The 121,896-nt window shown below is 43.2% G+C and overlaps 2 protein-coding genes and 1 long non-coding RNA gene across 5 annotated transcripts in view; all 3 read right to left on the bottom strand.

Annotated features, from left to right (window-relative positions):
* The window catches only part of LOC137344986 (uncharacterized), a 51,740-nt gene extending 15,046 nt beyond the window's left edge, over positions 1-36,694 (bottom strand). Inside the window, exon 1 of the long non-coding RNA XR_010968525.1 lies at positions 36,600-36,694. This is a non-coding gene — a long non-coding RNA (uncharacterized lncRNA). The remainder of the gene's footprint in view (positions 1-36,599) is intronic.
* A 9,137-nt stretch (positions 36,695-45,831) lies between these two features.
* On the bottom strand, positions 45,832-98,063 carry heatr6 (HEAT repeat containing 6). 3 transcript variants are annotated; one of them, XM_068008308.1, is made up of 21 exons: positions 97,881-98,063; positions 87,830-87,937; positions 85,490-85,630; positions 83,593-83,708; positions 82,586-82,700; positions 79,342-79,443; positions 78,768-78,908; positions 76,590-76,882; positions 75,859-76,036; positions 74,120-74,326; positions 73,471-73,570; positions 71,285-71,646; positions 69,799-69,921; positions 67,178-67,264; positions 65,993-66,127; positions 64,334-64,456; positions 59,691-59,815; positions 58,844-58,940; positions 53,256-53,460; positions 49,480-49,937; positions 45,832-46,145 (listed from the first exon to the last, which is right to left on the bottom strand). In XM_068008308.1, the coding sequence occupies exons 1-21, from the start codon at positions 98,058-98,060 to the stop codon at positions 46,110-46,112; spliced, it is 3,432 nt and encodes a 1,143-aa protein (XP_067864409.1). In that variant the 5' UTR covers positions 98,061-98,063; the 3' UTR covers positions 45,832-46,109. The 3 variants fall into 3 exon arrangements, with proteins under 3 accessions (XP_067864409.1, XP_067864408.1, XP_067864410.1); XM_068008307.1 differs by lacking the exon at positions 45,832-46,145 and having other exon boundaries at positions 47,023-49,937; XM_068008309.1 differs by lacking the exons at positions 45,832-46,145; positions 64,334-64,456; positions 65,993-66,127; positions 67,178-67,264 and having other exon boundaries at positions 47,023-49,937.
* A 6,249-nt stretch (positions 98,064-104,312) lies between these two features.
* Positions 104,313-108,230, bottom strand: LOC137344988 (dynein light chain 2, cytoplasmic). Its single transcript, XM_068008310.1, has 3 exons — positions 108,121-108,230; positions 106,694-106,830; positions 104,313-105,623 (listed from the first exon to the last, which is right to left on the bottom strand). The coding sequence occupies exons 2-3, from the start codon at positions 106,823-106,825 to the stop codon at positions 105,486-105,488; spliced, it is 270 nt and encodes an 89-aa protein (XP_067864411.1). The 5' UTR covers positions 106,826-106,830; positions 108,121-108,230; the 3' UTR covers positions 104,313-105,485.
* Between the last annotated feature and the right edge of the window lie 13,666 nt (positions 108,231-121,896).

The following is a 121,896-nucleotide window of genomic DNA, read 5'->3' on the forward strand; positions in this document are numbered from 1 at the left end:
TTTCCTTCAACTGAAACACTCCCTCCTGTCAGCTGGTGCTGTTACAGCCTGAGTCCAGGTTACAGTCTTGTTAGGAAGAACAAAACACTTCCCCCCATTGGCTGGTAAATGCACTACACTGTGTAGAACTGAGCTATACAGACAGCAACAACTTGCATTTATCTAAAACAGATTATCTGGTCATTACCACACTGCTGTTTGTGGGATCTTGCTGTGTGCATATTGGCTGCCACATTTCCTACCTTACAACAGTGACTACACTTCAAAAAGTACTTCATTGATTGTAAAGCGTTTTGGGACATCCTGAAGTTGTGAAAGGCGCTATATAAATGCAAGTCTTTCTTTCTTTCTTTAACATAGAAAAATGTCCCAACCAGGAAGGTCCCAGGTTTGATCCTGATCTGTACTGATCTCAGCCCAATGTCATAATTTTGCCTTTAGTGCTCTGGGCTAAGGAGGGAAATGTCAACTTGGCTCCCAGTTCCACTCGCTATCCAGTGATCCTTGCTGGAAATTGTGCGTGGGTGACAAATTAAACTTTGTACTTGAACTGTTGCCATTGTTGGTCTATTTTGCAATATGTTCTGAGTGGTTGCAAAAAAAACCCCATACAAGAACAGCAGAAAAAGGGTTAACCAAAAGTAAAGAAATCCCATACCATTATTTAAGTTTGGAGAGGAGTTCTGAATAAAACTCCTAAATTCAAACATGTTAAATAAGCAGAACACTAAGCATTGTTGTAGAGACATTTGGTTTAAAAAAAGGAAGGATTCAAATTAGGTTAATCTTTGCTTATGTTTTATAAATTTTGGCCCTGACTATGAAAACCCATCCCCAGTGAAATATTCTGCTGATTCTTTATTTGTAGCTGGAAATGTTGGTCTGGCCTCAATGAAACCACTTCTGTGGCTGAGTTTAAGTTTTTTTTAACCAACCCACCTGACTTACGTGCCTAATTGTGTTAAAGAGAGAGAGAAAGATATGCCTGTGTACTAAAGAAAAAGCAGGCGATTGGATCTTAGGGCATTACAGCCCAGCCGGATCCCATGCTTATCAAATGTCCACACGCTGCATTCTTCAACAGGGTTCACTGAGGCCAACTGAAGCGTTCCTTCCACTGCCCTGACTGAGATCAGCTAACTCAGCGTAGAACAGTGATCAAACCTAGGACCATCCTGATCGTACGCCGTTAACTCTGCCGAGTGCTGAAGGTGATAAAATTACCATTTTGAAGTGATTTCTTGAAATGTTCATTTAGATTCATGTAGCTGATGTGGAAGCACAATGCAGAATATCCATGTGGAATCAAGCAGTTTGGTATTGGAAAGTAGAGGTATCTTCTCTCCAAATATCAATCCCCCCCCCAACCCCGCCCTTAACATCTGTTTGATGCTGTAACTCTCATCATCTAGATTGGCCGCCACTGATCACTGAGAGAGAGAAGTAGGACATCAGGCGAGGACAGGTTTTTGTTTGGTTGTGCGGCCCCCTGTGGTGAAACAGTTCACTGACACCCACTGTCCAGGCTCACACGGGAAGCATGGCGACTTGAACTTGTATTGGAAGGTGGCCAGCACCTATGGGACCACACCCCAGCAGAAGTCATCACCTCCAAAAAAAAAGGGGAAGCGGAAATTGGAGGGAAAAAAGTACAAAACAAAAGCAACCCTCCCTATTACACAGAAAAAAGAATATTGTCAAGCTCAAACTGATTAGCATTAGGCCAGAGGCCACAACCAGACCAATGGTAATATGGTTTTACCAGTGCTATGTTCCAGCAGCGCACTATTCTCGTGACAGCACATAGTCCCATGTCACAGAGTAGATGAAAATGTTTAGCAAGGAGTCCGGGAAAAAAAATCAATTGGCATTAGAAAATTAGGAATCTCAGTGGTCTCGCTAGAAAATATCACAGTCTGTGAAAATGGAACATCTCAGCCTCTTGACATATTTTTAACAATAATCTTTCAGGTACAGTATTTTAATGGATTGCTTCATTGTTATTCTTTGTCAGTGATCAAACCTTTTACATATAAGAAAACTGTAGCACTAAGACCAAAATGTTACATCAGAGTAAGTGAGCAGCAAACACGGTGATTGTTACTGAACAAAATGAATAAGTACAATGGGAACCTGATTGCAGATCAGCTACAAGAATCTAAATGAACATTTCAAGAATGCACTTCAAAATGATAATTTTATCACTTTCGGCACTCGGCAGAGTTAACAGCGTACGATCAGGATGATCCTAGGTTTGATCACTGCTCTACGCTAAGTTAGCTGATCTCAGTCAGGATGTGGAGATGCCGGTGATGGACTGGGGTTGACAATTGTAAACAATTTTACAACACCAAGTTATAGTCCAACAATTTTATTTTTAATTCCACAAGCTTTCGGAGGCTTCCTCCTTCCTCAGGTGGTTCCACACCTGAGGAAGGAGGAAGCCTCCGAAAGCTTGTGGAATTAAAAATAAAATTGTTGGACTATAACTTGGTGTTGTAAAATTGTTTACAACAGATCTCAGTCAGGGCAGTGGAAGGAACACTTCAGTTGGCCTCAGTGAACCCTGTTGAAGAATGCAGCATGTGGACATTTGATAAGCATGGGATCCGGCTTGGCTGTAATGTCCTAATATCCAATAGCCTGCTAACAACAACAACTTGCATTTATATAGCGCCTTTAACGTAGTAAAACATCCCAAGGCACTTCACAGGAGTGTCATCAGACAAAATTTGACACCGAGCCACTTAAGGAGATAGTAGGCCAAGTGACCAAAAGCTTGGTCAAAGAGGTAGGTTTTAAGGAGTGTCTTAAAGGAGGAGAGAGAGGTAGAAAGGCTGAGTGGTTTAGTGAGGGAATTCCAGAGCTTAGTACCTGGACAGCTGAAGGTACAGCCGCCATTGGTGAGGCACAGGAAATCGGGGGATGTTCAGGAGGCCATAATTGGAGGAACGCAGAGCTCTCAGAGGGTTGTAGGACTGAAAGAAGTTACAGAGATAGGGAGGGGCAAGGCCATGGGGGGATTTGAATACAAGGATGAGAATTTTAAAATCGAGGTGTTGCCAGACCGAGAGCCAATGTAAGTCAGCGAGCACAGGAGTGATGGGTGAACGGGACTTGGTGCGAGTTAGGATACAGGCAGCAGAGTTTTGGATGAGCTCAAGTTTACGGAGGGCAGAAGATGGGAGGCCGGCCAGGAGAGCATTGGAATAGTCACTCACTGTCTAAGATCACCCATGAAGAATGGACACCTGGACAGGATATCAGAGGCCTCTTGGCACCTGCTGAACAATATCCCATCATGAGGCAGTCCCTTCAGGACAGGACAGGAGAAAGCAAGCAAGGAAGGAGGGAAAGTATTAAAGGAACACATTATGACACTTTATTCTCTCATCCTCTCAAGAAGCGTTATCATCTGTAACGTGCCTATCTCTCTCAACCAGTGGCATTCTTCATACCCCAAACTCCTCCAGCATTTCCCAGCTTTCTCATTGCCTCCCTGTCTCCTTCAGCCCTTTAGCACCCACGAGACTAAGGTTGCAGTTAGATTTCACCTAATGATCTAAAACCAGTTTCTCGTTATCACCAGACACAGTGACCCGAGTCTGGCCGGCACCTAAGCTCCCTCGGCAGTAAATATTTAATGTTAGGAGAGTGAGAGGAGCATTCACTTTGTCCTAATATTAAAACAGTCAATTCAAAATTTAAAACGTTTCCTGCAGGTCCAACAGATTGTCTGTATACTTTTGAAATGTAGTTTCACACTGGCCTGGGGTTATAGCTCAGCTGGTACAAATCCAAAGTGACATAAGACACCCACTTGGAAAGGGTTTTACATTGTTCGGCTTCAGTGTACTTGGGCATCAGACTGGATTCTGACATCCAAGTTATACTGCAACGCTTCACATCAGTGTGTACTCAGAGGCATCAGTGCAGCAACGCCCAGGTTTGCTGCATCCTAAGAGAGTCCGTTTTGCACACATACTTGTGTTTATTGAGCATCAATTTTAGGGCATCATGTAAAGTGCCACCTCTTCCTGTACCTCTGGCCTGACCAAGCGTACTTCTGCCAACTTTAAGCTAGTTCCCATTGAAGGCCCAGGCTTTGGGAACTCCGCCATTCAAAGTCCCTACCACCTCCCCAATCCGGCCTCCCCCAGCCTTGCCCCATCCTCTCCTACATTGATGGACATGGTTGGGGTGCGCAGAAGCACTCCCTCCCAACAGCCCACTGAAGGAGTTTCAGGACAAGACCTGGCATATCTGTGTCCCAGTTGTTCCAGCGTACTCTTGCTGAAGTTATGGCGGACGTACATCAGAACAGCCATGCATTTCTGGGGCCAGATAAGTCAAGCGTGTCCCTCCAGGAAGAGAGTGTGCAATCCATATCAGGCGAACAGAAATACAGTAATACTTATGTGGAAAATTCAATAGATTGGTATGAAAACTCTTAGGCTGACTCAAAAACAAACTGTTAAAGGAGCCCTGGTGCTGTTTGTTTGGGACATGGAAGGGGTCTCTCCTACAGCATTACTGCATTAGCCCAGCCTTGTCAAAATGGCAGCAGAGTTGCTATGACACCATATGCACAGACTGGTACAATGGTGGTTTTAACCAATGCAATTATGATATGGTGTCCCAAATGACATAATCACATTACCATGAACAACAGTCTGTCTTACAAGTATGCTCAGGTAAGTACACCCTGAATTCACGAAGCTAATCACTCTTAGGTTTACCCCGAGGCCAATTAGAGGGTATTTTCAATGACTGGGGAAGTTTCTCTGAAACCAGCAAGAAATGACTGGCTTTCTTTATATCTTTTTACATACTTTAAGTGTGACCCAGAAACTTGAGTGTGTCAAGGTGTTCAACCACGTAGTGTGGGACTGGAGTCACATGTGGGCCATTTAACAACTCATAAACTTGTCTCAATCACCACAGGAGGCAACAATGGCCTCTTAATATGGCAGCTACTCACTCAGTCGCTGTAAAATACAAGTAGTTAATATACAAGTGACTAATAATGTTTTGCCATTCCGATCCTAGCCACTGTCTGTACCCTTATCGGTTAAACCCAGGTTGATGAAAGAAACGAGAAAAATCTTCCACAGAATATGATTTATCCGCCCACTCCTCAGTGTTGCGCTATGTCATAGACCAAGGGGAACAAGGTTGCCTTACATCAACATCCCTGCAAAGTAAATGTGCATTCCATTCCCAGAAAAAGGGGAAGGTCAAATTTAATTAATCATGCAGTTAATGTTATTTGGCCAACATTACATCATTTTCTGTCACCAGCTATTCAAGCACAAAATATGTGGCACTTTCCTATTCTGTCCTGCAGCACAGGAAGTGACAAATGCTTGTATTCCAGGAAATATTTCATGTTTGCTAATTATTCAATCAGAACAATTTTATTTTTTTTTGTTATTTATAGTGCACACGTTGTTGATGCTTTTTTTTTGGAAAACAATAGAGGTTGGAACCGGGCAGTACATTTGACTGGACGGTCCAGACTGGCTGTTTTGTCGATGGATCTTTTGACGTCGCTTTGGGAGAGAACGTAGCCTTGAAACAACGATAACAACAAAAAAAAATGATCAAAACTGGAAAAACAAAACGCAGGTAGCATTTAATCAATACACCACGCAGAGTTCCACCCATTAAACCATGACTGGGAGCCCTGACCTTGCGGGGGCTCAGTATTCCCACGTAACTGAGGGTTTTTAAAAATTGAGGCCAGTTGAAGGCTCAAGGCCCATAGTTTGAAAAGAGTAGGAGAGAAATCAAGAAGCTTGGGTTTTAAAAGCCTGTAAATTAACTCAGTATTTAATCCCCTCTCCCTTATGTCACAATTTGTGTGGCTATAATTATAAACCAATCTTTAGTCTGTTTTTTTATATTTGTTCTCAGAATATGGGCAACGCTAGCTGCTTCCGTCCTCCAGCCCTACAATCCTCCAAGCTCTCTGCGCTCCTCCAATTGTGGCCTCTTGTGGCATCCCCAATTTTAATCGCTCCACCATTGCCGGCTGTGCCTTCAGCCGCCTAGGCCCTAAACTCTGGAATTACCTTCCTAAACCTCTCCACCTCTCTACCTCCGTCAAAACGCCCATAAAAACCTACCTCTACTGTCCTAATACCTCCTTACGTGGCTCGGTGTCAAATTTTGTTTGGTAACGCTCCTGTGATGTTTTACGACATTAAAGGCGCTATATAAATGCGAGTTGTTGTTGTTGTTGTTCTTGTTGTTGTTGTTGTGGGACTGGAGTCATATGTAGGACAGACCAGGTAGGGGCAGGTCCCTTCCCTAAAAGGACATTAATGAACCAGTTGGGTTTTTACAACAACCTTTCATGGTCATTTTAACCGATGCCAACCTCAGTCCATTATGCATGAAGTCAAATTTCAACCACAAATAGTAGCAGAAAGCAATGTTCAGCATTTCCATATCACCAGGTTTAATGGATTCAATTATTCAATTTCCCAACTTGACATGGTGGGATTTGAACTCACAACCTCTGAATTACTAGTCTAGTACCATAAACACTAGGCTACCGTACACAAACATGTATGTTTATCTAATGTGGTTTGTCCAGGCTTACTCATTTCTCTTAAATTTAAAAATATACAAGTGGATATCCTGTGGCATTGTTCACAGTAAATCTGACGATGCCCTATTTCATAATGACAGTAGCATTATACCCTGTCATGTACGATGTATTATTCTGCTGCTAAAGGGGAGCTGTATTATCTGGCCTGTCCCTTTAAGGACACAAAAAGAAAAAAAAGACTTGTATTTATATAGCGCCTTTCACGAACCCACGATGTCCCAAAGCATTTTACAGCCAATGAAGTACTTTTTGAAGTGTACTGTTGTAATGTAGGGAATGGGTAAAATTTTAACTTTGCCTGGAACGGCTGCAAAGTCAGCAGAACAGCCTGCGCCGTCCACCAACTGGTACCAGCGTGAAGCCTGAGCCATTTTGAGAACCAGGCCTCATTCACATGCCACCGGCGAGCTGCGGCCGCCAAGCGGGCACCACCGCCGCAGTTTGTCGGTTGTGGGAGGGCGGGTAATCGGCTAGCTCCCACACTGAGCCAGCCGGAGGTGGGGTGGCGGGGAGGGAGGCGATCCCAAGGGGAGGCTCAGATGGGCCAACAGTGGGTTGGAGTTTTTTGGGGGGGGTGGGGGGCGCAGGAGGAGCACTCAAGTTTCCAGGGCCATTTTTTGAACAGGCACCTGCTGTCCCTTTCGGCTGAATACCTGGTATCATTGGGAAGAGTCTGCATGGCACATGCTCCACCCATTTGTACCTGAGAATTGCAATTGGGGTCCCACATCCAGTAATTTGCCCACATCTCCAAAACAGATTTTTTTAAAAAGGTTACTCTGCTAGGGTTTCAATGTTGAGATTCCCCAAAGCTATTTGGACTTTTATCTCTCATGGAGTATATTCATGTACACAGGAATAATTTAGGCCAATATTAATTGGCGCATCTTCACTGCCCAGTAAAACAATTTCATAATCCTGCTATAAATTGGCTTGATGTTGGCTGAACATAGCAGCCAGGTTTGTGGAGTGTGGAGAGTCTGTGCTGGGCACTGCAGCAGAAACAAAACAGCCCTTATCAATCAGGGTCAGTAAAATCTCAGATGATGCTGAGTTTTTGTGAGTGTTTTGTGCCATAAAGGTACGTCTGTGTGAAAGGTGTGTATGTATGCTCCATATCAAAACGTACTGAGAGACTTATTTTGTTTGGATTCAGAGATGAAGTAACTAAATATAGCACCTCAGTCCTTCAGAACCACGCAATTCCTTAACATTCCTTCTTCCTATAATCTACAGGCGTTTCAAACTCAAACTTGGTGTTACTTTGAGGCTACAGCACAGGAACAGGCCATTCGGCCCAACTGGTCTATGCCGGCGTTTATGCTGCACATGAGCATCCTCCCTCCTTATTTCATCTACCCTATCAGCATACCCTTCTATTCCTTTCTCCTTCGCGAGCTTATCTAGCTTCCCCTTAAATATATCTACGCTGTTTAGTTCAACTACTCCTTGTGGTAGCGGATTCCACATTCTTACCACTCTTCACTACTCCCTGATTTACTTCACCTTCTCCTCTCCTCCTCTTTTCAAGCTTGGTAACGCTCTGCCATTTGGATCTTGGATCCTTCATCTAAGCCTCTCAATTTTATTTTAAAAAGCCACTTTTATCGCTAAAGTTTTTTTTTCAATGAAAAGCAATTAACAAGGCCCGACTGCAAAATAAATGCGACCGGTGCTCATTTGAAAGGCGGTAAGCTTGCTGCAATAAAAGTCACAGTCTCTAAGCTTTCCTACCTAATTGCTCGTCATCATTACGCCTTTCAGATACAAAAGTCAGATAGGAATCCTTGGGACTTGATCTCACAGCTGCCGCTGTGCACAAGGTGTGTTTGAACTGCGATTCTAATGGACCCGAGTTAAATTTAATGTATTTTTTTAATTTTCCCTTCACAGGGCAAGGTATTTGATGCCAAGGGGACTCTGCATGACTTGCCAATTTGAGGCCACCAGAGGGAATGCTGAATTGGTGTGAGGTGGACACAGTGCCAGTTCTTCCATTCCCTTAAAGCAAAATACATTCTGGTGTTGTGTGCATTTCAGTGTCACAACATGACCAATAACTGATCGAATGTAAGAGGCAGATTTGAGAGACAGGGCCCTGAAACTCAAACCAACACGGATCTAGTTAGCAAATCAACCAATCTAATCACCAGGCTTTCACTGGTCCAACCACTCTTTTTCCACCCATCCTCTCCTTCTCTGCCCCTCCGCTCTCAAAGGTGCCGATTCTTGCCGGGAAACGCTTCCACACATTACCAGGTGTCCTCCGGTGCCTGGTCAAGTGACATTCTTCATCTGTGAATATAGACATTGAGCGTTGGGAGGCTGTTCAACTTTGTGGGGCACCACAACTGAGCCCAATCCTGTCCTCACCCAATGTCCACACTTGTACACTTTGCAGCAGGAATCCTGGATCGCAATGAGGAGCAGGAAACCTGGATTGAATCTGGAGCCTCCCTGGTCTGCAGGGCTCTACGTGAGACCCCTGAATGTGGGGGCTCTATCACTTTGCTTTTTAAGCCATACCCCACATAACAAAGGGAGATATATTCCCCCAGGGGAGCGAGCTAGTGAATTGACCTTTAAGTATGTTCATCCATGGAGTAAGGTTACTAACAGTGCTCCAGAGATATCTGCATGATCTGGGGAATATTTGGGAGGGAGATGAGGTGAGGGGGAACAGACGATGCCCCAATTGCTAAAACTAAAATCACACTCAATCCATTAAATTCCAGCTCTTAACTAAATCTCTTCACCTGTGCCTCCCGATCCACTAAATCCTGGCTCCGCCCATGGATCATAACGGCTGAAGGGGAGCAGCTAAAGAGAGAGAGGACGGAACGGCAAAAGCAGGCACGAAAATATAAATGAAATAAATCTTCTATTTGCATTCAGAATGTGCACATTGAAGAAAAATGGAGGCTGCAGACAGATCCACTCTCCCAGAACCTACAGAAACAGGTGTATGTTGTGCTGTGAAACTTCCCAGTCTGGGCCTGAGGCCCCAAAACCAGTGAGGTCTCAGAGAGGCCACTGAAAAATTCAAAGGAAAATTGCGAAGTTCAATGGCCTGGAACTAGACAGGCTCAGCAACTGCAGTGTGACTTTGATTCCCTATCATAACTCTGAATTAAAAATTGAAACAATTATCTGCTTGGCTTCCTCCTGATTAGGCCGGGCTGGAACCTCATTAATGCACAGGCACAGAACCCAAGCCATTAAACCTTGTGAAATGGAATGTTTCACTGAGAAAGTTCCGCATGAAGAAGAAGTTCTTGCGAGTTACATTTAACACTTGTTGGATTTTTTGAGGCACAAGGCTGGTAATTGCATATGAACCGTACAAAAGGCAGAACTCTTGTCACCAGTGGACTTTGCTTGGTGGTGACTGATGGCCGTGTCCAACTTGATTGATAAATAACAACCAAAATAATTGCATGGAGGCACCTTCTTCATCATCTATCGAGATATTCCTTTCCTAATATGCAGAATAACTGAAGAAAAATATCCACTGCTCTGAATTTCCCTTCCCTCTCTCCTTGCCTTTCACATCAACTTACCTGCCTCCATCTTGTTTTCCTTCAGCTGGAGCACCATGGAGGGCATCACACCGAGATTGATCTGAGATTGTGTCTCTCTACACAAGATGATAGGCGGGGATGGAGGCAGGGAGGTCCCCAAAATCCTAATGCCCTGCTTTCCCACCACCCCCCCCCTTCCTCCCGCCAGGTGAAGTGCATTAGGCTGCTGCAAGTCTTAAAAACGACCAGTGAAATCCATCCAAAGGGGGTCATTGAGTTTGAATGCTAGTCAAGGCTGGAATTTGAACCAGGGACATCAGGCTGGAGATCCTGCAGCAGAGCTTTATCCAAAAGAAAACCATTTTGAATACTGTGCTATATAGAGCGCCAATACATTTTGTAGAAAATATTCAGTTGTAGAGCTGAATATTAGACAGGGCGTATAACAGGCGGCCGATGAGATACCGTCCATTTCGCAAGATGAACTTCTACCCCAAAATCTCTTTCCCAATTATGTCTTGGTGGGGTACACTTGTACAAGCACCAACAGCCCTCCAGTACCTCGCCCCAGTGGCATTTCTTCATGTGTGAGTGTAGGGAGTGAGTGGCGGCAGCCTATTTACAACTAGCGCAATGTCTGCATACCTATCATAACCAGATAGCAGGAGCAGCTGGTTTTCCCCCTCTCTATACCAGTGATATGGAAGCCACCCTGCCACCTTTCCAGCTGAGGGCAGCTAACTCAGCCCCTGAAATCTTCCTGATCTGTAGGGCACAATGCCACACCAAGCAGTACACTTACCCACTGAGCCATTAGTGGAGGATGTAGTGGGGGGGTTTTTTGGGGTGGGGGTCCCTCCTTTATTCAGCTAACTTTTTCCTCTTCTGTTGCGTTGGGTTGTGGTTACACAAGCACCAGGTTCACTCGCCCAAGTGACTATTCTTCATGTGTGAGCCTAGCCAGTGATTGTTGATAGGCTCTTCGCCATGGGAGCCATTGCAGAGTTAGGTTCTGTCCTTACCTGACCTCTACGCATACCCACTTCCAGCAGGAGTCACTGGATCAGAGGCTGAATCATTGGCCAATTATCCCCTTCCTAACTCAGGAGTGTTGAGGCCCAATTTAATTCCCCTCCTACCATTGTCTCAGCTGAGATGAGCTAACTTGACATAGAGTAGGGATCAGATCTGGGACTTTCGAACTCTGGCGCTAGATGTGTTTGTAGTTTTAAAAGGTAGTAATTATTTTCACTGAGAATTAAATTCTCCATCATAGTTTTTTCTACCTGCCTCAGCTTTAACCTCTGGTTCAAGCTGGCAGGTGAGAGTTCAGTTTACTAAGCGCAAGGGAGCATTGAGGGAAACTATTTGTAATAATATTCTGATTAATATCTACATTTCCATACTAGAATCATAAAGTTCTACAGCACAGAAGGAGGCAATTCAGCTTGTGCTGGCTTTCTGAGAGATCTAGCCACAGTCCCACCTCCTTTTTAAAAGCTAATTTATAGATTCTGCTTCTACCACAGTTTTTGATAGGACATTCTAGCTCGTGGCAACCCCCGCGTTAAAAAAATTACCCTAACCTCGCTCTTTACTGTTTTATTGCCCTCAAATTACCAACTCACCAACCAGTGGGAATAGTTTTTCCCTATTTACCTTATCAACACCCCATATCATTTTGATCACCTCTATCCTATGTTCCTATCCGATCGTCCAGTATTGTAATAAACAAAGAAAAACACTAAGTGAAAACATGTTTTCATTCTCTGTGGCAGTCTGGATTATGACACTATAGTATTTGGCTATCCGATGCAATGAGGCTATTACTGCCAAACTATTGCTCAAAATTCCTCAGTAAATGACTCTTCTTGGCATGGCTTTGCTGGTATTAGTGTTGTGTATTAAGATAGAGAATGATTCCTCGCTTAGAAAGAAAGAATAAAAGAAAGACTTGCATGTATATAGAGCCTTTCACGACCTCAGGACGTCGTGAATGCGCTTTACAGCCATTGAAGTACTTTTGAAGTGCAGTCATTGTTGTAATGTAGGAAATGTGGCAGCCAATTTGCGCACAGCAAGGTCCCACACACAGCAATGTGATAAAGACCAAATAATCTGTTTTAGTGGTGTTGATTGCGAGATAAATATTGGTCAGGACACCGGGGAGGATTCCCCTGCCCTTCTGCGAAATAGTGCCGTGGGATCTTTTACATCCACCTGAGAGGGCAGACAAGGCCTCGGTTTAACCTTCCATCCAAAAGATGGCACCTCCAACTGTGCAGCACTCCCTTAGTATTGCACTGTAAGTGTCAGCCTAGATTTTGTTCTGAAGTCTCTGGGACTTGAACCCACAACCTTCTAACTCAGAGGCGAGAATGCCACCACTGAGCCAAGGCTAACACTTAGACTCAAACATAGTTCAGTTATTTGGTTGTGGTGCAAGACAACAATACCACATTGTCATTCTGAGCTTTAAGCCTAACCTCAAAAGCATCCACTCCTCCACAGCAGCTTCAGGCATTTACTTCATGTCTGGCTCAATACCACAGCAGGCCAATGGATTGACCTAATAAGGTTTCAGAAGAGCCTGCAGCTTTTTAATGTTCTTTTCCACCCTCTTTATTTTCCGTCAAATTTCTCTCCTCCCACTCCTCTACTGAAGATATTCTGAGAAGAGTCTGTTGGCCAATTTCTCTCTGGGCCGTAAGATAAGCGATGTCAACATCGTGACTAAGGCAGGGCAGAGGCTGGCTACTCTGTGACGTGTGGCTCACCTCCTGACGCCTCAAGTCAGGAGTGTAATGGAATACTCACCACCCACCTGGATGGGTGTAGCTGCAGCGACACTCGAGAAGCTCGATACCATTCAGGACAAAGCAGTCTGTTTGATTAGCGCCCCTGCCACTGCGCTGTGGCTGCAGTTTGGACTATCTACAGGATGCACTGAGGCAATCCAATAAGCTTACTTCAACAACACATCCCAGTCGCACAACCTGTCTCACCAAGGTCAAGAGCAGCAACATCATGGGATCACCATCACCGGCAAATTTCCCTCCAAGTCACGCACCATCCTGACTTAGACATATAACGATATCCTAGAACTCCCTAAACACCATTGTGGGAGCGCCATCACGACAAGGACTGCAGCGGTTCAAGTAGGAGGTCCACCAGCTTCTGAGGGCAACTAGGGATGGGCAATAAACATGTCGGCCAGATGCACTCAAATCGCAAGAGCAATTTTTTTTTAAAAGGCAAGACTTTGTAATTGGAAACACTCAACAGAAAACTTGAGGTGTTAGAAAGCAGAGCTGGAGCATGGCATGGTTTGAAACCAATCAGTGGCAAAATAATTTAATCGCCTTTTGCAAAGTCTGGGATCGGTTCTACGATCCAACCTCCTTTTTTTTTAAGGAATGGTTGTCCCTCCACTACTGTAGCCCAAGGGTGATGCCGACACCTTCTGAGTGTCATCAGCCTTGGCTGGATTGTCTGCTTGTGCTGGGGAGGAGGGGTCAAGGCAGGGGTGGTGGGGGGTGCGGAGGGGGGGGGCGCAGGGTGATCGTCTACAGATTCAACCAAGAAACAGTTGTTAGCATCTGTGGTGATGTGTGTAGACCTTAACCCCTCCTCCCCCACCACAAGCAGACAATTCAGCCAAGGTTGGTGACACTGAGGGTGTCGGCATCACCCTTGGGCTGCAGTAGTGGAGGGACAACCATTCTTAAAAATAAGGAGGTTGTATTGAAATCTGGGAACCGGTGCCTCAATAATCTAACTTGAGTGCTTTTTTTTCTCTCTCTCCTCTGACGCTGTTCAAACCACCTTTGTACCACAACAGCTCTTTGATCAAAAGATCCTTTGAAGCATTTCGTAAGGTAGAGGAAATGTTACAATAAAAAGATGTGTATACCTCTGGCATTAAATATGACAACCCACTGAATACCACAGCGCTGATTTATCAGGCTTTCTTTGTGGTGGTATAATACCTGAGTAAACACACTTGAGGCTCTTCAGCTTCTACGGTCTTAATGGGCGAACTTTGCCCCCTGACAATCTGAAAACCTTAGGCAGCTTCAAGTTGCAAAATGTTTAAAAGTGCAACAGATAATTACAAAAACCGCCTTCAGCAAAAAGGAAACAAAAAAGAAAATCTTTATACGCACTATGTCTCCCATTTTTGGAGGATAAAAAAAAGTTGTAAAAATTTTACTGCGTAGAATTCTGGTGCACTTCTCACACAATTACCAGGCCAGAAATCGAGTCCTGGAATTTTGCTTAGAGTACTGTCTAGTCAAGGGGGTCATTTACAACGTGTGCTCGCTGGCCTGAGGCCTTCAACCACATGCAAAACACGGGCCCCTCCTATTGGGCTAGATTTGCTGAGCCCTCACCTGCCGTCAGTGCCTAGTGGCACATTGGCCACGATTTTCCATTGGGCACTGGCGGCACTGCGGAAATCTACCCTATTGTTTCCATTTTTCTAATCTTTTCTACGTTTGTACCATTCCATGGCTGCTGGAAGGCCAGCTGTACCGCTCCCAAGCGCTCATTCCTCCTCTTCGACCCTAGAAATGTGCATCTTCAGACTATTTTACCAAGGAGGGCATCACAGCCCAGCTCAATCCTTTCCTGACCCGATTCTGTACACTCACAGTTTCCAGTAGGGAAGGATCAGTGGATAATGATCAAGAGCGGGAACCCTTCCTGATTTTTTTTTTCTTTTCCCTTTCTTTAGACCAATGGTAGCATCCCAAGTATTGCCCCTTGACTCAGATCAGCCAACCCAGCATAGATCAAGTATCATACCTTGGGCCTTCTAACCTGTGTAGTAGGGCAAGGATTTTCTGTGGCTCTAGGACACTAAGTGGCTCCAACTCCGAGTAGTCAGCCCTTGAAGCAAGGGTAACTCTGTCCTTTTTGCACTTATTATTGCTTATTCACTGGCTTGTCCTGTCTGAAACTGTAGGCCCGGAGTTCGGAAACGGCTGGTGGTGACGTTGCCTCAGAGGTGGATAAATCCTAAATCAGAATGCCAAAATGTGTTAGCATCAGCAATTTGAGATATGCAAATTAAGGCAACATGGATTTAAATTTTATATGTGGCCCTCAAAGCTCCATATTAGCCACAACCATTTCACTTAAGATCTTCGTAGCCAGTTCGTGTGTTAACTACACTATCCAGTTCCATGTTAGTTAGGCAAAATGACAAAAAAAAAGTACTGAACACCCCTGATATTTCTAGATGGTACCAAGGATGAAGGACTTCAGTTACATGGAGAGACTAGAGAAGCTGGGATTGTTCTTGTTAGAACAGAGAAGGTAAAGGGGAGATTTAATAGAGGTGTTCAAAATTCTGAGGGGTTTGGCGAGAGTAGATGGGGAGAAACTGTTTCCACTGGCAGTAGGGTCAGTCACCAGAGGACACAGATTTAAGATAATTGGCATAAGAACCAGGGAGGAGATGAGGAGAATTTTTTTTACACAACGAGTTGTTACGATCTGGAATACATTGCCTGAAAAGGGTGGTGGAAGCAGATTTAATAGTAACTTTCAAAATACTTGAAAAGGAAAAATTTTCTAGGCTATGGGGAAAGAGCAGGGGAGTGGGACTAATTGGATAGCTCTTTCAAATAGCCAGCACAGTAATATTGGGCCGAATGGCCTCCTTCTGTGTTGTATAATTCCATGATAGATTAGTGATTCAATGCCCAATGTGGATCTTAGCTGTACAGAGCAAGGAGGTCCAGGTTTGATCCCTGGCCTGGTCTGAGTTAGCCAGTCCCAACCAGGAGGCAGTAGGGAAGTTGCAATTCGTCTCAGTGTCCCTGGACTAGGGAGGAGGACAAATAATCAGCCAGATCATCATCATTGGCACCATCATCAACAACAACACTTTTTTCAGCATCTTAATGTAGTAAAAGTCTCGAGGTGCTTCACGGAGAAGAGATGGATACCAAGCAATGGTAGAAGAGTTGGATGAGATGAGTGAAAACAGTCAAAAGGGTAGGTTTCGAAGAAGCTTTTAAAGGCAGGGAGAGAAACACCAAGGTGAAGAGGTTTAGGGACAGAGCAGGGCTGAGATGGTTGAAGGCTCTGCCAACACTAATGGAGTGGAGGGAAGGGGCAACGTGTGTGGGGGTATCAGGTGAGGACAGCATTGGGCTTTCCCGAGGTTGAATATGATTTTGAAAAACTCTCGTGTTTTCTCTCATGAAATGTGACATAAGAAGCATGGAGTAAGAAAAGGCCCTTTAAGACCACTTCTTCCACAAATACAATCTGCCCCATCGCGGACTCTAGCCCATATACCTAACCTCCTGAGGGACAAATTTCTCACTGACACCAAAGGCAATCAAGCGAACACTCTGAGGAAGCACAAGACTGGGGGGGAGGGGGCTATCAAAAAGGATGGGGAGAAAATACAAAGTGACATGCCAAAAAAAGCTGTCCATCACATGTTATTTTATGTTATTTTTATTTTATTGTTTTATGTTATTTTGTTTTTTTTATTTTTATATTATTTTATTTTTATTTATTTTATGTTATGTTATTTTACTTCATTGTCAAATCCCCTTTCTCATCAAACGATGTGCGCTGCACAGATTGCTTGCTGTTCTGTTGTGATATCTGATGCGAGTATGGGAATATGAAAGATCAGCAACAAAAAAAAGATTTTAGATATTAAATAAAAGAGGCTGTTCAAACATGCTTACAAGTGAACATCACGGATACTTACCAGTCCTCTGCAATCCATCTTGCTCAAAAATAAATGCTGGTGGTGAGAAGTCAAAACCAGTTTTATAGCCTGATGCACAGGGCCATCTAGTGGTAACGTGGTTTGAGAGGGAGATGTGGAGATCCTATCTTTGTGCTTATTTAGAGTCCGGCCACTCTTCAGGACACAGGGGACAGAAGAGAGTTTGAATGGGGGTTACTGGGTCTGTCCAGGGATACAGCAAAGTCCCTGCCTTTTTGTGTTTGTTTCTGTTTAATCGATTATTTGGAAAAGGGTATTGAAGGGGTACTAGTTGCAATTTATCCAAATACTGCACTTTTGGGCACCAATATTACTCATGCTGGGCTGGATATATTTATACTGTCAACTATTCCTTCTTGTTCAATTTAAAAAATCAATTAAAAAATTCTCACAGGTTTGCTTCATATGTGTCAGTAGAGGGTTTGCAAATGTAATTCTTTTATTCCAAGAATAATATGTTGGATTACAAAAATCCTTTTTAAAAATACATTCCCACTAGGGTAAGTATACTTGTCTCTCTCTATTTCATTGATATGGTCAGTACTTGAATTTTTTTTCTCTTGCTAATAAGCTCCAAATATATCATCCGATATGCACCTCCTCCTCCTCCCTACGTCCTCGCTATGTTGAAATCAAAACTCGTTGTACTGACTCCTACTCTTTACCAAAACCTCACAAGTATGGTACTCATTACCTCCCTCAGTCTTCCCATCCTCCTACAATCTTCAGCCTGTGAAAACGAAACGTGGTGGCTGAAATTCCTCGGGCTTCTCCCGCTCCACCTCCTTAACCTCAGCGGATTTACGCCCACAAACAGGGTTTGCACCGAAGCTATGGCAGCGGAGCGGAAGAAGTGCCAGGGAAATTCATTGCCCCCGCGACACCTTCATTATTACCTCTTGATTTAATCTCGTGTTTTTTCAACCTCGGTGCTGTCTTGTGTCACAGGCCCTTCATTACAACAGTGAATACACTTCAAAAAAGTACTTCAATGGTTGTAAAATGCTTTGGGGATGTCCTGAGGTTGTATAAGGCGCTATAGAAATGCAAGTTCTTTCTTTTCACAATAATAAAAAAATGTTTGAATACAATCTAAAACCCTGAAGATCGGCATGTTCACAAACATAAGATCCTGGAAGTTTCAATAGTGTCCCTGAACAACAGTGAACAGGGATTTTATGCTCATTTTTAATGCTGAACATTGCCAGGCAAATGTGAGAAAGGCGTCCAGCCACCGAATACTTAATATCTTTCATTTGTAATGTAACTAATCTAGTTTATCCTGTCTTCCTTCACACCAACTGAAGTGATAGACAATAGTAACATCAGGCACTGTGCCATGCACTCTCTGTGGAATGGGGAGAGGCTGCAGTGGGGATACAGTCTCCTCATCCCTAGTAAGGATAGGAACAGGAGTAGGCCATTCAGCCCCTCAAGCCTGTTCAATTAGATCATGGCTGATCTGTATCTACCCGCCTTGGTTCCGTAACTCTTAATACCCTTGCCTAACAAAAATCTATCAATCTCAGTTTTGAAATTTTCAAATGACCCCTAACCTCAACAGCTTTTAAGATATATTTGAGGTAGCCCTTTAAAATTTTATATATATTACGTAGAGAGCAACAGAGAGCTGGAAATGATTAATTGGCAGTAATCTCACCATAGGGTTTACATAATAACATAAACCTTGATAATGAAGCTTATAACCATCATCTGCACCCCGAAACAAGATTAATGTTTGGTGATTACACTCGTGTACCCATCACTTTTTACAATATTGAATTTCAAGCTGTCTGAGGCTAGATTTATTTTCTTTCACTCCTTTCACTTTCTGTCCGCTCGGTGCCAAGTGTCACTCACATTCACCGGCAGCCAGGCTGGCATCACTGAAAGGCTCAGATTCTTACACAATCAGTTGCAAGTTTACTGCAATTGAATCTGTTATTGATTGCCGAGAAATTCCGTGGATGTTATAGATATAGGAAAGAGAGAGAACCTGCATATACATAGCAACCTTGCACAACCTAAGGACGTCCCAAAGTGCTTCAGCAGCCAATGAAATACTTCTGAAGTCTCGTCACTGTCGTAATGTAGGCAAATGCGGCAGCCAACTTTTGCACAGCAAGGTCCCACTAACAGCAATGACTTAAATGACCAGATAATCTGTTTCTTTTTTTAGTGGTGTTGGTTGAAGGATAAATATTGGCCAGAACACACATTAAAAAAAATCTTCAGACTTCTTGTTTGTCACACCTATTTCCCGTTGTCACAATTTAATAATACTTTTGTGTCACTGGTAACGCCTAAAGTGTAATGGTAATGCCTACTTCTATTACTTTTAATAGGTAACAGTGTAATGCTGCTATTCAGTCCTCCCACCACCACCGGCAGTGTGATGTGAATCATCCAGGTCCACCGATCATTTTATAACACAGCGAAAAAACATACCATATCCATGGACCAGCCATCAGCAAGGTCATGGGAAAGATATTTATGACGAAATTCTTTGGGTTGTGATCCTGGCAGTAACATTGGGATCATGTCTACTGGTGGCCTCCAGCTCTGACCCTGGAGTCTTACATTTACCCACATTAAAACCCATTTGCCACTCTTTAGCGTATTTACTTAATTGGTCTTGATCCATCTGAATGCTAGCATTCTCTCTTAAACTTATCATTAGACACATAGCTAGGTGTCAGCAATACATGATATAAGGAAACCATGTTGTATTCCCTCTTTGCCACTGCAGCAGTCCTCAAAAGGTTAATATTGCAGGCGTGAAGGATACATCCACCCACCTGACTTAACCAAATAGTTTGTTACCACAATCCTCGCGTCGATGTTTACTTGTTACTAAGAAATAAAGTCAATCACAAAAACAAATATATTAAACTTAATACGCGGAACTTAGCAAAATGTGAAAAACTACTGCAGTGATTTACTAGAGTAGTGACAGTCTGTTGTGGGGAACCCAGTGCCCCAGTTATAAACTTCAGTAGTAGCAGAAATCTCGTACTGATAGGAATTGAATTATTGCTATGGATGTGCGTTTTAACTGTTAATGGATAACTGAAATGATAAACTGATTGGAAAGACGTTAATTTAAGATTCATCTGGTGAAAGGAACTTTTCTTGACAAGTGCACCTCACATAATAATGATGTTTTGTGACGGTTTCTTACGATACAGTACTTTTTGTCAAATAAGCTGCACTGTTCTGAAATCTAATGGTGCATCAATTGCAGGCTTGCAAACCAGAAATTTATGCATTGGAAAATTAGACAGGTTGGAAAATGGCAGTAGGTGTTCAAGTCTGCATTGATTTGTAGGGTTTTGCTTTCCTTTTTGTTCAGGTTGAGACTCACACTTTATAAGGTATATTCTCCTCTTCCCCTTTCTTGATGCGCCCTGCACCTCCGTAACATCACCCGTCTCTGCCCGTGCCTCAGCTCATCTGCTGTTGAAACCCTCATCTATGCTTTTGTTACCTCAAAACCCAACTATTCCAATGCTCTCCTGGCTGGCCTCCCACCTTGCACCCTCCTTAAACTTGAACTCATCTAAAACTCTGCTGCCCATATCCTAACTTGCACCAAGTCCCACTCACCCACCAACCCTGTGCTCGCTGATCTACATTGGCTCCTGATCCAGCAATGCCTCGATTTTAAAATGATCATCCTTGTTTTCAAATCCCTCCATGGCCTCGCCCCTCCCTATCTCTGTGACCTCCTCCAGCCCTACAACCCTCAGAGATCTCTGCGCTCCTCCAATTCTGGTCTTTTGCGCATCCCCGATTTTCATCGCTCCAGCAATGGCAGCTGTGCCTTCAGCTGCCTAAGCCCTAATCTCTGGAATTCCTTCCCTAAACCTCTCCGCCTCTACCTCTCCTCCTTTAAGACGCTCCTTAAAACCTACCTCTTTGACCAAGCTTTTGGTCACCTACCCTAATATCTCCTTATGTGGCTCGGTATCAAATTTTGTTTGATAATCGTTCCTGTGAAGCACCTTGGGACATTTTACTATGTTATAGGTGCTGTATAAATGCTAGTTGTTGTTGTGTCACACACACACTACCTTTGGGCAAAAGAACAGACAGGAGACCTGTTCCCTGCCAATGCTTCCTGCTAAAGCCATTTGACTTTTCACCTCTTCCCATATCTAGATTCCCATGCGACTTCCCAGGTATAGAAACTTGTCCCCCAATACTTCTCCTCACCATCAATACCTGTGTTTAATTACAGTAGATAATTATAAAACAGTAAAAGCCTGCTCAGTGTTCAGATCAGGTGACATGGAGTAGGGTTTTTTGATGACACCTCTTTGAAGCACCCTGTTTTTCTACATTAAAGTCTCTATCTAAGTTGTTGTAGTATCCAATGGAGACATCCGTGTGGTGCTCAGAACTGGACCACGAAGTGCAGAAGCAGAGACTGAATGTTTTTCGAACATGATATGAAAGGAAGGCTTTCGGTATCAAGTATGTCAGCCATAACTCAGTGGTAACACTCTCGCCTCTGAGTCAGAAGGTTGTGGGTTCAGGCCCCACTCCAGAGACTTAAGCACAAAATCTAGGCTCACGCTTCAGTGTGTCGGAGGTGCCGTCTTTCGGATGAGACGCTAAACCGAAACCTCGTTACCTCCTCAGGTGGATGTAAAAGATACCATGGTATTATTTCAAAGAAGAGCAGGGGAGTTCTCCCCTGTGTCTTGGCCAATATTTAATCCTCAACCAACATCATAAAACAGATTATCTGTTCATTATCACATTGCTATTTGTGGGAACTTGCTGCGCGTAAATTGGCTGCTGCATTTCCTACATTACAACAGTGACTACTCTTCCAAAATATTTTATCGGCTGTAAAGCGATTTGTAATGCCCTGAGGTTGTGAAAGGCGCTGTATAAATGCAGGTTATTTTTTTTCTTTATCAGCTGAAGGATAAAGTGACCAGAATGTGACTAAAGTAACGAGGGGTGGTGTAGTAACATATTGCGAGAAGGTTCCGATGTAACTGTGAAAAGGGTCCGATGGACCGGGCATGTGTGCTGTACCGCAGACGGTCAGTGCCGCTGAGAAAAGACTAAGTGGATGGCCAAAGCTGAGACGATGGGACTCTACAGAGAAAGACCTGAATAGAAGAATAAAAAGAGGCAGGTGGCTGCAGGAACTGGAAGAGGGGAGAGTGCAATGGTGAGGGATTGTGACATCTACAATTAGCCATGATTTTGCCAACTCACTGGGTGTGGTTGGAGGGGACGGTTTTATTCCATTTTCACTCCAGGTTTTATTTCCCTGTAATAGATGTCACGGCTGACATTGATAGCTAGCGCAGTCCATATAGGGTCAGCACTTGAGGGTTGAATTTCCACGGGGGTTCTCCTCATGGAAATTCAACCCCTAAGCGATTACATCACGATCATTAACCCTCAGCGTGGACATTAACATATATCATTAATACACTACATACAGGCCATAGGCATCCACAATGAGAGCTACTGTCAACTGCATACAATTCTTGTCGCTGTGACATAAGGGGGTATTCAAGCTGCCGAAGCGGGGCACAGGACAGTAACTAGGCTGATCCCCAGTGTTAGAGGGGTGAGCCCCAGTGCTAGCGGGGTGAGCTATGAGGAAAGAATAGGTAAGGTAGGATTCTTCAGCCTTGAAAAGAGATATATCAAGAGCGGATTTTATGAAACCATATATGATATTTAACAGAATTGAGAAAATAAACCTGGAACAATACTTTCAAATACACCAGCGCACCAGGACAAGAGGGCATAAGTTCAAGGTTGTGAAGGGCATGTTTGTATAGAGGGGGATCAACCAGAGGACCACCTTGTAAAAAGGGAAGTTGAAGCCAAAAGGCCAGATTTGTTAAAGAAGCAGCTAAGTGTTATAATGGGAATACAGGTTGACATTCTGGAAGGATGAGATCAAATGGCCAAAGAGCCTCCTTCAGTCAAACCTACCTTGTGATCTTATGAAGAAAAAAAAGTTCAAAACTGAAATTCACAACCTACATACTTAACAATAACACACCCCCTCTTATTTCTGGGTTCAGCTAACAGTTATAAACCATGCAAGCAGTTCCCAGACTCCAGCCGGTAACGCTTTGTAACCATTCGCTAAGGGTTTACAAGAGCTCTGAAACCAACTGTGAGGTGAATAGTGGGTACAGACCCATAACCATAACTTGGCATAACAATTGGGGCACCAATGGGCTGCATCACCCCGTCGCCAACCATATCCTAATTCATACAAGCCAACGTAAATACTTTACAGAATATAAATGGGAGATTGCACTCCGCTGCATAACTTTCCTATTGCAGCAAAAACACACATTCCAGGTGACTTTTGGACAGTGACTATGACTCCCAGCGTATCAAAAATAGAAAAAAAAAACATTCTGCCAGGACTAAACTGGATTTGTCCAGGCAGTGGCTTTTTGACTTTTCCAGCTCAACGACTCTTGTCTACCCTGCAGAATCACGCTGTGCCAGGCAGCTCCCAGTTTATGGGCTTAGGTTTAGGATGAATGGCTGGAGAGGTTCAGCTGTGTCCAACTCAGCGGATCCGCATGAGACCCCCTCAGTGTTTGGACTCTGAGCCGCACTAACAACCTCCGTGCTTGATGATTACCCAGACATGATGCATTCTCCTGCTCATCTTTATGACTGCATTTATAATTAACTAAAATGATAAGGTTTTACTTAAAGAGACAGTGCACTACTAAATAGGTCTTAAAAGGGTTGGCTTTTAAAGAAATCAGGAAATACTACACACAATGATTTTGTGTTTAGTTTTAATAATCCATAAATTCCAAAAGGATTGAAGCAAATCCAAGGCTTAAAATAATAAATGTCCCATACAATCTTCTATTTTCACTCCTTTAAATAACACATATTTTCCTTTTGTAAATTCTGACTATGAATTACAAAAGTGGTACTGTCTCTTTAAAAAACCTAACTCTCCTCTTTCAGGTGTCAAAGCATTGGATTAAAGTTCATAAAGGTTCATATGTACAATGATATGCAAATCAACTTCAGGACACATCAAAATAAAATGGACCAGAGTGTGAAGAAAAAAACAATGCAATATTTTGGTAATGTTTTAAATTGAAGCTTTTATTTAATCAGGGTGTAGGTAATAGAATATCTTTACTAGGGGCCAAATTTCCAATTTTAAGGTATTCCTTTTTAAGACTTGTTTTCCCTTTCCTCCTAAGTCTCCTTGCATTAAACAACACGTCAGGCCAAGAGGGTGGCAGGCAGTCTGGTCCCAGGCCTCTTGACAGTATTTTTCTATAGCCAACCACACCAGAGACTTGAGCACAAATATTTAGGTTGGCACTTCAGTGCAGGACTGAGGGAGCACTGCACTGTCGGAGGTATCGTCCTTCAAATGAGACATTAAACCGAGGCCCCATCTGCTCTCTCAGGTGGACGTAACAGATCCCATGGCACTATTTCGAAGAAGAATAGGGGAGTTCTCCCAATATTTCCTGGCCAATATTTATCCCTCAACCAACATCACTAAAACAGAATATCTGGTCATTATCACATTGCTGTTTGTGGGATCTTGCTGTGTGCAAATTAGATGCCGCGTTTCCTATGTTACAACAGTGACTACACTTCCAAAGTACTTAAAGTGCTTTGGGACATCCTGAGGTCATGAAAGACACATTATAAATGCAAGGCTTTCTTTCTTTTACATATGAGCACTGAGCACAAATTAGTGTTTCAACAATTATTTTTGCTGAAAGGCTCCAATATGTTTGCATTAAAGTATCCTTTTTTAAATTAAAAAAACAATGCCACAAAAAGCATTTTTAACACCTGAAAATCGACGGGCCATTTTAAAATTTGAGCTCAAAGCGTGACGGACTGGCAGCATGAAGACTTTTGTTTCCATCTCAATGAAGCCAATGGGGCAGGTGGCTAGGGCAAAGCAGGCAGCTCCCCACAGAACAGAAAGAAAATTCAGACAAAGCAGTTACTCCAAGGCAGTGTCCCCCTCCTCACCGTGGTGGTTGAAGAGCAACACTGAGGGAGGCCTGGAGAAGGTTATCTGCCTGCCCTCTTGACAAGGGACATGAATTTCAAAACCCAACGGAGCATCAGCACGTTATGCACTGGGTCACACAGCCTCTGGCTGCAGCTGGTTTGTCTTTGAATAATGTTTCTGTGATATTTTTGTTTCCAACAAACATTATGGGATTTTGCTATTGTTATTCCTACTATACAGTGAACAGGCACTTTGGGTTCAATAGCTCTCGTCCGATTTCCAGTTCAAGCAAGGCCACAGTGCTGTAGCAAGGAATAGGTTCTTTTAATCATTTTCTTGTACCATCATCACGGCACTTGCACATCTGTGTGATGATACCTCATTGCTCACAGTGCATTGCTCTGCTTTTCTGGCCGTCAAAATTTAATGAAAGCTTCAAATAAATTACATTTGAAACTCAAAAATCCAAGGGTAACTGGGTGGCACATTGGGTTAACACATTGTCCTTTCACCTCTGAGAGTTTGGTCCTGGATATTTCCATAAGGGCGTTATCTCCATTGCAGATTGGGAATTGCTCAGAACTAATTCTTACACTGTTGGAAGGTAATGAAACACATTTTTAAAAATTGAGTTATTTTTACAGTCTGACAGATGTGCAAGTGACATCATGCTAACCTGCCTCAGGGCCCTTCCCCCACCATACTAATGTGAACAAAGGAATGGGAGTAGGACATTCAGCCCCTTGAGCCTGTTCCGCCATTCAATTAGATCATGGCTGATCTATACCTCAACACCAGTAGGGATGGGCAATAAATGCTGGCCTTGCCAGCGACGCCCACATCCCATGAACGAATAAAAAAAAACTTCGGTTGGGCTCCAAACCTTGGAACGAAAATCAGAAACTTATCACGTAGAGATCCGCAGTGTGAACTTTCACCCTGCCGCTGCCTGGCACGGCCGTCCATAACTGATGAAGTGCCCTGCTCAGTAACTAGAGCCTGGGCTGTACAGTAACGTGGCACAATGCCACTTTGTAGAGCTAGGGTATAAATACGTCTTGGGCGGTAGTGCAGAACGGGCAATGGCGAATCGGCCGCCCGTTTTGCGCTCCATCCGATTTTCTTCTCCACTGACTTTGGAAAAGAAAATCGGGCAGAGGGTAAAGTGGGCGGCCAATTCGCTAGCATCGGTTTTGCACTGCTGTCCAAGAGAAATCTATATCCCATAGACTCTGTTGTAAATTGGATAGCCAGGCGGTGAAGGATAAAATACTACAGCCTGGTCTTCAGTTGCTTTCAAGCCTTTGGTCATAGAGATTCCCCTTACACATACACTACCCCCTAGATAAACTCTTTTATAAAAAGGATACAAGCAATTCCCCAATTGACACACACCACCTGAATACAATTAACACTAATTGATATAAATCACGATACAATTAGCAGAGTCTACCTAACGTACCCTTTCAGATCCTCTATAAAAGTCACCAACTCAGTGGGAAGATAAGTTCCTTGATTCCTTGCAGTTTTCATCCCTCCATCTACTGTGCCCCTGCACCCCAAAACCAGGGCCCTATGACATTAAAGATTTTATTTTAAGAAGTCATGGTAGGTGTAGATAATCCCGGCTCCACCTTTTCAAAACAGACTGGAGACTGGGGACAGGCAACAAGCTGATAAGCTGTACAATTTTGATAATGCAACAAGGCTTAGATTCTAACCCAAACCTATCTTTCTGATCCATTTTAAGAATTCTATATTATGAGAAAGAATGTATTTATTATCTGTAACACCTCTGTCTTTGTGTACAATTAATCATCTTAAGAAAAGCAATAAATTGTAATTGGTTCTGTCATATCTTTACTTAAATAGGAAGTGTTAAAACACTGTTTGCTCTTCACTAATGACATGGGAGGTTTTACTATCTGAGATGTGACCTTTGAACTGATCAAATGCTTGACTCAATGACCTTTTAATCCCTCAAGGGCTATCCACAAAGTTCTCGACATGCCTAGGTTCTGCACTACCTGGGTTGTTATGCACTACCTTGGGTTAGAATCAATATTTAAAACTCTGATGATGTTTCAATGGAGGGAAATCATCACTGTTTAGAAAAAAAACCCTGCTGGATATCATTTTTGTCACAATGGTATTGTGTTCAATAGGTATGATGATCGCTTCTGCTATGAACAATGCTGCATCATTGCTAAACGCGAAGGGCCTAAAATTCCTGGGCGGGGAGAGGGTTGGAGGGCTTCAACTGGCACCTTCTTGTTTGACATGACTCAGATCATGAGCTAAGCAGATGGGCGATGGGCTCTGAAAATTCCTCAGAGGTTCAGCCGGTCTCCTACAGGAGACTGGTGAAACTTTCAGGAAAATAGCGGAGACACAGTTGTACCAGGTCTCTGCTGATTCCGGGAATTTCCTGGCTGCCTTGTGAGGGGTGGAACCTGCATCCGCCCTTTAGAAGGCAAAGGAAAGCCATGAGGTCGACTCCTTTCGCCAGGAGATCCACTCCTTAAGCTAGACCGAGACCTGGCCCATGCACTGGCATCAACAAGAGCTCACGTGGGCCCTTACAGTGGGGTTCAGGGCAGGTATGTGGACTGCACCTCCAAAGAGAGAAATTTACGAAAATGTATAAAAACAGATCAGCCCCCTTGTAAAGGGCCGACGGGAACCATGGCTAGGATTGGGGTGGGGAAGTGGCTGCGCAACCCTCCTCCCACTGGCAGGCAGGCGGGTGCCTGAGAAATGCCCAATATGTGCCCTCACATTGACCCCGCAATGGCGTCAGTGGTGAAGGGCACCAACGGTTAGACCTGGAATGCAATCTGTGGATTTCTGACTCCATGGTACCCGTGATCTGCCTCTCCGTGATAATACACAGTAGGGTCTTGAATCTTGAAGATACTTTGCACACCAGGTATTTTGCTTTACATAAAACCAAAAAGTGTCATCTTCTATCTTCATTGGCCAAGTATTTCATCTTTGAAACCATTACCTACCGCATTATCACAAGACCTGGGCTATCTAAAGAGATAACCAAATCACAGACTTAATGACAGTTGTCTACTCCAGCCCTAAAGATTGCAACAGTAGTTCCACCATTGAAACAATATAACAAGGTCTTATTCTGTAATATTCCATTTTATAATGTTATCTCATATCACTCCCGAAGTAATACAAAGATAGCAGTTTTTCAGATTCATAATCAAATTTGGCATTGTGTAAAGACTTGTTGTTGCGCAAATCACAAGACCAGATGTTAATCGGTTCAATCTTCTATTTTTTTTATTTTTGAGGTTTTGTTCCTTTTTTTTGCACCAGTGTCTGCAGCTAACACCATCAGACATGGCACAAACTGGTCACATGCAAAGTAAAGCTCTTTCTTCCCTACAATGTACCTCAACCCCAACACCACATGAGTATCCACTTCTGCATTAATGTGACTTTTCCATCTTCTACTCTGCATCTGAAAATGACCAATTTGTGCTGAATTAATTATAGGCAATTGTATCCTCTGTACCATTATTGCTACACCAACAACTTGCATTTACATGATTCCTTTAATGTAAATACACCTGCCAAAGGCACTTCACAAATAGCCATCCATTGCCAGAACTGGCTTGACCACATCTATCTCGACTGGGCCTCAATCCTCTGCCAAAACCACGTAGCAATCTAGGATTAAGATCAAGGAGGACATTCCCACTAAACTCCTGCCTGTATCCTACCATTGATGCCCATGCTTTCAGCTGTCCAGGCCCCATACTCTGGAATTCTCTCCCTAAACCCCTCTGACTTTCCACCAGAGGTAGGACTGGGGTAATGGGTGAACGGGACTTAGCGATGGGACAGGATATGCTTGGCAGAGTTTTAGACAAGTTGGAGTTTGTGGAGAGTGAAGGATGGGAGATCAGCAAAAAGAACATTGGAATAGTGAAGTGGCAAAGGCATCTATAAAAGTTTCAGCAACGGAGGGGCTGAGGTAGAACAATGTTGAGCAGGTGGAAGTAAATAGTCTTGGTTACAGATAAAATGTGGGGTTTAAAGCTTAGCTCAGGGTCGAATAGGATGCCAAGATTGCGAATGGTCTGGCTCAGCCTGAAAAAGTGGCTGGACAGGGACCTGTAGTCAGTGGCAAAGGAGTGGAGATTGATTGTGGTGGAGGCTGAAGACAATGGCTTCAGTCATCCCGATGTTGAGCTGGAGGAAGCTGTAACTCATCCAAGACTTGTTTTATTCTTAGCTTGATTTACTTTTGCAGACAGGAGATTATGGGAGAGACTTTCAGGTTGAGCGGCGAACGGGCAAGATATCAGCAGAGTGCCCACAATGCCCAACGAGGCAGTCAGGAGGCCCCCAACTACTTTCAGGTGAAATTAACAATTTTGCGGCGAGCTGCAGGCTCCACTGGAGCTCGCCATCTGTTCAGGAGCAAAATCGGCCGATTACCGCACTTAGCTGGCAGGCAGGTAAGGGCTGATGGTGGGGGGAAGCAATTATTGGGAGTGGGGTGAGATCAGTTGGGCAGTGGGCCGGAAGATTTCTGTGGGTTTTTGGAAGAGCACTCCTCCTGGCCCCAAAAAACATTTTTTTAAAAACTGACCTTTTGGGAGAGGCCTCCAGTGGCCCCTTCAAGGACCGTTGGTTAGACCTCTCAACGGCTGGAGAAAGTGGTACTGGCACGTGCCATCCATTTCTCCTTGAAAGTTGTAATCGGGATCCTACAACTGGCGTAGGACCCTGATTTGCATATTTAAACAGCTTCTCGCCTATTTTGAGCTGGAGTGCTGAGGCCCATTGACAGGGCTGCCCAAAAGTTGATTCAGGCAGGCAAACGGATGCACAATGTCCCCACCAGATTTTCAACTGCGGGTCACCCGTTTTTCAGGAAAGAAAGGGGCAGCCGGAAATTGAAAGTCTCCCCCCCCCCATGTTAATTGGATAGGGCCAAGATGAAACAAATAATGCATAGTCTGTGGAAGGAACAGATTTGATGGGCCAACGGCCTTTCCTCAGTCCACGATTGTAGCATCCTATCTATGGTAAGCCTTTACCATTTGCTCTGATAAGGTGGATCTCTGAGGAAAAATGCAAAGACCATTACAATGTAAAATGGTCTGCAAGCATGGAGGCAGCCAAAGGGTTGAGAGAAGCGATGGAGAGGTCGAGCTGCGTATCAGCAGCATACATGTGAAAGCTGAGCCCATGCCGATAGAATAACAGATAATGGCATGACAGATAAAAGATACAGATAGAATATCTATGGAACGTGATCTTTCTTTACCTTTTGGAACCATGGGAGGCAACTGGCCAGGCTGCATAATGTTGCACAAAAGGTTAGGAAGATCATCTGGAGTTTTACCCTCAGCTTGATTTAACATTTGGGGCTGGAACTTTCCACGGGAGATTATATTAGTTAAGTAGAGCCCATGACAGAGCAGGTTGCACATGGTCTGTGGAAGGAACAGTCTTGAGGGGCCAAATGGCCTTTTCTTGTTCCATGTTTTCTTATGTTCTTTTGACTGTAGCTTCCTTTCACCGAGAAGGCCTTCACCATTTGCTTTGATGAAGTGGATCTCTGACGAAAATGCAAAGTTCAGCTATGAGCATTACACCGTAAATATTAAATTGGGATTCAGATGCTGCATTACTTCTACAATTTAACATTTAACATTCAAACAGGTTTGATATTTCTACAGGTATTAAATTAGAATTTTCTTCAAATCCCTATTTGTGCATTTTTATGAACCTCTCCTGACTATGCAACATTCCCTGGCTCCCACCTCTTTGTCAACATTATACATCTTAAACCAGTTGTCTTCTTTGACATGACATTCAGTCAATAGCCCTTGAGCATGCTATGAAGTACAGTGCAGCAGCCCAAATTAGTAAGCTTAGAAACTCACCATATGGTGAATTATAGGCATAAACTTACACCCATGGTACAGTGTGTTAGAGCTGTATCACAGTCTCACTTGAATTAGGCCTTGTTTCAGGCCTAAGGTTGCCACTTTTTTTCAGATCCAAAAGCAAACAAAGGGTGGATGGTTGCTTGAGTTCTGATGCTTTTTTTTGATGAAAATTTCAATAACTACTGCCTCCAATACCTCAGACACAAAAGTGAGGGGGCGAAAAAGGGAAAGAACAGAGAAATTCTTGAGTAGCTCGGTGCAAGAGTGTAGCTAGGCTATAAAGTGCAGCTTAAGACTAAAGAGTACCCCGTCTCTCCTATCGGTTTATCAGCAATAAATCAGTCTTTTGATAAGATAATTATCTTCTCCTTGAACACAACTACTACACAGTGTTGTTTGGAATGTATTATTTGGAAACAGTATACAGAAACAGAAGATTGTACTATAAAAGTTCATCTATGGGTGCGGTGCTGCAGGCAAGCATTTTCTGGAGGCAATTAACCTTCTCAAAGCATCATGTGATACTAAGCAACATTGGATCGTGTATTTATATAATGTTTCTTTAAAAAACGGCACAGGAAATCTGGGGAGACCAGGGATCAAATCTAGTATCATCCTGTCTGTATAGCATAGGCCCACATCGAGTAGTGCATTTAAATCTTTGCATGATCTTGCAAAGGACAGTGTTCCAACTCATATTCGTGGACAATCTCAAATCCAATGAGTAACAGAAACTTCTCCTTATTCATCCTTGGAGTACCAGAGCCCCTAGTGGCCACAGTACAAACTACCTGTATGTTAAAAATGTTCATCTCTGAAAGATTTTTTATCTTGTGTGCCTGTGATAACCAGGGTGAGGGATGGTCCTGCCAAAACTTTCTCTACCCAGCAACACCGAGGACTCTCATAGTCACTGGTCAGGTTCATGCTCTTCTGTACCCACTCTATCACAGCTAATTTTGAACCACCAGTTCATAAAGTATCAGTGTGCAGCAGCACAAAGAGGAAGGGCCATGGGTCCAATCGCTAACTTCTCTCATCACAAGATCATACGATAATTACAGATGATGAAGGTTATTCGGCCCATCTTAATCCAGAGAAATTCTAATCCCCGCACCCCCCCCTGCAATTGTAGCATCTAGTTGTTACTTCAATGATTCCAGAACTTTTGCCTCCACTCCTCTATCTGGACATTTATTCTGCACATTGATCAGCCTTTGGGTGAAGAAGAATTTCCTGGTATCAGTCCTAAAATTACCTTTTACTATGTCCCCCTAGTTCTACTCCCGCAGTTTAACTTAAAGTAATATTCCAGGTTAACGTTTTCTATACCGGTAACTATCTTATATCCCTCTATAAGATCATCTCCTTTCCAGGCTGAAAAGCCTGAGTTTCTCCAGTCTTTCCTCATAACTCAGACCCCTGACACTGGGGATCAGTCTCATGCTTTTTCTCTGCACTGCCTCCAGCACTTGAATGTCTCTCTCATTTCTTGGAGACCAGAACTGGGCGCAGTGTTCAAGGTGCAATCTGACCAGAGCACTATAAACATTGATCATTACTTGCTCTGGCCTATATGCTACTGTTTTGGCTATATCACCTATTACTATAAAATACAAGTCCGGTACATTAATAAAACCATTCTGCCTTTAATTTAGACAAATTTATCACCACAGAAGCAAAATGCTTCAAACAGACAGTTCCACTGCAGTAGAGTGACATTTCACTCCTGATTATGCCAAATTAAGGAGATTTTACCCACAGGATGCCTAGTTACAGGTTAATTTCTATCAGAAATCCATCAAAATTCAGTAAAAAAAATTGGTTAATAAGTAAATGCCTGGCACTGGGAAGCACTGTATTGGCAGATATGAACTTTGAGGTGTGTACTCTACAGTCAGCTCCTAGAATTGATTGATCTGTTTGCCAATTGATGCATTTACTTCTCAGGAGTATTGATGAGATTCAAACTCTAGCATGTCTGAGGTGGGGGTGGAAAGTGAGTCTGTCCTTAAAATGCAGACTGTTCTTATTGTCTGAGACTCTGGAATCAAGCAAAGTTTCTTAACGGTGCAGTCAGCTTTATGGGCAAGCAGACCGAACATTAGTATAAAGCTTAGGCAGGGACCTTAACCATCCCTAGTTGAATGTGCATTGAGACAAATGAGCAAACAAGCAATACCATACACATTAGTCAGGGCCTCTTGTCACTAAGAGGGAGTATTTCTGCTATGCGCTACTGATTGAGAAATCATAACCGTGTGCACAAAAAACATGTTTGCAACTCAGCTATCAATAGTGAACAGTAGAAGTCTTTCTCCTACATAAGGAAGGTTGATGACACATGGTAAAGCCTAGCTCTAGTAGTTGCAATACTGATCCTTAAGTATTGAATAAAGCAATGATGGCCCATCTATTACTTTCACACATACTCTGCAATCATGCTGTGTGATATTTCCTCAGCCAAAATCTCATATTCCTCATTACAAAGTGTCTGAAAGTCCTACAGTGCCCAACAGTCTTACGCGCATAACAACAGTGACCTTACAATGCAATCCGTTCTACGTGAAACACGTCGGGACATTTCTGAGAGATGTGATAAGGCATTATATAAATGCAAGTTGTTTCTTTCTCTTTCTTGAACAACCTTCCATCACTTGATTGTCCATCAAGCGTTTCAACTAAAAGTCTGTTCAGGAGATGTTATAAAGTACAAAGCCAGCTCCCCTTAAACAAACTGATTGGTAATCCCAAGCAGTTAAACCCAAGCTTCCAACGCCCCCTTTTTACAGAGGCCAGGATCCACTTGTGGATTTTCCAATTTGCTGGGTTACACAGGCATAAGTCTCCTACTCACTCGCAAGTTGTGCTATCTGAACACAACAGTGGAACCAGAACTATAGGCCAGAGCAGTTTTTGCTGGGTAGCAATTGCCTGCTTTCTTTCATTCAGACCACTTAGTGGGAGAGGGGAAGCGCACGGGGGATAATTTTGACTTTGTGCGATAATGTAAAACGGGCGATAGTGAATGGACAGCCCGTTTTACATCTCTCCCGATTTTTATCTCCATTGACTTCATCACACAAAGTCAAAATTACCCCCACTACTGCCTCTTGTTTCTTTCAGGTTGGGGTAATCCAATCGCATCCACTACTTTGTCCCACTGTCCATAATCAAACTGAGGAGCAGTTAGCTCTGCGTGCTGATCCTTTTATATAAGAGGTATCCTGAATGGGCTTTTCACAATAGTGGGAGTAGTTCAAAGTCCTATGAATCATATGGTCCCTAGCCTACTTATTGATGCCACGTCCTCTCCATGATGGGGCTCTTTTCAGTCTGTGCAGTGTCAAAAAAGGACTTTCACCCAAACAACCTGCTTTCAGCTATACAGAGACCTTTGTAAGAAAGAACTTATCACATCTCTCAAAAACATCCAAATAGTTCACATAGAATGTATGACTATTATTACGCAGGTAGATACAGCAACCATTTTAGAAACAGCAAAGTCCCGGAAACAGAATGAGATGTGACAGTTCATCTTTTTTTGCGGCGTTGTTTGAGGGAGGAATGTTGGCCAGGACACCAGGAGAACTCCTTGCCCTACTTCTTATCGTGCCATGGGATCTTTAACATCCACCCGAACTAGCAGACAGGGCCTGGGGGAGGGAGTGGTTGGAGCTTACCTTTGCGTCTTTTGTTCCGGCCTGCAAGGAGCGCAAGAACCATCTGCCACATTTTCCTTTGCGTTGCTCGGCCCAATTCCGAATTTGGTGAGTCAGTGCTCTGCACTGCTAACTAATCCCTCCACTGTAATTAGGGACCTGTTATTATGCCCACTATTGACAGCATCACCACGACTCTTGGAAGCATAGATGATGTGGATGGTGACAGCTGTGCCATGATCACCACCCTGCGACTGGAATTCCTTGTAGGAACCTACTGCCCCTTCCATCTAGAATTAGTTGGCATTGAATTCCTCTTCACCCAGGCCTGATGCTCTTCAGTGACTTTCAATCCGGACAGCAGGAAGTAATAAAATAATTTTTTTCCTTCCCATGCTACTAGCATCGCACATCGAAGCACGAGCACTAATTGTTTTGAATATAGTAGCAGACTCTTACTGCTAACAGCAAGAAGGTGTGCCTCCTGCTATGGGATAAAACCCATATAGGACTCATGTCAGTGGGAGGGTTATGATGTTAGGCCTTTACTTAAGGCTGTAACATATCAGACAGCTTGGCCTCCCTTTCAGAGGTCTACATAGCAAGAACCCCCTTAAACACTGCAGCACTATGCATAGAGCTACAGGCTGACACAAGAGGCAACGTGTGATCTCCTCTACATAGTCGGCATTGTAAGAACATGACCCTACCTAGCTCCTTCCCAAGCTAAACATGGCACCCCTTGAATATTCTACCCAATACACCCAACAACCCCCCACCCCCAGCCATGGCCACAATCAACAAACACCCTGATCTTCAAGCATGCAACACCATTCCACTGCATACAACTATGTCAACAGACCCACTATAACAGTATATGCTCTCGCAAGTAGCTTGTAAACAAAATGTACACCTCCACCCAAATACAATAGGGTAAGAATTCTTAAAAAATACTGTAATAAAAATCTTTACAAACAAACCGTGTATAAGTATACTTCCTGGGATGACTCACCCTGCCAATAGGAGTGTTCAGATCTGATCATCCAATAAAGGTTTGAATGGCTACAAAGCCAATAAAATGGAGGGAAGTGAAACTCCAATCATTCGATTGGGTGCTATAATTTAAATCTGATAGGGTTTCTCTACTGTGAGGAGCACAGATTTTGTACTGAAGTTTAGTCAGAGGTTTGTTGTTATTCCACACCAGAACGATGGAAGGGAAACAATTCAAGAATTCATGGGCTTCAAATTTTACAGATGGTCTCCTGAAAGGATATCATTTCTTTCTCTTTAAATAGACTTTGATCCAAAGTTAAGAAGAGAAAAGAAGTGCAAAGTGCAAAACCTTCATCACAATGATGGCGAGAATGGATTCAGGGTCCGACAAATGTTTTGTTCAGCAGTTTGAATTGTCCTAATTCTTTTGCCTTTCTCCATTTTCATTTTCCTTTGATTATGAATACTGAAAATTAAGTATTGTCCCTTCACTAACACAAACACCCATTGATATCTCCATCAACTACCTAATTCTGACACATTAGTTTTTCCATTCCTTCTCCTTTGAGAAATTGATTACAATCTAATTATCCATAATCTTACTTCCAACCAGCCCTGTAATCTAATAATTCGTGATACGGAAAACTACCAGAAGAGCTGCGACCAGGAGAATTTGTGCTACATTTACATAACATAAGAAAACATGCAACCAGAAAAGGCCTTTCAGCCCATCAATATCATTCCTGCCACAGGCACCGTCATGGTCTCTACCCAACTCATTTGCTCTCCTGATGGAGGTGACTCACCAGAGGGAACAATTCCAAGAAGATAAAGCTCTGTGAAATTTCTCCCTGACCCTCCAGAACTCCAACAGATCAGGATAACATGATAACCAACATTAGTCAACCCTGACCAGTTGTGATCCATTGTCCCAACAACATACTTCACAAAACTTAACATTGGCTAATACTGTACATTGGAAAATGTATATATATTTTATCTGCCAATTCTCTAAAAATCCAAATATTATTTAAACATAGTAAATGTGGCTGTAGGACCTAGATTTTCTACATATCACAGATTTGGTGACACACATCTAGAGTGATATACCTTACCTCCTATAAATCCAGAACTTTTTAGTACACCAGTGTCCAGCAGTTTCTATGTGGAGTGAAGCCCAGGGCAGACACTTTCTTCTAAACTTGTCACATGTCAGTCACAAAGATTTCAAGACCTTGCCAGTGTAGAATCAATAAAATAAGTTTAAAGGTGTAATCACCTGGTTAACAAATAACAGCAACATCTACTCATTACCTCATGCAAGCACAATATTAATCATTTGTAATTGCCAGTTTCTGGTTCCCTTCATGTCTGCACAGCTACTGGGGTGCATTAATCTAGAGACCGTTTTCAGCCATCTTTGTTTTATTCTAAATCTTTCATTTTTCACTTTTATTCTCTCCTCTCCTCGAAGTTCACCCTGCACCACACACCATGCTTCTACACAATGCCACCTTTTAAAAGGCTGTTAGAAGGAAGTCTTTGTGCAGGTAGATCACAGGCTTTGGCCTGTGCAAGATCAGGCTGTGATAGAGTCATTAGCAGTTAATTTGTAAGCATTGCACTCCTATTTTGGTTGTTTTATTTCCCCAATCGTCTCCCCTTCTACCCTTGAAGGCGTTGAATAATGCTGGGGTACTGACCCACCGATGGAAGCAGCCCTCTGATACCTCATCCGTGGCCATTCTTCCTAGGTGAGCCCAGACTGTGAGTATCAGAGAGGACATCACAACCAAACCTGATCTAGCCCCGTATGTCCAAACTTTCCATCACAGTTCACCTCCATTTCAACATTTCACAAGCTGGGACAATGCGAAAATTAAGTACTTTTGACCTATTTCAGATGATTTAAATATGACCCATCTCACATGCAGGGAACAGATGACCGCACAGTCCTTTCACCTCCATGACCTGGATTTGAATCAAGCCCAGATTGCTAAAATGAGTATCTTCCTTCTCTGTTGGCTAGAGGGGTCGTACGTGAATGAATTTGGCCAGTGTCAACTCAGCTCCTAATCAGTGCAGCCCTATAATATAAAACGGCCTATAATTCAGCACTAATTGGCAGTCTCACTCAAAGAAGTGAGACTGCCAATTAGTCTCATTAGTCTTTTCCACACTATTCACCTGAGGAAGGAGGAAGCCTCCGAAAGCTTGTGGAATTTAAAATAAATTTGTTGGACTATAACTTGGTGTTGTAAAATTGTTTACAATCACTCAAAGAAAGCACATAGATGGCTAATGGGAAATAGAGGAACTCCTGCTGGTGCAGTAGGGTATACTTTTCTGAGACTGGGGCAGAATATGAAGAATTTTACTCTGCATTCAGCTGTGCTGCACATGACCTGTGAGTGCTCAATAGGGACACTGGATGTTCCAATTCCCAAACTTCACTTCCATGAGCACAAAAAAAAACAAATTATATGTAGAAATCCATGAATTATTTACTCACATTAATGGATATTACTGCTGTCAGCAATCACAAATGTTGGAACTATTGCCAGGAGCCTGTTTTCATCTCATTTTGCTGTGATTTTCAGCTTTCTTGATGCTGCACCAATTGCCTCCACAAATTCTGCTGAGAAGGTGAATGAACAAGTCCCAAATACATCACAGAATGCTGGTGCTCTCTTGTATGGCACTTTTACATTGTCAAAAAAGGATCCCAGGAGAGCAGCGCTTAAATGGATACTTGAGATCTCCGTGCACCTCTCCCTTACCTTACTTCTTGCTCCTGCTCCAATCAAGGCATATTAGGGACTGTTCACTCACAATTCTCATAACTATAATTCCACAAGGGAATCTTAGTCAGAGCATTTAGTTGTGAGTGGAGACCTGACAATAGCTTGCAAGGCTCACTAAATTGTGGGTCTCCGATGCTGTTGGGTTCCTTACATTATAAAGTGCAGTTGACAACACACCTTCAGTCTAAAGCTCCTTCTACATTGGGCTAAGTGCCGAGCTATTGCAGTTGGCTGTGCAAGATCTGAATGTCAGGAATTGCGACACTATCTTGGGTCTGGCACAATGTAAAATCAGCTTAACAGTGCCTTTACTCAGCTAAGAGCGATAGACTTAAACCAGTTTAGATCACGGAAGAGCTTCCTGAATGATTCTGCAATAGCCCAGCTCTGAGTCCCCGTTGGAAGCATCCCATTTACATTGCAGAGTGGTATCTACAGCTCCTGGCTCCACTTCAAGACAACTGCCCTTGTCCGAAACCTGCTGTTGGTGACCAGCTGGTGGGAGTACCGTCCTGTGGAAGGCCCATGTTGCCCAGTGATCAAGCAATCATTGCTGTGGGTATTAGAAGGTACGGGATAAAAATATTATCTTGTACCCTTCCAAATTGTCAAAAGGCCACTGCAGAGGAGGGTTCTGTAGCTATTTTAGCTGAGTAGCAATGGCAGCATTAATTCAACCAGGGGAATAATGCAAGTATTTGTGATCTCTTTGTATCAGTTTGGCTCAGTCAGTAGCACTTTCACCTCTGAGACAACAACAACTTGCATTTATATCGCGCCTTTAATATAGTAAAACATCCCAACACGTTTCACAGGAGCGTTTGGAGACAAAAGTTTACACCGAGCCACATAGGAGATATTAGGACAGGTGACCAAAAACTTGGCCAAAGAGGTAGGTTTTAAGGAGCGTCCCAAAGGAGGAGAGCGAGGTAGAGGGGCGTGAGGTTTAGGGAGGGAATTCCAGAGCTTAGGGCCTAGGCAGGTAAAGGCATGGCTGCCAATGGTGAAGCGATTAAAATTGGGGATGCACAAGAGGCAAGAATTGGAGGAGCATGGAGATCTTGGAGGGTTGTAGGGCAGGAGGAGGTCAAAGAGATAGGGAGGGGCGAGGCCATGGAGGGATTTGAAAACAACGATGAGAATTTTAAAATCGAGGCGTTGCCGGACCAGGAGCCAATGTAGGTCAACGAGCACAGGGGTGATGGGTGAACAGGACTTGTTGCGAGTTAGGATATAGGCAACAGAATTTTGGATGAGCTCATGTTTATGGAGGGTAGAAGATGGGAGGCCGGCCAGGAGAGCATTGGAATAGTCAAGTCTAGAGGTAATGAAGGCACGAATGAGGGATTCAGCAGCAGATGAACTAAGGCAGGGGTGGAGACAGGGGATGTTACGGAGGCGGAAGTAGGCGGTCTTGGTGATGGAGCAGATATGTGGAATGACAATGGGTTCAAGTCCTACTCCAGGATTAAGCTCATAACTGAATCATACTCCAGTGCAGAACTGAACGAGTGCTGCATTGTTGGAGGTACTGTCCTTTGGATGAGACACTAAATGGAGGCCTCATCTTCATGTTCAAGTGGATGTTAAAGATCTAATGACTATTTGACGAAGGAGAGAGAGAACTCCTGGTCTCTTAGCATACTCCACCAAAACAGTAGATTAACTTGTTATTCATCTCATTGATGCTTGTAGGATCTTGCTGTGTGCCAAATGACTGCTGTGTTCATCAACATAGCAACTATGACTATACGTCCAAGCAATTCATTGTATACAAAGTGCTTTGTGATGACCGAAAGGTCCGATAAGAAGCTAATTAAATGCAAGTTTTTGCTTTAACACAAGGTCTGAGCTAGCTGTTTCAATTTTATATTCCACTTTGTTAATACATTTACAGGTATTAAGCAGGCACCAAATCTTGTTCACCCATCATCCCTGTGCTCGCTGACCTACAGTGGCTCCCGGTCCGGCGACACCTCAATTTTAAAATTCTCATTCTTGTTTTCAAATCCCTCCATGGCCTTGCCCCTCCCTGTCTCTATAGCCTTCGACAGCCCTCCGAGATCTCTGCGCTCCTCCAATTCTTGCCTCTTGTACATCCCCGATTTTAACTGCTCCACCATTGATGGCCGTGCCTTTAGCAGCCTAGGACCTCAGCTCTGGACTTTACTCCCTAAACCTTTCTGCCTCTCTACTGAAAGGAGTTATTAGGACGCTCCTAAAACCTACATCTTTCACCTGTCCTAATAACTCCTTTTGTGGCACGGTGTCAACTTTTGTCTCAAAACGCTCCTGTGAAGTGCCTTGGGATATTTTACTAAAGGATGTCGGCAATGCTGTGCGTGCTATACTGCCTACTCACTGCTGCAGCTACAATGCACAGCCCTCGCAACTTCCATATCATTTCAGTTTTCCATTAACCCTATTGAGAGACATTGTGCAATAACAAATAAAACCTCACACAAGGACAATTTCAAAGCTGGTAAAAGAAGCAAAAATTAGCTCAATTTATTGCCTTCACTCTACTTTGTTGCACCGATTAGATAAGACATGCTTTTAAGGTCAATTAAAGACATTTCTACTATGAGACCCTCATTGTCAATCAGCTCATTTCATCTCAGTGGACTTCTTTAATAGTTTTTTGAAATATTGTCCCACTTTTCTTCCCCCTCTGTCTTCTCATGGCACTGACTCCTCGCTAGAGTGTGATTCTATGGGCACCGGGAACTCTCGGGTACCTCACCCCAAGTAGTCATTCTACATGTGTAAGCCCCCAGATGGCAAGTGTTTGTAGGCTGCTTGACTATGGAGGGCATCATAGTGAAGCTTGCTCTGACCCTCACCTGCACACAAGCACTTTCCAATTGTAAACAATTTTACAACACCAAGTTATAGTCCAGCAATTTTATTTTAAATTCACAAGCTTTCGGAGATTTTCTCCTTCCTCAGGCAAATGTTGTCCCAAACATTTGCCTGAGGAAGGAGAAAATCTCCGAAAGCTTGTGAATTTAAAATAAAATTGCTGGACTATAACTTGGTGTTGTAAAATTGTTTACAATTGTCAACCCCAGTCCATCACCGGCATCTCCACATCAAGCACTTTCCAGTAAGAGTCACTGGTTAGCAATCAGGACCTATTGCCCAGATTAGAAAACTCAGAGGGATAAAAGGTTAAACTTTCTTTTATCATTTTTTTTTTGCGAATTATTGAGCTGATCAAGGTGAGAGATGTTAGTACTGGAGAATGACACACTATCCATTTCTGGCACCCGGTGCTAGCATCAACTTTCCCAGGTCAGATAAAGCACATCCAGATGCAGAGTTAAACTCCCTTACTCTGCCCTGACATCAAACTCAGAAGACCACCCCCTACTGCACCAATGTGGCATTATTTTCAATCCCACACCATCCAGCAGACTGAAGAGGTCCTTATCGCCATCATACAGAGGAGATTTCCCCATCAGTCTGCACTGGATTTAAACCTGGATCCCAGGGGTAAATATCCAGTGTCTAACTCATTCCCCAAATATGTTTTTTCACAATTTTAAAAAGCAGAAGAGGAGAAATTTCATTGATGGAGCAGAGAACAATTGCTAAATTTTTTGTATCTAAAATTTTTACGGTATGAGCAATTTAATCCTTTGCAAAAATTTAACTTCAGCCCTGTCGGGATCTGAAGAGGGACAGAATTAAAGAGGGGAAACAACAAATACCATCCAAACTGCAATACAGCGATCAAGGCACACATTTCACACCCAAGTCACCATGGGCTCAATTCCCAGGACTGAGCACTGGATTTGCCAGTTGTAACAAAATGAGTCAAGCGACTTCAAAAGAGTTTGCTGCCAAGTGAATGAGTAGCCAATAGAGCACCATACTGGCACAGCACATTGGCAAGCTGTGTCAAAAGGTTTAGGGATACAATTCACAAGACAGTTCACAACTTCTGGCCCCGGCATCAAGCTCTCCCAGATACAGCACAGTTAAATGCAGAGTACGACTTCCTCTGCTCCACCCCAACAATATTCACCAGCCCCAACCTCAGAATTTTTTTTTATAGCATCGAGTGGATTTTGAACCAGTTAGGAAATCTGTTTGGAATTGCAATATTTGTGAAACAAAATCAATTCTGCACCAAGTCACTAGACTTAACAAAAGAGACAATACCCCATTTATAAATGCCTTTCTACAAGCACAGCATTCTTCAGAGATAAGTTTAGTCTCTGTGTTTACTTTGGTAAGCACTCCGATCTCAAAGTAAAATATGGTGCAAACAGCAATAAATACCCAAGCTTCAACGTCATTAATCGCTCCTGGTGTGTGCAGGACTAAAATATCCCTGAGCACAAGGGCACACTAGATATTTTGCTTTCCTCTTACTGAATCATACAAGTATTGAGCAATCAAGAAGCCTGTGCAGATATTTTATTTTGTTTCCTTTTAGCTCTTCTCCCCCCCCGCCCTCATCCCCTAGGGGCTCAATGGGTAAATGCACAACTATATGTGGTATTGAGCCATCCAGACCTGAATCTGTGCAGCCAGGTGGCAGATGCAGTGCTACAACTGGCCTCAGGATCTCTGAAGCAGGGAGGGGAAAAGATCAAACAAGGTTCCTGTTCCTGATCACTATCCAGTGACCTCTGCTGAAAATTACGTTTGTGATCAGATAAGGGCAGGATCGGGTTCCGTCATGATACCCAACATGGTTTAACAGCCAGCCAACTCTTTTTACTTTCCCACATGAAGAATGGTCACCTCGGTGAGACACTGGAGGGGTGCCCGGTGTCACGCTGCAGTTAGAGTCAACACTTTCAAGAGAGGGGGAGAGAAAATTAGGAACATAAACCGCCAAAAAGTGAAAAAAGTCTAGTAAAAATTTGTAGCATAATTAACCATAAAATGTTGTGCAACTGAAAGTCTTATAAACTTAACAGAAGTGAAGATTAGACTCAACTTATCACACAGTAAACTGAGGACCAGCAAATTTTTGACTGGTGACCTATCTTCTGGAGTCTCCTGTGTGGGGCATCACAATCAAGGGTGATCTTCTCCTCCCCCACCACCCAAACATGCACGCCGCTTAGCGAACAAGACTGGGAACCATGGATTGATTTTTATCCCATCCCTTGCCCGAGGAAACTGAAGCCGATTATGGTGCCCATCACTGCACCGACTGTGAGAAATAAAGAATGGCCAGTTGAACTAGGTAGCGAAAGTAACTGCGATATGATTCTATAGTGGCAGCCATAGCACTGTACCGCAGAGGGATTCAGGCGTTCAGGAAGAGAACATAAGAAATAGGAGCAGGAGTAGGCCATACGGCCCCTCGAGCCTGCTCCACCATTCAATCAGATCATGGTTGATCTTCAACCTCAACTCCACTTTCCCGCCCGATCCCCATATCCCTTGATTCCCCTAGAGTCCAAAACTCTATCCATTTCAGCCTTGAATATATTCAATGACTCAGTATCCACAGCCCTCTGGGATAGCGAATTCCAAAGAATCACAACCCTCTGAGTGAAGAAATTCCTCCTCATCTCAGTCTTGAATGGCCGACCCCTTGTCCTGCGACTATGCCCCCTAGTTCTAGACTCTCTAGCCAGGGGAAACAATCTCTCAGCATCTACCCTATCAAGCCCCCTCATAATCTTATATGTTTCAATGAGATCACCTCTCATTCTTCTAAACTCCAGAGAGTATAGGCCTATTCTACTCAACGAGAGAGGGGGGAGAACATATAAAAAATAAAACCTTTAATAGTTTACCTCGACAAACAAGAAATGGCACTTATAACAACAACAACTTGCATTTATATAGCACCTTTAAAATAGTAAAACGTCCCAAGGCGCTTCACAGGAGCATTATCAACCAAAATTTGACACCGAGCCACATAGGAGATATTGGGACAGATGACCAAAAGCTTAGTCAAAGAGATAGGAGCATCTTAAAGGAGAGGTAGATTGGTTTAGGGAGGGAACTCCAGAGCTTAGGGCCTAGATAGCTGAAGGCACGGCCATCAATTGTAGAGCAATTAAAATCGGGATGGACTAGAAACCAGAATTGGAGGAGCGCAGTGATCTCGGAGGGTTGTAGGGCTAGAAGAGGTTACAGAGATCGGGAGGGGTGAGGCCATGGAGGGATTGGTTCAGTTCTCCCTGTTGCTCCCTGTATCTCTGTGATAGAAGTGGTCTGATGGTCCACCCAGTGGCGTTAGGAGGCAAAGCAACTTTAAAGTCAAATTTCAAACTTGAGTCCCGAGTGTCGCCACACTGTCAGATTGTAAGCAGGCTTTTCCCGTACTTTTTACCTTGTACTTTTCCAGTGTTTCCTTAATCATTGAACCAAGAACAGTTTGGAAATGAGGAAGCTGTTACGGTATTTTTCTAAACAGTGAAGAAATAAAAGGGGTGATTCTGTGATCTGGCTCTTCCAGTGGGGAGCAGTGGGTTCACAGCCTTGATTTTCTGCCCACTAATAATGGATGGAAAATCATGGGCTGCTCCCCACTGGGAATCACTCCTAAAATCTTTAAAGGCGACTCCCCAATGACTCAGTGATAAGTGCGCCACATGTTGTGGTACGTTGTCACACAGACCAGGAAGGTCCCATTTCCGGTCCCCGGCCTGTGCTGAGTTGGATGATCTCAGCCAGGGCAGCAACTGGGCACCATAATTAGCCACAGTATCCCCGGGCTAAGGTGGGTGAAAGAACAACAGCCAGGGTTCCTTCTCCTGATCACTATCCAATGATCAGACTACAGAACACCAGGCAGAACGTAGTCATAAATCCAATAATCAGGCAGAATTGGGAATCTGGTTATAATCCCAGCAACCAGGCAGAATTAGGCATCTGTTATATTACCAGCGACCAGGCAGAATTGGGAATCTGGTTATAATCTCAGCGACCAGGCAGAATTGGAAATCTGGTTATAATCCCAGTGACCAGGCAGAATTGGGAATCTGGTTATAATCTCAGCGATCAGGCAGAATTGGGAATCTGGTTATAATCCCAGTGACCAGGCAGAATTAGGCATCTGTTATATTACCAGCGACCAGGCAGAATTGGGAATCTGGTTATAATCTCAGCGACCAGGCAGAATTAGGCATCTGTTATATTACCAGCGACCAGGCAGAATTGGGAATCTGGTTATAATCCCAGCGACCAGGCAGAATTAGGCATCTGTTATATTACCAGCGACCAGGCAGAATTGGAAATCTGGTTATAATCCCAGTGACCAGGCAGAATTGGGAATCTGGTTATAATCTCAGCGACCAGGCAGAATTAGGCATCTGTTATATTACCAGCGACCAGGCAGAATTGGGAATCTGGTTATAATCTCAGCGACCAGGCAGAATTGGGAATCTGGTTATAATCCCAGCAACCAGGCAGAATTAGGCATCTGTTATATTACCAGTCACCAGGCAGAATTGGGAGTCTGGTTAGACCATCACTGGCTCCAATTGACGAATGCAGCATTTGTAAGCAAATAGCTTGATCTTAAATAGGCCGAGAAATTATTTAAAAAGCAGTGAACCAGTTAGTATTTCTTTGGTAGAATGAATTAATTTATTAAAGTATTAACATTACAAATAACCCTACATCTTTACAATATTCACACCTATCCTTTATGTAAAATAACTGCTGACAACAGGTTAGAACCAAAGAACAGTTCACAGTACACTACAGACCCCTCATCACTAACCAGATGAGAAATCCTTCCCCCGATTTTCTTTCTCCTCAGTGTCCACCTCATTCTGCTTTGTTGAACGCTCTGCGATGTCTTCTTGAAGAGCAGTGTAGAAATGGAAGTCGTTGCTGAATTTAGATGTTGTTATTTTTTGGTGAGGACCTAACCAACTTTGGAAAAATTAATACGAAAAATCACTATTTTCTTGAAAGAATTAAAATAATTTAATTAGTCACATAATAATAACATTAAAATTTAATTGGGGCTGAGACATTACATTACCAGCAGAAATCTATCAACAGGTTGAGCAGAATGCATCCAGGACTGTGTACAGCTATACTAAACCCCCGAGAATAGATCAGGGTAGCCATTTACCACGCACAGAATCTGGACAAAGTACCAAGATGCATGTAGTCAGGACTGGACAGCCTTAAATCAACCTGTATTTCTAAAACTGAAAAATATCAATTTGCAGTGGAACAAATAAGATGGTTTGTGTTTAATTCATGGGCTGGCCTCCCTCACTTGATGGCTGTGTAATTCACTGAATCTTTAAACCAATGGAAAAAGAAAGACTTGCATTTATATAGTGCCTTTCATGGCCTCAGGACATCCTATAGCGCTTTACAGCCAATGAAGTACTTTTGAAGTGTAGTCACTGTTGTAATGTAAGGAAACATGGCAGCAATTTACGCACAGCAAGGTCCCACAAACAGCAATAAGATAATGGCCAGATAATATGTTTTAATGGTGTCAGTTGAGGGATAAATATTGGCCAGGACAATGGCCTGCAAAGCTTACTAAAATCACAAATTACGTTATAAATTGCGCAAAGTAGCCACACAGTTTGGAGCTCTGCCTCAAGCCCAAATTATACATGTGTGTTGCAAACACTGAAACACAGAGATACAATCATCACTCCTGTGTTATTCTAAACACCAGCAGTGATTACAAAATGATAGTAATGTTAACTCATACTGCAGCCGTCACTAGGACCCCTGCTGTCATGACTTGATGATGCCAAATGGCCTCCTTCTCTGCTGTATCTTCTGTGAATTGTTGCTTATGCATCTATGTACAATAATCTACGACTGCAGGTCTTTCAGCAAACTGCACATTAATTCTTGAAAGTTCAGCAGCAAATAAAAAATTATGAGTTGCAATCAAATTTCACGGGGGGGGGGGGGGGGGGGGGTGCAGGGAGCCTGAGCTCAGGAACATCAGCATTGCAGACCATCACTTAAAGCTAGCCATAATTCTAAATTCAGCTCAGAATGAAATTGGTGTTGGAGCACCACTTGATACTGCCCTATACAGTCTTTGATTGAATCTCAGAGTCTCTGTATAGTAGAATGCCGTTGGAATCCAGGGAATTCCTCTTGGGAGACGACAAGCAAAGACTAGATGCCTTCTCTGATGGAATGTAAATAAAAGCTAGAAGAGATCCAGTGCTCCTCCTGGTGGCCGCTTAGACAGCAGCATTGGCGGAGGACTGAGAACTAGTCCACCTGGCTGCTCTCTCAACCAGGGGGCTGTGCTTAATATGGTGATACCATCACCTAGAATTTGCCATAGTGCACACCTTAGCCCAACCAAACAGAATTTTTGAAATTGGGGGACCGTTTAGAGCTGTCCTGTAGTTTTTTGATGAAGTAACATCATCTCCGACTCTGTGGTAGCAAGCCGTTTTGAAGCAGGGAACAGGAAAAATTACAAAAGTCTTACTGAGAAAAGCACATTCTGTAAATTCAGAGAAAGCACCAAAAAGAGCCCCTGCTCCTCTCAGGATCACAAGTGCAATGACTAATCGGTGAAAAGCATGTGGATTTTACAGGTGGGTATAGGGAATTATTCATCTTGTCTCTTACAGGTCCAGCAACATACTTAAGCCTGCAGTCATACTTGCAGTCACAGATTATTGTACATAGATGCAAAAGCAACAATTCACAGAAGTTACAGCAGAGAAGGAGGCCATTTGGCCCATCGCACCTGTGCCAGCACTAGCTCCTTAGCTAAACTATCTTCACCAATATACCTGTGAAGAAGCTTCATGGTCTCTAACCTGTCCTTCAACTCTCAGGAGCTGTAAACCCCAGGAATGGGTTTGAGTGACTGCTACAAGTCCAAAATTGGGATTGATTGATCTCTGAAGGGAGCTTTCAGTGGTCTTAGGGTGTGCTAACACTCCAGCTTTCTGCTTTGCTGCAACGCTAACGCTGGAGTGCAAGCATGGCATCGGATCAGCCATCATCGGAATCAAAAAGTGAAACCTCCAGCAGCTGTGGGGGTCCCGTACAAGAAGCGAAAATCCCTTTGTATCGTGTCTTTAGGAGGTCAAATCCTCGGCTGAAACCTGCTTAAATGCACAGCATTTGTGACTTCAACATGCCGACGTCAGGAACGTGAGCGGAGCTGAAAACCTGCTTCCAAATAGCAGCCTGGAGCAGCCGTGGAATGCCTGGATAAATGCGCTCTCTGTATCCACTTATAACTCGAGAGCGAATCACCCTCAGTTCCCTTTGTGCAGTATAACTGCGGCCTTAATCCAACTCCCTGTGGATCTAATCGACATAGCAACACTCTCCGTAACAGGCAATGACTCCAGCTTTCTGCAACACTGGGATATGGTGTTGAAGGTGTGGGAGTGGAAGTGCTGTGTTGGTGCTACAAGGTTTATAAAAACAAACAAAAATAGAACTGCTAACTGACCTACAGCCTGAGAGTATCAGTACAGTCATTAGATACATAATGAAAATATTCCACTCCAGAGCACTGCCACCCACTTGCACTGAATTTATTGTCCTATCGGTACGGCATTTCAGTTTATTCAGTATTCCACCCACACTTTAAAAAAATATTCGTGAAGGAGAGGATGTTAGCGCTGAGGAACATTACTCTTTCCATCTCGGGCACCCTGGGTCACCATCAAGCACTCCCACGTCAGGTATAGCATAGTATAGACACAAAGTGTCTAACTCCCTTTACTCCGTTTAAAATTCAGAACTGCACCAGTGTGATAATTTTCGATTTTTCATGCCAGTCGTTCTGTGGCATCTCTCAATGAGATTAGTGGTGAATTCGGGGCAGCTTTTGCGCGGTAAGGGCCTGTGCCCACTGGAACCTGGATTGAAACTGCGCAAACTCATTTCCTGTAGGACCCTTAGCGCCAGCGGACAGATGGGACTTTCATCCCATCAGCCTGTGCTGAATACGATCCCAAAGTCTCGGAGGTGGAAGGGAAGTGTCTAAACCACTGTACCACCCAGTCCCTAGGGCACCCCGCAATCTTAAAATAAGCGGTGATAAAAGCTAAACAGACATAGCTGTTGAAATGTTCAATTGCAAATTACATCCAGCACAAGACATGCAGAAGGTGGGTCCTTCAAAAACAACTCTTCACTCCTGAGTATCTTTCAGGATACACTATGGGTCTGTGGATTCTACACAATGTTTCAAGATTTCATCCAGAAATTTGACAACCAGCTCTCTCTCATCTATTGGTACCTCCTGAAGGCTGTGTACGTGCTGAAAGGCCTTTTCCAACATCCTGACTCTATCCTGTGGGTCCGTCTGAGTCACCGTTTCATCAGCCTCCACACCTGAAGTCAGGAAGCGCTGAACAAAGGTTCGGATTAAGTCGCCTTTCTCTGAAATGGTTTTGCTTATGCAGGGGTGGTCTTTAGCGGTGACGAGGTGGAGGAGGTGGAGCAGCGTCTGACAGATCTGAGTCCGCAAACTGGCACAGTATTTGAACTCCAGGAAGTCCTCTGTCTCTTCACTCTTCTCCAAGGCCAGCACCAGCGCGCTCCAAATCTCGCAGAACTGTTTGCTGTCCCCGTACCGCTCGCGGGTGTTCGGGATCGAAAGTGCCGTGGCCGATTTGATGCGCACTTTGAAGTTCTTGCAGGTTTTCACCACTGAGGTCAAGGCACTGAAAGCCTGTGCTGCCCAAGGAGCAGAGTCTGTAAAGGACAGTCATAATAAGACACATGAAGCTGCACCAACACATTACATCCTTATTTCACTAGGAACCATTTGGTAAAAACTGCAGGACTCCAGGCTTTAATCTCAGCCTCAAGTGACATTCGTAAACAATTTTACAACACCAAGTTATAGTCCAGCAATTTTATTTTAAATTCACAAGCTTTCGGAGGCTTCCTCCTTCGTCAGGTGAACGATGTGAAGCCTCCGAAAGCTTGTGAATTTAAAATAAAATTGCTGGACTATAACTTGGTGTTGTAAAATTGTTTACAATTGTCAACCCCAGTTCATCACCGGCATCTCCACATCAAGTGACATTCGAACGTGGACCTCCTGACTCTTTGTTATTTTATTTATTGAGGGGCACAATACCAAGGCACACTCTCAGCAAAGCCCTAACATGCTGCAACACAGAGGGATGGCATGTGGATCTTCATCTGCTATTCCCCACACAACTCCTGGTTCTAATCATGTATCTACAGGCAGTTGCTGATGCAAGTCACTTTTTTAACAGTAAATCAAAAGCAAAATACTGCGGATGCTGGAAATCTGAAATAAAAACAGAAAATGCTGGAAATACTCAGCAAGTCAGGCAGCATCTGTGGAGAAAGAAACAGAGTTAACATTTCAGATCGATGATCTTTCGTCAGAACTGGAAGAAGTTGCTGATTAAGCAGTTTTTAAGCAAGTGCAGAGCCAGGGAAAGGGAGGGGGGAGAAAGGGGAGGGGAGGAACGAACAAAAGGGAAGGTCTCTGATAAGGTGGAGGGCAAGAGTGATTAAATGACAAAAGGGATGATGGTGCAAGGCAAGGAGGGTGGTAATGGGACAAGTAAAGAAACAAAAGATGGGTCTAGAGGAGCTGTAAATGGCAACATCAGAACCATTAACAGCACTTGCTGTCCAAAAAAATGGGAGTAGTGGTTATGATCTGAAGTTATTGAAATCAATGTTGAGTCCAGAAGGTTGTAAAGTGCCTAATCGAAAGACGAGGTGTTGTTCCTCGAGCTTCCATTTTGCTTCATTGGAACAGTGTAAGAGGCCGAGGACAGTGAGGTCAGAGAGGGAGTGGGACGGGGAATTAAAATGGCAAGCGACCGGCAGGTCAGAGTCACGCTTGCAGATTGAGCAGAGGTGTTCAGCAAAGCGAACATCCGATCTGCGTTTGGTCTCCGCAATGTAGAGGAGACCGCATTACGAGCAGCAAATACAATATACTAAATTTGAAAGTAGTACAAGTAAATTGCTGTTTCACCTGGAAGGAGTGTTTGGGCCCTGGACAGTGGGAAGGGAGGAGGTGAAAGGGCAGGTGTTGGATCTCCTGCGCTCACACGGGAAGGTGCCGTGGGGAGGAGAGCGGGTGTTGGGGGTGAAGGAAGAGCGGACCAGGGTGTCGCGAAGGGAGCTGTCCCTTCGGAATGCTGGGAGGGGAGGGGAAGATGTGTTTGGTGGTGGCATCGCGCTGGAGGTGGCGGAAATGGCGGAGGATGATACATTGAATGTGGAGGCTGGTGGGGGGGGGCGAAGGTAAGGACAAGGGGGATCCTATCATGGTTCTGGGAGGGAGGGGAAGGGGTGAGGGCAGAAGTGTGGGAAATGGGACGGACACGGTTGAAGGCCCCGTCAACTACAGTGGAGGGGAATTCTCGGTTGAGGCCGTTTTTACTTTCTCCGTAGATACTGGGATAGCCCTTCCTCCTACTAGCATTCCATTGCCGACTTTAGCTGAAGAGCAAGGAAAAGAAAATCCTGTGGGGCCAATCTCCCACAGCCGGGTGAGTCATGAATGGAGGCCCAGTTGGAGGTGCACCGACCAGCATGTCTTCCAAGTGGCCACAGGTTGTATTATTTATAAATATCATTTAAAATAGCAAAGCTTGCAGGGTTTTTATTTTTGAGTACACCACTCGGTGGTGCAGCTCATGGTAGTCAACTCCCAACAGGAAAAGTAAACGCATTTATTCAGCACCTTTCATGTATCTCAGAAACCTACAAAAGTACTTCATATACAATTAATGTCACTGAAATGAAGTTACTGTTGTTATGCAGCATTTTTGCACGTGGCAACGTCCCACAAACAGCAATGAGATGAAAATTAATATTTTTAGTGGTGCAGGTTGAGTGAGGAATGTTAGCAAGGATTTTGAGTGTACCCCTGCTCTTTGAATAGTGCCATGGAATCTTTAATGTCCACCTGAACCACCAGGAGGAACAGATGAGGCGTCGGTTTAACTTCTTAACCAAAGGTTGGTGCCTCTGACAGTGCAGCACTCCCTCTACCGGTCTGAAGTGGTCAGGCTAGATTATGTGCTCAAACCTTGGAGTGGGGCTTGAACTCACGACCTTCTGACTCAGAGGTAAGAGTGCTACCAACTGAGCCAAGGCTGACACTCAGTGCAAAAGGAATACAAATGTGACATGTAAAACATAAAATCAGTTCGAGTGGGGTGGAATATTGTGATCCAAGAACTGCACCTTCATCAGCTAGGCTGCAGGAAGCACCACTGAAGATCACTTCAAATTTGAAGGCCCAAAGTTTGCACTCCAAACCTTCAAAAAAATTATAAAGGTGAGAAACAATTTAAAAGGACAGAATTATGATTTTAAAACATTTATTTCTGCTCCCTTCAATGGCTTAGTTGGTAAATGTACTGCGTAGTCTGGCACTCTAGGGATTGGCAATTAATGCTGGCCTTATTAGCGATGCCCATATCCCGAGAATGAATTAAAAAGAAACAGACTAGGAAGGTCCCAGGTTTAATCCCTTGTCTGTGCCGAGTTATCTGATCTCAATCGTGCCAGTGATGGAATAATGCAATTGGCCTCAAGTGTTCCCGGGCTACGATGGGGAAAAAACAGCCCCTGATCACCATTCAGTGACACCCTGATGGGAAGAGCACGTGTGTGTGTGTGTGTGTGTGTGTGTGTGTACACATCAGGGTAGGGCAGGATGGAACATCCTATCCACAGTCAAATCGCCTGCAAGCACTCACCACCCAACCTTACGTACCAGGAATGCTGCTTGGGTGACGTGCCCGAGGGCTGCTGGTACTTTCAGGAGAGGAGAGGCAGGGAGAAAACTTGGGGAGGGGAGACTATTTATGTTTTCTCCACTGTTTGCTCCACAGAACACTACTGACACATATCGTTGCTACAAGAGACAAAATAAAGCCTGGCAGGCAAATCCCACTGAAAACAATGCAAGCAATTCTCAGGTGTAAAAAGAGTTAAAAGAGATGAAGAGCTCCATCGGTCAGTCAATGGACCCAAAAGCTGACATAGATTGGTAAGAGTACATACCGAGTGGAATAGCCGGGTTTTTGAACATGTTCCCCAGCGCGTAGCACGCATTCCACCGCACCTTCATGGTCGCCTCGCTCCGAACAGTGCGGATTAAGGCTTGGATTGACTCTTCAATTCCTGGTTTGAACTGGGGCTTGGAGATATGGTGAGGCTGCAGGAAGTGCAGCAGGTTTCCTAAAGCTCGCACTGCATTGCTCTTCACCTGGGACAAAAGAGGCAGAACGATATTCAGTCACAGTATCGGTACGACTAAAACACAATTGGAATCAGACTTAACAAACCATTATTCAGGCACGCATGCTGCTGGTGGGCACAGAGCGGCTGAGTGCCAGTGCCTCATGCCACAGAGTGGAAGGATGCAGGTTCACAGCCGCACTGCTGTCGAGGCACCGAGCAAAGCCCTTCACAGAGAAAAATGGGACGGGGAGAATATTGGAGGGAAAGTCACCCCTCCCAGCCATTCTCACACATTTCCTGGCACCCAGTGTCTTGGCAGCCTTGACGGAGACCTTGGAGCAGAGATCAGCTGCAGTCAAACGTAGTGCAATTAATGTATTAATCGTTCAGATATCGGCCTTTCACCACCGCAAAGCTTCTTATGTAGAACTGTGAGACTCGGGGAGCAAATCACGCTACGAGGAGCTGGTGTAGAATTTCATGGACTATCACCTCACGCCAAATCACACTTTCCCTACCGTGCATCACTCAGGGAAGAGCTATAGGAAAGGTGAGAAAATACTCTAATCCACACAGGCCTCTGCAAGCTGTGGAATCCACTGCTCTAGAGTCTGAAGCTGAGTCAGGCAACAAGCCTGAGGCAGCTACTGAGAATAAAACCTGCCGTATATGGGGTCCCTGAGGTCACATTTACAGAGTAAAATGTATCCCTTGAAAAAATGCCAAGTGTTTAATTGGAAGAAAACTTGCTTAGATGGACAAGAGCTGTACAATGAGGAGCAGCAGAAAATGTATTTAAATGGCAGCTCACAACTCCATTCCTGTAGTGTCAATTCTAAATGACCTGCACTGAAGAGTAATGTCAGTTCAATATTCAAATAGTCTCTACAGCATCAATAGCAATCTTAAGAATTAATCCCCTGTGAAGGAAGCTACATTGAAATTTGAGATTTTTCAAAAGAACACGATTCCCTTGTTTCTGTGAATATTCTTGGGACACGGTATATGAGTCCACGTGCAGAGATATTTATTTTAAATTGCAGCAGAATTTTCTGCTAGTTGCTTCCATTTCTTTCATTTTGGAATCCTAGTCTTTCCCTACCCCCTCCTATCTCTTAGAATCGTAGAATATTACAACGCAGGAGGAGGCCATTCAGCCCATCATGCCTGTGTCAGCTCTTTGAAAGAGCCATTCCAATTGGTCCCATTCCCCTGCTTTCTCCCCAAAGCCCTGAAAATTTTTCCTTTTCAAGTAGATATCCAATTCCTTTTTGATCTGCTTCCGCCACCCTATCGGGCAATGCATTCCAGATCATAAAAACTCGCTGCATAAAAAACACTCTCATCTCCTTCCTGGTTCTTTTGCCAATTATCTTAAATCTGTGTTCTCTTGTTATCAACTCTCCTGCCAGTGGAAACAGTTTCTCCCTATCTATATCAATACCCATCATAATTTTCAACACCTTTATTAAATCTTCCCTTAACCTTCCCTGCTTTAAGGAGAACAATCACAGCTTCTCCAGTCTCTCCACCCAACTGAAGACCCTCATCCCTGGTACCATTCTAGTAAATCTCTGCACCATCTCCAAGGCCTTGACCATCCTTCCTAAAGTTTGGTGGCCAGAATTGGACACAATGCCCCAACTGACACCTAACGAGTGGTTTATTAAGGTTTAACATAATTCCTTGTATGCTTTTTTAACAGCCTTACTGACTTGTCCTGCCACCTTCAAAGATTCATATATGTGAACCCCCAGGTCTCTCTGTTCCTGCACTCCCTTTGAGTATTTTAATCCCTAGCCACATTTCGGAATTATGGTTATAGATAAAGCAGGGCTAGAATTTTCCCTTCGCCTCATCTCATGTTATAAATGGATACTCTGAGTATCTAGACTATGTTCTCATTATAGCTGTCAAAACATGTCTGTATTTATGAGCTAACACTTTAGAGAAATACATTGAACAGTGACCAGAGATATTCGATGGCGACATTTAATTCCATTTTCTTTTAAAATCTGTAGTGAGATATGGAATACTTTTCCAGGAGAGAAGACTTCCTCTCGAGCTATTATTTCAGCAGCCAATCCCCTCCATTTGGCAGCTATTGCTGCAGAGGAATGAACAGTGTCTTACACTCATCTACCTATTAGGTTGCACGGCTGAGATGGTAATGGAAGGCTTTAGTTGAAGTCATATGGAAGATATGTACTAACTTTGTGACACTGACATGTTGGAGTGGACAGCCGTTTGTTTATATTATTGACTGTGGTTCAATGTAAAATAAATTTTATTCATCAAATAAAACCTGACAGGACCATTGCTTGCAGGTAATATAGGGATCCAGAGCGCAGTTGTGATGTTTAGCTGCTAAAATGGAGCTATATTTAATCTGGCCTGTCCCTTTAAGGCCACCAATCTCACTTTGCGAGATGGTTTGACTTGACACATCCCAGGCTCAACTCAAGATTAATTGTTAATAGAGATTTCTATAGATTGGCAGCCGCGTGTAAATCGTTGGTTCTTGCCCTGGGGTGAAGCCAGGTTCCCAAGGTCAGAAAAAATCCAACAGGAAATGACTGGCTTTCTTTCTCTTTTTGTACTTTGATGGATGCAAAACTTTTATATACATCTGCTAGTCAATCTCTTATGGCGTTGCATACAGAGAATCAAGATTGAATGTAATCTTCAGCTGAAGTGGGGTTAAAGGGCGGGGGGTATTTGGATCAGTGCATGCAAACACAATGCAATTCTTATTTTAAATTCGTACATTTTGTCCTTATTTCCATTATAAATGGGATATGGCAAACATAAAAGGGAATCCAAAAGTCTTCTATAAGCATGTAAACAGTAAACGGGTAGTAAGAGGAGGGGTGAGGACGATCAGGGACCAAAAAGGAGATCTATTCATGGAGGCAGAGGGCAAGGCCGAGGTACTAAATGAGGACTTTGCATCTGTCTTTACCAAGGAAGAAGATGCCGCCAGAGTGTCAGTAATGGAAGATGTAGTTGCGATACTGGATGGGCTAAAAATTGATTAAGAGGAGGTACTAGAGGAGCTAGCTGTACTTTAAAGTAGATAAGTCACCCGGTCCGGATGGGATGCATCCTAGGTTGCTGAGGAAATTGCGGAGGTACTCGTCATAATCTTCAAAACGTACTTAGATACGGGGATGGTGCCAAAGGACTGGAGAATTGCAAATGTTACACCCTTGTTCAAAAAAGGGTGTAAGGATAAACCCAGCAACTACAGGCCAGTCAGTTTAACCTTGGTGGTGGGGAAACTTTTAGAAACAATAATCCAGGACAGAATTAGCGGTCACTTGGACAAGTGTGGATTGATTGGGGAAAGCCAGCACGGATTTATTAAAGGCAAATTGTTTTTAACTAACTTGATAGAGTTTTTTGATGAGGTAACAGAGAGGGTAGATGAGGGCAATGCAGTTGATGTGGTGCATATGGACTTTCAAAAGGCGTTTGATAAAGTGCCACATAATAGGCTTGTCATCAAGATTGAAGCCCATGGAATAAAGGGGGCAGTAGCAGCATGGATACAAAATTGGCTAAGTAACAGGAAGCAGAGAGTAGTGGTGAACGGTTGTTTTTCGGACTGGAAATAGGTATACGGTAGTGTTCCCCAGGGGTCGGTACTAGGACCACTGCTTTTCTTGATATATATTAATGACTTGGACTTGGGTGTACAGGGCACAATTTCAAAATTTGCAGATAATACAAAACTTAGAAGTGTAGTGAACAGTGAGGAGGATAGTGATAGACTTCAAGAGGATATAGACAGGCTAGTGGCATGGGCGGACACGTGGCAGATGAAATTTAACACAGAAAAATGCAAAGTGATACATTTCGGTAGGAAGAACAAGGAGAGGCAATATAAACTAGAGGAGAGGCAATATAAACTAGAGGGCACAATTCTAAAAGGGGTACAGGAACAGAGAGATCTGGGGGAATACGTGCACAAATCATTGAAGGTGGCAGGGCAGGTTGAGAAAGTGGCTAAAAAAGCATACGGGATCCTGGGCTTTATAAATAGAAGCATAGAGTACAAAAGCAAGGAAGTCATGATGAACCTTTATAAAACACTGGTTCGGCCACAACTGGAGTATTGTGTCCAGTTCTGGATACCGTACTTTAGAAAAGATGTAAAGTCCTTAGAGAGGGTGCAGAAGAGATTTACTAGAATGATTCCAGGGATGAGGGACTCTAGTTACGTGGATAAACTAGAGAAGCTGGGGTTGTTCTCCTTGGAACAGAGAAGGTTGAGAGGAGATTTGATAGAGGTATTCAAAATCATGAAAAGTCTAGACAGAATAGATGGAGAGAAACTGTTCTCATTGGTGGAAGGGTCAAGAACCAGAGGACATAGATTTAAGGTGATTGGCAAAAGAACCAAAGGTGACAAGAGGAAAATCTTTTTTACACAGCGAGTGGTTAGGATCTGGAATGCACTGCCCGAGGGGGGGGTGGAGGCAGATTCAATCATGGCTTTCAAAAGGGAACTGGATAAGTACTTGAAAGGAAAATATTTGCAGGGCTACGGGGATAGGGCGGGGGAGTGGGACTAGCTACATTGCTCTTGCATAGAGCCGGCACGGACTCAATGGGCCGAATGGCCTCCTTCCGTGCTGTAACCTTTCTATGATTCTAAATTTCTTTGGCCACGTTTATAACAGAAACTGTCTATGTAAACTTGTCACAATGTAATTAGATGCAAAAGTGAGGTGTTACAGCACCGCCACTTTCAGGAGGGTGTAATTACAGTGTGACAAATTTACATAGGCAGTTTCTATTATTAACATCGACATAGAAATTTATAATGACATCATGGACTATGGAAGTAAAAATTTTAATATATTAAAAATAGATATATAGACTACCACATCTCCCAGGGCGTTGCTTAGAGCAAATCAGATGTGATGCTGTAGAATAAAGTCAGCAGTGTTATATCATGTATTGCAAATCTTGCTGATAAGAAGGCACTGTACCCCTTTAAGGCTGCAAAATCTAATTGATGGTAAACATAGCCTCAGCTCATTCAGAATTAACTGTTGTTTGATCAGGGAACTTTGCAAATATATAATGTGCTCGTCCATTTCAGGCTCCAGCTGAGAATCACAGTGTTTTAAGATTATTTTGCATCGCTAACAGGGTCTGACGTCTGCAGTTTGACCTCTGAATATTCTGACCAATCAATTTCAATATATCTCTAGCAAATTTCCTGTGGCATTAGTGAGCTGGAAGAAGTGCTGCTTTATAACAATAGCGGTGTTATCAAGCGTGCAGTGGATCATGTAAGTGTGACACTTACAGGAAGTGCACACTATACACAGATTGTTAAAGTGCGATTGATAGAAAACACAAAAAGAATGAAATGCAATTGTGCATCAGTCTCACACCTTGTCTTTATCACTGGACGCATGAGTTGCTGATTTCAACATCTTGAGTAGCAGAACGTCCGAGAACTCCTCCTGGAAGCCTAAGCCCATGGACTCCCTGAGGGGGCAAAAGGTAACTCGAGTGAATCACTGACCAATAGAGTGGAACCTTAAATATCTGTCTTCCCGATTAGCCACCAGAAATTTTATAAGACAAAGCCTTACTTGAGCTGTACCCTCACTGCACTGCCCACCAATGTTTGTTTTGTAATTTGTATTTCAATCTCCTTTTCTTGACAAATAAAACAACATATCACTTTTTATTATATTTGTGTTAATTTCTGCAGCTAGAGTCTTACTGTATCCTACAAGCAAGACCTAATTTTGGGGACTCCTAATTATCCACCAATTTCCGTTATCCACCAGCAGGATAATCAAGGTTCCACTGTTGCATCCCAGGGCCTCATGTTTTTCTTAACTTTTGCCCTCCCCCTTCTCTGATCTCCCTTGACACGTACCACCCTGAGCTCTGAGAACAGGGGTGACCTGCTGGCGAGTGTCCAGGCAGCTCTAAACCAGGAACCAGCAAGTGAACAACAGTAGCTCTAGTGTGACTAGTGGCAGCTCGTCCAATTAAATTTCCCTCCTTGAGTGGCAAAGCAGCACTTAGCCTCTGCCTTCACATGACACCACTGCTTAATTCAGTAACCCACATTCATAGCGTGGTACTTATTGGCAACTCAAACACACTGTGTCACCATGCTGTCCTCTGCCAGGTCTTACTATCTGCCCATCAACATATCTCAGCAACTCATGCCAGCTTAGTACAGTTACAGGATGCAAATATTAGGGAACAACAGATACGTACATGTTAGCAATCAGAGTGTCTGTGAGATTGCCCAGTGACCAGGCTGCTTTGGTACGGACATTTAAGGACTTGTCATCCAGTGAAGTGAGGATGGCATTCGCAGTGTCAGCCACAAACATCACATCCTGTTACGTGAAGAAAGATAGTAAAAGTTCAGTGCTTCTTAAAGCAAATCTGAAGGAAATTCCAGCTAACAGACCCATATAGTTAAACTGCAACCCTTTCATTTCAAATGAGGAGTCCATTGCTTTTCTGAATTTGGAAAGTTTTATATTTGTAGTTAAGGTTGAGGGTCAACTTTAAATCACCTCAGTTTCTATAGTGGAAAAGAAACAGTAACATTTTCTTTTGTTTATTTCTTAATGAACTGTTCTGCTCATCAAGGTGAAGGAAGTCAGTCCAGATAATGGAATACTCCCAGGGTCAGGCAAAGCATGGGTCACTTGCAAAGTGAAGCTTCCCGTATTCTGCCCTAATTCGAAACTCAGAAAAGCATACCTGTATGAATTTTTATATTACACGTATCAGCCATCTTTGTTTGTTCTGTCAGTGAGACTGCCATTGTATGCCAATTTGCGCTTAATGATGGATAGATTTGTACTATCGACCCAAATCCACTAGGAACTGCATTCAGAGTGCCCAACCTCATTTCCTATAGAGAGAGGAGATTTTCATCCCATCCAAACCCAGATCTCAGAGGTAAAAGGACAGTGTCTAACCTAGTACCTCATATTAGTCGCTCTAATCATTTCTTAAGGCAAACTTTCAGCTCAAGTTAGTCAAAACGTATTACTGCAATCCTCCACGAACAGACCACATCCACTGACAGCCAGGTATAAATAGAACTTTTGCCCAATGATCAGGGAATGCTTTGATAGTGCCCACAGAAAAGTGCAAGCTAGAGAGATGGGACAACAGGCAAGACTTCAAAAGAATAGGGAGGAGCAATTACAATGAAAGGAAAGAAGGAAGTGAGAATGTCGTTATATGGGTCAAAGATCAATTCAAAGACCAAGGACATTGAAGTCTGGTGTGCAGATTATCGGTTTAATTTCATCTTGGTGAGGTACAGCACCATGCAGAACAGCTCATAAAAGAAACTGGAAAATACAGGAGGCAAGGAATAGATCAAATGCAGAAACTTTACCAGGCCATAACCTGCTCTGAAAATAACGGTGATTCTAACACGGCTCATTCTTATTTCAGAGCAAATGGAAGAGCAACTTCCAGCGAGTGCACTTGCGCAGTCAAAAGCGGAGATCCGGTAGTTGCTCTACCAGATGCCCTGCTTCTCCGAAAGCTGCGCGGGAAGGGCAGCTTGCTGACTGGCTCCCCGTTCAAATGGCTGCAACGGCGTGAAGTTGCTGCGCAGCCCAGCTGTAAATGAATTATTTTTGACAGAAAAAGGTACGTCCAGTTTTTGTAATCTAACCAAAATTTTAACAGCGTGGTAAGTCTTAATGACTGCCAAACAAACTCTCTGGCACCGAAAATTTACTTTTACAAGTGTGGAGTTTCATTCCTTCAAAATGTAATTGTTGTTGGACATTTAAAAAAAAATAATTTTTATTTATTTAACTTTTTCTTTGTCTCTTTTATCTGTCTTTTAATTCAATATTTCTTACCATCTCTTTATTTCACTATCTGTAACTGCTTTTACATTGAATTTACTATTCTAACTGACACTTAATGGTTCTGTGTCTACGCGGCTTGTTAATGATGCTTCAATCTGATTGGTTAAGGGGATATACAGTTCCTTGCCCCGCTCACACAGCTCACAGATGCCCAGGAGAGGACGCTGCACTTTCTCTGCCTCCCCATTGCTGGAATTTGGTGCCCAAAAGCCCGTGGATAGTTTGTGGGTAAGTTTAAATTGAACGAGCGGTGGGCAAGAAAAATAATGAAACAGTATCTGTATTTTCACAAGGCAAGTTGATGGCTTTCATTAATTCCAATTACAATATCTGCATGTGTGTGTCATGGAAACACTGACAGTACAAAAATGGTTTGAAAAGTCAAACAACTATGCACTGCAATGGATGTGGAATGCATAACTAATGGCCATATATCAGCAGATATTTTATGTAGCATTCCTGTGATGTTCTGCTTCGGTAATATAAATTTCTTTTTACTTGTCTCTCTCTCTCTCATTTTCTCCCCTTCCCTTTCCTTTCCTCTTTTCCTGAAGGGGTACAGTTCCACGGGTAGCAGTCTCCCCCCAGTTCTTCACCCATGCAGCCCTTATTAACATAAGCGTCTCAACAGCGAGTTCAGCAGGCTATCCAACTGTGGAGAATGTCACAGCTGAGCCTGGTCACAAGATAGATACAGGTGAGGCCCATCTTAATTCATCCATCCAGAATGACCCTAAAGTTGCCCAATTGCAACATTAAATTAATTTGTAAAAATGATTCCAGGATTTTTGCCTTCACTACTCCATTCTATTCCATACATTGATCCATCTTTGTGTGAAGAAAAACTTCCTGATATCAGTCATAAATTTCTCTGTGGCTCCTTTTCCCACTCTTGCAAGTTAATTTAAAGTAATTTTTTATATTTGCCTTTCTGTATCATTAACAGTCTTGTATACGATCATCTCTCTGATAAAGCCCAAGTTTCTCCAGTCTTTCCCCACAACTCAGTCCTCTAAGACTAGGGAGGATCTTTCTGGCTCTTCTCTGCACTTGAACGTTTGAATGTCTCCCTTACGTCTCAGTGACCAGAACAGTACACAGTACTCAAGTTGTGATTTGACCAGAGCACTATACAGTTTGATCATGACTTCCATTATATTGGCATTGACACACTGGTTTTGTTGATTACCGCAATGCATTGGTTGGGTCATGTTTAGCATCAAGTCTACCAGGATTCCTAGGTCTTCAACTTCAACCTTTCAACTTTATCTTTAGCTATTTCAACGCCATTTATAGAGTATGAGTGTTGCCCGTTTTTCTTTCCAATGTGTAGTACGATACATTTGTCTATATTAAATTTCATCTGCCACTGTTCTGCAGATTTACGTATTTTGTCCAGTGAATTCTTTAATTTCTGAGCTGGTTCCTCCAATTCTACTGGCACTCCTAGTTTGGCATCATCTGCAAATTTGAACAATTTGCATTGGCTATCCGAGTCCAAGTCATTGATGCAAATTCGAAACATTGGTGGTTCTAATGCTGATCCCTGGAGTGCCCCATTCTAATCCTGTCCTCAACTGACGATGACATGTGTTCACTTTCCACCAGGGATCACTGTGCAGCAATCAGGAGCAGTTCTGTTTTGCCCTCGCTTAACCCAAGGACACTGCAGCCGACTCTGGCAGTACAAATGGCCACAGGTTGTAGCAGAATTGATCCCCACTCTGTGCTGAGTTTGCTGATCTCAGACAGGCCATTGGCATGGGCCTCAGCCTCTCCGAGTTAGAGAAGGAAAAACAGGCCAGGGTTCCCACTTCTGATCGCTCTTCCTTTACCCCTGCTGGAAAGTGTGCATTGTTGGATGTAAGGGGAAGACAGGATCGAACTTAAGCTGTGGTAGGTAGTTGAATAGCCTGCCAACAGTCTCTGTTCAAGGCTCACACATGAATGGCCACTTGGCTGAAGCACTCGAGAGCAGCCACTGCCTGTTGGACTACACACATGGTAAGGAATCTTACAACACCAGGTTATAGTCCAACAATTTTATTTTAAAATCACAAGCTTTCGGAGATTATCCCCTTCGTCAGGTGAATGAGTGTACATCGACAACGACAACGCAAAATCGTCGAGCAGAAGTTGATAGCCAAGTTCCGCACCCATGAGGACGGCCTCAACAGGGATCTTGGGTTCATGTCACACTACACGTAACCCCACCAGCAAAAAGGGAAAAAAAAAGTTATGTGTTTTAATATTCTCTCTCTCTCTCTGCCATTTGGGTCTCTTTCTTTCTGGCTGTGTAATTGACACAATGTATATCCAGTGTACTGGGACGTGCTGCTCTCCGTGACTGGCCTGTTTGAACAACAACGACACCTTTTGATTGGTGTGATGGTGTCCCAGCCTAATATAAGATATGCGATTTGAGAACCTTCCACTCATTCACCTGACGAAGGGGATAATCTCCGAAAGCTTGTGATTTTAAAATAAAATTGTTGGACTATAACCTGGTGTTGTAAGATTCCTTACATTTGTCCACCCCAGTCCATCACCGGCATCTCCACATCATGACTACACACAAGCAAGGGGCTGGGTTCTTCAGGAGATAAGGGAAGGGAAGCAAAACTGGGAGATAAAATTGGCAAGAGAACAATTTTTAAAAGAAGTGAGTTAAAAAGAAAATGCTGCAGTGCACAGCAGGTCAATCAGCAGATCCAATGAAGGGTTCCACTACAAAGTTAGCTGCTTTTTTTCTTTGAAATGCTGACTGATCTATTATGTATTTTCAGCATTTGCAGTTTGTCTTTTCAGGCTCATGCCTGTGTACACCGATTCACTTGAATCAGCAAATATCAGCAAACAGATTTGTTTCTACACCTTTTGGTGGCACGTGGATATGCAGCCAATCACCCTGTAACCTGCTAAATAAAGAGAAAATCTCTATGGTTAGTACAGCAGATTGTGCATCAAACATTCTAAAGGATTAACTGTGTAACCGTAGGGTGTACTCACCTGTCGGAGCGAGGGGAAGAGGATGTAAACGCCCAGTGCTCGCACGGCAGCTGCCTTGACCAGGGGATGTTCGCTGTGATTGAGTCCGAGCAGCACAGTAATGCACAGGATCTGTTTTTCATTCTAACAAAACAATTTCAGTACATCGAAGTTTAAATTTACAGCTGAACAGCGCGCTCAGTTACACAGGCCGGAGCTTATCTGTAAGCCCTGCATTTCTTCACTAACCCCCATCACTACCACCGGGCCTCAATTTTCTCTTCTCTTGTTTCAGTGCAAGTTTTCTCATTTTCCCCTCCCTGAGGGCTTTGGTCCATGCTGAGGTAAAGTTCCATAGGGACCGGCAGTTCTCTGATGCCTTTCCCAAAAAGTCATTCTACATGTGCTATCCTAGACAGTGAGTGTCGTAAGGCTATTTCAACCACAAGGAACTTCTCAAGTAAAATCAATCCTGTCTTCCCCCAGCAGCAACAAACATGTACTTTCGAGCAGGGGGTCACTAAACAGCGACCAGGAATGCAGGCTGTTATTTCCCCTCCCTAGTGCAAGGGCACATTTGCCAGTTATAGTGTCCCCAAAATAGCAATGCAAATTTGCACAGTAAACAGTCAAATTGTAAAACTGCTACCTCCCAATACAATGGCAAACTGAATCGTTGTCGTTTATACTTAATTCTGTTGTCTGCCTACATGGCCCTGTAGAGCCCTTTGCACGTGGATGTTACTGACCCTGGGAGTGCCCAATGTTGTAGTCGTACTCCCTCCCTATCGTTTTTAGTTGACCGTCATCCTTCAAGTTCCTCTGTGCCACACACCAGGGCAGGTGGGTAAAATACTCCCAGATTGCTGCTATGTCACTCTGGAACCAGATGCTACAACACCCGTGTGATCACTGTTGACGGAGATATAAAAGAGCAGCCCTAGGCAATTTGTGTGAATTTTCCCGAAATAGTAAGATATGAAATTTCGTATCTGTGCACTTGCAGTTTTTCATACATTCACCGGTTTCATTTGAAGCTTAGCCGAACAGGTGAAGGTGAGAGGGAATTAAGCTATCATCTAAACCACATACAGCACATCCAACCTTGTGTCTACTGGAACTAAGAATGAAAAAAAAGTTTGTTGTTTTGGGAGGTTAGTAGCATCAGTTGGGCATAGTTGGTAGCACTCTTGCCTCTGGGTCACAAGGTTGTGATTTCATATCCCATTCCAAGGCTTCAGTTCATAACCTGGACTGGTACTCCAGGATTGAGGGAGTGCCGCATGGTAAGAGATCAATTCTTTGGATGAGACATTAAACCAATGCCTGGTCTGCTGGTTCAGGTTGAAGAAGAGCATGTAGTTCTCCAAATATCCTGGCCAACATCCTCCCCTCAGCCAACACCACCAAAAACAGGTTATCTCTTGCTGTTTGTGGAATCTTGCTGTATACAAAATGGCTACTGCACTTACTTACATAGCAGTAGTCACTGCACTTCAAATCAATTTACATTTCTGAGAGATGTAAATGTGAGACACAATATAAATTCCATGTTTTTTTTTTCTTTAATAGGAGCTGCAACGAGCCTATACCGCAGAACACACCTTACCCCAACATAATAAAGGCTAAATACAACAAGGGAGGAAAACATGTCCAATTGTATTCCTTAGCCATTCTTACCGGCAGACTGTTAAAAGCCTCTGGTAAAATCGAGGAAACGGCATCACAGGTGCTGGTCTGGAGTGTAGAATGCTCATCATTCTGTAATGCTGCCGGCAAAGGACCGTTCAACATTCTGGACCAAAAGGTCACGACCTGCATTTAGAGAGATTATCTTAGCTCAGTATGACAAAATAGACAGAGCCAGGAAAAGCTTGCACTTATTGTGTGAAAGCTGAACAATCTGATAAATTTGGCAAAGTTGGAAAATCCACAGTTAATGAGCACTTTCTATCTACGGTAAAAGCTTTGAATGAAGAGTTTTAATCCTCACATATTTATGATCAAAAGTTGGATTATTCAGATTCTGTTTAGGACTCAATGATATTGTGTGCTCTATCGCTTTTTACAGGTTCTACAATAATAATGTCTCTGTTTTGTTATCTTGGTTCTCAGTCACCTTTGCCCACACAGTGACTTTGTGATCACAGCCATGCCATTTTACAGCAGCAGCAAGCAGCAGCTAGGCACTGCCCCATCTTAACAGAGGGAGGCAGCACCAGAGGCAGACTTACTCAAACTAATCTTGCACTCCTCCTAGCAGTTGTTCAAAGATAAATACTATTTGGTTCAATCCATGTCTACACTGAGCTAGTTGATCTGTGTTAGCTGTAGAGACGTTGTAATTCGCTGGAACAATTTAGGAAAGGGAAGGTTAGCCAGAATTCCCAATCCTGATCATTATCCAACGGCTCCTGCTGGAAGTGACCACTTGTGTGGCTGTCAGGTGAGGACAGGATCGGGTACGGCTGTGATGTCCCGCACAGTCAAATAGCCCTGCAACTATCAAGGCTTACATATGAATAATGCTCACTCATGTGCTGTACTGGAGGACTTGAATCCTGTAGACTTTTTCTCCATGGAGGGAAGTCAGTGCTGTCAGGGGGGGGGAATGATTAGTCCAGAAAACATGGGAGAAAAAACAATATCATAAGAAAAAAAATGTATTAATTGGGGAAGAATACATTTAAACTGGTTTCTATTTATTCTAACTCTCTATTAAATTATCACCGCAAATATCAAGGAAAAATGGTGCCTCATGACAACAGCTATTTAAAGAGCAGAAAGGTAAATTATACCAATCATGAAATGAGAAGACTTATCCAAGACAGTAACAGGAACAGTGAGACAAAGATAACAACATACCTGGCTAACAGGTACTCTTTGATTGAGGAGTGTGGGCGAGTCCAGTTTATGTTGTTGGACAATCCCTGAACCTATCTCCTCCACCAGCTGGAAACACACAACATATTTATCACGGAACTGCTCAATGAATACTTACACATTAATCTGTACTTAATAGCTGCCCACTTCTCACATTAGAAAAGATTTGGTTGATGAAATAAATGCAAACTTAAATTCAGTAAACAAGGAGGCAATGAGATTCACACTCAAGGACACTTCAGCATGCAGTGCGAAGACACGGGTCGACTGTGACGTTAAGTGCACCCCACTGGTGCTTCTTCACATAGAGGCATTTTTCTAAATGTAAGATATACATTGAGCCTTGCTGGTTACTTTAGTGGCCAGATTTAGCACAACAACTGTACATTCCTAGAGACAGGTTACCTGCCCATTCTGCTGAATGGGGAACAGTGTGGTGCTGGGAAGAGAAACACATTTTATAGATATATACTTAACTTCAAATGCAATTTCCCAACAACCTAACTATATAAACATGGAAAGAGAGCCACTTTCGCAATCTCCCATAAGCCAACCAACAGCAAGATTGGATGTTTGGATGTGGATCTCAGTAGGTGCGTGGTCTGAAGGAGACAGGATCAGAGAGAAATAGATGGGAACAGGCTTTGAAGAAAGGGAGCATTATGTCTCTCCAATGTGGTCCTTTTATTCTCTAAATTTTCTCCCTGCTGTCCTGAAGGTGTTGATTCCCTCATTGGGGTACAGTTCATGGGCAGTGGTCACTTTCCAATGCTTCGCCATTATTAATCTGTGAGCCTCAACAGCAACTGTTGGCAAGATATCTGACTGTGGAAGACATCACAGCCGAGCCGGACGCTATCCTCAGCAGAGCACACTTTAAGGAAGGGGTCACTGCATAGCAATCAGGAGCGAGAATTGTGGTCCATTTTCTCTTCCCTAATCTAGGGTACTGTGGACAATTTTAGAAACCCTATCATTACCCCATCTAATGCAGCACAGACCAGGAATTACACCTAGGACATCCCTGTCAGTCCATTTTATATCAAGACCCATCTCAAAAGCAGATTTCAGGCTGTTATTGATTCAGACCCATATGCTAAAGATAAAATCAAGACTGAATTCCTCCTATTCTGCACCCCCTCACGCCACAGCAATGCTGCATTTGTTTCAATTTTTAAAAAAAATACTAGCAACACCTGATGCACAAATATATGCGTCATGTTGACAGAAAAGAAACTCTGTAACACGATCAGATCTGCTCTGGCTTCACTTGTGGTAAGTCAGATGATGCACTGTTTTATGATAACAGGAACTTTATACCACATAATGCACATAATTCTGCACCGGGGGTAGAATTGCATTAACCTTTCTAATTGCTGTAACTGGGCACAATTTGGAAGTCAATTAATGGTTAAATTCTGTTGTGAGGCATCTTTGTACACTGGCAATGCTTTTAAATTCCTGCCTCCAGGTCAGAAGAAACCAGCATGAAAAGACTGCCATTCTCTTTTTTTTTAATACATCCGATACTTTGACATCTGAAGTATGAAGGATACACGATAGATGCAATACTTTTATATCTATAGATTACAGAAGAGAGGAGGCGCCCCCTTCAAAGCCAATGATATTAAAAATTGGCCATGACAAGCTAGGAAGGTACCAAGTTCAATTGTTAATCTGTGCTTAGTTAGCTGATCTCAACTGGAGCAGCAATGGGAGCACTACAATTGGCAGCAGAACCTCTGGTCTCGGGACAGAACAAAGAAAATAAACCAGGCTGCGACGTTATTCCTCATTGTTAACCAGTGACTCCAGCTGGAAAATATGTCTAGTGACGACAAGATCAGACTCATCAGTGGTTCCCTCGTGGTCAAAACGGTTACCATCTAAGCTCACACATAAGCAATTGCCACTATGTAAGGTACTAATAGACATACATGAGTCAGTGCCCTTAGGAGAGGAAGGGAGAAACTGGGAGAGGAGAAAAATTAAAAACTGGACAGCTCCACTCAAGCTATAAGTGGAGATTCCTGTTCAGAGTCTGGATTATGCCACCAAGGTCTCAGTACAAACAAGCCTTGGAGTTGAACTGCAGTAAGTCAGTGCAAACCACTGGGATGAAAGGTAGCCTCCTTTGTCTGCTGTCTGCAAGAGTCCTACACAATTTGAGAGTTTAACCAAATCTTAATCAGTGCCTAGTGGGCATGGACACTGCACAAAACTAACCTTAAATTTGGTGATCTCATTCAAAGAGGCCACAAAGACAGCTGTTGTTGCAAATACGAATTTGGAGTAGAGGAATATTGTTGGGGCATATGACCTAGTACCCGCTACCGAAAAGAAAGTGGTCCTGAATTTCCGCAAGGGTTTTCCTGATTGTGGCAAATCGGCGAAGCCCCCCCGAGAAACGATGCAGATAGCCTTTTTTAGCCGTTTCTCTGTGAGATTCTGCCGAAGTCACTGCAGTGGATCGGGAGAACCCCCACAGAAATTCCAGACAAGTGTTTCATTTCCAGCACTATCATCCCTCGCAATGTTAAGAACAAAAGGCACCCAAATAAAAAAACATTTATAGGCAAAACTAGCCTAAGCGTTCCCCTTACCCTGGCTCCATGTAGTTGAATAGATGAATCTGGTTCCTCCATACATTTACAAGCTACTTCTCCAAGCTGCGGCAAGCTGGTCTGGGCCATTGTGAAATACCCTTTGACAAGCAGTGCCAATACCTGCGGAACAAACAAGCGGACAGAAAGCAGTCAAATTCCATTCTCATTTCCAACTAATGGAGCCTCGTGGAGGACAAAATGCACCGAGTGACAGAGCAGAAACAACTAAGACTGTGTTACCTCTGCTGGAAAGGACTTTAGGCTCTGCTGTCATTTCTGTTCTCAAAAAGGTTTTGAATTGTTATTTTGTTTTGCCACAAGACGACTTAACTTGTATCAAAAAATATGTTCTCCAAAAAAACTCGTATGACTGAAATTATGTATTTTCAGTCACAAAGTGGACTCATTCGGGAACAGATTTACAGAGCAGATTCATCCAATACCATAAAACATACATTTTTTAATGCAAGACACCACAAAGGTTGAAAAGAGAAAGAGGGAAGATGAGGTAAATGAGTAACTGTCAACCAATGAAGATAGCAGGACCACTTTCTTTTCTTGGGGTTTTAAGTATGTTAGGATGCCGATCAAACAAAGTTTTGTTTTGTGGCTGAGAGATGGACTTTGAATTGATATAAAATAATGGAATGTGCTATAAAGACATTCTGTGTATCTGTTGATGGACTGAAGATTTCATATTTAAAACAAAATATTTTGCTACCTCTATTGCCTGAAGGCGTTGACATCTTGCTGGGGTACAGTTTCCCAGCAGCCTCTGGTACCTAGCCCCAGTGGCCGTTTTTTACTTATGAGCTTTCCTGGTCTGTATAGCCAGTAACCAAGTCTAATGATCAGCTCTTTAAGGGGGTTTCATTTTGTTCATTAAACCATTGGGACAGACTGCTGCATAAGCTTTAGATCCTGACACACTGCATCACAGAGTGGCAGAGTGACAGAATCCATCCCCACTTACCCTACCGTCTCCCCCACCTAGTGAATAACCAATCATAGCCCTGGTACTGTAAGCAGGCACTGAATGGAGGCAGTGAAACTTCTGCCCAACGACGGGGAAGAAGATAAATAAATAAGTGCAGGGAGCAACACTCTCAGGCCAATCTTTTGCACCTTTAACCGACCGGTCATAACAGTGTTGCCAACACTTGTATTTCTCAAATAGAGCAGTGTCCAAGCAGTAATCTTAAAAGAGGACTGAAGTGGAGCCATCTCAAGACTTCTGCTTGGATAAAGCATCAGGAGACCCTTCGAGAACTCAAATTTGGGAAACCTTACTGTAGGGCAGTGCCAGTGAAGGCTTAGGAGCAGATCTTCAGCCTGCCCTTTCCCCAAAAGTCAATGAGCCTGAAATCCTACAGCAAGGGAAAATAGGAGAAGAAAGAACAAAGCATAAGCAAATTATAAAGAGCTTAGATTTAAAAAATAAAAGCCAGTTCTGTAAGCAACGCACCAAGGGGTAAAGCCTCACCTGTAATGCTTCTACTCGCACCGGAGAGGGTTCATACAAGCTACTTGCTGCCCCTGTATTGGTGTCACTGTCGGAATATGGCTCCTGTTTTGGCAAGGTAATGATAGAAATACACAGCTGAATCAGCCAGCAGAGCTCGAGCAGTGGGCTTTCCGAGTTCTCCTTTTCTCCATCACGGCTTCCAGTTTGTTGGGGTTTTCGCCAGGACTCGGTGTCGCTGAGGCGATGGGGTGTCGCTGAGCCGCTGTTCGAGAGGCCTGAAGTGCTGGGCTGCTGCAAGAGCAGCTGCACCTCAGGAAGAGGAGCCTGGACAGATACGATAGCCCCAAGCAAAGTCAGGCTGCACACACGCACATTTACATCTGAAGTTTAAAAAAAAGCACAATAGTCCTCAATTATTAGAAACATGGATATCAATCAGCTTTCACAAAATTGGAGGCAGAATCAAGGTTTGTGACTGTATAACTGAAATTGTCTGATATAGAATCATAGAATAGAATCATTGAAAGGTTACAGCATGTAGGAGGCCATTTGGCCCATCAAGCCCGTGCTAGCTCTTTGTAAGAGCAATCCAGTTAGTCCCATTCCCCCGCTCTTTCCTCTTAGCCCTGCAATTTTTTTCCCTTCAAGTATTTATCCAATTCCTTTTTGAAAGCCACAATCGAACCTGCTTCCACCACTCATTTAGGCAGCGCATTCCAGATCATAACTACTCGCTGCGTAAAAAAGTTTTTCCTCATGTTGTCTTTGGTTATTTTGCCAAATATCTTAAATCTGTGCTCTCTGGTTCTCGACCCTTCTGCTAATGGGAACAGTTTCTCTTTATTTATTTTATCTAAACCCTTCATGATTTTGAACATTTCTATCAAATCTCCTCTAAACCTTCTCTGCACTAAAGATATCAATATCAGCTTCTCCAGTCTATCCACGTAACTGAAGTCCCTCATCCCTGGAACCACTCTAGTAAATCTTTTCTGCAACCTCTCTAAGGCCTTCACATCCTTCCTAAAGTGCGGTGCCCAGAAATGGACACAATACTTCAGCTGTGGCTGAACCAGTGTTTTTTAAAGGTTCAACATAACGTCCTTGATTTTGTACCCTATGCCTCTATTTACAAAGTCCAGAATCCCGTATGCTTTTTTAACCTGTCCTGCCATCTTCAAAGATTTGTGCACGTATCCCCCAGGTCCCTCTGTTCCTGCATCCCCTCTGGAATTGTATCCTTTAGTTTATATTCCCTCTCCTCATTCTTCCTGCCAAAATGTATCACTTCACGCTACTCTGCGTTAAATTTCATCTGCCATGTGTCCGCCCACAAGTGCGGAAGTGCGCAGCTCGCCATATTGGTAAAGGCAGAAAATGAGGCTTCCAGGGCCCGCGCATGAAACAGGCATTAGGTCCTTTGCAAATGCAAATAAGGGGCCTAGCATCCGGTTCAGACCCCTTTTCAAAATTAGGCTGCCCTGAACACAGTTGGTGCAAACTGTGTGAAGGATAGAAAGGGAAATAAAACATGAAAACAACTAAAAGATGCTCTCAGGTTCCAACACTCAGTAAGAGAACTGGATTGGTAGAAGCCTGAGAACAGGTCACCTGCCCAATGATGCAGAACATTAAGTGAGCTGGAAAAATAACCAAAAATAACCGCAAAAAATACAAATGGATAATTGGTGGTGATCAGCTGGGGGAGGGGACTACAGTTAGACCTTTTGTCTGTTCATATAATATTTTTCTGTGTCTGAAGAAAACTTTTTGATTGGTTCAGTGTAGGCTCATGTCCCAGTTTTCTGATTGTCTTACTGCTTCTACTGTGATAAAGCAACTTGTAAAAAAATTTGTGAACTCCCTTTCAGCCACCTTACACCCATGGAATGTAGAAAAAGACAGACGCAAGTTAAAGATCCTAACTTAATTCCACCCCTGATCTGCTAGCTCCTTCATTTTCCACCTCTCCTTCCTGACCTACCTTTCACTCCTTCAATCTCCTGCCCTGAGCTCCCAACTGCCTCAGCCCATCATTCCTACTTAGGACCAGAGGAACAGGAGTAGGCCATTCAGCCCCTCGAGCATGTTCCGTCATTCAATGAGATCATGGCTGATACTTGCCTCTAAGCCTCTACTTCTTGCCCCATGAGCAACACTGTGGAGATCTACTGGTAAGTATAGAAATAGATAAATATACAAACCTCTGCGGCGGTTGTACGGTTTAATCTGGTTCCAAACACGGGTAAGGAGTCCTGGTTTGAGGCGATTGTATGGCACATTGGTTACCAAATTAGCAAGGCACTGATTCAAAAAGAATAGAAAAAAAATTGGGGATCAAAACAATAAACTGAATGATAAGGCCTCAGCTAAACATTTCATCTGAAAGGTGGCACCTCCAACAATGCAGCACTCTCAGTACTGCACTGAATTCTATATTATGTACTCAAGTCCGAGAGTTGGACTTGAACCCATAACATTTTGACTCGGAGGCGAGCATACTCCTGCTGAGCTAAGCAGACACTTACTGACCCAAAAAAAGGATGAAATACAAGCAAGTAGGTGGATGTCGGTTGGTAGGCTGTGCAATTGCCAACATCTTCACATGTGAAAATGCTGGCAGATAATGAAAGCACCAATATATGCTGTACCAAAAAACAAACATCGGCACACACAATAGGCAAAATACTGACTCTTGCATCGCAGGAGAGTTTTTGAAAGCCAGATGGTCCAAGTAAGACATTTGCACTCTTCACTTTTGTGAAAACCAACATGGGCACTCATGAAGCTGAGTGCTGAAAGAAGATTAAAGAGTAAGTGCTCCTAGTGGTAGAAGGAATAGATTTGCTTTACCTTGATTATCTGCGTGAGTGTCTGTGGGGAAGATTCTGCCACTAGGGCAAGCAGTAGGCATCTATGAAGCTCCCGGATGCTGGAAGCCAAAGTTGCAGAAAAAGGTGTGAAGGCTCTCCGATGATCATTGGTGTCTTCTGCGACGGACAGGAACTGCTTAGATCCTTCCAAGATGGCCGATAAGACTTGGAGGGCACCAGCACGGACCTGACAAATATAAAAATAACACTTCAGTAGCTTGTCCACTTACTTAGTTCTACAGTGTCTAAGCTTTTACCTGCGAGCCATAATATAAATGTAATGTGGACTCTCAGGGACCACATATAATGATTAAATCAACGTTCCCATCATTTTGCATATATCTCAAGTTGCTGATACTAACAGGTTTTGATGTTCTGATTCAGAATTTATCCAACAATGAGGCAACAGTGCTAAAATTAGCTGATCCCAAATTTCCAGACCTACAAAATTCAAAGAAGACAAACCAGCAAGTAAGAAATATAAGTACAAATAGGACCAAACTGTCTGACCTTTGAGGGCCAAATTGCCAGGGTTTGAGGGACACAAACTGGATATCTGACCCTGTAAATGAATGGTCCGCCTGAACCATACAGGCCCTGCAAGGTCCCAGGCTCAATCCCTGGTTTGTTCTGAGTTAAATTATCTCAGTCAGAGTGGCAGTAGCTGCACTCCCTTGGCTAGAGGGGCAAATCAGTCAAAGTTCCCACTTGTGATCATTATCCAGTGACCCCTGTTGGAAAGTACACGAGTGTGGGTGTCAGTGTCTGAAAGCAGGACTGGGCTCGGCTGTAATGCCCTCCGTGGTGAACTCGCCTGCTGGCAGTTATTAGCTGAGCTAAGGCATCCATAAAGGCAACTTTGGAGAGCTGGTAGCACAAGTGCCACCACATACCAGCAACAGTCAGTGCCTTCAGGAGTGGAGTAAATTTGGAATAAAAACAAAAATAAATTGAATGATATGTGAATAAAAAACCTCAAAAATCAAATAAGGTTTTTTTTCGACTGACAGCAATCACTGTAAATTTTCAAAGCAGTTTGATTAATGGCACATTAGAATGAAACACTGGTGGAGAAATTCAGCTTATAGCCCCCTGTGTTGCTTCCGTAAAATAGGCGTTAGGTGTGTGAATTTTGCATTGCAATCTGTCGCGGCCGATCTGGGCCGGACGCCATTTTGGCTCGGGCGAGTAGGTGTTAAGCTCCTTAAATATGCAAATCGGGGTCCTACACCAGGACCCTGTTTTGCATATTTAAGTAGGACCCCAGAGGCGAACTTCAGGTACGAAGAGGCCATTCAAAAAAAGGCCCAAGAAAATTTCAGTTTTTATTTTTGTGGAGAAGCAGGAGTACTCTTCCTAGGCCCACAAAAAATCTCCGGCCCACTGCTGGGGCCTTTGAGGCCCCCCGCTATAATTCCCGACCACCCCCCACCCACCCCATCGGCCGTCTCCACTTGAGAGCGAGCCGATTCCCTTCCTCGACCGTGGAGCTGCAGCAGGGAGCCTGCAACTCACTAGCGGCATTTAAATGAGACCCGAAACTGAATTTGGCTTGGGCACAACAAGGAGAATTACTCCCTCATTGTTTCTTCGTACCTTGGGATCTAATTTGGGACTATATTCAAACTGCAGGGTGTAAAGGGAATACAGACAGTAAGAAAATAAATTCCAAAAACAAATCAGGCTGTTGTCCAACAGAAAGATAGGCAGATCCCTTACCTTTGGTGATGGATCTTTCAAAACAATGGTCATCAAGGACACAGCTTGTGGGCTTCCAATGCCAGGAGCATCTGCAATGAATGATGACCAGTAGCCATACAGAACTTTCTTCTCTATTGATTTTATTGTTGAAAGTAAGCAGGCTAAAGCCCCCTGGCGGACTTTCCCTTGAAGTGATCTATAATCAGAAAGAAAAATTGTAGGAAGGTGCTTCTTTTAATTCCTTCTTCTATTTTTTTCCCCTTACAACTCCTCCTCTCCTAAAGATGCTGACTGCTGGAAAGCTCCATGGAGCACATGTTGGGAATTCAGGCACATAATGCACTAAATTTTTTGATGTGCTTTCAGCGGGCATGGTTTCTTGCCAGGAACGCAAAGATGAAAAATGGTCCTATTGATCTTAATCATTAGCCGAGGTGAGTAATCCAAATTCATCAACTACCACACAGTAATAAAGGTTCCAATGCAATGGTTCTAATTGGGCAGAACAATGCAATGCATTTTTATGTTAAATAATCATAATTATAAGGTTGCCGTTACTTGGAGATTGCATGTGACAGCACTTTGTATAATTCTGATTCTGTCTTATGTTCAGTCCCAGAAAAGTTACAGGTCTTTTATATAGAAGCTACAGGATTTGACTTATTTGTATGTTGAAAACAAAGTTGGGCATTCAAAACAAGAACAATTTAGATTTTAAAAAATACGAAATAAATCAATAAAACACTCACCTCAGTTTGCCCTGGATTCCTCCCTCGGTATCTGAATACTCAGAGTCAGAACTATTTATTTTTTTCCAATTAGGATAGAAAGAATTTGAAGGATCTTTCCCATCCAAGGAAGGCACTGTCCTGTCAGAATAGTTCTTTGGTCCCTGCGGGAGGCTGAAAGTTGAGTCGCCTCCTCTCTGCCTCCCACTCTCCGGTCCATGGAGCAGCTCTGGCTGTGATGTGTCTCTCTGGTCTTCCTTTTGTTCCTCCAATTGTTCCTTCTTGTTTTTGGATCGAGACTTCTTTTTTTTATGCTTTTTAAGAACAAAAAAATTCATAAATATGTATTTTTTAAAAAAGAAGCAACACGTTCTGTTTTTGATTAACCTATTTTCCTTAAATATATTTCCTAATCAGAACACTATTCTCCAGCTGAAATGTAAAAGCCACCTGTGTTTTTTCCTAATTTTCATCCATCCTTCCTTGGAGGCTGGGGAACGGTTTCATGGGCGTAAGTAACCCTCCAAGTGGCCATTCTTCATTTATGAGACCTGATCCAGTAAGTATCAGGGGCCTATTCAACTGTGTGGGGTTTACAGCTGCACCCCATCCTGAGTGAGAGCCCTGGCTGATTTTCCTCCTTCTTAAGCCAGGCTTTTCAAAGCCAATTCTACTGCCCTTATCAACAGCCTTGGGTTGATATCAGTTAATTCAACACAGATCTGGGATCTTCCTCTTCTGTATCGTTCATTTGAGCACTAGCTGGTGCACTTACCCACTGAGTTATGTGGGGGAGCTCCATCATCACCTTTGGAGCAGAATTGCTCACGAACAACGATTTCAGCTCCAATTTTATGTTGATTTTTTTTGTGTGTGTGTATAAGCATGCTGTCCTAATTTAATCAATTTTCATTCTGTAATTCTTCTGACAGACATCTTAAACAGTGGCTGTCAGTGCAATAATACTTCGTTAATCAAGAAATCAAATCGCTGAGGGTGAAAATCAAAGCTGACAGCTTGCAGTCCTTCCAGTTACTTGCATAATGAGAACTGATGGATGGGTAAGTAAAGGAACCCAACTTCGTTCGACCTGCAAGGGAACAAAAAGATCACTTCCTGCTGGAATAAAACAAAGTAGACAAGCTCTGATACTCATAATAGGGTCTACGGCCACTTGCAATCTACCTGTGCTTCACCTCACAAGATAGGTTTAGATAAAGAAGGTTCTCTGGTCCATTTGATCACATCCTTCCAGAATACCAACCCTACCGTCTTCCTATAACAGCATCTAGCTGTTTTTTAAATGATTCCTCCTGGCAAATTATTCCAGTCGTTCACCCTCTGTATAAAGAGACATTTCCTGATGGTCTCTCCTAAACTTGCCCTTTATAGCCATCTGTGGCCTTTAGAAATAGTAACACTGGTATAGGGGAAGCTGCTCCCCAGTGAAGTAAAACCAGGCATGACACAGGATGAAAATATAGGATTCAATTGCGGGACCCTGCTCTCCGTTTAGGGGCACCATGACACCCACTAATGTAAAATAAGCTTGTAAATCACCCCACCCCACAGATTCCACATAACACACCCTGGGTCCAAGTAATGTCCACAAACCATGCAAGAAAAAAGAAAGACTTCCATTTAGGTAGCACCTTATCATGTTTCTCAGAAATGTCTCAAAGTGCTTCACATACAACAAATTACTTTAAAGTACAGTGACATATTGTGTAGGCAAATGCAGCAGCCATTTTGCACACAGCAAGATCTCACAATCAGCACTGAGATGAATGAATATTTAATCTTTTTTCTGGTGGTATGGTTCAGGCTTCACCCTTATGGTTTAAGACATCATCTGAACAGGTTGGGAGTAACTTCAACTATGGGCAATGGTGTGAAATGGCAATATCATTTTAGCTGCCCATTATACATCGCACCTGATTTTCCTTTCCATTGAAGTAAATGGAAGAGAAAATCAGGCGGGGTTTATAATGGGTGGCCAATTCGATATCGCCCATTTCACACCATCGCCCGTAGTGAGAATCACCCCTCTTGACGTGTTACTGCTTTATAGCACGGAGCTCCAGTGCAGCAAAGGCCACTTGGTTAGACTAACAAAGACATCTCGAGTTAAGTGATGTATTTCATCCTTAAATACACTCAACAGCATGCTCTATAATATTATTGAAAATATATTATTACCCCCACTTGCTTTGAAGAGCTTGTAGCACTTCCTGTTTGCTCCTTCGTGGGCGAACTACCTTCATATTGGGGCAGAGGGGCTGGGTAAAGAACTGCAGGAACTTCAATGTTCACACCTGGAAAACCATAGAACATGTATGTCTGGGAAGAAATGGACAAAAGAAAAATAAGACACTTGGTTAAGAGATACTGAAATTCTAGACTGCACATCAAGCTAAACCTCACTTTGCTAACACACAATAGAAGTTGAAAGTCAAACAGGCCGCCCTATGATCACAGTCTCCCAGGAGTCTGCAAACACCAGTCACAACACTTCATAGTGGACACAATGCAGGGGTTCATCTTACCCTGGGTCACTCCAATGTGCCAGCTCCACGCAGCACGAAAGCAAAGCCCTAGATACAAGGCTCATGTTTAAATCCTATAAATAAACCAAGGACATGTTGTGTGGGTAAGTACTGACAAGCAATGGTCCTTCTCTGTAGATTTATCTTCTCTGTTAACAAAGAAGCCGTTCAACCAGAGTCAGGCCATAGAAACAATTTTAATCTGTTGTTAATTTACATCCATTTACCTTTAAAGCTGCCAGGAGAGTCCCGAGTTGGTCAGTTTGTGCCAGGTTAATTCTCCCTGCATTCAGAATGGAATGGATGCCCTTCAGTGCATTTTGCAACAACTGAAACAAGAATTGCAACCAAATCATTTGTCTACCAAAGAATATATAGGATTCAGAATCTCCATGATGATATTAAGGTATGAGAGGTAGAGTATAGTGGTATAGTGAGTTGGAGCACCAACACATGGTGCCAGGGCACTGGGAAACATATGGTCATTGCCAACTTCTAAATCTCAGCTATGCTGTTGTGAGAAGAGGCCAGGCATCTCATCCCACTTTCTGGGACCATTTCAGACACCCACGGCCTACAAACAGAAAAAAAACAAAACGCAAGATAAATCCACAAAGATCCCCTGCTTAAAAAGTCTCAATAGAAGTGCTTTCAGGCTCCCTTTAACGGCTCAATGGGTAAATGGTGTGGTACTGGTCCATATGGACTCAGGCTAGGGAGGAGCAACAAAAAAAATCAGTCATGCTTTCTGCTCCTGATCGCTATCCAGTGACCCATCTAGGAAAGAGCACATATTGTGGAGGTTGGACCAAGACACAATTAGGCTCACACAACCTTTGATAATCGCTACTCTTTTTTGGAAGGTAAAATGGTGTAAACCGCAAACTCCGTTTTATCTCTTTCTGTTCCCTTTATTGTCCACTGGAAATTCGGATCGCAAAGTTTGTCAAGAACATTGGGGTTACCAATGGCCATCATTAACTCTGCTAAGCAGCCCTTTCTCTCCTCCTCTCCAGAAGGCACTGACTCCCTGCTGAATGCAGCGTAATTGGTACCAGATACTTTCCAGTTTCTTGTCCAAGTTGCTATTCTCTATAGGCCAGATTTTGCTGAAAAAATAACGGCGTCTGAACGACGCACGCTGTTATTAATGTGCAAATCGGCCAGCAACGTGCAGCGAAGAGGAGATTGTGGATTGCCACAAGTTGCTGTACAATTTGACCACTCCGCCGTTAGCTCCGCGAAAACAGCATCTCCCCATGATTTTCAAGAAGTTACTGCATTTGCACATTAATTGGCCATTAAACTTGCCACAGAAAGTTAAGTCTAGTAATTATCAGTGTAAGCATCCTTTTAACGGTGTGATAATTGTTAATGACTGCCAATCAGCCTCTCTTACCCAGAAAGTAAAAAATAAGTGTGAATTGTTTTAGATTTTAAAAATATCAAATTTTTTATTTTTAATTTTTTTTTCTTACTTTTCCTTTCGGTCTCTTTTCTCTCTCCCTCTTAATCCAATCTTTCTTTCCCTCTCTTTATGGCTCTTTCCATACCTGATTTGACATTGCATTCACTCACTCTAATTCACCTTCTCAGTCCTTCCTCTGTTTATTTCTCAATCCTTTATTCTCATTGTTTAAGGAGATACACAGTTTGTCCCATTGTTCACCAAGGTCCCAGATGCCCTGTTGCCTTCAATGCGCCGTTATCAGCTCACATGTACAGCAACTTTGTGGGGAAATTTTCTTAAAACCTAAACATGCAATTCTAAGTCTAACTATCGGGGCACATCGCGAGATGCCTAGCTCCAGCAAAATCTGGCTCAATGCGAGACACACAGACACACACACACAGGAACTTTCTCCATCTGTATGCCTCTATTATTCTAAACCTTAACCAGCTAAGCCTCTGGTAAGCTGCTCTTCACAGGTGTTGTTAAAAATTGGCAAGTGCACAAAAGAGATTGATGACACGATTACAACCGTGTTCTCTCTCAAACTGCTTTGTTCTTAACAGGTTGAGTGCACAATTAACTGTAAGGAACAACTTAACCTAGTTGTGACTTTAAGACTTGTAGGTCTTGCTCACTCCTCGAAAAAGTTACTTTTTCTGTCAACCCACACTGCATAACTTTGTTTAATAACAAATTCTGTAGTTAGAGTCCTTGTGCATATCAGCATCCACATGATACACTTTGGAACATTATTGTATACTAGAGGCTTTTCCCTTAGAGGCACTAGAGGCACTTCCCTCAATCTACGGTAACGGAAACATTGTGAGCTGAGTGCTGAGTAGAAGTGAATACAAAGCAAGAGAGTTAACTTAGAAAAGTACTGGCTGTTGGGATAGCAAATCTGAGGCACTGCAATGCCGGCTCAGGCCCACGGTTTCTCACAGGGTGAGCTCACAGTCTCAGCAATGCTTCCATAGTGAGGCAACGAGTGGAGGCAAGGTAACATCCCTACTAGAACGAAGGGAATAATCAGAGGTCCAACCACTCAAATGCACCTCCTAGCAGTCAGCTACTGGATCAGTGGCCTAGGAGCAGGCTGTGGCACTGGCAGAGGGTTAAGAAAGCAGGGTTAAAGAGTAAAATAGCTATTCTTATATTTTTTTTTAAAAACATGGCGAGAAGCTTAGCCATTTATGCTATGCCACTGGCCTGAGACTGATAGCTGCAGAATACAATTCACAGTTAGCAACACCCATGTTATATAGCAGGCTGTCCCTGGTTATGAATCATAATCTGGGCACCATGAGCTCTGATTCAGGGCAGTAAATTGTGAATGTCTTAAGAGCACAGACACGAGCTTCCACACCCATTGCTGGCTCACACCCATGATTTCCCACATGGGGAGCACATAATCTCTGCCATAAAGAAAAAAGAAAGACTTACATTTATATAGTGGCTTTCACGACCTCAGGAGGTCCCAAAGTGCTCCACAACCAATGAAGTACTTTTGAAGTGTAGTTGCTGTTGTAATGTAGGAAACACAGCAACCAATTTGTGCACAGCAAGCTCCCACAAACATCAATGAAATAAATGACCAGATCATCTGTTTTAGGTGTTGGTTGAGGGATAAATATTGGCCAGGACACCGGGGAGAACTCCGCTGCTCTTCTTCCAATAGTGCCATGGGATCTTTTACATCTACCTGAGGGCAGACGAGTCCTTGATTTAACATCTCATCTGAAAGACAACACCTCGGACAGTGTTGCACTCCCTCAGCACTGCACTGAAGTGTCAGCCTGGATTATGTGCTCAAGTCTCTGAAGTGGGGCTTGAACCCACGACCTTGCCATCATGGCGAGGTATCCCTACTGGAAAGGAGGGAAAGGTCAGAGGCCACGTCACCCTGCCTGTTTAAATGCACTTCCCAATCAGCTATTCAGTGGCAAAAGCCAAACTGCTTTGCAGCAACTCAAAAGTAAATGTGTAACTGCGCCCTTAGGTACGTACGGGCTATTTACCTTACAAACTGTAACATCATCAATGTCAGGAGCCTTCGGGTTCCTCACCACAATTAGAAAGGTCTGCAGAGACACAGTTTTGTACTGTTCCTCCAGGTAAGGCTGTCCAGGTACACTATCAGCAAGAGATTGAAGCAATCCATAAAGATTATTAGTGCATTATACGCACTAACACCTTGCATATGTTACGGATACACATTCTCAATTTATAATAAACCTACTGTAGTTAATGAGGCGTGAATTTATTCCTCCTTTCCTAAAGTAGGAGAATTGTTTAAAGTGCTTTGATATTAAGCTCGTGTTGCTAACAACTTATGTACAAGGTGCATGCAGCTGGCAACAACAGCAGAGATAAACCTGCCAAATTTGCTGTGGCCAGCTGCCATGAACACCCGAGGCTCAAAGTTCCTTGGCCGAGAAGGGCGTATCTATAGCATAAGTCACATGGAATTTGGGACAGGACCGTTTTCCGCCTGGTCTCCACTCCTTTATTTAGGCAAAATTGAACTGAATTTTTAAGGAATGATGAACAATATTGATTGCCACGAATGCATCCACTAACCCCTGTCAACACAAAGCATACCCGATGAAATATAAAAATTGCACTGGCATGTCCCGTAGCTACAAAATCAGGCATCATTTCATCGTTAATGAGCAGAAAATCTCATTCCAATTTCTCAGTAACATGGCTGTGGGTTCAAACAATTCTCCAGCATGCCCACTAGATGGAGCATCGCACTTTGACAGGCCAGAGCACCGCATCTCTGTGGTGAACAGGCTGCTTCATTCTGCTACAAACTCATCTCCTGTCAGCCAACCATGGAGAACCTTTGATGGTGGTCTTTGGAGAAGAACAACCCTAAATTCTATCTCTCCCTTCCTTCTTTTGGCCCTTCCATTACCTAAAATAACACAGGCCAATGAGGAATCTAAGGGATTTAAGGGTTTGATGTTTTGTTAAATTATGAATTAACCTGCGTCAAAGTACTTAAGATTTGAAAGTCTACCCAAGACAGAGGTTGGCCATGCAGTACACTGCAGCCCTCCGCAGGTCCACATCTGGCTGTGTCGGTGCGCTAAGCTGCAGTAAGATTCCATTTTTTCCAAGCAGGTCTGGAAGGAACTGGAAGAAAATACAAAATAGAAATCACATCTCTGATCAGTCAGCAACCTTAACTGAATCAAGTTACAGACCTGTGTACCTCTCAGCACTATGTAAAAGGCCAACAAGCCCCAAAAACATACTTCGAACTACAGTAATGCAGAAATAAAACTGGGAAATTCAGGAAATAGGCAGCAGGCCTGTCAACATTTATAAGGAAAAAAAGACAGGTTGTTATATTAGCTGGAGACCTTAGATAGAAATTCTGCCCCCCGGGGGAGGGCACAGAGCTTTGCCAGACTTGTGGCAGAATTTGGGACATTGCACAGAAAATGCAAATCTGGGATGCGGGTACTTCTTCTGTCTGCACATCCCCCACCCCCACCCCACCCCACCCCACCACGTGCCGGCCAGGGTTGCCAACCCTCCAGGAATTAAAGATTAACCTCCAAGACACTTATCTGAGCAGCTAGGAGAAAATTCTTAAGGGCATGAAAATTGTGGGTTTTTTTAAATTCCTTTATTAGTTATAAAAATATCGGATATGAGAAAAAAGACTATTTGACTGACAGTCAAGAATTATCCAATTGGGTAACGATGAGTTTATTCGCTTCCCGATTGGCCTGGGATGGCGCTGCGCCGCAAGTCTGGGCGTGTTGGGTGACCAATGGCAGGAGTGCGGGGGTGGGGTGCTTTGAGGCAGGAGGTCATCTGCGACACCTCCAGAAATACGTCCAACCGCTGTCGGCAACCCTAGTGCCAGCAGCAATTTGGGAGTCTGTCTGGGAGAATTACTGGGGTTCGACCAGGTGCACCCCCGACAGCCCCAGCAAGAGTATGTCTGCTGAAGGCTCCAATATTGCACCGTTTCTCAATGGTCCTTCTGTTCTTTCAGGGGAAAATTTTTTTTAAATTTCTACTGATCCAGGCCTACGGCTCCCCCTCTCGGAGTGGCAGGCTGCTCCTCTGAGAGTCTGCTGTCTTCACAGGGCAAGAGGCGCAGGAACCTGCCCTGTTAGCTAAAATGATACCATCCCCAGGATTTGGGTAGGTGTAACCATGGGAACATAGCAGGGGATGAAGGTGTTGCCCCGCCACACTTCTGGCGGCACAAGAGCACCATGAGATTTCTGGTTGGCTTTGTCTGAATAGGCCCAGTTTGGATAAACGGCCTCTGCCCGAAACATTAACCTGACTTTCTTCTTTCCAGATGCTGCTTATTTCCTGGCTTTATTGCAGATTTTCAGCATTTTCAATTTTTTTTCATCTCCATGGTAACACAAAAAACTCATTCGACAAGAGTTCAATAAAATTCATTAATACAAACAATTAAACCAAAATATCAGCAAATGAATTTTTTTTTATTTGTGCCACATTTCTTCCCTCTCCTCTTCTCCTGAATGTATTCATAGAATCTTACAGCACAGAAGGAGGCCATTCGGCCCATCGTACCTGTGCCAGCTCTTTGAAAGAGCTGTCCAATTAGTCCCACTCCCCCACTCTTTCCCCATATCCCTGCAAATTTTTCCTTTTTAAGTGTATATATTCAATTCCCTTTTGAAAGTTTCTATTGAAGCTGCTTCCACCATCTTTCAGGCAACGAATTCCAGATCATAACGATGTGCTGTGTAAAATAATTTCGCCTCATCACCCCTCTGGTTCTTTTGACTCACTTAACTTAGCACAGATCAGGATTCAAACCTGCAATTCCCCTGGTCTACAAGGCTCTGCTCCACACTGTCTTAACCAGCAGAGGAGGCCTGTAACATACCATTTCTCATAAAACAAAAACCCAAACATACCTTCTGGCACCGTGGCCCGTTACCGTAGACGAGAGCAGCCACCGCCTGCAGTATTTCTACGTGAGTCCAGGAGTTGCACTGCTGCAGCGCTCGGATGCAGTAGGCGAGAAGAAGTTCCAAGCTCTGCTCATCCACCGTCACCTGGGGATACAGCGAAAGTAATGAGTTCTCCAAGTGTCTTGGCCAACATTCCTCCCTCGACCACCAGCACTGAAAACAGACTGGCTGGCCATTCAACTCGTTGCTTTTTGTGGGATCTTGCCATACTCAAAATAGCTGCCATATCTGCATGCATAACAACACTATCTGCACTTCTAAATAATTCACTGTTTGTGGGACATTTTTGGATGCACCGTGACATGATAAGATGCAATATAAGTTCCTTCTTTATGTACAATTTTTTTACATTTTAAAAAATATTTTTATTTGAGGCTTCCTGAAGTCTCAGGGAGTAAATGCATTGTATGGTGTGGAGCTGAGTTATGCAGACCAGAACGGTCCCTGGTTGGACCTCTGGTCTGTGCTCGGTTAGCCATTCATAGCTGGGGCAGCATTGGGAGCGAACAGTTGGCCTCGGTGCCCCTCCGGTAGAGGGGGGAGGGGGAGAAAAGTTAGCCAGACGGGTAAAAAAAAATCTTTTTTTTTAAAGAGGTAATCTGGTTCTACAGCTAAAGGGGTTCCTGAACAATCAGCTCATGCATTGCATAAAGTTATCAATTTTCTAAGCCGTACAAACGTGCCTCTGAAATGCAAAACCCTATCAGGTATACTTCAGTGATGCAATAAAACACAGAACATTTGTTAAAAATGGAGCATCCATCTATAAATCAAACCTCTACATAGATCTATGATAATTCTGCTTTCAAACATTTTTGTTTGAACTGCAAGTTCTGTTGACACCATCGGGGGGCCGGCAATGGAAAGGAAATGAACTGGCATGGGCAGTGCAAGTGGTCAGATCACTGCTGCGCTCTGTATTAATGATGGTATCTCTGCAATTGTCAATTCAGTTCTCTCTCAAGGCGCTCGGTTGTTCCTCTTCTGACAAGATAGAGTAACCTCTGTGTCTCACTCTCACTGTGTCTGACTTTTAAAGTCAGGTGCTGGTTGTGCTGAACTCCACTGCGAAATGCAAAGACCCAGGTGCTGTATCAGTAGAAACACGGGGGAATGGTTACTTATGTTTACTGAATAGAGCTCCCATAATCAGATAGCACATTCGTAGACCCACATTTCAGCTCTCCACGCATTGAGGCGCTTATTCTATCAAGTGCAACCAATGTAGGAAAACACACATGACCTGTCAGGTGCATTCCCATAACATAAAAGCACTTTTATCCTGTCAGGTTTAGCAACTCGTCTCACACAGTTCTCTTGATGCCATCAGTATTCACTGTTTCAACAGAGTTTTTTTTTTAAACCTGAACAGAAAAGGACAGGAAAAAAATAGTTGAAGTTAATGATATTTCTAAGCTTGATACTAAATAGGGCTACAAAGGGAAAACTTACTTTTTAAAAGGGGGCAGCTTTATGAAAAGCATGACAAACTTTTTTTGTTTTCAGTGTGTCATTTTTATCACAATAACATCACAAGATAATACATTTTGACGAGATGTACATCTTCACATTGTATATTTCCAAAAGAAAACAAGCTTGCTAAATACTCCCCCCTTCCACTATCGTCCCCTTATCCCTACTCGCCTGAAAGTCAGGTTTTGTGCTGAGGCACTAGGATCAAGCACCCATTCTTCATGTCTGAGCAGGCTGTTCCATCATAGGGGTTGTTAATCATGGCCCAATCCTCTTCTCACCTGAAGTGCACTTTCATTAAGGGTCATTTGCAATCAGAAGCAGGAACCCCTGCTGAGTTTTCTCCCTTCCCTATCCTGGGGACAAGGAAGCCCCCACCACCAGCCCCAGCTGAAGGTGCTGCCCCTTTAAATACACTTTAACTTATAAAAAAAATTGTTAATAGTCTGCATGATGAACCCAGTACAAGTTAAATATGCACACACGGAGTCCGTTTATCAGTAATTATCAATAACTATAGTTGAACTGGTTCAATAATTCTACATATTTCACAATGGACAGCAACTTTAGGCAAGAAGTTACTTGGATTCTTCCACTCCAGCAAAAATATTTTCATTTGTCAAATTCAACCTTCCAACCAGGAAAAAGTCATTTGCTTTTCCTCTCAGACTGTTTCACATTAATAATCCGCATGAGTATAGCAAATTAAGAAGCGGGTGGTTGGGAGGGAGTTACAAGACGGTTAGACAGAAAAAGGGGGTTTAAGATCATGTTTTAAATAGCAACGACAGGTTTTATTTAAGTTCATACCTGTAAGCGGTTGAGCAAATGGTGGATTAGTTGACACATTTTGCTTACAAGGTGCTCCTGGTTCAACTGGACGAGTCGACAGGCTTGGACGAGTAAGGAACACACATCCTGTAATTGGAAAGGAGACCAGAGAAAGATGAGATTTCTTAAAGCTGCTAATGGAGCGCTCAATTCATTCACTGTCATGGTTGATGGGTCATTTATAATTTGCACATATATAGATTCAGACGCCCACTGCAATAGTGATAAGGCCTGACTAAATTACCTGTCCTGTGCATTAATACTGCAATGAAGGGCTTCTTGCACTTTCAGATTACATTTTGTTGCCAGTATTTTGAGATGGTTCACATTATTTGTCTTTCAGCAGCTTGTACCTACGTCCCCTGGTCAAAATTTAATTGTAGTGTTCTGGTCTTACATCGAGTTACATCAAAACTACAGCACAGAAACAGGCCATTCAGCCCAACTGGTCTATGCCGGCGTTTATGCTCCACATGAGCCTCCTCCCTCCCTACTTCATCTAACCTAATCAGGATACCCTTCTATTCCTTTCTCCCTCATGTTATTGTCTAACTTCCCCTTAAATGCATCTATGCTAGTCGCTTCAACTACTCCTTGTGGTAGTGCGTTCCACATTCTCACCACTCTTTGGGTAAAGAAGTTTCTCCTGAATTCCTTATTGAATTTATTAGCGACTATTTTATATTTATGACCTCTAGTTTTGAACTCGTCCACAAGTGGAAACATTTTCCCTATGTGTACCCGATCAAACCCAATCATTATCTTAAAGACTTCTATCAGGTCACCCCTCAGCCTTCTCTTTTCTAGAGAAAAGAGCCCCAGCCTGCTCAATCGTTCCTGTCAAGAATATCCTCTTAGTTCTGGTATCATCCTTGTGAATCTTTTTTGCACCCTCTCCAATGCCTCTACATCCTTTCTATAATATGATGGCCAGAACTGTGCACGATACTCCAGGTGTGGTCTAACCAAGGTTCTATACAAGTTTAACATAACTTCTTTGTTTTTCAATTCTATCCCTTTCTTGTGTACTATCTTATATACTTCTAGGAGGTATCCTCTTAATCACCTCCTTTGACACGCAGCTTTTGTATGCATGCATGATTTTGTTAACTATTGTGTGATTTTGTACTATTGTTTGCATGAGCCAAGAGTGAAAAAACTCTCTTCTTTCTGTCTCGGCAAGAATGCAAAATCAATAAATAGCTAACAAAATCACGAGAGTTCGGCAACAGTGCTTCAAATGGCTCCCTTCATAGCACCTCCAGTGTTGACCTGAGATTACCAGTACTGAACCCTAGTGTTATACAGCGCTGACTGCTTTCTCCAGTCACAGCAGAATGTGGGTTGTGCTGCTCATTAAATGGAAGCCAGTAAATTTTACATTCTAACTGTCAATGTACTACATAAGCTTCGTGTCAAAGGACGTGATTAAGAGGATACCTTCAAACATGACAAAGCTCAGGTTTATGCCTGATAATCTGCACCCAGTAGCTCTCAATGTCAACAACACGTTTATGGGGAAGGTGCTGAGTAGAGACCACTCTCAGGAAGGGAACATAAGTAAATAAGATAATCAGGATCAGTAATCCTGACCTAGGTTCCTGGTGGCTGGATAGGTGGCGGTTTTGACCTCCAGCCTTCCCTCTCCACGGGAAAGGTGTGTGGCATGAGGAGAGCATAGGATGTAAAAAAAAAAAGGGGAAAAAAATGTACACATACCAGCAAAAAAAGTCGATGAAAATTAAACACCCTCTCCAAAAAAATTGGACAATTCCAGCAATCATCAAACAAATACTAGAAACACGTGCAACAGATAGTTTGACCTGCATTGTAGTGGTGTTTATCCCTCGGTTATGTACAGCATGCTGGGAGGTCAATGATGGTCAAATCATACAATTGTGATTTGTTTGCAGTCCAAATACAATCTTAAAATGATGTAAAAGGAAGATAAGTCGGAATGAACCAAAAAATCTTCTTTCTTTTCATTTCTCAGACATTTATATGATACCTAAAATAACATCACACCGACTGCATGGTAGAAATCTCAGTACTGATGTGCATTAAATTATTATTGGAGCAAATAATAAGAAGCCTTGAACCGTGGGCTGATCTGAAGGCCTCCCTCTGTGCAATTAGCCAGCATGCCACCATCTGTTTATCAGAACTCTGGCTTAAAGTTACCACCTTCAGTAAAATCAAAAGTAGGGTAGGGGGTAAAGGAATAGGACAGGAGGTAAAAGAGAGGTTAGGGGGTAGAGGGGTAGCACAGGGGGAAAGAGAGGGAAGGGGTGGGCATTGGAATTGAAACTTCAGTACTGATGTTTGCTTTGCTAATATTGAAAATTCTCTGAAATCCTTAAAAAAGTAGAAAAACAGTACATTCTCCCCAGTACATATCCTTCCTTACCTTCACGAGCACAAAACCAAACCAAAAACTGTACAGGGTACTTTTCTGGTCGTGAAATCTAGTTTGAACATTTCTTGAAAAGGAGATTTGCATTTGTTTCTCAAAGAATCTTTTCAGAATTAAGTCAGTGAGATTAACAAAACTCGGACTGAACCATTATCGCTCCTGAGAATCCAAATTATAGAATAATGGCCCATTTTCTAAAAGTCCTCCACAAATCAATCCAACTCTTCCAATGGCTCAGTTGGGAAATTTATTGTCCTGTGTAGAGCTGAGCCGCACAGAATGTGAAAAGCCTAGGTTTGAGCCCTGGTCTGTGCCTACTTAACTGATCTGAGCTGGAGATGCACTAATAAGAGTATAATTGCCGTCATCACCCTCGACTGGAGAGGTGAGAAAAAAAATTCATGCAGAATTCCCGCTCCTGACAGCCACTCAATGACGCTCCCTGTTGGAATGTGCTTGTGTCTGGCTGTGATACTGTCATGATCAAACAGGCAGCTGCCACTCAATTTATAGGTTCGCATATGAAGAATGGGAGTCACCTATGGAATGCATAAGGGCATGAGTCAGCATCTACAGGAAAGCAAAGGGGGAAGGGAGAAAATTGAGAGGCAGAAAAATAAATAAATCTAAGTTTGGAGATCAGTCCTCAGTTGGCTGTAATTAGGTGAGACTGACATGCAGGAGTAATTAGAAAAAATATTTAAGATTTATTTTTTGCAAAAACCTTGATAAGTTTGCAAATTTACTGCACTAATGTTACATAAATATCAGATGCTATTCTCTGAAGAATAAGATGCCGTTTTTGCACCTGTAAGCTGAATTAATCGTATAAGCCAGCAAGTATGGGACATGATAAACTACACAAGATCTGCCACCACACTGACTCAGTGAAATTTAAATAAGGCCTCCTGTCATGCTAGGTAATCTATGAGGACAGTGAGAATTAATACAGAGTAATTACCACAATAAATAAGGGTTATGATATTCCACCTAATGGTAACTAACTTTAGGCTGATATATCGCCTTACAGAAAGTAGTGGTTACTTGGGCAATGTTTACATCCATTCATAAAAACCAGTAGGAGCTATACATGGTAGTGTCGTCGACAGTGCTATCAAGCGGCACTTACTCACTGATAACCTGCTCACCGATGCTCAGTTTGGGTTCCGCCAGGACCACTCGGCTCCAGACCTCATTACAGCCTTGGTCCAAGCATGGACAAAAGAGCTGAATTCCAGAGGTGAGGTGAGAGTGACTGCCCTTGACATCAAGGCAGCATTTGACCGAGTGTGGCACCAAGGAGCCCTAGTAAAATTGAAGTCAATGGGAATCAGAGGGAAAACTCTCCAGTGGCTGGAGTCATACCTAGCACAAAGGATGATGGTAGTGGTTGCTGGAGGCCAATCATCTCAGCCCCAGGACATTGCTGCAGGAGTTCCTCAGGGCAGTGTCCTAGGACCAACCATCTTCAGCTGCTTCATCAATGACCTTCCCTCCATCATAAGTTCAGAAATGGGGATGTTCACTGATGATTGCACAGTGTTCAGTTCCATTTGCAACCCCTCAAATAATGAAGCAGTCCGAGCCCGCATGCAGCAAGACCTGGACAACAGCCAGGCTTAGGGTGATAAGTGGCAAGTAACATTCGCGCCAGACAAGTGCCAGGCAATGACCATCTTCAACAACAGAGAGTCTAACCACCTCCCCTTGACATTCAACGGTATTACCATCGCCGAATCCCCCACCATCAACATCCTGGGGGGTTACCATTGACCAGAAACTTAACTGGACCAGCCACATAAATACTGTGGCTACAAGAGCAGGTCAGAAGCTGGGTATTCTGCGACAAGTGACTCACCTCCTGACTCCTCAAAGCCTTTCCACCATCTACAAGGCACAAGTCAAGAGTGTGATGGAATACTCTCCACTTGCCTGGATGAGTGCAGCTCCAACAACACTCAAGAAGCTCGACACCATCCAGGACAAAGCAGCCCACTTGATTGGCACCCCATCCACCACCCTAAACATTCAATCCCTTCACCACTGGCGCACAGTGGCTGCAGTGCGTACCATCCATAGGATGCACTGCAGCAGCTCGCCAAGGCTTCTTCGACAGCATCTCCCAAACCCGCGACCTCTACCACCTAGAAAGACAAGAGCAGCAGGCACATGGGAACAACACCCACCTGCTTGTTCCCCTCCAAGTCACACACCATCCTGACTTGGAAATATATCGCCATTCCTTCATCATTGCTGGGTCAAAATCCTGGAACTCCCTTCCTAACAGCACTGTGGGAGAACCTTCACCACACGGACTGCAGCGGTTCAAGAAGGTGGCTCACCACCACCTTCTCAAGGGCAATTAGGGATGGGCAATAAATGCTGGCCTCACCAGCGACGCCCACATCCCATGAACGAATAAAAAAAGTAAATCTGAGGAGCTAAAAAATGCCAATAGAACCAATTATTCTGGGGTGGAGGCAATTAGTCATATAGCCAATTCCATAAAGTTATATCACTATGCTCTATTGGAGTTATAACTCAAGTGGACCAGGATGGAATTCACACATGGTCTTTAAGGCTGATAGAGGAAAAATTAGTACAAAACTATCAGCCCAGAAGTGTGTATATTGTTCAGATGGATATGAGGGCATCATGTACTTTTCCTGTTAGATTTTCCCCCAAATGGGTGCATGCATTTGCAATGAACCATCTATGTTTTGGATTCTTATGTTAGTGCAGTTATGAACATACACTCATTCTGAATGGGTGCATAGACAGGGGAAAATAAGCCTTCAGTTGGAACCAAGGAGCCAAAGCATGCATGGCATGAATGTTAATCTTAACAGGACAAACAAGGAGGATTCCTGCAAAATACAGTAGGGCTGCCCACTGGCTGTGGTACTGGACCAGCAGCCCCGAAGACATGAGTTCAAATCCTACTGTGGCAAGTTGTGAAATTGAATTCAATAAATTTGGAAAGTTGTGGGCTTGCCCCACAACAAAAATGACCATGAAAGTTGCTTGTAAAAGTTCAACTGGTTCACTAATGTCCTTCATGGAAAGAACCTGCCACCCCTACACTTGACTCCAGTCCCACAATACATGGTTGACTCTGAATGCTCTGGGGCCAACTAGGAATGGGCAAGTGTCACCCACATGCCAAGCACAAAAAAAAATCAAGAGGTTTTTACAACATAAACTTGGCTTCACTTAAACACTAGTTCAAAACCCAAACTTTGAAAATGTACTTTATTCTATCTCCCAATCTCTTCCTAATATCCATCCGGTTCTGTCTTGCAAGAATCCATTTTCACTCCCGCCCCAGACTGTAAATTCACCACTCAGTGTGAAATAGTTCATCATCCCTCTTTTGAGCTTGAATACATGGCCCTCATAATTCCCTCCCAATCTTTCCAATCTGCAGTATGGACCATGGCCGTTCAGTTAGATTTCTCTTTCCACTTACACCCAGGAGGGTGAACAGTCACCTTTCTATCCACTCTACAGATGAAGTGAAAGTCATGCTATTGGGGAAGTAATAGACAACACCAGAGACATCAGGCTTTTACTTCAAAAAAATAGGGAAGTATACATGCAAGTTCAAATTAAAACAAATATATAAATAGCTGTAGAAATTGTCACTACAATGAGGGAGAACCTGAAATGACTCAATGATAAATACAATAAATTAAAATTTCTCCACACAATGTAATAATTCTGTACAATACTACACCAATCTACACAAAAAAAAACTATGATGAAAGTTCAGAGTGGTGATATCATCCAGTATTTAGAATAGGTTTGCATTGGTTACACATTTCTATTTACAGGTTTAACAACTGGCTGCCAAGCTCTGGTAGAATCTGTCTATTTAAGGGACGTTTGACTGGGTGATATTCTGGGCCGGAGCCACCTCAATCACAAGAAGAAAAGGGTGATCATCCCATGAATGGGCTGGAGGAAGATCTGAGAAGGATATCATGGAGAAGGGTTGTTGGTTTATCACCAGTGTGCTGCGCAAATTGACTGGAACGCCAACGGGCTCTGCTAATTGTGCCCATTCCAATATTATGCAATCTGACCATGTCGGTGTGTCTCGGTGTTCCTGCATTGCATACTGCACTGCCAATGGCCAGATTAAGTGAATAAATACACTCCTCTGCAAGACCCTAGGTGGTGGTGAGTGGGGGAGACGGTGGGGGGGGGGGGGGGGGGGGGGGGGAAGAGCAGGATCAATGGGCCAACATCTGCAAGTAGCTGATTGCTGCAGGCCTTCATGCATATTCAGAAGGGCCTGTGTAAGACCTAGTGACAGGCAGGGAATCTTCCTGTTGCTCAGCAGTACGCTATAGATAACCCTTCCCAATGATAAGTGAGAGTCCTTTTTGCTGGCCAGTGTCCTGTCACTTTCCTTCGAGATGATTGTGGGCTCTGAAATGCAGCACAGCTGGATGAAGACAAGTCATCTGCAAGGAGAAGAAAAACATACAATTTATATCTTGTGATGGCACATGGAGGAAAACTGCTGCTGATGTCAATCAGAGAAAAATATATACAGATCAAATGAAGTTGTGGGATATTCACAAAGGCCTCCCTGCATCTGCATTAGGTCTTGCAGTATTTGGGGATGTTAGCGTAGTGGTTATGTTACTGGACTACTAATCCAGAAGCCCGGACTAATATTCCAGAGAACGTGCGTTCAAATGCCACCACAGCAGCTTGAGACTTTGGATTCATTTTTAAAATCTCAAAGAAAGTCTGGTATCAGTAAAAGTGACCATGAAGCTGTCGGATTGTCATAAAAAGCCAACGGATTCACAAATGCCCTTTAGGGAAGGAAACCTGCCGTCCTTCCCCGTTCTAGCCTATATGTGACTCCAGTCCCACACCAACGTGGTTGACTCATAACTGCCCTCGGAAGTGAGGTGGAAAGCCATTCAGCTGTCTCAAACTTTCTCAGAGCAACCAGGGATGGGCAATAAGTGCCGGCCTTGCCAGCGAAGCCCACATCCCAAAATAAAAATTAAAAACAGAACGGTATTAGAATGATTTGGCTAGACATGCACGGTGTTTTCCAATTACTGCTATTGCACAGGGAAATTCTTCGGAAAACAAACTACATTTTACACTTACCAAACAGCAGGGACTCCAATGATGAACTCCCTCTCTCCCTCGTGGAGTATTTTGAGCAGCTCAGCCATCATCTCCTCGGGCCACATTAATTTTTTTTTAAAAAGATGTATCACAGACTCTTCGGTTTGCTTTGGACCTTTAAGAATTGAATTCAATTTTCTTCCTTGCCACCATTTTGAGATTCCTCGTGCATTTTCTGCAAGCCTGTGGCATTCAATGAATTTTAGATTTTTTTTTTTAAAAAGAGATGGTGATTGGAGCTTCTGGTTTTTTTCTTTGTTGATGATGATTTTCAATGCTTATCTTGGTCACTTTTTGATTGCAGGGTGGAGGAGGGCAGTCACTTAAAAAAACGTGCAATTATCCAGCAAACTCAGGTGAAATCCACGAGCCCTCAGTATCAATATCACACTCCCAAGAGGTTGGAGGGGTGAACATTAATACAAAGAACCTAGGCTGCAACAGAGCTGGAGAGCAGATAGTCATGGAGGACTGCGTGGAAAAATCATCAAAATAACACACTGGAACTCAGGAGTACAGTGATTAAACACAAATAAAAATTTCAGGAAGCCTAAAGCATTAATTTGCTCCAGATAATATCACTGTCCTAAAGTACATGCCTCTTAGTGCTCCATAAATTATTCACTCATCTATATTCCGATAACTTTCAATCCCATTTCTATCCAAATAATTATACAACCCCTTTTTAAAAGACTTCATTAGTTCTAGCGCTAATTTTGAAGGAAGTCAACAAGGGAGGAAAATAAGGCAGCTGCACATCATGTGCGTCACACTGATTCTCCCCCCACCCCCTCCATTTTCTCCCCTCCTGAAGCAAGGTAGAAAGAACAAACAAACATGCATTTACATAGTGCCTTTCATGTTCTCCAGATGTCCCAAAGCACTTCACAGCCAACAAATCACAGCACCTTGGGATGTTTTACTACGTTAAAGCCGCTATGTAAATGCTAGTTGTTGTTGTTGAATTGGTGCGTCATCACTGTTGTTATGTAGACAAATGCAGCAGCCTATATGCATGCAGGACTAGAAAAGATTATTTTGGGCCATCTGACCACCTCCAGAGTTCAAAAGGAGAATACACAATTCACTACCTATAATCCTTTAAGATGCTAACTATTGCTGGGATACAATTCCCAGGATGTTGGCTATCCTACAATACGTTGCCGAAGTTATCATTCTTCAGTCCAGTTTCCCACTGAGCCATCAGTTCACATTTTTGACACACCCACAGAAGCTTCAGTGTTGCATTATGTGTTTTCCAAATGAACAAAATAAAATTGACAATAAATTAGTCAATCGGCAAATACACTGTATAATGTGGTACTGAGCCACATAACCCAGGAAATCCAAGATTCAATCTCCACTTTGTACTGAGTTCAGGGTGATAGTACAGACACTATACCTGGTCTAGGGAGGAGGGGTAGAAAATATTAACCAGGGATCCCACTCATATTAACCAGGGATCCCACTCATATTAACCAGGGATCCCACTCATATTAACCAGGGATCCCACTCATATTAACCAGGGATCCCACTCATATTAACCAGGGATCCCACTCATATTAACCAGGGATCCCACTCATATTAACCAGGGATCCCACTCATATTAACCAGGGATCCCACTCATATTAACCAGGGATCCCACTCATATTAACCAGGGATCCCACTCATATTAACCAGGGATCCCACTCATATTAACCAGGGATCCCACTCATATTAACCAGGGATCCCACTCATATTAACCAGGGATCCCACTCATATTAACCAGGGATCCCACTCATATTAACCAGGGATCCCACTCATATTAACCAGGGATCCCACTCATATTAACCAGGGATCCCACTCATATTAACCAGGGATCCCACTCATATTAACCAGGGATCCCACTCATATTAACCAGGGATCCCACTCAATCACCATATAGCAGTCCTTGTTCAGCCTCTGAGGATAGGATCAGGCTTACTGTTGATGCTCTCAACATTCCAATATCCTGGCAACACTCACTGTCAAAAAAAAAGATTTGCATTTATATAGCACCTTTCACAACCTTAGGATGTCCCAAAGCACTTTACTGCCAATTAAGTAAGTACTTTGAAATGGAGCCACTGCTGACTCACATGTCCACTTCAACCAGGTATTGGAGGGTGGTCAGCACCCGTGAAACATAATCTCAGCAAGAATCACCCCCTTCAGGAGAGGACGAGAAACTTTGGGGGGAGGGGGGGGGGCAATTACATGACTGTGCCCCTTTAAATATACCAGCCAACAGAGAGATGTCTTTTGCTTAGGCAATGATTGTTACCCATCCACAACACAATTAAATTTAACAATCGCTTCTCCGACTGTACGAGTTGCAGCAGGGAAACGAACGACAGTAATTGAATATATTTAGTAACTGTTACAAGTGCCAGCCACTTATTATAGACTGAGGGAGAACTTTGCCCAACACCTTCTCCCTACCTCGCGGTTTATGCTGGAATCGTTGAGGTAATTCTCAGAGATGAGCTGGTCGAACACCAGGTTGATCTCGGTTTTGAAGTTCTCGCTGTCTGAGGCCCTGATGTTGAAGAGCTTGGTGTAGAAGCGGTTGAAGTCGCAGTTTGAATGAGGAGAAGCTGCCGTCCCCTCCTCGGCGGCCATGGCTCTTCCACTGACTTCACTTCCTTCAACCTGGCCTGCTCTCTATGGTAACACTCACACAGCCAGCAACTTCTTCCGGGTTAAAGGGCAGGCCGACAGCAACAATTGGTTGGTAAAAGTTTCATTCCCAACTTTCTGGATCAAAAGGGTTTGAATTTATTTGTCCTTTGCACTAAATTGATTCTTTGAAAAACAACTCTCCATGAATAGTAGGTTGCGAATTGAGATATTTATGGGGAAGGATAAAAAGGAAAGGCTGCATAGTTATGAGCAGAGATTTCAACTACTGCAGGATCACCCATATCCTAAGGACAGTTTATTTTTAATCAAACACCTATGTATTTACCAACTTCCTTAGCACAGCTTGCATTCAGGCATTGAAATAATTTCCCTCAGCTGGGACATCAGTGTCTCCCCCGCTGTAAGGAGAGGGAAAATGTCCACTCCTGAATGGCAACCAGTACCCCTTGTATATATGGGCAATGGCTGAGGACAGGATTGGGTTTCGCTGTGATATCCCCCATAGTTAAGAACATAAAAACATAAGAAATCGGAGCAGGAGTAGGCCATACGGCCCCTCGAGCCTGCTCCGCCATTCAATAAGATCATAACTGATCTTTGACCTCAACTCCACTTTCCTGCCCGATCCCCATATCCCTTGATTCCCCTAAAGTCCAAAAATCTATATCTCAGCCTATATGATTTAACATCCACAGCCCTATGGGGTAGAGAATTCCAAAGATTCACAACCCTGTGAGTGAAGAAATTCCTCCTCATCTCAGTTTTAAATGGCCAACCCCTTATCCTGAGACTATGCCCCTGGTTCTAGACTCTCCAACCAGGGGAAACAACTTCTCAGCATCTACCCCGTCAAGCCCCCTCAGAATCTTGTATGTTTCAATGAAATCGCCTTTCATTCTTCTAAACTCCAGAGAGTATAGGCCCATTCTACTCAATGACGTTCACTGTGTAGGTTCATACGCAGAAGACCATTTTGGGTTAAGTACTGGAGTGCTGCTGACAGCTATGGCACTGTACCCCAAATTGTGTCACCTCCTTCAGAGAGGAGCACCAAGAGGCAAAAATTATGGGAGCAAATAATTTTTATCAGCACCTGAGTAAAGTTATTGTTTTACCCCAAAACATCAGTAAATGTTTTACTATGTAGACATGGATTTATAATCAAGACCATCGATTTATGGCAATTAAATTAGTCAAATTCTATTTTTATTGCATGGGATTGCAGGATTTTTACCAGTGTTTTAGGGATCTCATCCCACAATTCCATCCATTTTTCTGTGAAAACTGAAAATCAGTAGCCTACACTTCATTTACACTCGTATTGACTCCAGGTGTAGTTTTGATTCCTGTAGCTTTGAGTTATGGAATATGGAAACAAATACAGAGATTTCACATCACCATACTGACACTCTCTGTTGCTGGAAACATAGAAGAATCATAGAATCATAGAAAGGTTATGGCACGGAAGGAGACCATTCGGTCCATCAAGTCCGCGCCGGCTCAAAGCAAGAACAATCCAGCTAGTCCCACTCCCCTAATATAAAGGTTGTTGAGTTCAAATAGGCTAATCGGAGACATTGGTGACTAGAAGTGGCTGTATAATCATATAAATTTTGCAGTGTCGTTTTGTGTAAAATAGTATCCAAACAGGCTCGCCGAAGGCTCAGCAAGTTTATCCATTGAATAGTTGACTCATACAGACCAGGAACGGCCCAAGCTTGATCACTGATCTCTGCTGCATTAGCTGATCGCACCTCAGAAGGAAAAAGTGGCTAAGATTTTCACTCCTTATTGCTGTCCAAGAATCCATTGCTGGAAATACACAGTTGTGGACATTGAATTAAAACAGAATCTGGTTTGGCTATGATGCCTTCACTATTGAATATCCTGCCGATAGTCACTGACACTCACTATTAATGCTCATGTTTTGAAGAACAGCCTTTTAGATGAGGTACTAGAGGGCGATCTGCACCCACTGCATTGTAGCCCAGCAGTGAGTTAATACCCGCAGAAGAGTAGGGGAGAAACATTAATGGAGAAAATTGGCAAGAAAAACACAATCTTCTTCCCATTTCTGCTCTCCTGTCCTGAATGCCTTGAATCATGCTGGGGCATGGTTCTATTGACATCAGTCATCCTCTGGTACATTGCACAAGTTCAAATGTGAGCTCAATCTTGTCCTCATTTATTGTCCATGTTTTCCAACAGGGATCATTGGACAGGGATGAGAAAGCCTGACAGATTTTTTTCTCTCCACTCCATAGCTCAGGAATGCCGAAGCCAATTATAGCACTCCTGCTCCCTCTCCCCACCCCCCCACCCCCCTCAAACTGAGAACAGCTAACTCAGTGGAGAATGGTGATTGAATCTAGAACTTACCTGGTCTGTATAGCTCATTACCTCACCAGGTGGTGTAGTTGTGCACTGAAGCATCAGGGAGTTCTTGAATAACTTTAACATCCTATTTTGTTTTTTTAAGTTCTTGGCATGTGTATGACACTGGCAAAGCCGCATTTATTGCCCATCCCTAGTTGCCCTGAGAAGCTGGTGATGGGCCTCCTTCTCAATCTGCGGCAGTCCTTGTGGTGATGATGCTCCCGCAATGGTGTTAGGTAGGAAATTCCAGGCTATTGACCCAGTGACAATGAAGGGATGGTGATATATGTCTATTTCTCGATGTGACTTGGAGGTGATGGTGTTCCCAGGACATTGCTGCTCTTCTCCTCCTCGGTGGTAGAGGTCGCAGAGGAGGGAGGTACTGTCAAAGTAACCTTAATGAGCTGCTGCAGTGCATCTTGTAGATTGTATAAACTACAGCCACAGTATACCGGTGATGAAGGGGATGGATATTGATCCAGGTGACGGGTGCAATCATGTGAACTGGATGCTGTCAAGCAGCTTCAATTTTGTTGCAGCTGCACTCATCCAGGTGGGTGGTGAGTACTCCAACATGCATCTGAGATGAGCCTTGTAGATGATCGCTAGGCTTTCAGTGGTCAGGAGGTGAATAACTTATTGCAGAGTACCCAGCCTGTGCTGATCCCTGAGATGTTGATAGTGGAGGACTCAGCGATGGTGGTGCCACTGAAGTTCAAGGGGAGATAGTTAGGCTTTCCCTTGTTTGAGATGTTATCCAGGTCCTGCTGTGGTCTGGCATGGACTGCTTCATTATCAGAGGAGTTGTGAATGCAGCTGAACACTGTGGAATTGTCAGCAAGCAGCCCCTCTCCTGACCTTATAACTGAGGGAAGGTCATTGATGAAGCAGCTCAAGATGATTGGGTAGAGGACGCTCCCCCGAGGGTCTCCTGCAATGATGCCCTGGGGCTGTAATAACTGGCATTCGACAACTATGACCATCTTCCTTTTTGTCAAATACAATTCCAGCCATTGGAGGGTATGACCCCCATTTTTGCCTCTGTTTTGCTAGGGCTCCTTGGTGCTGTACTTGGGTCGAATGCTGCCTTGATGTTGACAGCAGGTACTCTCACCACTCCTGGCATTCAGCTCTTGTGTCCATGTCAGGATCAAGGCTATGAAGAGGTCTGGAGCCGAGTGCTTCTGCCAGAACGTGAACTCAGCATCGGTGAACAGGTTATTGATGACTCCTTTCCTTATTTTACTGATTGGGAGGAGGCTGATAAGGCAGTAATTGGCTGAGTTAGATATATCCTGTTTTTTGTGAATAGGGCATACCTGGGCAATCTTCCACATTGTCACGTAAATGCCAGTGTTGTCACTATACTGGAACAGCTTAGCTAGGAGAGTGGCTAGTTCTGGAACACAGGTTTTCAGCATTAGAACCAGGATGTTGTGAGGGCCTATTGTCTTTGCTGTGTCTAGTGCACTCAACTGCTTCTTAATGTCACATGGAGTGAACTGAATTGGCTGGACGTCGCTATTTATGATGGGAGGGGTCCTCAGGAGGAGGCTGAATGTAATTATACACTCAGTCCTTTGAAAACATTTTCAAACATTTCAGCCTTGTCTTTTGCACTCACGTTCCAGGTTCCACCTTGGTTGAGGATTTGAATATTCATAGAGCATCCAGCTCCTGTTTGTTGCCTAATTGCCCACTGCTGTTCTCAACTAGATGTGTTTCGACCAAAGAGCTTTACTCTGATCTATTTGTTGTGGGACCATTTAGTTCTATTTATAGCATGCTGCTTTTGGTGTTTAGCGGGCAAGTGGCCCTGTACAAAAGCTTCACTAGGTTGATAGCTCATTCTAAGTATAGCTGGTGCTAGTCCTGGTATGCCCTTCCACATTAAACTAGAGTTGGTCTCCTGACAACAATAAGCAAGGAGGTAGGGATATGCTGGGCTATTTAGTTACAGAGTATGGTGGTTTACAGTTCTGCAACTGATGGTCCATAAGCACCTGGATGGCCAGTTTTGGGTTTCTAGTTCTGTCCCACGTAGTACAATGATAGTGCTACACCCAACAATGGAGGATGTCTTCACAAGGCCTAAGCAGTAGTCACTTCTACCAATGCTAGTGTGAACAGAGATATGTGTGACAGGAAGGTTGGTGAAGAAATCAAGTGGATTACTTTATGTTGGTTTCTTCAGCACACCTAGTCTGGCAGTCATGTGTCATGTCTTCAAGAGTTGGCCAGCAATTGTACTACTGAGCCACTCTTAGTGGTGGATATTGAAGTCCCTCACCTAGTGTACATGCTGTGTCCTTGCTTCCCTCTATGTGCTGTTCAATATGGAAGAATACTGATTTAGCATTTTGGGTGGTTGGGATGGGAGAAAGAGAGGTGTTCAATTGTTTTTCTTGACCTTGTTTGACCTGAAGGCATGAGACTTCATGTGCTCTACTTGTTTTTCTGGGCACATTTCCTGGACCATAATTATTATTTTGACATAATAGTTCATGAAGTTGACAAGTTGAAATGAGAAAAATTACTATAAATGAACACTTATGTATTGGGAAAGTAGGAACTAGGGGAGTTCCACAGGGAACAGTCCTGCATGCAGTACTCTCCCTCATCTACGTAAACAGCCTTGACAACGGTAGATCAAGAAATCTAAAAACGAACGACAATCCTAAAAATGCAGGAAAACAAATGAGCCATAGCTTAATTCAAAAGAGGCTGTGGAAACTGAACTTATGGCCTGTATGCTATTTATTGGGCTAAGACCATAAGATAGGAGCAGGCCCTTCGGCCCCTCGAGCCTGCTCCACAATTCAATAAGATCATGGCTGATCTTTTATTTCAACTCCTGTCTCATCTTATCCCTTGTGTCCAAAAAAAACTATTGATCTACCTTGAATATACTGAACGACTGAGCAGCTACAGCCCTCTGGGAGGTAGAGAATTCTAAAGATTCACAACCCTCGAGTGAAGAAATTTTTTTCTCCCCCCTCCTCCTCTCAGTCCTAAATAACTGACCCATTATGACCCCTAGTTCTGGAATCTTCAGCCAGGAGAAACAGCCTCGCAGCATCCACCCTATCGAGCCCACTTAAGAATTCTAAATATTTCAATGAGATCACCTTTCGTTCTAAACTCCAAATATAGACTCATTCTACTCAATCTCTACTTCTAGGAGAACCCTCTCATCCCAGGAAATCAATCTACTGAACCTTCGTTGCACCTCTTCTAAAAAGGTGCATATATCCTTCCTCAGGTAAGGAGATTAAAATTGTACATAATACTCCAGGTGTGGTCTTAAAGAGCCTTATATAATTGCAGCAAGACCTCCTTACTCATACTCCAACCCCCTTGGAATAAAGGCCAACATACCATTTGCTTTCCTAATTACTAGCTGTATGTTAACTCTGATTCATGTACAAGGATACCTAAATCCCTCAATACCAACATGTCTTAGTGTCTCCCCTTTTAAAAAATATTCTGCTTCTCTATTTTTCCCACCAAAAAGTGGACAATTTCACTATGTGTACAACGTATTAGTTCTTGATCAAAATTAACCTACAAAAAAAGTCAATATAAAAGCATAGACGAGTGAACCGCATAGGAGAAAACGCTACATTTAAGTTGATTATCCTATTTAAAATTTGTATATACAGTTATCTAGGTCCAAGCTAGTGGTCATTAATCCCTTTATTCAATTTTAAAAGTTAACTCAAGATAAGTGCACAAGTGAGTTGCTATATTAAGGGAAAGAAGTCCTAGGCAAGCTTGCACACTGGTCAATATGCAGATCTGGTTAACCTCAGATTTAGATATTGATGGTCAAAAGAAAACAGACATCAAGACAACTTCCATAACTGACAGAGGTCTGACACTTTCCATTTATTGGCAATTACATTAACAGTTAGCTCATCAACAAATATGAACCAGGATTGAAGCTTCTCCATGCTTTAATCACAAGCTATGTAGTCTATGTACATACACAAATATCCGGGGGGGGGGGGGGTAGAAAGAAGGGAGGAGAGAGAAGGAAGTAAATTTTTTTTTTTAAGTTAATTGTTTTAGACACATCACATGGGAAGACTGGAAATCAATACAAGCACCTTAATAAAGTATATCATTTGCTTATATTCAAGAGGATCAGCTTAGAACCTTTAAAATGAGCTATGCATTGAGATTTTTTTTTGAAAAAGACAAAACACATCACAGACAGCTTGGTGAACAATTTCATTAACATGCAAACAGAAAAATCACTTAGGACAATGTACAAACTGCCTGGTAGCACCTGTACATTATAGCAAATTAGAGCAACTTTAGACTGTTGCTAGTTTGACAATATGATCTTGCACGGAATTACAAGTATTGACAGTTTCTCCACTCTTGGCAGATTACAGCACAAGGGGAAAAAAAAGTTTGTTTTGCCCTGCTTAAGGTGCAATCAAACCATCCACATGGCATTCTGGTAGGCCAACCATTGTGTTTCTATGTAGCGGATTTTTTAAAAAAAAGTCTGACTTAGCCTCATCAGAACAGTGGTGAATCAAATCCAATTACCGTTTAAGGAAAAGAAAAAGTTGTCGATGGGATTCACTGCAATAGCAATTTTCTGCTATTAAAAAAAAAACAGCTTTAAAGAAAGCCAATAAGTATTTTTATACCCAACATCTGCAGTACAACTGCCCTCTCTTCCAAGTAGAAACAATTTGATGCAGAGGGGAGAAAAAAAAAAATAGGATTGGGTTTCTGAATTGAACAGAAAAAAAAACTTGCTGCTGTTGACAAGTCCAGTAATCCAGTCTTCAGGTAGAACCATTCCAGTTTATTCTTTTAAAGGCCACTGTTAAAGCATTTATCCATTTCAGTGCAATACAAAAAAAAACAAAAAAGCCTTTTGGGCAACTAAAGCAAGTTTACTGCTACATATACACAGAAGATAAAAGTCCATGCAGCTGTTTAGCCATTAAAGGGACTGTGGCTCCAGCCGTCAGTGCATTAGTTCATTTTGCCCCCCCTTCCTCTTTTTTAGCCAGACTTGAATAGAAGAATTGCAACCTGACCCAGGTAAAAATAGATGAAATGTTTTGTCTCATGTGTGACGTAACTACCGAAGTTTCTGCCAACAATGCAGTGCCAAGTTGGATTGTATTTCTTGTCAAACTCCTGTAGGAAGGAGAAACAAAAAAAAGACAAGATCTATCACAATCACATTTATCATACACAATCTCCCCCCCCACCCCACCTCCTCCTACTTGCATACAGCTCAACACAGAATAAGGTACAAGTGATTATAATGGCTGCAGCCAAGCTCCAACAGTTCAGTGGGTAAAGACAGAACCCAATGTAGCACTCAGGCATGGAGACCAGATGGTCCCAATTTTGACCATGAGTCAAGTAGTGTAACATGGCAGGAGGGGGGGGAAAAAGCAGGGGTACTACAATTGTCTACAGTACCCCTGGATTCAAAGTGGGGGGGTGGGAATATCAGTATATGGAAATTGTGTTTCTGGGGGTGGGAAAAGAAATCAGGTTTAACTGATGCCCCAATGAAAAACAATACCTGGGCTAACATGAAGAATGTGTCATTTGAGCAAGTTTCCAGTGGGCTGCCAGCCCTCATGGAACCAAACTGGCAAGAACCAACAGCTTTAAGAAAAGTGTGGAAGAGGGGCAAGTTACAGCCATTATAACTAATTGCTAAAAATCTTTACTTCCCACCACTTCTGGTTTCAAGTCATTTCACTTGGGACCCTGAAATAATCTTAAAAAGTTGCCTAGTACTAGACAGGGGAGGATAAGGGCTGCAATAGCTGCACAATATTTATGAAGTATCTGCAAATGCCCAGATTAAGTCAGGCATGGTTCTTTTACACTGCAAGAGTGATATTAGCATGGCTAGTTTAGTCTTTTATGACTCAGATTACCCAAATCAGTTTCCTTTAAAAAGTCTGTCCTTAAGGACCAATATTTTTGGATACAAAAATAACAACCATTGTGCCCCACTGGTTGTAAGATAGCAACTTGAAGTAGGTGCAATGAGAGCACCAGGTGTTGAAAGGATTGTGCGTTGTAGACTATGGGGCAATATTGCACCTTAAAATATGGGAATGGTTAACTGGATAGTGGTGCTCCTGCATATTTTTAGTTAGCAACCAACATATTGATAACCTTCGACTGCCGACTATACCAAGTCAGAAACTGTCTTGTTAAAATTGGAGTGAACGGCAAAGTACCTTTTTGATAAAGGCAGCGATGTCCTTTTCGATGTTGTATTTCTCCATCGCCTGTGTTGCACAGTCTACTGCATCTTGCTGCATATCTTCAGACATGTCAGCATTTTTGATCACAGCCTTCCTGTCGGACATCGTGCCTACCACGGAAAAGAATAAGGCACCCGTGACTAAACACACCAGTGCTGCCACCGTCAAGGGTAGAACATGCACGGTACACAACTGCGGATGTTGTGCAAGTCTTCAAAACACCTAAACAACCCGACAAAAACGCCAAGTGTGATAAAGATTTTGAATACTGCTGAACTTCCACATTAACCCGCGATGACTTCCAGACACAAGACTCATTTTCAAACTTCCTGCTCCTTATTGCAAAGAGAATGCAAACACTCGGCACAGATGCAACTCATTCATTCAGATGAGCAGGAATTTACAGCGCCCCCTCCATCATTCACGCAAGACGAGATGGGTGAACCTCCATTTGCAAAAACAAAAAAAAAAGGCTGACAATAGCTTTCAAGAAAACATTACAGTTCCGGGACTTCTAGAAAGCCTGGCGTTTAAGCTTTAAAAACAATTTTATTGCATTAAGTTACCAACTGATGCATTCACGTCGAGCTAGTCGCGACTCGATGCAGATTGTATTGGGATGAGAAAGGAAAATACGAGAGGGGAAAAGGGGTCTTAGTTGGGTAGGAAGGGCCAGAAAAGAAAGATTTTTTTGGGGGGAAGAAAGATTTTTTTTTTGACGGTACTGCATTGCATTTCAGGATTGCTTGTGGTAATCCCTGGCTCCTCCCGAGAGGGTCATCGTTATCTAAAGGTGCACGCGTTCGATCAAACGGTGACAGAATTCTTTAGAGATTGGTCTAGTGGATTTGAAGGTGGAGCCCTCCTCCTATTTCTGCAGAGGATCAAAACCTACCCCTCCCCCCCCCCCCTCCCCTCTGTTTTCAACAACAAAATCTGCAAGCCAGAATTTAAATTTTAATCGCCGTCACGTTCTGTCTAATCATCCACTTGAAAAAATAACAAATCGACAGTTTGTGCCAATAAATCTAATCCAGCTCCAAATATATACACATTATTTCCCCCCCAAAAAAAAATCAAGTACTGTAGGTTCACGTAATGTAAAAGTGAACGTAATAAACGGGCTTCTTTTAGAATTAAAGAGATAACAGGTTTCCAACACGTCCCAACAAAAGAATATGCAATTTCTGTGGTTTCCCCCCCAAAATCGAATAACTGCAGTACATACGTGCATTAACAATGACACCTTGGAAACGCAGCCTCTTTTAAAAAAAAAGCTTAGGTCATTTTAAGGTAACCTAAAATCATGATGTTCCTGAATAGAATTTCTTAAAACACTAGAAATAAGGAAGAAAAATAACCCCCCACACACACACACGCCTTGCAGAAGATGATCTCACCTTCCCGGTACTAATCTGCCAATCTCTCCAGCAAAGCTCTTTTTTTTTCTCTCCCCTCGTAACCGCTTTCCCCCGATGCGATCTGCTGTTTTGTGACAGCCCTCCCCTCCCCGCCTGCCTGAAATACCGCCCCGTCCCTCCGCAATGGCTGAGCTGCCTGCCGCGTCCATTGGCTGAGAACAGCCCGTCCTCACGACCTGTGCATTTTCCCCTTGCTAAAGTGTTCCCACATCTTATTTCATCCCACAATGCAATGAGATCAGGGCAACTCAACTCAACACAACACACACACACACAAACACACAAAACAGCCCAGCAACAACATCAACAAAACAAAAAGTGCTTTGGGCAGCGTGAGTTTTGTTTGGTTTCAAAATTCTGGATTTTTTTTTTAATATATGTATGTGTTGAGTCTACTGGCAATCGATTGAATTGCCGTTTCAGCGAGGGTCCAGCAATACCTGGTTACAGCCATGTATCAGTTGAGGTTGAACGTGTGACAGCACCGCTCCTGTAGTTTTAAGTGCTCTGCAGAGAGGCAACTGTGTGATCGTTTTGCTAATGTCAGTTGTTGGGATGTGTTTGCAACGAGCAGCGCCTTGTAAAACTAACAGCTGAATTGCATTCGACCCTTGAAAATGAGGTAATGAAATTTAGTCGCCAGTGTTCACTGGATTTCCCCGAAATCAATTTCTGTTCAGTGGGGGGAAAATAGATTCATAACTATTCCTCCCCCACCTTTTCACCAATTTCTCCTCTCTGTCTCAAAGGATTTGGCTCCATGCACAATAAACGTCCTCTGTTACCTCACTGAAATGGTCATTATTTATGTGAGAAAAGACTTTCATTTATATAGCACCTTTTACAGCCTCATGACTTCCCAAAGCCCTTTACAGTCAATGAAGTAGTTTGAAGTGTAGTCACTGCTGTAATGTTGGTTGAGAGATAGATATTGGCCAGAACACTGGGGAGAACTCACCTGCTCTTCCGTGAGCCTAGACAGTGAGTCTTGGCAGGCTATTCAACCACGTAAAGCTACTTAGCCAAGCCTGATCCTGTCCACCTCTGATGCCCGTCCATGTATACTTACAACAATGGCCTGCAGGCAACAGCTGATTTTCCATTCCCTGACCCAGGGATGCTGAGGCCTACTGTACCAATTCTACCAACACCTCACTGAGGCCAGCTAATTCCAGGGATCTCTTGATCTGTATGGTCAGCTGCTCACTGGATAAAGCTAATTAAGAGAAACCTTTCCACAACAGTTTCTTGCAAGCTTTCAATTGTAATGAATGATTAAAGTGCAAAATATTTAATGCTAGTACTTTTGCCGTAATGCGATGGATTCAAATTAGGAGCAATGATGTGATTTGAATTGTGTAAAGTTTCAACTGGACAAAAAAGAAAATAATTCAGTGAATACAATGAATATCAATAGAAAATATCTCTGGTTCTTCAGTGGTTTTAAGGAAATGCTGCATTGTCAGAGTTGCTGTCTTTCAGATGAGATATGAAACCGAGGCTCCATGTGCCTGTTTAGGTGGATTTAAAAGATCCCACAGTGCTATTCAATGATGAGTAGGGGAGTTCTCCCACTGTCCTCACCAACATTTATCCCTCAACTAACACCACCACAAATAGATTAATTTACCATTTATCTCATTTGCTGTTTGTTGAACCTTGCTGGGTACAAAATTGGCTGCTGTGTTTGTCTGTTTAACAACAGTGACTACACTTTAAAAGTAATTTAATGGGTGTGGAGCATTTTGGGACATCTTGAAAGCATGTTGAGAATGTGAAAGGTACAATATAAATACAAGTCTTTCTTGGATTTTCAGTTACTATTCACTCAGGCTGCAATTATACATCAGCTGCCTATCTGAGACCATTATCTGTAGAAAGCAGTGTACAGCTTGTTAAAATTGGATAGCCATGTGGTGAAGGATAGAATACTAGAGCCTGGTATGTATGTATGTATGTATTTATTTATTTATTTATTTGCTTCCAACCTTTATTCACAAAGATTCCCCTTCCACACACTACCTAAGCCCTCCTATAAAAAGGATGCGAGAGTCCCCAATTGATACCCACCACCTGAATACAATTAACACTAATTGATATAAATCATACAATTAACACATTTGGAAGACTCAACTTATGGCACTGACTACATCTTACACTGGACTTAACAACAAAGAAGTTCTGTGCACACATACTTAAATGCCTGCACAGAACACCACTCTGAGTGGCTCCTTCCTAATATGAGACTGCAGGTAGGTAGGCAGGTAACATTGGTCAGGAACTCATTGGCGCACAGTGCTTGATAGTCTATCCCATTAACTTAAAAAGATGGAAAATGAGGCACCACAGGCTTCCAATTTCCCGACCAGTGCTCTTTGTGTGTGTGCTGTTCCTCGCCATTAGATTTGAACTCCAAAGCAGTTTGAAGCTCCCTGCTACATTTTGTCCCGCATGACTTGCTTTAGTATACTCAGAAGTCAGATTATCACTGTAATGCCAGAGTTCTACTACCACTTTCATTATAATGTGGACCCAAATCTATTTGCATTGATGCAAGAGTGGCAGTATAACTGCTATCTTAAAATAACTAATCACCTGTCAGGTATTCATTTATTTAATTATTTTTTGCAGTACTTTATAAACTGATTAATATAAACTATTGAAATGCTGAGGGGAAAAATCATAGATACAAGCTTTTTAATATCTGTGTGATCTATTAGGCATAACCTGATAATACTACAGGTTTTTTCATGTTATCCAATGTACCTTCAAATCCTGTTTCAAACATATGGGGAGATTTATCTGTGCATTATAGAAATAATTCCACACTCCCATTAGGGAAGCTGCACTCGAAGGAAGCCTGGGTCAGAGGTACGATTACAATACTGTATCCTAATTTTCAGAACCTGTGCTCCCTGTGATTCCAGCTCCCCGCTGGGAATGGAGGATCATGGAATTAGACTTTAAACATAATGAAATCTTAATCCCCTTCATAAAAAATAGGTTTATGATTTTTTTTTGTACAGAAAGCATAGAGGAAATGTTTCTCCTTAATCAAGTAAGAACCTTTGTTCTACATTACATATATTTTCAAGCGGAATCAGAAAAATCTCTATGTCAAACAGGTCACTAAATAACACACCAATGTTAAAAAAAAACTTTCTATAACATGATCTGAAGCCTTCAATTAGATTACTGTCTTGTAATTCACTCAGAGTTACCTGGCATCCACTGTGCATTTCATAATACCTGGCACATCATAATGTATACCCTTTGGTTGAATATCACGATAAGCTATAATATTCTTTCGCATCGCCTCCCCCCGATCTTTTACGATCATCTATCGATTCCTCCACCCCTCCCCATCTGCCCTCTCCGGTAGATGTAAAAGATCCCATGGCACTATTTCGAAGAAGAGCAGAGGAGTTCTTCCCAATGACCCAGCCAATATTTATCCCTCAACAAACATCACTAAAACAGGTTATCTGGTCATTATCACATTGCTGTTTTTTGGACCTTGCTGTGCGCAAATTAGCTGCCGCGTTTCCTACAACAGTGACAGTTCAAAATTACTTCATCAGCTGTAATGCGCTTTGGGACGTCCTGAGGTTGTGAAAGACGCTATATAAATGCAAGTCTTTTTTTTTCTTTTCGCATGCACTAGAAAGGAATAATATAATAGTTAACATCTCTGTAATCTACTAGATATAACCTGATAACACAACAGGTCCTTTCATGTTATCCGATATAAGTTAAAGTCCATTTAAACCATTTGGGAAGAAGGTTTCCTTGAAATTGCTATTTTTGTATTAAATGACAAATACCTGAGAATAAGCTAAGGATTATAAATGGATTAACAGATATCTGGCAGTAAGTAACAATGCAGTAATTCAATCTTATGACATCATAGATCACAGAAGCAAAGTTTGTGCAGTTTATGGAGGTCAGCAGAACCCTGACATTGAATTACTGTCCTAATTACTGCTTGAAGTTTATGGTATAAAAAATATAAAATGCTTAGTTTCAGCTTTCTCTATTATTATGCAGTGGGTGCCATGAGGGTAGAAGACATGGATGAAAAACTATTAAAAATTATAATGTATAGGAACTGAAATTATATGCCATCGCATCGCCAAAGCATTACAAAATATTTCCTGGTAATCCAGTATGTGTGTATCAAGAAATTGCAAGTGGATTAGATACTGGCCTTTCACTTCTCGATTCAAACCCATCCCATCCAGGATGAAAATCTCCTTTGTGTACTGACTGCAAAGGACCTGTGTGAAAATGAATTTGGAAAATCTCAATGCAATTCCTAGTGGACAAAGGCATGGCACAAACTGCCCTCAATTTGGCCTTATATTAAGCTGCATGACTGGTTGCTGTGAAAGAGGGAAACGTGTCAGACAGGTGCAGTAGGAGGCGCTGTCCTGAGATTGCTGAGCTGTTGTGGCAGAGTAATGGGAGCTTTACTCTGCATTTAACCATGGCATGACCTCATCTGAACACACGTGACCTGGGAGTAGTTGAAATAGAAAATGCACAGCATGGAAAATGTCCCATTCCCCCGCAATAACATCCCTCAATAGGCACAAAAAAAAATTCAAACAAAATTCATTTTAAAAATCCATTAATTTTCAAGGCCACTGTGTCTCTGAAGGTTCTGTTCAACATCAGCCGACAACTCATTTCTGAGCAAAGATTTCGACAATGCTCTAGGTGTGGTGAAATCATAACGTGGCCTTGAATGTCCTACGTATCTGCACCCAGAGTCACGCGCAATCGTGGCGCAGAGCAAATATGCAGCCTAAAAGGTCGCTGAATTTGGGGCGCAAGTGAGATGCGCGAGTAAGTACAATATGCCTAAATCTCCTTGATCTTTTACGATCGCCTATCAATCCCTCCGCCCGAACGCATCTCCGCCCATTATACTGGCCCTGCCCCTGTGAGTTTGCTGCAATTGCGCTTGTTTGGAAGCTCTCTTCAAATTGCGATTAGGCTTTCAGGCGCACAGACCACCCTGTGATGCCTCCTACGGCCATGCCACATCCCTTGGCTCTGGCTCCTGGCAGTCCAGGATATTCTCCTTTGATTAGCTCCAGTCAAGATCCAGACCTATCGCCATGGCTTAGTTGTGCAGGACGTGGCACCTTAAGCAGGCGTCAATCAGCAGAGCCAGGAAACATTGAAGCCATTCTCACCTTTTCTTACTGCAGTCAGCCATTTTACACTGGATTTTAGAAAAAAAAATGGCTCTTTTGCTAGCACTACCCCTGCTTTATATTACATTGGAGGAGGAGGAAGAGAACCAGAGGCAGGAGGCCCGGAGAATGAAGGACAAGTACCCGGCCCAGAGAGTGTATAGGCCTCGACTAACGTTCCAGGAGATGAATGTGCACCGACTGCCCATCGGCCGACACTGGCTTGCTCTGCACTGACTCAAAGCTCCGGTCCACATGCAGCAGAGCCTTAACTGTAGAAATGAAGGTGACCATAGCCCCCAACATTTATGGGTCTGGATCCTTCCAGGCATCCACACAGGGACCTAGGCAGGATTAGACAAGGGGCAGTGAGGGCCTGCATTCGCAGGTGACTGACGCCCTGTTCCATAGGGCTGGGGAGTTCATTAGATGTGGCATGTCCGCAGTGGAGCAAAGGCAGAGGGCATTTCTACAGGATTGCTGGCTTCTCCAGAATTCTGGGTGCGATCGATGGAGCACACGTGACACTGAATGCTCCCGTTCAGAATCCACAAAGCTACATAAACAGGAAGGGCTTCTGCTCCCTCAACGTTGAGATGGTCTGCGACACCCGGCTGCACATCTTGCATGTGAACGCGCAGCACGCAGAGGCCTGTCACGATGCGTTCATTGCGTCCAATTCCATCATCACACACATGCTCGGGGATGGGGGCTAAGTGGAAGGATGGATCCTAGGTGGTAAGGCTTACTCGTTGCTGCCTTGGCTGATGACGCCTTTTCATGCTCCAGAGAACGAAGCAGAGGTACAATCAGGTACATGCGTCCAACAGGCAGGTGGTTGAGAGCCACTTCAGCTGCTTGGACAGGTGTTGGGATGTCCTCCTATACGCCCCAGAAAGGGTAGCGAGGATAGGGATCATGTGCTATGTCCTGCACAACTACGCCATGACGATAGGTCTGGATCTTGACTGGAGCTAATCAAAGGAGAATATCCTGGACTGCCAGGAGCCAGAGCCAAGAGATGTGGCACGGCCGTAGGAGGCATCGTAGGGTGGTCAGTGCGTGGCTTATGACACAGGCTTTTACCCAGTGAGGCCTTGCGCAGGAGTCGCAACCAGAAGGGTCACACATGGCTCTCTTTAACTTCAAAGAATGTTTTATTACAAAATGTTTCATAATTTTAAGTGCAAATTGTTACAAATAAATCCAAATGTTGCCTGAAAAAGTTAAACCATACATAGAAATTTCAAATAATTGTTAACAAGACCTTGAGAAGCATATTTTAATTACAAACAGTGTTTTATTGCAATGTTAAACACTCTTTAGAAATTTAACAACTATATACAAGAATATACCTTTAATAATAAACGCTATGAACCATTGGAAACTTGAGTTAAACTAATGTAAACTTTAGAAATTGTTACAACTTTTGAAAACTTTGAAAAATGTAAATAAAGATTCAACTCTGTGAAACAAGAAAATTTTAATTAGCAGCAATAACACATCAAAAACAACCAACAGGACACGGCAGAGACAGTCTCAATCTTCCAGCTTCTTGATAAAGGAGGAGAAAGAGGATGTAACAGAGATAGGAATTAAATTCCCTGTTTCCCTTCTCATGTTTGATCAGGTATCTACTAAAACTCGCTTTCACAGCCACATCTCTTTCTTCAACAACTGTCTCCGGCTCCGACTTATTCCACGTGGATTCCACCTTAAATTCCAACCTTCATGTTTCGGATCCCCCCATGAATACAGATATCTCCATAATATTCAGCACTCCTTGAACCACTGCTCTTGCCGCTTCCTGAGATCCACACTCAACACCATGTGCCGCCACAGGCATGCTCTCGACCTCTCTCTTCAGCAGCACCAACTCACTCTATTTCAGAGTTGTCCTGGTCCACAGTTCTTTTTCATCCTTCATCTCATCTGGCACTTTAACAAAACATCTTTTCTTGCTTTTAGGTGTTAAGGACCTCAAGCTTCAACAACTCTTAGAAAGCAATGCCCCTCCTGATCCTTCTTCCCCTTCACCTTCCTCTGACCCCATCCCTCCGTCCAATCTCACCCTTTGTCATGTTTTCACTATCCCATCTGACATTCCCCTCTCTGACCCCGAATGATCTGTCCTCAGCAAAGGCCTCAGCTTCATCCCCTTACGCCCCCATCTCAATGAATTTCGAGCTCAACGCGATGCTGAGCTCTTCTGTTGCCTTCACCTCCACACCCATTTCTTTGACCAGGATTCTTCCCTGGCTCAGTGGACCCTTTCTCCTGTATTCAGAATTCTCATTCCACCCTGGATCCCTCCCTCTGGCCTCTTACCCTCTCTTACCCTCTCTTGATCTTTTCATTGGGAACCGCCAACTTGACATCGGCCGTCACAATTTCTCTATTCCCCTCACTCACTCTAACCTACCTCCCTCTGAATTTGCAGCACTCCATTCTCTCAGGTCCAATTAAACCTGCTGCCAAGGGCAGCGCTGTTGTTGTTTGGCGAACAGACCTCTACTTTACGGAGGCTGAAAGGCAACTCTCCGACACCTCCTCCTCCCCCTGGACCATGACCCCATCGCCGAACATCAAGCCATTGTTTCCCAGACTGTCACTGACCTCATGTCCTCTGGAGATCTTCCCCCACGATCTCCATCCTCATGGTGCCCCAACCCCACACAGCCCACTTCTACCTCCTTCCCAAGATCCACAAACAGGAATGCCCTGGTAGACCCATCGTTTCAGCCTGTTCTTGCCCCATAGAACTTATTTCTTCCTATCTCAACTCTATTTTTTCTCTCCTTGTCCAGTCTCTGCCGACTGACATCCGCGACTCTTCCAACGCTCTCCGCCACTTTAACAGTTTCCGGTTTCCTTAACAGTCTCCTTTTCACTATGGATGTCTAGTCCCTCTACACCTCTATCCCCCAACAGGACGGCCTGCATGCCCTCCGCTTCTTCCTTGAACAGAGGCCCAACTAGTCCCCATCCACCACCACCCTCCTCCGCCTGGCTGAACTTGTCCTTACATTGAATAACTTCTCCTTTGAGTCCACTCACTTCCTCCAAATAAAAGGTGTTACTACGGGAACCCATACGGGTCCTAGCTATGCCTGCTTTTTCATGAGATATGTGGAATGTTCTTTGTTCCAGTCTTACTCAGGTCCCCTCCCTCACCTCTTTTTCCAGTACACTGATGACTGTATCACTGACGCTTCCTGCTCTCACCCCGAACCTGGAAAATTTCATCAACTTTGCTTCCAATTTCCACCCCTCCCTCACCTTCACATGGTCCATCTCCGACTCTTCCCTTCCTTTCCCCGACTTCTCTATCTCTATTTTTGGAGGGAAATATCCTTTTTAAAACAAATGCAAAGGAAGCACTTGAAAAAGCAAAAGAAGCCCATGGTGGAAAATTGCAATTGCTAGACAAAGATGTGACTTGGGAAATGGTGGAAGGTGAAGAGGTGAAAGCAGTTTTGAAGAAGATAAGAAAATCCACTGACTCCCACATCTACCTTGATTACACTTCCTCCCACCCCGTTTCCTGTGAGGACTCTATTCCCTTCTCCCAGATTCTCCGTCTCCGTTGCATCTGTTTCAACGATGCCACCTTCCACACCTGTGCTTCCGATATGTCTTGCTTTTTCCTCAACCGAGGATTCCCCTCCACTGCAGTTGACAGGGCCCTCGACCGTGTCCGTCCCATTTCCTGCACTTCTGCCCTCACCCCTTCCCCTACCTCGCAGAACCACGATAGGGTCCCCCTTATCCTCACCTTCCACCCCACCAGCCTTCACATTCAACAAATCATCCTCCGCCATTTCCGCCGCCTCTAGCGCGATGCCACCACCAAACTCATCTTCCCCTCTCCTCCCCTTTCAGCATTCCGAAGGGACCGTTCCCTCCGCGACACCCTGGTCCATCACCCCCAACACCCGCTCTCCTTCCCACGGCACCTTCCCATGCAAGCGCAGGAGATGCAACACCTGCCCTTTCACCCCCTTCCTTCCCACCGTCCAGGGCCCCAAACACTCCTTCCAGGTAAAACAGCGATTTACTTGTACTTCTTTCAATTTACTATACTGTATTCTCTGCTCACGATGCGGTCTCCTCTACACTGGGGAGACCAAACGCAGATTGGGTGATCACTTTGTTGAACACCTCTGATCAGTCCGCAAGCGTGACCCCGAGCTTCTGGTTACTTGCCATTTTAATTCTCCGTCCCACTCTCACTCTGACCTCTCTGTCCTCGGCATCCTACACTGTTCCAATAAAGCAGGTACTGGTAATGGTCCTGCTGTTGCAATTACATCCGAACCACGCTGGACAATTACACAGATTAACGCCCATTTTACATCAGGCATATTATAATGAGATTCTCAGGAAATTTTAGCGTAACTTGTCAGTGGCGGAATGGGCACGGGAAAGGGCGCGTTTTCGGGACTAACCGGGGTTGCACCCACGGAGGAAATTCCAAGCCAACGGAGGGAATTGTCACCCTTGCAGTTGAACACATTAGTGCAGGGTAATTACTTTGTGAAGTACATCATCCCTGTTTTGTCATAGTTTGAATGCAAGCAGCATAAATAATCAATGCTGCAATGGTATTTTTTAAACAAGACCTACAGTTTTTAAAATTTTGCCCAGTTTAATGGCTCTTTCTCTAAGTTCCGAAGTCATTCACTGAAGCTAAGCTGATGAGATTTGGATATATTCCAATTTATTGAGTAGGGGAACCAGGAAAGTATCCACTAACTGACATTGAGTTGTGTATACATGCTGATCAAGGATTATTCTTATTTTGAAACCTCAACAAAAAATAATGGTGAAATTCAACAGGAGCAAGTTTAAAATTTTAAATTAAACATTTTTAAAAATTTCTACATTAATGTTTCCCCATTTTTAATTATTTTTCTCCATCAGCTATCTTCCCTCCCCTCTTTTCCTGAACGCGTTGAGTCCTTGCTGGTACATGGTTCCACAGGAAGCCTCGACACATTGTAAAAGTTACCACTCTTCACGTGTGAACCTCGACCGTAAAGGTCGGGTCCGATGATAGTGTCGTTATAGCCAAGCTCCATCCTCTTCTTCCTTGATGCCCACGCATATATACTTCCAACAGGAAGCAATCAGGAGGGGAATTGTGATCAGCAGCAGGAATGCTGGCTGATTTTCCCCTCTCCCTAACCCAAGGGAGTTGAGGCCAATTGCCTCTCCCACCACCCCAGCTGAGATCAGCTGGCTTAGCTGGGACCTTTCTAGTCTGTAAGGGTTAGCTGTCACTGGATAAATCTGCTGAGCCATTGCTGGAACCTTAATGCTACATTTTTAAAGAAGGCTTTGGAAAACTAGTTTTGTGCAGACACGTAATCTTAACTAATATGTCCAGGAAATACAAATGTAGCAAACAGAGCCTGGGAAAGAGATCTTGAAAGAACAATAAATAACTGGGAAGCCTTCTGTGTAATAGCACATACAATCTCCATTTGTAACACATTGAAAGAAGGTCAGATTAAGATAAATCACCATATATAACACACTCCCTCCTGTCTGCACAAAGGCAGAGCTGGATCCCTGGGTGAATGATGGCAAAATCCTAAAGAAAAAATGAGACTTGCATTTATATAGTGCCTTTCACAACCTCAGGACGTCCCAAAGTGCTTTACAATCAATAAAGTACTTTTGAAGTGTAGTCACTGTTGTAATGTAGGAAACACAGCAGCCAATTTGTGCACAGCAAGCTCCCACAAACAACAATGAAATAAATGACCAGATAATCTGTTTTAGGTGTTGATTGAGGGTAAAATGTTGGCCAGGATGCCGGGGAAAGTCCACTACATGTATTCTTGGTGTGCCCAGTAATCATGTCCTACTTGCATAATGTAGTATATGCAATAAAAGATATTAGCCTGCTCGTTGTCATGTTGTCAAAACATCATCACATGTCCAGCCTGCAATATTATTGCAAAAAAATAACACACTGGTGTTCTTCCTGCCTTTCAAACAAGACAATGCCTTTTCTCCCCTTTCTCTTGCAGGCGGTAACAGGCGTTACCATGTATCCTTCAGGTAACGCTAACACTCCAGCACCCTTGCCCAACTGGCCATTTGTCATGCGCAGCCTTAGACAATGGTGTTACAGGCTATTTAATATGAAGGGCATCACAATCAAGCCTTATCAAGTCCACAAATGTGCACTTTGCTGTAAGGCATCACTGACTAACAAACAGGAGTAGGTACCCTGGCTGATTTCCCCCTGCAAAACCTGCGGATGGCAATGCCAATTGTAGTGCATCCACTCTTGCCCCAGTTGTGGTAACTCAGCACAGACCAGGGATCAAACATTATAGCTTCCTGGTCTAATAGCATTCCATACAGTACCCACTGAGTCATCCGAGGAGCAGAACAACATCTCCTTAATGACAAGATGAATACAGATGAGGGGAGCCGTTTGGGTCATCTTCCTCATCCATTCAAAAAAACACTACAGCACTCATTATGAACTTGAATGGCTCTAATGTTTTCTCTCCACTACTCTTCCTGGGAGTCTGTTCTATATGTTGATTACTCTTTGTGTGAAGAAATTTGCCCTGATATATTTTCCTTTCACCAGTTTGAATCTATTTTCCCTTGCCCTATTGTCGTGGTTTATCATGAATTAATGATCTGGGTTTACCTTTTCTATAAGGTTTAATCATTTAAATATTCTATAATGTCCTCCTCAATTACTCGTTCAAGGCTAAGAAGCCCCAGTTTCTCTAATCTATCCTTGTAGCTCAGTTCCCTGATGCTACGCATCTCCCTTGTGGCTCTTCTCTAAACAACTTCCTTTGTGTTTTGGAGGCCAAAACTGGAAACAGTACTGAACATGTGGTCTGACCAAAGCCCTGTATAGTTTTAGCGTGCCAACCTCTATCTTACACTCTACTGAATTGGCACTATAGTTCAGCATCTGTTTGCTTATTAATTGCTCACAACACACCAGTAATTTCCTCGGGCGTCTTTCAATCAACTGCTGTAAATTCGATAGAAGATCATAGGGACATAGGAAGAGGAGTAGACCATTCAGTCCCTCTTGCCTTTTCCTCCATTCAATTAGATCATGGCTGATTTGTACCTCATGTACCCGCCTTTGCTCCATATCCCTTGATACCTTACCCAACAAAAATCTGCCAATCTCAGTTTTGAAATTTTCAATTCACCTCCAAGTATTATCCAGCACCCTTTTGAATCCTTGTAGTGAATCCGTACTCATTGCATGAGCAAGCAACTTGTTCCAAACGTTGATGACCTTCTGCGAAAAGATAAACCTCCTGACATCTAACCCTGTTCATCCATGACAGAGACAATAGATTAGTGAACACCAAACTGGCTGATCCCTGACAAATCTCCTGTCATTACCTGGAAGGTGAACTGTGGCAATAACTCTGAGTGCCATCATCACTTTTACCACTACTTTATGGTTGCAGGTCTCCTTCCACATGGTGGCACGGTTCATCAAAGGCTTCTTTGAGTGAACACCGGCCTCCTCACACACTGCACCTTGGTGAGCTCACCTGCAGACTTGGTGGTCCTTTTCCTGTAGCCTCAGAATGCTAGTCCTCTGCTGCAGTTGAGTCACTCCTTACAATTTCTTCTGGTCTGCTTCATGCCGAACCTACGTTGACTTTCTCTGGTGCCTTAACATCACCTTTATACTCAGTGTCATTAGTGCAGTGTGGGCTGGAAGGCAAGCATGAGCAAATTTGATTGGTGCTTAACAAGCCAAAGAAACATTAATGCCAGGTCCAAGCATTAACATCCATTAATCTAAATTACACCCCAGAAGAATTTTAGGAAGCCAGAAAAAATCAACAAATGCTTTGTTACTGCTAAAACACAAAATTACTGTGTATTAGCATACTAAGCACGTATGTTAGCTCTAACATAAGAATATAAGAAATAGGAGCAGGAGTAGGCCACCCGGGCCCTCGAGCCTGCTCTGCCATTCAACAAAATTATGGTTGATCTTCTACCTCAACGCCATTTTCCTGCACCATCCCCATATCCCTTGATGCCCTTAATATCTAGAAATCTACCGATCTCTGTTTTGAATGTATTCAATGACTGAGCCTCCACAGCCCTCTGGGGTAGAGAATTCCAAAGATTCACCAACCTCTGAGTGAAGAAATTTCTCCTCATCTCAGTCCCAAATGGCCTACCCTTTATTATGAGACTGTGACCCCTGGTTCTAGATTCCCCAGCCAGGGGAAGCATCCTCCTTGCATCTATCCTATCAAGCTCTGTAAGAATTTTGTATGTTTCAATGAGATCACCTCTCATTCTTCTAAACTCTAGAAAATACAGGCCTAGTCCACTCAATCTCTCCTCATACCACAATCCCGCCATCCCAGGAATCAGTCTGGTGAACCTTCGTTGCAGTCCCTCTATGGCAAGTATATCCTTTCTTAGGTAAGGAGACCAAAATTGTACACAATACTCCAGGTGCGGTCTCACCAAGGCCCTATATAATTGCAGTAAGACATCTTTACAGCTGTACTCAAATCCTCTTGTA

Source organism: Heptranchias perlo, chromosome 28 (genome assembly GCF_035084215.1).
Source record: "Heptranchias perlo isolate sHepPer1 chromosome 28, sHepPer1.hap1, whole genome shotgun sequence".
NCBI lineage: Eukaryota > Metazoa > Chordata > Chondrichthyes > Hexanchiformes > Hexanchidae > Heptranchias > Heptranchias perlo.

Bases quoted from the DNA above. Each gene is read 5' to 3' on its own strand.
- LOC137344988 (XM_068008310.1), bottom strand. From the start codon at position 106,825: ATGTCCGACAGGAAGGCTGTGATCAAAAATGCTGACATGTCTGAAGAT. The intron at 105,624-106,693 runs GTACTTTGCCGT...TCCTTCCTACAG, and splicing joins TCGCTGCCTTTATCAAAAAG to GAGTTTGACAAGAAATACAA.
- heatr6 (XM_068008307.1), bottom strand. From the start codon at position 98,060: ATGGCCGCCGAGGAGGGGACGGCAGCTTCTCCTCATTCAAACTGCGAC. The intron at 82,701-83,592 runs GTAGACTTTCAA...TCTTGCTGATAG, and splicing joins ATGGCCAACCTCTGTCTTGG to TGTACCTGGACAGCCTTACC. The intron at 71,647-73,470 runs GTTTGTATATTT...TTTAAACTTCAG, and splicing joins ACCGTACAACCGCCGCAGAG to ATGTAAATGTGCGTGTGTGC.